General features: G+C 44.4%; 1 protein-coding gene and 2 pseudogenes across 1 annotated transcript; 2 read left to right on the forward strand and 1 right to left on the reverse strand.

Moving 5' to 3' along the window:
* The first annotated feature begins 17,003 nt into the window (after window positions 1-17,003).
* On the forward strand, window positions 17,004-23,494 carry LOC106002700 (annotated as a pseudogene).
* Window positions 23,495-26,076: 2,582 nt separating this feature from the next.
* Window positions 26,077-39,791, forward strand: LOC106002701 (annotated as a pseudogene).
* An 11,859-nt stretch (window positions 39,792-51,650) lies between these two features.
* On the reverse strand, window positions 51,651-90,877 carry LOC106002702 (hemK methyltransferase family member 1-like). Its single transcript, XM_013037531.1, has 8 exons — window positions 90,822-90,877; window positions 90,477-90,564; window positions 57,521-57,622; window positions 55,375-55,510; window positions 54,998-55,060; window positions 54,443-54,494; window positions 53,064-53,172; window positions 51,651-51,669 (listed from the first exon to the last, which is right to left on the reverse strand). The coding sequence occupies exons 3-8, from the start codon at window positions 57,619-57,621 to the stop codon at window positions 51,651-51,653; spliced, it is 480 nt and encodes a 159-aa protein (XP_012892985.1). The 5' UTR covers window position 57,622; window positions 90,477-90,564; window positions 90,822-90,877.
* Window positions 90,878-144,179: the final 53,302 nt, after the last annotated feature.

Raw genomic sequence — 144,179 nt, forward strand, 5'->3', positions numbered from 1 at the left:
GGGGAGGTGGAGAGCATGATGTGACTCATTCTGTCTGGTGTTTATTTCTTCCTCTGATTCTTGTTACTCTCTCTCCTACCCAGCATCTTATAAATTGAAAAAATTCTTATTTGTATTGCAGTGGTGCTTATTTTTTATATCTCTGTATAAAAATTTGAGCGTCTTTCTTGCTTTGACCATTGAAAGAAATAAGAGTTCCATTTCTGTCTACTTTGCTTAACTTTTCTTTTCGACTTTTGTGTAGGACTTTTGTTTGCAAGAGAGCTATAGCTTTGGGTCATTTTAACTACTTTATACCTACAAGTGATCCCTAGATACCTACGTATCTTAATGCTCAGACATTTACTTATAGTTTGATAGTTTTAAAATATTTAATTATACTTATATTAAGGAGAGAAATATCAAGTACTAAATTTTTGTTTTTGCTTTTGTTTCTTTTTTAAATAGTAGCCAAAGTTAAATGTATTGAAAAGGGATGGGAGTAGAAAAGGATAAGTAGTGTCATGGCTTGTTTATCTAGAAATATTATTTACATTAAACTCCCTTTCCTGTGAATAAAACAAGAAAAGAAAATGCAGGAGAGGTCAAGTTCAAAGTGAAGTTGGGATGTTTTCGTATTTGTCTTTTGATTTTGTTATTATTTCTTAATTAGAGAAGTAACATAATTGCAGTAACACCTTGACAAGCATTCCCTTAAGTCGCACAATTCCTAAGACCCACAAACCTCTCTTTCTTCCCTCTCCCCCACCAGTCCCTCCCTCTCTCCTCCTTCCTCCCTCTCTCTTTGTCTCTCCTGGTACAAGGGCTTGGGTATAGTCTCTTAGCTTTTTCACTCATGGCTGGCACTCTAACATTTTAATCACAGTTCTACTGCCTGTTTTTTGTGGTTAATTATCAAGAATGTCATAGACTTAGATGCTTGGGCTAACTTTGAACTTTGATTTTCACAATCTCAACCTCTTGAGTAGCTAGGATGATTGGCTTGAGTCACCAGGGCCCAGCTGGATTTATATATTTATGTATGTATTTATTTATTGGAATTCCATACAATTTTATCTGAGCCTTAGTTATGGAACTCAAATATTAGGATTGTGGTAAATTGGGTCTGAGGTAGTGCCTTCTCCCCTTATATCCACAGAATTTATGTCTGTATTATGCATTTTGAATATTTGATGTCTTGAATGCTAAGATGGTCATTCCTATAGTTCTAAGATCTCGGTCTTCAGGCTCTGTCTCAGAATCCAGACTACCATCTCTAGTTTAGGCTTTCGAATTTTATATAAATATAATTTTAATCAAGAATAGTTAATACTGTATCTTTTTTCCTTTTATTGCTTTATTTTTTGTGCTGGTACTGTAGCATGAACTCAGAGTTTTATCACTCAAGCCTAACACTCTATCACTTGAGGCACATCTTTACTTCCAAATTTTTTGGTAGGGAATTAGAGATAAGAGTCTCATGGACTTTCCTATCAGGGATGGCTTTGAAGTGGAATCCTTGGATTTCAGTCTCTTGAGTAGCTAGGATTACAGGCATGAGTCACCGAGGACTGACCTTATTATTTATTTTTATTATGAGGGGACCTTTTTTTTAAAAAGGTACAAAAAAGTTTCAATTCAACATGGCTGTTCATTAGTTCAATGCATCTAGATCAACATCATCTAGTACTGTATTCTTTTGCCCTCAATTATTTAATTTGCAGAATATGACATTGCAAAGGAAAGTCGACTGAAACTGGACATGCAATTCATGGAGGGTCTTCCTGTGGCTGAGATATAAATAGAAGAACATCTTTTGTGAATCACTATGATAGCTTGCACACTTCAAAGCCACTTTCTTTGAGAAAGCTTGGTGATGAAAGTTCTAAACAAAACTGAGGTCAAACGGCCTGGGGCAAGCTGAATTAGGGAACAAGGATTTTAGGGGTTTCATTAAAAGTAAAATTGCAAGCCGGGCGCTGGTGGCTCACACCTGTAATCCTAGCTACTCAGGAGGTTGAGATCTGAGGATCACAGTTCAAAGCCAGCCCGGGCAGGAAAGACTGTGGGACTCCTATTTCCAATAAACCACCAGAAAACCGGAAGTGGCGCTGTAGCTCAAGTGGTAGAGCGCTTGCCTTGAGCTGAAGAGCTGAAGGACAGTGCCCAGGCCCAATGTTCTAGCCCCACGATGGACAAAAAAAAAAGTAAAATTGCAGTTTCAGCGCTTGCCCTAATGAAGGTGTTAAAGAAAGCTTAGCCATTATATTCTATTTTTATATTTTATTTATTGCTTCTGTTTTATATTATAGACATTTATATTTTCCTTTACATATAATCAGAGGCTTACTATTGTTCAATTTTTCATGATCGGCTCTAATGTCATATTGACAGGAATCATTTTATCTAAAGGAAAGGGAAGAGAATGTCTTTTCTACCCCCACTCTGTCCTGCTGCCTGCCAGTCCTCGTGTGCGGTCCCTGAGCATTTTTCCTTCTTCTTATTTCTCTCTTCTCCTCTCCCCCCGCTCTCTCTTTCTTTTTGTTTCTTTCCTCCTTGCCAGTCCTGGGGCTTAAAGCTGGACACTATCCCTGAGCTTCTTTTGCTCAAGGATAGTGCTCTACCACTTGAGCCACAGCGCCACTTCCAGCTTTTTCTGTGTATGGGTACTGAGGAATCAAACCCAGAGCTTCCTGCAGGCTAAGCGAGCACTCTACCACTTAAGCACCAGCTTCACTTCTGGATGTTTAGTGGTTAGTTGGACATAAGTTTCTCTGACTTGTCTGCCTAGGTGGACCTGTGATCCTCAGATCTCAGCCTTCTGAGTAGCAAGGATTACAAGCATGATCCATAAGTACCCAGCTAACATAAAGAATTTAAACCATTAATTAATTATGAAGAACAAATCATAAGGTTATCTCTATATGATAATAGTGCGACCGTGACCCTTCCCTTCCCTTCTTTATTTTCTCTTCATTTCCCCTCCTTTCTTTTCCCTTCTTCCTTTCCCTCCTCTCCCCGACTCTGATCTCCACAGTAAGACAACATGACCACCTAGTGCCTTCTTATACAAGCAACATATTTACAGTGAACCACAGACTGCATCTTTCTAAAAGATTTATTTTAGCCAAGCATCCAAGGTTCAACCCTGTAATCTTACTACTCAGGAAGCTGAGATCTAAGATTAAGTTTCCAATGCCAGCCCTGGTGGGAAAAATCCATGAGACTCATATCCAACAAGCCACCAAAATGGTGAAAATAGATGTGTAACTCAAGTGATAGAGTGCCAAACTTGAGCATAAATCTAAGAACATGAAGCCCTGATTTCAAGCCCCAGTACTGGAACAAAAGTATCTTTCAGTTAAGACTGATTTATTTATATATATAATAGATTATTATATTTCTTTATAATTACAAAATATTTATAGTTTATTTTGCAGTATATTTATCATAGATTATATCTATATTATATTAAATATTATATCTATAGTAATTATATTCTTATGTATCTATATTATATTATTAATTACATTATGGATTGTATCTATAATATCAATATTATATCTATATATGTCATAGGTTATATCTATGATATATAATAGTACATAACATATACTATATATTATACATGATAAATAACACTATATAATCTATATCAGATTATATCTATAATATAATTTATATCATAGCTTATATATGGCATATAATAATATAGATTTTATCTATGATATTTAATATATTATAGATTATCATAGATTATATCTATGATATAGTATAATTGTGTATACATAGTATATACTATAATATATATAATATATAGCATGAGAGAGAGCTTTTCTGCAAAGATTATACTTTTTGCTATTTAAAGCTTCAGTGTTTCAAAAAATCATGTGCTTCTTGGGGCTGGGAAGGTGGCTCTGTGGTAGAGTGCTTGCCTTGCTTGCCTGAGGCCCTGGGTTCAATTCTTCAGCACCGCATAAGCAAAAAGAAAAAAGCCAGAAGTGGTGCTGTGGCTCAAGTGGTAGAGCGCTAGCCTTGAACTGAAGAGCTGAGGGACAGTGCCCAGGCCCAGAGTTCAGGCCCACGACCGGACCCCCAAAAAAAATCATGTGCTTCTTTAACTACAGGCATATAGTAATAATAATAATATTTAATTTTGTAATGAAAACCTGGTGAGGTGAGAATTGGGAGTCAGTGGAATGCTTTACATTGCTCTTAGGAATGGAAGTTGCAATATCATTAAGTTCTAGAATCATGGTTCTCACTATTGGCCAAAGGGAAAATGCATGTAAGATGTTCACTAAAAATATCTACAAGAATGTTTTTAGAGCACTATTCAGAACAGCTAGGAATTAAGTACCACCCAAATATCAATTACATTACAATGGATGAGTAGAACAATTATATAAATGAATAGTACACTGCAATCAGATTATATAAACCACCACAACACACAGCAATATAGGTGATCTCAGAAATTTAACTTTGAACAAAACAAGGGCTTATGATGTAGTTATGTTTATATATGACTAAAAAACTGACCAAGCTCTTTTATTGGGACCTTATGCCTATAATCCTACCAACTCAGGAGGCTGAGGTCTGAGGATGTGTGTGAAGCCAGTCTGGGAAGAAAAGTCCATGAAACTTTTTTTCTGTTTGTTTGCTTTTCTTTTTTTTCCTAGTCCTGGGGCTTAAACTCTAGTCACTTCACATTTTTTTCTGTGATTAATTGGAACTAAGGGTCTCACAGACTTTGCTGCCTGGGGCTGGCTTTGAACCATGAGCCTCAAAGCTCAGCCTCCTGAGTACCTACCATGTACTTGGCTCCATAAAACTTATCTTAAGTACCATAAAAGTCAGAAATGGAGCTATGACATGGCAATCAATGAAAAGAAAACAAAGAAGGAGAATTTTCTTACAATGAGAGGGTCAACTTTAGCCAGGAGCTGGTGGTTTATACCTGTAATCCTAGCTACTTAGGAGGCTGAGCTCAGGATGGCAGTTCAAAGCCTGGACAGTGTTAGACCCTGAGTTCAAGCCACATGAATGACAAAAAGAAAGAAAGGAAGGAAGAAAGGAAGGAAGAAAAAGAAAGAAAAAAGGAAGAAAGAAAGAAAGAAAGAAAGAAAGAAAGAGAAAGAAAAAACAAAGAAAGAAAGAAAGAAAGAAAGAGGTCAGCTATAATAATTAATAACCATGTAAAGATGGGAGCACTATTCTAAGTAGAAATTGCTTACTTTTTTGTGTCTTAACCAGTTTGTGTTTTAAAGATCTACACCACTGACATAATCTACTGTGTGTCACAAGAAGTTATCTTACATGCAATTAACAAGGTTGAATGGTATAACGGAGAGAAAATCATACTGCAATGAGAGTGGGTTCCTTAAGTATACACTACGACACTGGGCCTGGCTGGAAATGCCTTGGGTAGGAAAGTAAAGTGGTAAGTGATAACAGATGAAAGAGACCTTAGAAACTGACAAATTGGATAGATACCCTGTGCAAAACTAGCTAAAGATTAAATAAGATGAAAATAAAACAATAAGAAAGAAATACCAACCATCCTTTTTGCAAGTGAGAATGCCAAGACTGAATAATATTAGGGTTATGTTTGCTAGTAAAACAATGGAGTTTCAAGTTTAGTGTCTTGTGATGTATTAATGTGAATATATTTCTGGACCTGTATTGTTTATTTTGGCCCTATATAGAAGCACATATTTATTTAGAGAGGTATCAAATAAAACACTTAGGGTGATCAGAGCTTGTTAGCAATAAGCTCTCAAATGGACTCAGGAAAATTAAAACATCTGCATCATTTCTATCAATTTTCTCAAATTGTTTAAAATAACCAATTTAAAAAAGATAATATATTGTAAGAAGCAAAATGAATAAAATAAAGATCAACTGTGTGTGTGTGTGTATGTGTGTGTGGGTGTAGGGGGGTGGGTGGGTGCACACACACGTGTGTGCATGCTTAGGGCTTGAACCTCAGAGGTCTAGGTGCTGTCCTTGAGCTTCCCCCCCCTTCTTAAGTCTATTGCACCATCCATTTCTGGCTTTTTGTTGATTAATTAGAGATGAGTTTCCTGGACTTTTCCCGCCTAAGCTGTATATGAACTACAATTCTTAGATTTCAGCTTCCTAGTTAAAATTATAGGTGTGAACCACCTGCACCTAGCTAAAATCAATTATTTTAATTAAACTTGTGCTTTCCATTTGAAACTAATGTACAGCAAGTATATATATATATTTCAGACAGATGAAATAAATAGCATCAGAAAATAGGAGAATGGGAGAACCAGCTGAACATTCAATAAGGGTCTAATGTCCAGAAATGAAGGGTTTATGAAATTATAAGTCAAAGAATTAATAACCCAATAAATAAATGGGCAAAGGAACTAAATACAGATTTCTTTTTTTGGGGGGTCCAGTCGTGGGGCCTGAACTCTGGGACTGAGCGCTGTCCCTCAGCTCTTCAGCTCAAGGCTAGCACTCTACCACTTGAGCCACAGTGCCACTTCCTCAGCACCACATAAGTAAAATAAATAAATAAATAAATACAGATTTCTTGAGAAGAGAAGTAAAAAAGGCCAATAAACACATCAGGAAATGCTCAACATCTCTGGTCATGAAGTAAATGCAAATCAGAACAAAGTGAGACTCCATTTCACCCCAGTGAGAATGGTCATCATCAAAATTACAAACAACAAATGCTGGTGAGGATGCATTATTTGTGAGAATATAAACTGGTGTAGAAATTATGGAAGGCAGTTTAGGGATTTTGTTTTTTTTTTTTTTGGGGTCCAGTAGTGGGGCCTGAACTCTGGGCCTGGGTGCTATCCCTCAGCTCTTCAGCTCAAGGTTAATGCTTGACCACTTGAGCCACAGCGCCACTTCTGGCTTTTTTCTTTTTGCTTATGTGGTGCTGAGGAATCGAACCCAGGGCCTACATGCATTCAAGGCAAGCGCTCTACCACTGAGCCACCTTCCCAGCCCCAGTTTAGTGATTCTTAAAATAACCAACATAAGATTATCCAGCCATACCATTCTTGGGAATCTATTCAAATGTTTACTAGTCATGATATGGTAAAGATATTTGCACACCCATGTTCATTGTTGCACTCTTCACTGTAGCCAAGTTAGGAATCAGTCTAAATTCCTTCAAATGGATCAAGAAAATGTGGTATAGATCCGCAATGGAATTTAACTCATCCATCAGGAAGAATATTATTGTATCATTTTAAGGAAATGGACGGACAAAATCATGTTAAGTGAAGTAGGTCTAGCCCAGAGATACAAGGAACATGTTTTCTTTCACATATGGAAGTTAGATTTAAAGTATACATATTTGTGAAAACACATACAGGGTCATATGCATTTCTATACAAGCTGAATAATTACAGTATAGCATATACACGGGAGGATTGTAGTGGTGTAACTCTTTTGAGTAATTTTTACAATTTAAGAAAATAAATATCAGGAAGATGGAACATGTGTTGTTGGTGAGGAGTGGTGGCAGGATGAAGTCAAGGGAAAGGAGCAAAGGCATGGAGAAAGGAAGAGTGGATAAATACAATCATTATACTCAATGTACATATTTTAAAAGGAGCAAGGTAGATTGAGGTGATATATAAGATTGAAAGAAATGTGATCCCAGCAGTGGCAGAAGCTGGGCAATAAAAATTAAAATGCTTGCTACAGTAAATTTCAAATCTTGCCTGGTAATTGATGTCTGATAGGAAAATATAGCATATGAATTTACATTTCAATCTTCCATGCCTAACTAGTTAACATATATGTGTCTGGGCATGTAAACACACGTGTGTGTGTGTGTGTGTGTGTGTGTGTGTGTGGTGTGAGCACGCGCATGCTAGTACTGATGCTGAAATGGAGGCTCTGTGTACTATCCCTAAGCTCAAGGCCAGAGATCTACCAATTGCAGATTTTTCATGGTTAGTTGTACTTAAGAGTTTTATAGGAATTTTCTGGACAGTCTGGTTTCATACTCTGAGCCTAACATCTCAACCTCCTGAGGAGGTAGGATTATAGGTATGTGTAACCAGTGTGGAGCTTTAGTAGTTCTTGATATTGACTTATTGACAAATTTGTTGTACTTGTTGCTAGTTACTAAACCATAATCTAAATACACATGGATCCAATGGATGATACTACTTTCCCCAGTTCCCTTTAGACAATTATTAACACACTATCACAGAAATCAGCTTTCACTGACATGAGCATGTGCCATAGGGAGGTCATATCTGGCAAAGATCCTCTGATTTAGAACAGAGAGAATCTGAATAGTCTAAGTGTTCATATTGTGGACCAGCCCAGATGCCACAAGAGAGTGTACATTGACCTTCTGCAGTTGTCAGGTGTGGATGCTGAGGAGAGTACATTGGTGAAGCTGGTGGAGTGAGGGGTGAGTCTAAGGCCTAGTTTCCACTTAGATATGATAAGCCATTGCTACCATGTCTAACGACATAAAGGGTCCACTCAATGGCCCAAAGATGTTGGATACTCCCAGGTATGGCTCTGCCACCAGCATAGGGTACATCTTGACTTTGCATTTGCTAGCTATAGTCCCAACAAGTCTTCATACATTCATATATGCAAGGAGAGCCTTTAGGCTGGATCTTCCCTTTCTTAGACAAAATGAATCCTTTGTTTTCTTCATCTTGGCTCCAAAGATTTCTTCCATTTCTCCCTCCTCTGTTGGTCTTCCTTCCAGCCCAAGATGTCATTCCAGTCCCAGTGCTTCCACTTCAGCATGTATAGGTGTGTAGGGTTGCACAGTTAGAGCCTGGTAGTCCAGCCTCTATTCTAGTCCTGGGGGCATGGGATCATATCCAGGCAGCCACAGATTCCAGTAGGACTACCTGCTAAGTGTAAAGTGACAGTTGTCTATGGTGGCCAAGGGGGTACCCACCTAGCAACCAGCACAGGGCTGCACAGCAGGTAATCATTCACAAGCAGCTTGAATTAGAGGACAATCTGGTTCAGGATGTCACAATATCAACACAGGACTGTGAGGTATTGATTCCTTTTTCTGGACACAACTTTTCCCTTTATGCTGTAAGAAAAACAATTCATCTTATAACTCTCTAGTAAAAAACAAATAAACAAAAAAGAAGTACTTTCTTCCATATTATTCTCCATGCTTCCCAGGTAACCCTGGGGACTATCAGGTGATTGCCACCATGTAAGAGCAGTGTTTAAGGGCTGCAAACTTAGACTTCTTCCATCATCCAGCTAGCCTCTCCTCTTCCCACATTCAGAAAGGATTCTACCCATGTCCGCTTTCATTGCTGAAGTTAGGCACACTTCATTTATAGGCAAAGTAAGAGTCGCTATCAAAACACAGTCTCCAAGGGTAGTTTGAAACGTCCACATCCTAAATTGTCCTGAAATCTCCACAGTAGACATATTTTTGCTGCTAACATTTTTGTGCCTGAGCTAAGGATTAAACTCAGGCCCTGAATGCTCCTGAGCTTTTTTTTTTGTTCAGGGATTACACCCTATCTCTTAAGTCACAGCTCCACATCCAGAATTCTGGTGGTTAATTTGAGATAGGAGTGTGGTGGACATTACTGCACAGGCTGGTTTCCAACTGTAGTCCTTATAGCCTAAGTAGCTAGGATTAGAGGCATGAGCTACCAGTGCCTGGCTGTTGCTACTGTTTTTATGTTACCCATAGTGAGGTCTCAAATAACAATTAACTACTGAGTCCACAATCACTTTTCTTGGTTTCCAAACCCTTGAGAGAGATGATCTCTAATGGAACTTCTTCCTCCATCCCATTTAAGTTTGAAGCTAACCTGTTAAGGCCACAATTCTGACATAAGACCATTTCTCTCATGTGTTCCTAGCCCGCTGTCAGAATGGCTTCTCCCAGAACAAAACCTATCCAGACTAGAGAAGCCTCCTGTGATATTGTTTGGGGACATTTATTCATACAATTCTAAGGATATGAATCCTTAGAATTCCAGTCACAGAAAAAGTAAAAAAATCCAAAAGAAGGTGACATTATAATGAATCTTGATAAATAAATACCACCAGGATATTAAGTACTGCCTCAAAAGATGGCATGAGAATTTCATCCTTTTGGTATTAGAACAGGGTTTGAAGTCTTTGGAGTTGCAAATTTCTAACACCTTTTGGTTTATGTGTTATGTATTACATAACTCTGATAATAGAAAGGGTGTTAGAGTGGAGTGTTTGTCATTATCTATTATATTGTACACACACACACACACACACACACACACACACACACATCTTTCAGTTCCTTTGGTTATCAAAAGATATTCATTCCATTCCTTTATGTTCTTTGTATTTTCTCAGAAATTTCAGGTAAGTGTTCTTTAGAGCTGAGACTCTACATGCTTTATATTGTTCTTGGCATCCTGAATAGCCTACAGGTTTCACAAAGGACCAAGTGGGCTCAGAAAGATGAGGGGTTGGAAGATGAGAGATGACAGGAGCTGTTATATGTTCATGTGTGCTGATATTTTCAAAGAAGGTGAATGAAGCACCAGCCCATTGCTGATAGGAAGTGCTGCCATCAGAGTTTTTTTTTTCTTTTACTCAATGGAAAAGTTGAGGAATCATCTCTCAAATGAGGGAAGTGTCACATGAGTCAGCTAAATGTGGACAGGTGGTGGCCAGATTCAGAAGGTTTGTGATCTGGTGAGGTAATAAGACCTCTCTCTCCACAGCATCTGAAATCATTACCTGTGAATTCAAATCCAGTACAAAAGCCTCAGTCTCCAGCTTCCCTGCTCAGCAAGCTGCAGTGAATGGAAACCCTTCAACTGTGAGAACAGTGTGCTGCCCCTAATAGCCCCACCTAGCCAACTCCTGCTACTTTCACCTTAGCCCTGTCCCTCTCTGACCTGCCTAGCCAACAGGAGCCACTTTAATGAGGCTCTGTTCCCTTCCTTCCAGAATGCTTCGTTTTCACCAAGGCTTCACTCCTCTCAATGTCCACCCCCTGTGTGACTTTAGCAAGGCTTCACTATTTTTCCTATCTTGTAAAATTCAAGATGTACTCATATCATGCTACTCAACTGTTTTGTGGTTAATGTTAATTTCTTTCTTTTTCCCTTCTTTTTTTAAAAAAATATAATGTCATAACTCGTAGACACATTTGTTTACACCAAAATTGATGAGCTTCTCTGTGGTTTGAATTTAAAACCATTTCCTTTTTTTTAACTTTGACCTGTAAAGCCAGTTATCTCAGAACTGCCTCAAAACAATTTACTTTGGACCTTCCTACTCAGGCAGTAGGGTCAGATCAGTTTGGTAGATTTTAGGCTCACATCACCACTACTGTTGATAAGTTTTTTTCCTTTTAACAAACAGCAAAATTAATAATTATGTCCTTTAACACAGGTTTACATTAGTTACATTAAATGAAAAAGCAAATAATTTTAGAGCATGATAACAATTTTTATCCATTACAATGAAAGTACTTCAAACATGTTTACACACACACACACACACACACACACACACACACACACACACTTTTGCACAAAATTTTAAGGCATGATTATTTTTAAAAAAATGAAAATCAGAATTCTAGTGGCAAAATACATTTTGCGCATTTTATGATCAAACCATGGGCTCAATGCTAGAAAAACAGGCAACACCAAACAAAGTAAAAGTCAAACCTTTAAAACAATTTTAATAATAAGACACACTATCATATTAATTGACCTTTAAGTACTTGTTAAAAGTGTGGGGTTGTATAAAAACCAACCACATGGCCAAGATGGCAAAAAACATGTCAGGATGGTAAGAAAACTTGGTGGAACATTAAGTAAGCAAAGAGGAAGCAGGCAAACGGGAAGCAGACAAATAGGAATCAGACAAATATATAAAAAGAAAGGCAGAAAGACAGATCACACAGTAACACAATGTGGATGTACTTGAGGAGAGAGAGTTATAGCTAAGAGAATTTAAGCCAGGATGGCTTGCTTTGAGAAGGAATCTAGAGGAGGTTCCCTGAGACCCCGTCTGCACTTCACCTCTCAAGGGCACAAGCAGAGAGGCAAGCAGAAAGAGAGAGAGAGAGAGAAAGAGAGGGGGAGGGAGGGAGGGAGGGAGAGGGAGAGGGAGAGAGAGAGAGAGAAAGAGGGAGAAAAAGAGAACACATAGTGGATTTCCTTCCATTTTCTCATGCACTCATGGAAATTACATACAGAGAGAGAAACACAAAATCACAAACATTAAATATACAGGATGGAATTCTGTAATTCCCAATTACATATTGTACTGAAAGGGAAATTACAATGAAATCGAAAATTAGATCATTTTGCAAGGATTCCAAAAAAATTAGTTCTTACACATTCCTTGTTTGTTATCTTGATGTGTTTGTGACTAGTTGGGTCATCTGGTTGGCATTAGGATGAAAACACTATATTGTTCTTAAAATCCAAGGGAAAATTACAAGTGTGCAAATGAAAGAGGTATATGTATATTTGGATCAACCTTTATTTGCTTAGTTTTCAGACAATGTCATGGTCCCAAATAATAATGGATTTTGCACATATAAAAAATTGTGTTGAACAGAACTAAAAAATGGCAAAGCCTCCCATGCTCCTGGATTGGAAAGATTAACATCGTGAAAATGGAAATACTTCCCAAGGCTATCTACAAATTCAACGCAATACCTATCAAAATTCCAACCTCATTCTTCAAGGAAATAGAAGAGGCAATCCAAAAATTCATATGGAACAATAAAAGACCCCGAATAGCAAAAACGCTCCTCAATGGAAAGAACACTGCTGGAGGAATATCAATACCAAATTTCAAACTCTACTATAAAGCCATAGTAATCAAAACAGCTTGGTATTGGCATAAGAACACACCTCAGGACCAATGGAATAGAATTGAAAACCCAGAAATGAACCTACAGACCGATAGCCACCTAATCTTCGATAAGGGAGCTAAAACAATAGAATGGAAGAAAGACAGCCTCTTCAGTAAATGGTGCTGGCAAAATTGGTTAACTACATGTAGAAAACTAAAGCTAGATCCTTATATATCACCCTGCACCAGAATCAACTCCAAATGGATCAAAGACCTTGAACTCAAAGCAGACACTCTGAAAACATTACAGGATGGAATAGGAGAAACCCTAGGTCTCCTTGGCTCAGGCCGAAATTTTTTGAATACAGACCCGGAAACACAACAAATCAAAGAAAGGTTGGACAAATGGTGTCCCACAGGAAGCCAAGGGCACTACATAGTATCCTCAAATCTGAGAACTGTGGTTCACAGCCAGCCTGGGCAGGAAAGTCAATGAGCCTCCTATTCCCAACTAATCAGCAAAAAGAAGTGGAACTGTGGCTGAAGTGGTAGAGCAGCAACCTTGAGCATAAAAAAAGCTAAGAAAAAGCTAAGAAAAAAAAGTTTTAAAAGAGGTAAGTGAAAAACAGATCTAGCACTAAGACAACCACAAAAAATTTTTTTAAAAAGTGCAAGAGAGCACAAAGAGTCTTAAAAATGATAAAAAATTAACAAGAAACTGGTGGCTCACACTTGAAATTCTACCTACTCAAAACACTGAAATTGAGCATTACTATTCCAAGCCAGCCAGGACAGGAAAGCCCATTGTGTGTGTGTGTGTTGTGTGTGTGTGTGTGTGTGTGTGTTCCTTTTTGGGATATGATCTACAAGTTTTTGCTTGACCATTTCCAATCTTTTGGAGGTTAATTTGAGATAAGAGTCTCATGAACTTTCCTTGTCCCCTGACAATGAACCGCAATCAGTATAAGTCAGGACCTTGTGGGAGTGTCCATACATACCTCCTACTAACCACCAAAACCAAAAAATGAACCAAATTGCAACTGTTACTAAAGTTTTAGAACATTCTATCCTTCAGCAAGATTGGTGAGGCCCTAAAAACAAGACAGAGAACCAACAAATAAATAAATGTATGTGAAGAAGAAAAGAGCCAATTAGTTTTTTATAATATAGACTCATATCTTTAATCCAAGCTGAAATGTAAAGATCACAGTTTGAATCCAGCCTGGACAGGAAAGTCCAACTACTTTTTGAGTGTGCTAGACATGGGTTTGAACTTGAGGGTTTTTACTCAAGTTTAAAAATACTACTTCCTGTCTCATGTGGTTAATTAGAGATGAGACTGATGGACTTTCTAGCCCAGGCTGGCTTTAAACTGTAATCCTTAGATTTTAGGATACTGTGTAGTGCCTTGGTTTCCATGGGACTCTTATCTACTATTAACCACTAAAAGAAAAATAGAAGCGGAAGTTGAGCTGAGGCTCAAGTAGTAGAGCCTGCTAGCTTTGAAATGAAAAACAAAATACCCAAAACAAAACAACCCTCAGCAAGAGTCACTAGCCCTTGAATTCAAGCCTGCTCCCCCCAAAAAAAACCCTCAGGAGTTGAGTTTTTGTTCCTGCTAGTTTTGAGCAAAAAACAAAAGGCCAAAAATCTCATGGACAGTGAAGTAGTGTGGAGTAAATGTAGAGCCTGCTAGTTTTGATCTAAAAATAACAAGCCAGGTGCCTCTGGCTCATGCCTGTAATCCTTGCTACTTAGGAAGCTTAGATCTGAGAATCACATTTGGAAGCCAGCCTCGGCTAAAAAGTCCCCTGGTGACTGTTTTTTCCAATTAAGTAGAAGTGGCACTCTGTCTGAAAATGTTAGTGTGTCTGCGGTGTCCCTGACAGACAGTTCCTAGGCATTGAGCTCAAGCCCCACAACTGACAATATCAATTAATTAATTAATTAAATACTGAGCATAAATGAGTAGGCCCTAATAATAAAGGACATGAACTTTGAAAAAGGGGGAAGGGACAATCAAATAAATGAAAAGGTGGAAAAGGAGCATATTAAGGCTTTCTAAATCAAAACTCTAATTCTACCTGCTCAGATTACTGAAAACTGAGGACTGTGGTTCAAAGCCAGCCCAGGCAGGAAAGTACAAGAGACATATTTTACTGTGTTCAGTATGGGGGCTTGAACTTGCTATGTTTTGCTCATGGCTACAGGTCTACTTCTTCCAACCTCTTGGTGGTTATTAGAGATAATTGTCTCAATGACTTTCTTGCCCAAGACTGGCATTTAACCATGATTCTCAGATTTCAGACCTTTCTGTAATGCTCTTGACTTTCTATTGATATTCTAATCTCTTATTAACCACAAAAAATGCAAAAGTTGAGCTGTGACTCAAGTAGTGAAACCAGCTACTATTAAGGTAAAAATGAATAAGCCTCAAGGAAAGTCATCATGACTTAATTTCAAGACCTAAGAACCATCACTCAATTAAAAAAAATAGAATCTCAGTCACTGTGACCTGAGTTTAAGCCCTAGAAAAAGAGCTGTAAAAAAGAAAAACAGCCTGTAGTTTACCTGTGGTCAAAGTTGTAGGGCATGGTAGTTTCAAGAGAAACAAGAAAAACAGCATAAGAGCTAGCGCCTAATAACAAATGCCAAAAAAAAGAAAGAAAGAATAAATAACTGAAAAGGTGAAAGAAGAGGTAGTTAAAGATTTGTAAATGTTGACTCACACTTATAATTCTGAATGCTAAGGAAACAGAAATCTGTAGGTCATGGTTCAAAGCCATACTGGACAGGAAAGTCCATGAAACTTGCTTCAGTGTGTTCAGTCGAGGGACTTAAAATTGAAGTGTTTTGCTCAAGGCTACAGCTCTACTATCTTCCACTTATTAGGTTGACTGGAGATAAAAGTCTCATTGACTTTCCTGCCCAGGCTGACTTTGAACTCTGATCCTCAGATTTCAAGCCTCTCTGTACTGCCCTGGACTACCCATGGAATTCTTGCCTCATATTAATCATTTATAAAAGGCAGATGTTTAGCTGTGGCTCAAGTAGTAGAGCCATCTACCCTTCAGTTAACTAAGTAAATCAATAAAACCTCAGAAAGAGAGGAGAGGAATGAGAGTGAAAGACAGAACATCTTACAATAAGCAAAAGGAAAGAAATGTATCTATCACCTGGAAGAAATAATTGTATTGTCAAAGCTTACAGAATTGTATTGTCAAAGCTTATAGAATTCACAAACTTTATCGACCATAATAATGACAATTTGCATTGTGAAGGTTAAAATATGTATGTGACTTCAACTAAATATCACTATTCCACAATATTCTGAAATAAGAGAAATTTAGGTAATCACCTAATCTCAATAATAGTAAAAATCTCAGAAAGAGTCACCAGGCCTTAATTTCAAGCCCTAACACCAACGTGTCTAACTCTGGCCAAACACACACACACACACACACACACTCTCTCTCTCTCTCTCTCTCTCACACACACACACACACACACACACACACACACACACAGAGCAGGAGCTGAGTTCTCACACTCGGAACAGAAGACAAATGAAACAAAAAGTAGACTGTAGTAGACTTATGGCTTAAGTAATACAGCAAGCTGCTTTTAAGAGAAAAGAAAAGAAAACCTGAGTATGAAAGCAAGACCCTAAGCCCCTGACTCTTCCCAGAATGGAAATCAGTCATGGAATCCAACAGTTTGTTCTTGTTCTTGGGATCACAGCTGAACATGCCCCTTCAGATTTAGGCCCTCCTATCAAAAATAGAAGGTAGGCTTGTTCTTGGCTTCTGGCACAAGTACCTTGTGTAGAGGAAGCCCCTCCTCCTGCTTCCTGGATCCCAGGGTTCAGTCTCTCTTGTGAGTCAGGGTGGGAGGTGGATGGCAGTGTGACAAGAGGTTCCAAATATAGTGGCAGCTGTGCTAATTGACTTGAGGCTGACAGCTGGATGCCAGGGCTAAGTGATAAGAAGTAGCTATCTCTGATTACCCAGCAGTAGGGAGACTGAGTTGGAGCACCTGCTGGCTCTGCCTATGAAGTCCATCCCATCTCCTCTGCCCCTGTAACAACCAGAGGTTTAAATGGGGATCTGAGTTAGCTGTGTCAGATTCCTGCTCCCCAGCCCTACCTGTACGCCTCTGTGTACACCACTGCTGAGGACACACATCCAACTGCTCTGCAGCCCTTCACCATGAGGGAGATCGTGTACATACAGGCAAGCCACTGTGGCAACCAGATTGGCGCAAAGGGGAGCATGGCACTGGCCTAGGATCCTAGTCTCAAATTTAGGGGGATGAGGAGGAAGAGGACGGGGTTGGAGGGTGCAGGTGGTGGTGGTCATGTCTAGGCTGAGGTAGGTGGGGCTCCATAGTAGTCCCTAACCTCCTGGAAATTAAGTCCCCCAGATAGTTTCCCCAATTTCCCTAATTTGTGTGGCCCAGGTGTGTGTTGTTTTTTTAAGCAAAGCTGGGGTTGTTTCAAATCCCTTGCATGTCTTAGTCTTACCTGAGACTCAAGTCATTGTACTTAGTTTCCTGGGAATAGACTAATGCATTTTTGGTCTGATTTGAATGAAAGGAGTGCAGTGTCTTTGAGCTGACAGATACAGAGGATTCCCTTTTTGTCAACTGATGAGTATCAGATAATTGAGAACAGTTCACTCACCTTAATGCAAATTTCTCTGAGTTTTCATGCCCTATCTCAGTTCCCTTAAGTTGGGTGTTTTCTAAATCAGTGGTTGTCGGTGTATGCTCTGAGGACCCTTGGGGTTCTGGAGACCCTTCTAGCTGAGTCTTCAAGTAACTGCTTTGGCAACTTCATGTCCATATAAGGCCAGGTTCTCGTCATAGAATCCAAACAGAATATGGTATCCCATAAGATGGAATACTCATAGGAGAACCCAGATGTCTTCTATTCAGCCAGATAGCAAAGAGATTAACAAAACTAAAATACCATCAATTTTTGTGCTTTTTTTAATTTAAAAAATCTAATTTTTTTACAAAAATATTTGTGTCAACAGGACTTGGGTTTCTTATAGTTATTTTAAAATCTATTGTTTGGACAGTTAACATTCTAGGCCATAATACACTTCTATTTCCATCTCAGTTTTGGGAAATGCTAAGCGATGAGCACAACATTGACTGCACTGGCAACTACTATGTAGACAGCAGCTTACAGCTGCAGAGAATCAAGGTGTATTACAATGAGGCAGCTAGTGAGTGTCTCCCATCTGGCTTCCAATACCGTGGCAGAATAGGAGGTCCCGGGGGAATACTAATGACAAGGAAGGAGTTCCTGCCTTTCTTAGGGTGGTATTGTAGTTCGAATTTGGGGCCTCGATCTTGTAAGTCAAGTGCTGTATCCACCTGAGCCACTCCACCATATATTTTGTTTTAATTTTTGAGTATGCACTTGTGAATTTCCTCAGGAAAGCCTTTTACTGAATTCCCCCTACCTGTACTTGCTGACTAGCCACACCTGGATTTTTCTTTTTTGTCATGAGGCTTCAACTCTGGGCATAGGCATTGTCCTTCATCTCTTCAATCTTTCTTTTCCTTTTATTATCAGGGGTTCCTTTTTTAGAACTCTCTGGGCTTCTGAGATAACTCCTTCTAGCTTAGTTTAATTCATTAATTCTGCTTGTTGTAACATATTTGGAAATTTTAAGTTTTTATGTTTACTATGTGTGAGCCGCAAAACCGCTTGTGAAGTTGTAGGAGTTTTTGGAGGCAGTGTCACATCAGATGATAAATTGATTGGGGCATCGCCCACACTTAATCTTTGGTCCTAGTCTTTATTATTTATAGAAGTCATCTCTATTGGACTGGAAAGAAACAACATGCTCTGTTCAGGGATCAATAGAAAAATAGCCAAAACGAGAATAAAAGCAACGAATGTACAGCCAAGAAGAATATAGTAAGAATAAAGGTAGAGGCTATAAAGGTGCAGCCAAGTGTATGGGAAGCCTTGAACCAACACCCCTTCCTGCAGGCATGCTTCCTTAAAGCTCTTTGTCTAATGCGATCTCATGCAGACTCCGCAGGAGGTGGCATGGCACCAACTATTTCAGGTAGTTTCTTGGAGAAGAGAGTCTCCCAGAATTTCCTGCCCCAGCTGGCTTCAATCTGCGATCCTAAGATCTCAGACTTTTGAGTAGCTAGAATTTCACCCTTCAGCAACCAGAGCCCAGTTGCATTGCCCTCTTTAAAATACAGATTAAATTTCTAAAAAAAAAATTGAAATTGAAAATTTTAAAATTTTAAGGAGGGATGTTCAGCCACTAATATATATGTGAATAGTCCAAATCACAAAGCATAAATAAAGTGTCTCACCCTGAAATCTATAACACTTCTGGACTTCAGCATTTTGAATATGAATACTTAGCCAACAATAAATTCTTTTTAAGGTTTTTAAAGTAAAAAACATTGTTGTGGTGTAGAAAAACCCAATAATAATGTGTAAACACTGCTTTTAAATGATTCATATTGTCTTTCCTAATACAAACAACCTTACTGAAGTCTACAGAGTAGATTTTCAGTTTTTGTAACTGTCAATGTGAAATTCATTTAATTTTATATAAAGAGTTTCCATTCTACATTATTGTATACAAACAGAATCATAGATAATTGGTTTTCCTGTGTAATAAACCAATGAAAAAGTGCAAACAAAAGGACAGAGCTATTTAATGTATTTGAGTTTTATGGATCTACATTGGGGATGTCCTCACCTTAGTATTTTGTGTTGATATTGGTTAAGTAAGATATAAGACTTTAATATTGTGGTTCCTTGGTTGAGAGTTGTTGTGTGGGATTGTGTCACTCCTATGAACAGTATTTTATGTGTGTCTTTATTAGATCCTGAATATCAAGCAGGATGGCCAGTTTTCTTCATGTGATTGTTTAGGAAGGGGGCAGTCTTTATATCATTTTAACTGATATCCCTTTTGAAAAATCAGGTTAAATGGCAAATTGCAAGTAATTGCCCAAGGTTGCTCTGAGTATTTGAGTACAGGGAAATGTGCTATTTGATAACAATTATTGAAACATTATAACACAAGAAATATAATAAATATGTATTTTATGTATTTTCCCCAGGAAAGCATTATACTTGAATTCCCCCCACATCTAATTGCTGAAGAGTCACACCTTTTGTTTGTTTGTTTTTTTGTCCGCAATGGCACTTAACTCTGGGCCTATGCGCTGTGCCCCAACTCTTCTGTTCAAGACAAGCAGCCCTACCACTTAAGCCACAGTGCCATTTCTGGTTTTCTATTAGTTTATTGGAGATAAGAGTCTCACAGACTTTCCTGCCCAGGCTGGCTTTGAACAGTGATCCTCTGATCTCCAACTCCACAGTTGCTAAGATTATAGGCATGAGCCACTGGTGCTCTGCACCTAGCTACTTTTAATTGGGGAAGGGAAGGGATAGTGGGAGAACAACAAAGGAATGGGTAACAATGTTCGACAATAAATGTTCTCATTTCCTTACTCATGTAACTGTAACTCCTCTATACAGCACCTTTACAATAAAAATAAAATTAACAAAAAAGAGAAAGGTTCTTGCTGATAGGCAATGATGACTCACACCAGTAATCCTAGCTACTCAGGAGGCTGAGAAATGAGAATCATGGTTCAAATCCAGCCTGGGCAGGAAAGTCCCTGAGACTCTTATCTACAATAAACAACTCAGAAAACTGAAAGTGGGACTGTGGCTCAAGTGATAGAGTGCTAGCCTTGAGCTGAAGAGCCCAGGCCCAGAGTTCAAGCCCCACCATGAACAACAACAACAACAAAAAAGGTGTTGTCATCTTTCTTTTGCCCCATTAGACTCAAAGCCTGATGCTCATCTTTGCCTCCTGAGTAGCTGAGATTTCAGCCACCATGCCCAAAGCAAAGGAATGAAATGCATGGAAATAGACAACTGCAAACATCCTTAAAGTTGCTGAAGCCTCTTGCATGGTGATTCATTCTCAAGATATCTTTTCTGTTTCCATGTCTGAAATGCTGTAATTTCTGTAATGAATGCTGAGAGCCACTTAGAATCATAAGCTCTGCCCCTAAGTTCCTTGTCAAGTATAGGCCCAAGTCAACTCTTGTTCCCACAGGAAACAAATATGTTCCTTGGGCCATCATGGTGGACCTAGAGCCTGGCACCTTAGACTCAGTAGGATCGGAACCATAGTTTCAGACCAGACACTTCATATTTAGTATGTCAGCATGGTCCATGGAAGATGGCTAACAGGCACCCCTCCTTCCTAACATCCAGGCACTCCAATTCCCAGTGCTGAGCTGAGCCTTTATTCATCTAGATATCATCCTCACCTAACCCACCTATTTCAGTCCACGGGAGTCATGTCCCTGGCCACTCAATCAGCACAGATAAATGCCAGTCTGCAAACAGCCTCTGAAGGGAATGAACAGCGAGCAGGGAATGCCTCCAACAAGGTTTCAGTGCTGCTGGCCATTTCAAATACCTGGTAATAACAGGGAACCACTTCAGGACACCAGAAATCAAAGCACAGCTATGTGTGAGCAAGGTGCAGACAAGTGCCTGCAGCTTAGCTCCCTCTGACCATTCTGTTCTCCTGTTCCTCCTGTGAAAGTAAATACTTTTCCAGTATTGAGGCAGGCTCTGTTCATTTTTTTTGGTGGGTCCTGGGGCTTGAACTCTGGGCCTGAGCACTGTACCTCAGCTCTTCAGCTCAAGGCAAGCACTCTACCGCTTGAACCACAGCATCCCTTCTGGCTTTTTCTGTTTATGTGGTGTTGAGGAATCGATTCCAGGGCCTTATGCATGTGAGGCAAGCACTCTACCACTGAGACCCCTTCCCATCTCCAGGCTCTGTTCATTTTTAGAAGTATGTGGTTTGGGTTAAAATGTATCTTCCTCCACATTGTCTTTACTTTCTTTAGAACCTGGGTGATTTGTAGGGTCCCAGATACATTGAAAACATTTCCTGGGGACTAGGAAGGTGGCTCAGCAGTACAGTGCTTGCCTTGCATGCATGAGGCCCTGGGTTCAATTCCTCAGCCCCACATAAGCAAAAAGAAAAAAAAGCTGGAAGTGGTGCTGTGGCTTAAGTGGTAGAACACTAGCCTTGAGCTGAAGAGCTGAGGGACAGTGCCCAGGACCAGAGTTCAGGCCCACGACTGGACCCCAAAAAAGAAAACATTTCCTTTATTTCACCAGTGTATCTAAAATAATAGCCAAAGTTGCTCAGAGGAGCCTATAGTCTTCACAATGCACATAGCACAGTCATTATTCCTGGAGTATGTATCTCATCATGTCTTTGTGTCTGATAGGCCAGAACAGGGCAGGCAATAACTGGGCCAAGGGCCACTACACAGAGGGAACTGAGCTGGTGGAGTCAGTGCTGGAAGTGGTGAGCAGAAAGGTGTGGCTGTTTCCAGGGTTTCTAGCTGGCCTACTCCCTGGGAGGTGGCACCAGGTCAGGCATGGGCACCCTGATTCTCAACAAGATCCAAGAGGAGTTCCCAGACAGCATCATGAACACCTTCAGTGTCATGCCCTTGCCCAAGATGTTGGACACTGGCACCTTAGACTCAGTGAGATCGGAAACATTTGGCCAGAGTTTCAGACCAGACAACTTCATATTTAATATGTCATCATAGTCCATGGGAGATGGATAACAGGCACCCCTCCTCCCTAACATCCAGACACTCTAGTTCCCAGTGCTGGGCTGAGCCCTTATCTACCTAACCCTATCATCCTCACCTAACCCTACAACACCATCTTATCTGTCCACCAGTTGGTGGAAAATGCAGGTGAAACATTCTGCATTGACAACGAGACCCTGTATGACATCTGCTTTTGCACCCTGAAGCTTCCCATGGAGACCTGAACCACCTGGTGTTGGCTACCATGAGCAAGGTCACCACCTGCCTGCACTTCCCTGCCCAGCTGAATGCAGACCTGCGCAAGCTGGCCGTGAACACAGTGTCCTTCCCCTGCCTGCACTTCTTCATGCCTGGCCTTGCACCCCTGACTAGCCATGCCAGCCAGCAGTACAATGCTCTGTCAGTGCCCAAGCTCACCCAACAGATGTTTGACACCAAGAACACGATGGTCACCTGTGATCCCCGCCATTGCTGCTACCTGACAGCGGCTGCCATCTTCCGAGGCTGCATGTCCATGAAGGAGGTGGATGAGCAGATGCTCAACTTGCAGAACAAGAACAGCAGCTACTTTGCAGAATGGATCCCCAACAATGTGAAGACACTTGTGTGTGACATCACCCCAGATGGCCTCACAATGTTGGCCACATTCATTGGCAACAACACGGCCATCCAGGAACCCTTCAAGCATACCTCAGAGCAGTTCAGTGCCATGTTGCAACACAAGGCATTCTTGCACTGGTATTCAGGGGAGGGCATGGATGACACGGAGTTCACTGAGGCTGAGAGCAACATCAACGACTCGGTGTCCAAGTACCAGCAATGCAAAGATGCCACTGGGAATTTGAAGAAGTCTTGTGGAAGAAGAGGTTTAAGACTTCCCATTGCTAGCAGTGCAATGCCAGAGCCTACCTACTGCTTCTCAAATAAATGGTGCTTTCTTGAGCTACTGTTGTCCTGCAGTGGGACCTTGCTATGTATCATCATGCTCAGCCTTCTCTGTCAGGAACTCACTGATGGTGAATGTAAAAATGCAGATTTCTTTTAAATATTATTGTTTTAAAACCCTATTTGTATAAATAAAGAAGTATACATTTTATACCCTGAGCCCTTATTCTTCTTTAGAATCCTTTTTATTCTTTCAGTGTATTTGAAATATAAATTTGGCCAGAAGGATTTAATCTTAGCAATATAGGACTGGTGCTCAAGAGGAGAATTAAATTCATGGTTTTTCTGCTATTTTGAAGAGGAGGATGACAAGTGCCAATGTTGTTTTTTTCCCCCTGGCCCAGTTTTATAGTTTTCAATCTCTCAAAAGCATGCAAGTAGCAAAAAAGCAGTTTGAAGAGAAAGAAAACTAGATCCAGATGCTACTTCTCCTTCAGACAACCACAGGTTCTTGTCTCATGTCCCATCAGAGGGATTTCAGTCACATTCCCCAGAAACAGTATCAGGAACACTGATCCCTGTGTTCAGAGTTCAATTGGCAATGAAGCAGTGCTCACAGGATGAGTGCAAGTTCCTGGTTGCCAGGGTAGTTTCTCAAGGTGTCTGGCAGCTTTAAGTACAGAAGTGACTCTAGCTGTTTGAGGGAGTGAGAGGCTGAGAAGCTGACCAGTCCCATAGTGTATCAAGAACTGCTTGACACAGTACTTCCAAGTCAAGGAGAGGAGGGGAGACATCGCCTGTCCCAATGACCCATTCTCATGTTCATTTTTCCAGCAGTCAAAGCTGTCTGAGGCCCACAAGGTGTTGTAAGGATATAAGGGATGGATGGATCTAGCCTGTTGGGTATGTTTACTTTACATGAGTGAAACAGAAATCTCAATTGCTTAGAACCTACAATGGCCAGGAAGAGGGTGAACACTTCTGTTTTCACTGGAGGCCAAATCAGTCACTGGTTCTTTTTGCCAGAATCTTTCACTCTTCTTTCAGTGAGGCTCCAGACAGGTTGTCTGTGCCAAGCATTCCTCCATGGCCACCAATAACCTGTAGGAGTACCTTTTTCTTCAGAAACAGGGCTATGGGAATACTGCAACTTATAGAAAGCTCTAAGGAAAAGGTACTTCTGGGTGAGGTGCAAGTCCCTTGTTGCTAGTAAAGTTGGGAGATGGTAAGTTCCGTAAGTTTTTCTCTACCAGGCCTGAGGTTGGGGTAGGGTGGGGAGGGGTGGGATAGAGATCCTTAAGCCAAGCTGGTCTCACTCATTAGAAAGTAAACTGTTCCAGAGAGTGATCTGTGACTAGAAGCAGGTTGTTTTGTGTCCTTGCCCCAGGGAGATCAAAGTGCAAATAGCTTCCATTGTGGGAATCCTAGGGAGTAAGTGTTGACACCCCTGGGTCTCTAGTCCTAGAACTGACCAGGTTGGATGACCACAAATCTTCTAAGGCTGTGGGTCAGAACTGAAGGCAGGCCTGGCCAAGGCACTCTCATTCCTCAGTGGGTTAAGGATTGAGGCCAAGCTGTGATGGAGGCACCACCCCTCCTATCTACCAGTGTTTGACTAAGAATGTTTTTGTTTTCTCTTAAGCACCCATTTATTAGTCTTTTCATGAGTCTTTTCTGGTGGCTTTGGCTTATTTCTTTACACTTTTGAAGAAGTAGTTCTTGGTTCATAATTAATGACTCATGCCTCATTCCTTAGAAAACTCCTGTTGATAATTTTACCAGTAGACCACCATGTATTTCTCCGGCATGGCTTTTGTTTTCTCCTAGCCAGAGCTCTGCATTCATTGCCACACAAGCTAATGTGGAGGTGATTCCTATAGATAGGTGAATTTTTGGCCAATTGCTAAGTGCAGCATCTCCCGTATTCTCATGTACCTTAGTAATTGTATCAAATACTTAATAGAGTTCTTGACAAGTATGATAAACAAAGTTCAGAGGTGAAGATGCAGCTCAGTGGTAGCGTACATCCCTGGCATGCACAAGACTCTCAGTTCAGTCCCCAGCACCAAAAGGAGGAAAGGCAACAAATGTTAGACTCAGGAGAGGATACATTAGGACTCATAGAAAAGCAGCACCCAGACTGGCAATGAGGAGTTGTGAAATGAGGGAACACTGGTAGAATATTTGTAGGGGGAAAGAAGAGAGCCCCTTGATGTGTGTACCCTTTTAGAAAGCAGAGATAGAAACAGGGAATGAACCTCTGGTAGTCAGCCTAGGCCACGGAAGGAAGAAGCCATGACATGTATGTTACTCTAATGGGACCAGAGTGTAAAGTGGCACCACCATACCAGGCCATGGCCCAACAAGAACAGGTTTGTCAGAAAGACATTCTTGCATTGGAGAGATGTCTTTTGACCATTTTGGCCGTGTTAATGATATTTCCTTATGCTGTTTTCTTTTTCCTTCCAACTTGTCGTACCTATAGCAGATCCTGTCCAGGAGACCCATTCTCTCTAATCTTATTCTCTAAAAGTCTCCCAGTTTATAGCTGCACATATCCTAGACCAAAGAAGTAGGGGATAGATACTCTGTCAGACATACATTGAAACTGAAAGGTATCTTTGAAGTAGACTTTGACAAGGTTCTGGTATTGACAGTCTTGTGTTGATATGTGCTGTGATTGCAACCAGCTTCTGGTCTAATTCTGAGATGACAGTGGGAGAGAAATGGTGATAGGACATCATGGACCACTATGGTTTCAAACCCTTCGCAGGTACATCTCCATTCATGGATGTGCTATCAGCCAACATACAGATGTCTGTTAAAGGGGTGATGGCCGGGAAAAGAAAATTTATTGGCCACAGATGAGACCAGCTTTTGGACAAGTGGTTGCCTTTCAGTGTGAGGCAAAGAGTGCCTACCTATACAGAGATATTTTTTCAGGAAGCAAGATGATTCACTCACATCTTCTTATCCACAAAATAATCTGAGAATAACTCTGGAATCCCAGAGGTGAGAGTCATGTGCTTTGCGTTTCTACATGACTGCTTTGCTTCATGGCTCTTTATGCTCTTCTGAAACCTCCTTCTGAGCTGGCCCACAATGTGCCCAGGAGGCAGGAATCAAAGGGGACTTGGAAGCTTGGCTGCTAATCACTCTGGCCACACTGACTTGGGGCTGTAGGCATGTACTGGACACCTGCTCCATTCTAATAGTATGGGCTCCAGTGGGAGCTTTGGTTCTTACCAGGAGAAGGTAACAGTGCCTCTGATTTTGAGCCATCTCCCAGGTCAGAATGTCTTTATCTGCAGAGGCTGCAGCTTTGCCATATCTCTCATCATGACAGGTTTTTTCTTTCGACTTTTTCTTTCTTTCTTTCTTTCTTTCTTTCTTTCTTTCTTTCTTTCTTTCTTTCTTTCTTTCTTTCTTTCTTTCTTTCTTTCTCTCTCTTTCTCTCTTCCCTTTTTTTCTTTCCTTCTTTTCTTTCTTTCTTTCTTCCTTCTTTCTTTTTCTTTTTTTTCTTTATTTTGTTGGTCATGGGACTTGAACTCTAGGCCTAGGGGCTGTCTCTCTGTTCTTCAGCTCAAGTCTAGCTCTCTATCACTTGAGCCACAGTGCCACTTCCAGTTTTCTGGTGGTTTCTTGGAGATAAGTGTCTCAAGGCCTTTCCTGCCCAAGCTGGTTTTTTACTGGCATACTCAGATCTCTGCCTCCTGAGTAGCTAGATTTACAGTCAAGGGCCACTGGTGCCCAGTTTGACAGGTTAATTATTTGCTAAACATAACAATGGCCACATTCTGTCCTGGGAGAAGTTTCCTCATCATCCTACAACACTGATGCTCTTAGTGTTGTGGCAGAGCACACAGCAAGGGGGCTTTCTCTGCATGCATATTGACTAGTACCTGAAAAGGCAGCTTGCAAAGGCCAAGGATATTGTTGTTGAAGAGATTGTTGTTCAAAAGCCCCTAGTGCTAAGAAGGCTCTAGAAATGCATACATCTCAACTTGCACTGGGCATTTCCAAATTTTAAGTTGTAGTGTTGTTTCTTTTCTTTTGTACACAGCTTGAGTAGGTTGTTCCAGACAAAGAAAGCTACTTACAGAAGGTCTGTGTGCTAGCTACACTCATACAGAACAAGCAGTTCATGGCTTGATTTTTGGTACATTTTTAGACTGCAATCTGTTCACTGGTGAGGTTTTTTAATGTTTCCAAGATCATTTTAAATGATTTTGTGCCCTCTTACCATATCACTTAGGTTTCTATCCTAAGCTAAATCAGCAACAACAATAACAAAAACAACAACAGACTGGATTCACTTGTAAAGGAGTTAAAAGTGCCACCTGCTGTTCAAACTGCAGAAATACCCATTGCTTGTAACCTTCAGAGAAACAAAGGCTTTCTTCTTCTTAATATTATTATTGTGAAAATACCGTACAGAGGGGTCTTTCTTTTCCTATGCTATTCCTCTTGTTTCATAGTTACAGTGTATTTTGTCCCCAGCACATATGTCTCTCCTTCCAGAAAATAAGCAATGTACAGACTGTTTATTGCTGTTCTATGTAAAGCAAAGCACATCAGTCTGGGCATGAGTTTTCTGTAGTCTAGGTTGTCGACTAGTAAAATGCTTATAGTAGTCTGTACCCAAAGTGGTCCTTATCATTGGAACTTATGGTGACTTCCAGGTGATAAAAGAAGTCCAGAGTGCCCTGAAAACAGCCACTGCCGATGACAGCAGGTGTATCTCAGTGCACTGGGCAGCGTCTTCTATTGTGGCCTGGACTTAATTACTTCATAGACCATCTCACAGACGATAGAAAAAGAAAAGGCACCAAGATTGCAGATGCAATCAGGTTTGCAGAGCCAATGTGTTTGCATCAGGGTTGGGGTTAGTTTTCCAAGGACTAGAACTGAAGATCACAGCCCTGCATAGGCTTCAAGTCAGTTGACTCAATTAACTCATCTGCTCTTTCTATGAGTCTGATATTAATGACTGCTTATCAGAGGCCAACAACTGAAACCCAGAAAGTGTTGGCATGTTGGCTAAGAGTGCTGTATAGATAATGTACAGCTGCATGGTACTTGTGCTGTACACTTCTCCTATACTTCCCCGAATTCTAAATATTTCTAGTAGAGAGGAAAAAAGCTGAATCCAGCTAATGAGCACATCTTACATCTGTTGGGTTGTTTTAAGAGTACTATCCTTTGATTGGACTCAAAGCCTCATACATGCTAGGCATGCATTCTACCACACCTCCTGCCCCCTTCTTGCTTTAAGTATTTTAAGTAATTTTTGGGCTTTGCTCTTCCCTCACATACACCTCCCACAGAGCTGGGATTTCAGGAATGAACCACCTAGCCAGAAGAATTTGTTGAGATAAGGTCTGCTTGCTAACACTTTGCCTAGACTAGCCTTGGATCTCAGTCCTCCCCATCTCTGTTATTCCCCATGGTGTGAGATATTATAATCCCATTATTATAATCCCATTATTATTCTGAGTTCTCAGATTGGAGTTTTGTGGTGCTAGAGGGCACTGCTTTCTTACTTCTTACTTGACTTGAAATTATAAACCTTCATCAGTGGACATAATTCTGCTCTAGACTATCAGAACCTCATACATTGTTAAATCATAGTTCAGGATATGTTGCATGACTTTAAGCCTCACTTTTTACACACACACACACACACACACATACACACAAACACACACACATACCATTGTCTTCAGTGGTGACTTTGTATATCTTCTGTGAGACCACCTGAATCCTCTCTTGTGCATCTTAGAGCTTTTCTTACCAATCTTGCTGCTCTCCAGTTTGCTCCCTCCTCAGGTGTCCAGTCTCTGCCCTTGACAGTGGCTGAGGCTTGTAATACTGGGATTAGAGAAAAAGAAAAGATAAATACAGATATTTAAGTAGAAACCTCATCTCTTGCACTTTTAGGTGATTTTAGATGCTTGTTTTCATCAGATCCTCACTCCCATTACTTCTCCCAGCCTCCCAATGCCATGTCCTTCTCCTAGATCCCACAGAAGGCTCAGCTGATATTATAGGAAACCGAAACATTGTGCTTCTGTGAAACCTGCATTGCTGCTGCTTTGAGTAAATGTATTTTTATCAGCGATAATTTTTCTTAATGGAATATGGGAGAATCAGAAAAAACTACTTATTTAAAGCAGTTTCACTTAACCTTTCTCTTACTCAGTTTATTTAAATTAACTTCATATGCCTATGAGGGACATTACACAAAACAATCTTTCTATGTATTTATATTTTTGCTTGTTTCTGTGGTATCATGACTCAAATTCCTTAAACTTTTTGAGGCAAAGATCTTCATTGTGGCAAATATTCAGAATGGAAGGAAAGGGAAGTGAGAATGGAGATCAATTAACATCTTACATCATCCACTGTCTAGGGCTGCTATTTCCACTATTGGAATTGATGATACCCTGTTTGCAGATTCATTGTCATGAAATGGCCCTTACATCATTGATAAAAGTGAGTATCTTGGGTTCCCTTTATAGCATTGGACTTTTGGTGTCTGCATACTATGTGTCTGAAGGACCCAAGAGCAAGCTTATCTCCACAGAAGTGAGGTCTCCTCTCATGATAGAGGGAGATAATGTGGGGACTTTCCAAAGGAAGAGGCTATTACTCAGCACTCCTATATTACAGGATTTGGAGAGAGAACAAAACAAACCCGTAAACTGGCCTTAGAACTTGACCTCTTCCCACTCATTTCTTTCTTCTTCAGAAAATAAAGCTGAGTAAGCTGAGGAAGGAAGCACACTACCTCCTAATTCAAATTTTGTTGCCTGGTTTCCCCAGACAATTCCTATACCCTTTCATGAGGGTTTGACCTAACATCTGATCTTGTCAAGTGTCTTCTCAGAAGGAATTCTATTGAATAATGTCTTCAAAAACTAACTTTGTGGAAAATCTTTACTTCCCTTCCATATCTAAGACAGCCTTTAACTCAGTACACAGATGATCCAGTGGGAACAAATACAAATTGAGTATGCTGCATTGTACACCTCCTAATGTTTATGGGCTTTAATTTTAAGTTTTAAAAGATATGTATAAAAACCAGAAGCCTGCTGGTTCATGCCAGTAATCCTAGCTAATCAGGGGGCTGAAATCTGAGGATTGCAATTTGAAGCCAGCTGAGACAAGAAAGTCCATGAGACTCTTATCTCCAATAAACTACTAAGAAAAAGCTGGAAGTGGTGTTGGGATTTAGTGGGTAGAACACTAGCCTTGAGCACAAAGGGGCTCAGAGACAGTGCACAGGCCCTATGTTCAAGCGCCATGGCTAGCAAACAAAACCGCATGTATACTTAACAAAACTGTACACATTTCCTCTTTAGGTCCATCATGATCTCCTACCACTAGCCACACTGCTGCTGGATTTTTGTAGTTCATGATCATACAGCTTTCTGGACTGGGGAGGTCTCTCCTGACAGGTCATTTCTACAAAGATTTGGTATGTGGCTGTGTTTTAACTGAGTTTCTGTTCAACTCATGTTTACAAATGAGTTTACACATCATCATAGCACCCTTCCTCTGAGCAGGGCTGCTGGTGAATTTAGCATGGACCTCTGAAATAGAGACATAATTTCATTTGACATTATTATCATTCCAGGCAAAAATTGAAATTCCAGTTATAAAACAATGTATCAATCCTATTGAAATCCTGGTATTGATTTTCCTCAAAGACTTTGAAACCAGAATTTTTTTTTAATCTTGAAAATGAAGTACAGAGGGGTTACAATTACACAAGCAAGGTAATGAGTACATTTCTTTTTTGGAGGGAGGGAGTCCGGTCATGGGCCGGAACTCTGGGCCTGGTCCCTGTCCCTCAGCTCTTCACCTCAAGGCTAGCACTCAACCACTTGAGCCACAGCACCACTTACAGCTTTTTATTTCTGCTTCTGTGGTTCTGAGGAATCAAACCCAGAGCCTCATGCATGCAAGGCAAGCACTGTACCACTGAGCCACCTTCCCAGCCCACATGAGTACATTTCTTATCAAGCATTGCAGCCCACATGAGTACATTTCTTATCAAGCATTGTTCCCTCCTCCTTTGTTTCCCCTTCCCTTCCCTTCCCATCTCACTCCCCATACCACACCAATGTTGTAAAGTTTGTTTTTTGACATAATGTCTTGTACATCTCATTGTTGCAATGGGTCCACCTGTATCCCTGTTTAAACAATTTGTTTTTTCCCTTCCCCTCCACAAATTATAGCAACATCAAATACAGTGAAAACAGGGTTATACCGAGGAGGAGGGACATAAAAAACCACAAAGAAATCATCTTATAAATATGTTTAAAACAATAGAAAGAAAGAAAAAAATGTGAGTCCTTATCTTGGGGTTCATTTCACCTAACATCAACTCCTCTGAACATTTCTGCTTGTCTCAGACATATACTAGTCATTGCAAATAAGGGAAACCATGGGACCTGTGTTCCTTTGGGTTTGAGACGAGAATGTTTTATATATCATGGCAGAAGCATGGAATTGTGGACAGTTTTTGATTCTCATGTGTTCATGTACCACAGCTTTATCGTTAAACTCCATTGTGAGCTTTCGAACAATGCCTTGGGCCATCTCATTTAGAAACCTTAGATATTAGTGCAACTTGTTCTTTTAAAGGATCAATTCTTGCATAATGCAAAACATTACTTACCTTGGGGGCAATTGGCAAGGCTGAGATGAAGTTGGCCTCACCTAACGGACTACACCTCACACCAATTGCTGGAATCTGCATCTGCAAGCCCTGTTCTCCTGTGTTCCTTACAAACTTCCCAACCTCCCTCCTTACAATATAATCTAGCTGGAAGCAGTGACTCACATCTGTAATTCTAGCTACTCAAAAGTCTGAGATACATCCAGAGGATTTGTGTTAAGACCAGATCAATTAGAAAAGTCTGTTAAAATTGAGCCTCTAATGATTAGTACAAACAGAACTGAAAGTGTGAATCAAGTAGTCAAGTGCCAGCCAACTAAGCAGAAGACCCTGAGTTAAACTGCAGGACTAGCAAAGGGGGGAGGGGAGATGCAGCACTATATTCCATCTTGATAGTATTCAGAGGATGAGGAACTAGTAGGAAGTGCTTCAATAGCTGTTGTCAGTCAAGCCCTGGCTTAGAACTCTGTATATGAAAAGTTGTAGTTATTCTTCAATGGTCAGGCTCAAACTACCTACAAAGAATCACTTTATATGTATGTAGGTATAAGTTTATGCTTTGATCTACTGTGTGAAATCAGAACAAGAAACTACCTCTGAAAACAGAATCAGCTGTATGGTGGGGAGGAAGAAGCAGATTCCCTATATAGTATAACATCAACCTCCCTGGAACTACAAAGCCTATAAAACAAACTCCAGCACAACATTGGCTGCGTTTTATGGCAAGTTCTTGTCCCCTGCAAAGGCCACCCTCTCCCATGTCTGCTTTGCTCTCCAATTTCCTGTGGCAGTAGCATCCACCAACACATAATGGGATACAGGCATTGAGATGCTTGCTGATCTTTCTTTCCAACCTTATGTCTTAAATTAGCTTATCTCCATGTCCATAAGTTAATTTAGTCCAGTTTATAAGACCTTAGAAAATACGTGTTTCCAATTCAATGTGTAAAGTCTCCTTGCAGGGGCAGGTTATATCCCTTAGTCAATAACCCTTCAGTCAGTACTAGAAAATCTTAGTGCCAAGAGAGAAAATTGGAAATTCTATATACAATAGTCAGAGTGGCCAAAAGCCACTGTAAATATGAAAGCCGTTCTGGCTATGTCACCTACAACCAGTGGCAGCAGCCACACCTGTGTAATATCCAGGCTGTAGGTAAGCCTTTACAACCTGCAGCAGGTAGATCCACAGTCTACCTTTTCTGGGAGGAGGCTTTTTAAGAAATATTAGTTTTTATGATTTGCACAGTTTCTGCTTGGCAACTTCCAATCTAGAATAGATTTTTGTCATCTGCTCACATATGCAATGTTTTTACTTGTTCATCCTGTGTATGTTTTTAACTTTAGAAACTTAGTGAATACTTTCATCCAGTTTAAGAAGCCTAATTTTTAGCAGTAAAGGGCCCAGCCATTGGACTAGGAGCATCCATATTGCCTCTTTGTGATGTGGTTTGGACCAAGGAAAAGGCTTCCAAACACCCTGTATCCCCGTAGGACAGGATCCAGATGGCTGCTCTACTGGTATCTTTCCCAAGGATATGGGAAGCACATCTGTGAGTACCTTGGTTAAAAACCTATTTTAGACAATGTCCTAAGAACCTGTGCTTTGGGTGTTGTTCCACTCAGGGTATCTTGTGTGTTCTCTGGGGACATTTCATCAAACCTACTTGGTTCATGCAGTGCTGTAAAACTTCCCAGGAGAAGGCCTTTTCTCCCATGAGGAGCTTCCAGATTTACCTAAATCACACTGATACCCAGTTTTCAATCAAGAATTTTATTTTACTTCACTTTAAAAGCTGCCCTTTTAAAGTAGCAGTGGGAGGCCATGCACACACACCTGTAATACTAGCCTTTTGGGAGGCTGATACCAGAATTGCAGTTTGAAGCCAGTGTAGGCAGAGAAACCCAAGAGATTCTTATTGCAATTAGCCTGGAAAAAGCCACTAGGGATCAGTGGCTGGAATGGTAGAGTTCCAGCTTTGAACAAAAAGAGCCAGGTTAAGAGCCAAAGGCCCTGAGTTCAAGTCCTATTATACACAATGTCCCCCACACCTGTACCCACACACCTTCCCCAACAAACACACAAAAGCAATTAGGGAGCAAACTTGCACAAATAAAAGAAGCGGGGAGAGGGGTTCAGTACAATTTTGTGGTTCATTTTTTTCACTATTTAAATTGGTCCATTCATGATGAGAGATTGTGTTTGTGTTTTCTCAATTACATATACCTTGTTCCTTAGTTCTAGGGACAGACTGAGAGTGTTGGCAGAGAGGAGAATGCACAGAGATTGAATTCTGTTGAAGGGAGGGACTGGATGTTAGATTGGATAGGGGACAAGTGCAACTCCTCCAGCTCCACCACTGTGTGTCCCATAGTTTGACCTGGCCAATTGGCATGATGCTGTCTTTGTACCCATCAGTGTGGGGAGCGCAGGAAGACCATTGTGTCATGGAAAATGACTGTAGCTGAGGGAGTTGCAGAAGGAACTGACAGCCCACAGCTGAAGTAACAGGATCTCCCTTTGGGGTTCACAGCTAAGTTTACCTCCTCATGTATAAATATCCAGTATCCAAGGGTATCACTTCTTTGGGGAGCCTACAATGAGGGGAGATAGTACAATTTCAGGCAATCTTGGGAGCAATTAGAGTACAATGAAGAAGAAAATGTGTGTCTCCTCTCTGAAATTCCAGAGGGTAAGAGTAACTGAGGAGAGGAAGCTGTCAGTCAATGCTGAGTTTGTAGGGTTGAGAAGGAAGGCATATTGGAGCTGGGAGTCACATGTGTAATCCTAACTATTTAAGATGCTGAGATTTGGATGATCATTATTCAGGGCCAGCCCAGGCCAAACACTGGGTGACATCTCCTCTTAAGCTAGTAATGAATATCAACTTCACTACAACAGGAAGCTTAAAATAGGTGAGTCCAGGCCCAGGCATGTACCTGGATAGGAAGCAAGACCATAACTAAAAAATGACTAGCACAAAATAGGCATATAGCTCACCTACCAAGCAAGTACAATACTCTGAGTTCTAACACGAGTACCATGAACAAGGTTAAGCATGGTGACCTCGGTGCCCCAGTGTGATTCACTGAGATGGCTGCAGCATCTGTTGCTCTGTAGGCTCCTGCCAAAGAGGAACAGTCTGTCGACATCCCTCAATCTATGCCTACCAAGACAGCAAATGCTGAACAGAACCCCTCACTATGGCCAAGGATGGAGGTTTGGTTGGAACTTTGGCCCCTCAAAGGGGAGGAGAGCAACGATCTGCAGGACCAGATGGACTCCTGAGAGAGAGAAGGGCAGAAGGAGGCAATGTTGAGGTTGGTACAGGGCTTGTGTTTAATGACTAATATGGCTTCAGTGGAAATGTTCTGACTTTGATTAATATGTTTTATGACATGTGAATCAAGGGAGAGCTAGGGCAGTGAGGGAAACACACTTGTGTAAATTTTCTATAGGTTGAAACTTACTCTAAAGTCTAAGTTGTTTTTGAAAACTGAAATGTGGAGAAGTTGATAAAAGAGCACAGCTCCCCAGTACTGGCACTGTTCTCTGTAGATTTACCTGCCCTATCCATCCCTCTACTGGTGGGTACTTGTCCCCAGGGTGCTTCATACCCCATCCCAGTGTGCTGCTCAATCCAGAACAGCTGCTGTTGGGCAGGGAGGATCAGGAAGCCCTGATGCACTCATGTGCCAACAGTGCCTCCTTCCCTTGGAGGCACAACACAATCCAGAGTTCTGCAGCACCCTATCATTGCTATGAATTGGAGTCTCCAACACTTGGGCTTTGCCTGCATTATTCCCCCACACCTCCAGACCAGCCTTTTGGGACTTCTGAGACCTGGAGGATAAGAAATGGAGGCCTGGAGGCAGCATCTGTTCCCATTGGAGCACTGAGTTTGCCACAAGGACCTACAGGCTGAGAATCTTGGGAATGAACAATGCAGGGTGGCTAAACTTTGATACTCTCTGCTAACATGTCAAGCATTTACTGACATTTATATTCTAGCCCTCTGTGTCCACCAAACCATGGCCATTTGGGGTGTGTGTATATGTCTGATAAGTCAGAAAGTGATTGGCTAGCAAACAAGAATGACAAGTGCTAATGGGTTCATATGGTTGACTGTACTGGCCCTTTAAGAGAGATCTTTGGTAGATCTGAATGTGATGTTGCAGTTGACAATTCTTTCCATCAACCCATCCCTCTATTTATCATTCAATTCACATCCTACTCCCTACTTTTCCAGCTCTCTGACCAGCAGTCCAGGTTAACACTCAGTACTGTTCAGCCCCAATACTTTGACATCAAGTAGATGACCAGTGCAGTCCCATTTGGGGTTATTTTCCTCTTCTTGTCACTATAGGATGATACTGTAAGGAAGTGGCCAGTCCCCTCCTTGGCTTGCATACCCACACTGTCTGACCACAACAAATCCATTTCTATAAACTCATAAGTTCTTAGTAAGTATGAAGGTGTCTTCTCAGAAATTGCATGCCACGTTTTAGGCTCCTGTCTGTCTTCACCTGTAGCCTAGCATACTTTCCTTGGGCAGATTACTGAGTTTTTCTGAAACTTCACCAGCAATTTGAGAAGAGTAAGGGTTGGACTCAGGTCTTAGCCTACTACTTTCCTGATATCCAGGAGTCCCACAAGTACAAGAGAGTATTCTGCCCTCACCTGGGAGGTCCATGTTTAGCACATGATGGTATCGGGTCAGGTCCCATAGTGCTCCACCTGGCATTGAAATGCTTTTTTGTCCATTTTACTATGCTGTGTCCACCTATCCCTACCTGATTAAGGGTAGATCTTTAAGCTCATTGTGAGTTATTACTGAAGAAGGTGACTTGCTAACAATTAAATGCTAATTCTACCACTAAAGAATCCTTATTTCCAGGAAAATGTTAAGATCATTGTAAACAATAATCTGGGGGAATGTGTGGAGGTGCAATGGTATGGGAGGATGAGGGTCAACTAGAGGAAAGACTAAGTAAATATGGATAGGTAAACACCATCTAACCAAATGGCATTTTGGAAGTGGAATCTTTGTACTGAATGTTGACAGTGGTAGAATTCTTGATGGTTCATTGTGTTTAGAAAGATAAAAATTGGTTTGAAGTCTCTGCAACATAAGCATGTGCAACTTAATATTATCAGTGTACACAACAAGTACATGAGTACATGAAGTTGTACACATACACACACATACACAAAGTTGGAATTGAAGAGATGTTATTAGTACAGACCTGGGACTAAAGGGCCTGTGCTACAAGCAGCACAAGGTGACCTATACTATGAAAGCTCTTGCTCATATTGTATGCTCACCGTAAGCCATACTTCCAGCCCTTCTTTTGCGATTATTTTGAAGGTGGGATCTCAAGACTTTTCTGCTTAGGCTGGTCTCAGAGCCACCATCCTCCAGATTTAAGCCTACCTATTAGCTAAGATCACAGGTATGAGCCACCAATCCTGGCACACTGCTTGTGTGTTTAAGTGGAAAATGGTTAACAGGGGGCTGGGAAGGTGGCTCAGTGGTAGAGTGCTTGCCTTGCATGCATGAAGCCCTGGGTTCGATTCCCCAGCACCACATAAGCAAAAAGAAAAAAAGCCGGAAGTGGCACTGTGGCTCAAATGGTAGAGCACTAGCCTTGAGCTGAAGAGCTGAAGGACAGCGCCCAGGCCCAGAGTTCAGGCCCCACAACCGGACCCAAAAAAGAAAAGAAAAGAAAATGGTTAACAGCCTTGAATCAGTCATGTCATTCACACTCTTGGCAAAATTCAGGAACTCCTTTTATTGTCTTGCACATCCAGTCATTTGGAAAAGTGAAAAGCACAAGTCAGGAAAGACTCCCTAGTAACAAACAGATGTGTATGGAGCTAGCTGGGAAGATGGACCACCATGACCGTGTGCTGGCTAGAGACAGATGGCTCCAGTTAAACCAGATGGAGAGAACCAGATAAGGGCATGAATAGAATGTAATGGAAGAGAACGATGTTAGAGCTATTGGCTGACTTTCAAAGAGCAGAAAACAAAAAGAGGTAATGAGACTAGGCATGGTGGTACATGCCTATGATCTGCATACAAAGGTAGCTTAGCCCAAAGTCCTACTTAGATTAGACCCTATCTCAAAAAAGAGAAGAGAAGTTACTGAGAGAACAGAGTGGAACACTATCACTGAGTTCTCTGGACTTGAACATGTTGACATATACTATTGAAAATATACTTCTATTGGCTAGCAGGACTAGGCTATGGCTTCCCTACTATATGTTGAGAAAGAAAATGATGCTCTAAGATGGGAAAATTCAGTGGTCCTAGGGCCCTTCTCCTTTATCCACTCTCATTTGTCTGCCTTGAAGAACTGACTTAATATAAAGAACAAGGTTTAGTGAGATTTCTGATAAGTGTTTACTTATAGTAGATCCTTTTCCCCCAAGGAGAGGCTGCTTAGTCAACCTGTGGATTAGCAGAACATTCCACCCTCTTCAGATGCTCATGACCTGTCCAAGACTGTGCTCAAATGCCAGCCTCGCTTAGGGTGATGTTCAGAACCTTGCAAGGCTTTCTGCTGAGGAACAGGTCCCCTGCCACTGTGTTCATCCTTCTTGCCTCTCTTGAAGGTGGTGAGTCAGCCATACCTGTGCCCTCCAGCATTTGCTCATGTGCTATGTGCACTGCGTGGAAGTAAAAAAGCAGTGGAAACTGTAATGTCCTGTGGGCAGTTTTCATGAAGATTTCATCTCTTGAGAAGGGAGACTCTATCCACTGCTTGTTTACCTGAAGCCCAGAAGCTCTGGGTCTGGTTTTCAGCACTGCCAGGGAAACACAGAAGGAAGTCATCATTTCGACCCATTCTCCCCTCCTCACCCTGCATGAGCATCTGGGAGCCTGTTGCTGGAATGGTAAATCCAGACACTTTCCTCTGAAACCAAAATGAAAACCTGGGACAAAATTAAAGTCAGTGTAAAGTGAATAAGCATGTATCGATGTATACACTATTACATGTTGTAAAAACAAAAGAATGTTCACTTCCTTCATGCAGTCATTTGAAGTCATGTGTCAGACTCACTCAGCATGGCAATAATTTTGGGAACATCAAAGTCCTGGCTGCTTTGTTTCTTATAGTTATATCCACATGGTGAAATGTGATATCCAGCAGTAATAGCTCAGCCATTAGAACATGGGCTCTGTGTCTCAGGAACAAGTCACTTTTTGTAACTCAGAGAGGAAAAGAAACCCCAGACAGCCGTTCTATGCCTAGCTCACTTCCATAAGATTAGCAATTACTTGGCCTTATTTATGGCTCATTTTCTTGCATATGAAGAGTTCATACATGGGAGCTGGCTTTAGAGGACAGAGTGCAGATAAAGGAAGTTAAAACAATAACCTCAAACACAAAGTAGACCTTTTCTAGTTCACATTTTTGGAGTCCATATGATTCTGAATGAGGTTATGTCTTTCTCATAATAGCCCAACCCATCTGCCCATTGGATCATGACTCCACACAATTCATAATTAGTGCCTACTAGCACGTGTGCCACAGGATCTGGGGTTTGTGAGTACCCATCCTCATTGTTGACATTGGGGGATGAGACTCCCTCTGTCTGCTTGCAGACAGATGTTTCACATCTCAACACTCTCCTTCCTTTCAGGCCAATGAAATGGTGCTCAGTGGTTGGAAGCTGACCTCACAAGAGACTTGTGGCAAAGGCCTGGTCTCCCAGGTTTCTGGCCAGGGAAGTCATGGTTCTAGTCATGGAGCTCGCCTCCTGTAATACAGTTGTTCATGTAGTTGGTTCTTTTACATGTTAGTTTTTAAAAAATAAAATCTTGGGCTGGGAAGGTGGCCTGGTGGTAGAGTGCTTGCCTAGCATGCATGAAGCCCTGAGTTTGATTCTTCAGTAACTACATATCCAGAAAAAGCTGGAAGTGTTGCTGTGGTTCAAGTGTTAGTATGCTAGCTTTAAGCAAAAAATGCTTAGGGACAGTGCACAGGCACTGAGTTCAGGCCCCAGGAATTGCAAAAATGAACAAATTGTTGATCAGTTTTTACCACTTCAGGCCATAAAAAAGGGTAACAAGGCTCAGGACTGTTGCTACAAGAGTTCATGTCTTCCCACAAACAGAAGGATAAGGCTCCTGTCTCTCACTTTTCAGTACCTAGAAAACCCTCAAATGATGAATGGATTAATAAAATGTGGTATACATGTATGAGGTTACATATATATATATATATATGAGGTTACATACATGTATACCACACTTTAAATGCATATATGTATATATAGATAAAAATATATATACATATATGTGTGTATATGTACATATATACATATTTACATATATATGTATAAACACACACATACACACACACACAGAGAAATCTCACTCATCCATCAGAGAGCATGATAGACTACCATTTGTAATAATGTGGAAAGACTGCGAAAGCATTATATTATGACCCAGGAACACAAGCTGCATGGTTTCCCTTATTTGTGGCTGCTACAATGCTCCAATAAACCCAAAAGCAAATACACTCAGTTGTACGCTAATAGTTACAGATGAATTAACTGAAGTATAGTAGACTCTATGAAGAACAGAAATAGTGTGGTATTTTTTCCTCTAAAGAAATGTTTAATGGTCTGCCAAGAAAACAAAAACTCTCAAAGTTTGTCTGGCAATCCATTCACTTGTTAATAATTTAGTAATTAAGGATGATCTCACCAGAGTGGGCAACAGTAAATGTAGTAGTCACACATTTTAGTGACTAAAATTCCAAAGCCTACTGACATCACAAATAAATGTATCATGTTTAAAATTTTAATCTATTTCTATTTCCTGACTTGCCACACCAAGAGTTATTGTCTTACAAGGGAATATGAAAATAAAAAAATCCATTTGTGGAAATGAGCATAAGATTAGTTGTTCTTTCTCAGAAGTTTGTCTCAATGAAAACAAAGAATTAAACTTAAATGCTGAGGAAAATAAATGTTATTACTTCATTATACCATAAAAGAATGTAAACTGTGAGCAAGGTAAATATGACAGGCAAAAATAAGGCAAATAACAGAGTTTCAGTGAAGTAAATTTCTTTTTTCTCATTGCTATTTAAAACCCTCCATCTCTGTGTTCTTCTGGTACACAGCTGAGAATCTGGCAGACCTCTTAAGGACCAGAGCAGAATGGACAATCTCCACACAGGACAGATGAACACAGTGAGTTGAAAAGTACCCAAGGAGTCGGTGTTTCAATATGGGAAACTGTTGGAATAATTATTGTTTCCTCATAATCCAGACAAATGTTCATGCCAAGGTCCAAAAATGTTGAAGTCAGGCTTATAAAGCCACAGGTGAAAAAGAAATAATCTAACATGAAAGTTAAATGTTTCAAACAGGAATGTGGTAATGCATGACTGTAATCCTAGAACTCTGGAATGTGAGGCAGGAGTATCATCACTTTTAGTCCAGCTAGGCAATAAAGTCAGGTCCTGCTTTAGGAAGCTCAGGTTTCCTACTATCACTTGCCAAAGAATAACTACTTGCACTAGAAGCACCATCTGAGATTTCCATGACACCCTCTCCATCTTCACATTCATTGCCTTTACTGGTTTCTTCTTTGTCACTGTCCACTTTCTAGTCAATCAACTGCAGTTCATCTCCCTTGGCCCTATCTTCTGAACACAAATTGTTTCTGCCAATAGTGCCAATCTCATTGTTTCTCTGTATTTTAAACAGTGTCCTATCTTCATCTAACTGATCATTTTCACTGGATCTCCATGGTATACTTGTGAGCTCAATTACTAGATGTGGTTGTTTCTTTGGTCTTAAAGATAATTCAATATTTCAATAATTCAATATTTCAGATGTCCTGAAATCCCTCTCCAAACTTGAGCCATGCTTCAGAGAGGGAAGCAGCAGCTGTGCCCACTCTCCTAAGACTTGTTCTTCTGACCTGTGGTGGACTCTTGTGAAAAAAAATGGGTACTCTATGTCCCACTTCCTTTTCCACTTGGATCTGCTGGTGCCATCACCAGAGACATGGTATCAGCCCATGATAATAGACTTGTTTTGAGAGAATAAGACAAAAACCAATAAAGGAAGCACAAGGAAAGTATATGTTGTTCAGTGTGAAAATAGAAAATTCATAGTGAAGCAAAACTTATGCAGGTCAAACCTCCATTTTCAGAGGCCATGAAGGTCAAGCCATCATACTAGTTCTTCATGTCTGTGTGTAACATTTATCCTCATGTTCTTCTGTGGTCATGTAGATCATACTGACCACCAGGAGTCACTGGAAGTACAGGACACATTGGTGCAGGGGTGGAGGGGTTCTCCTAGAGGCCTTTTATGGGACTGACAGGACAGCGATAAGGGCAAGAAGGAGGCAGCAGTAGTTGCAGGGATTACTGTCAATTATTAGATATTACATTATGTCTCCATTTAATGATGTGTCCCAGTTGAACAATTAATAAAGCATTAATTAATAATTACTCAATATCCCGTTATTGTTTATCATATATGTACATATACACATATATTTACATATTTTATAGAATGAGACAGATGTCTATGTATAATTAAATTATGCATCATGTGTCACTACCTATTATTAGATATTTAATTATGTCTCCATGTAATTTTTATTCTGGTAATGCTTAATAAAATATTAATAAAACTTAATACACTTCCTATAATTGTTGCATCTAATTTAATCTAGAATGATTCACTAATTCAACCCTTTATCATTTATTGTAGTGACAATTATTCCACCTATGACATTTATTACATTTATGACATCCTATTACATAGCATATAGATTTGCATCCAAATTATACATCCTACCTGACACTGAGCACTTTCAAAGAAAAAGAAAATGTATCATGCTCAGCTTCTCACTCCAAGATTATACTTTTGGCAGTGCTGGGATCTAAACTCAGGGCCTAGAAGTTCATGAATAGGTGATTGTAAGCACAGCAGCCAATTCAGCTCTTAGGCAGTTGCCAGGCCCTGAAATCGAGCCCCATAGATTGACTCCATATTGTGTTTAGTGTAGCTATTCATTAAATTTTTTGTTTTATTCATCTATTTGCCATTTATTTTATTGACTGTTATTACACATGGAATATTTATTACATTTATTACAGAGGATATAGATTTGCCTATGTATGAAACTTCACACCTGACATCCAGGACTTTCACAGAAAAGGAAAACATGTGTCACCATGGGCTTCTTACTCCATGATTCAATTTTTGTGAGTGCTGGCATCTGAACTCACAGCCTACCAGGCCCAATGCATGAATGGGTGAATGTCAGCATGCCAGCCTGGTGCATATTGAGCCCACAAGTAGTTCCCAGCACCTGAGATTGAGCCCCAGGGTTTGAAAAATAAGAACACATTGACATGCAGATGGTAGTACACAAATAAATATAGATCTTTATAGAGTGCCAGAGATGTCTATACAATATTCAGTTATATATGCTACATTCCTACCAATTCTTGGGTTCTTATTACGCCTCCATGTAATTAATATTGTTTTCATCCTTAATGAATTATTAATTAAATCAACCACTGTCCCAAAATAATTGTGTCCATGTAATTAATAGTATTCTTTTAGTGTGCCAAAAATATTCATTAAACTCCATCGGCCTCCTAAAGTCACTCTAACCTTGACATTCATAACCTTCCATCAGTATTCCTATGAATAGGAACGAGACTTTTAGGATCTCCCACCATTGGTAAGGGTCAGGACCGGGCTTCACACCCAGGGCCTCTGTTGCCATGTTGGCCTATGGCTTCCCTGATAGCCCGCCAGCCTTCAGCAATGCTAGGTTACCAACACTTTTCAACTGTGTCATTCAGACCCAGGAAGGTCACCTTGCAAAGAAAACAAATGTTAAACTTGCAGCCATATGCAAGTTGCCGAGTTTTGTTGTTTTTTTAGTGTTTTTTTTTTTCCTGTCAGCCTTTGGGGCCCAGGAACCAAGGTTTGGCTGTGGGTCCAGTGGCTGCACCCTAGCCTAGAGTGATTGAAGCTGAGGCAGAGTTGCTGCGACCTGAGTTCAAGCCCTGTGCTTGACTAAATAAAAATGCATGCATACATACATACATACATACATACATACATACATATATACATACATACATACATACATACATTAAAAATATCTAAAATATTTTTGAGGCTCCTTGGCTTGGAATTCATGCCATGTTTTTCTGCCAGGCCTGGGATTTGAATTCAGGGTCTGGGTAAATCTGCAGCATTGTGGGAGAAGGGGAAGCTCATCATGCTGGAAGACAAGAAAGTCAGGCCTGTCTCCAGGGCCTGAATTCAAGTCCTAGCACTCATATACATTTTAGATACATGATTTATATTTACATACACATGTTTACTGCATATTGCAGTTAGTGTAGTTATTCATTTTATTTTGTTTTATTTATTTATTATATATTTTAACTGTATTTTTTTGTCTTTTTTTCTTTTTTGGTACTGGGGATTAAACCCAGGACGTTGCATTTGCTAGGCAAGCGCTTTGCCACTGAGCTACATCCCAGCCCTATTTATTATATATTTTAGTGAGTGTGATTACACATATAACATTTTTTGCATACTAATACATAGGACATAGATTTGCCTGTGTATTAGACATCATTCCTGAGACCCCGGATTTTCACCAATTAGGAAAACAAGTGGGACAATTGGCTTCTTCCATCAGGATTAAGTTTTTGGCAGTTCTGTGATTTGAACTCCAGGCCTAAAAGGCCCACTTCATGAATGGGTCAATGTTAGCACACCAGTCTGATGCAAGTGAAGTTGTTGGGCAACTTTGAGGACCTGAGATCAAGCCCTAGGGGTGGCCACTATATAAACACATAGATGTGTAGATTTCAGGGTGTGTGTGTATTTACGTATGTATATGCATCCATAAATGTATACAGAGACAGACATTTATGTAGATTCTAGTGTATAACTCTATATAAAGTGATGTCTATATCTTACTTTTATATATTCTAATACTACCAATTATTTGGTCTAAAATTACGCCTCCATTAATTAATCATAGCACAAGACTTAATAAATATTAAATTAATCAATGACCTGTCTTTATTGCATACAAACTTATAGAATGACTAGCTAATCAGTAATTCAATTAGTACATTTCAAACATCCTATTAGTGTTCCTATACATAGGAACAAGTTTCCTAGGATCTTCAGCAGTGTGTAGGTGCCAGTCCCAGAATCCAACTCAGGGCCTAGGTGTGTGAGTTGAGCTTTACTAACAGCCCACCAGCCTTTATCCATGCAAAGTCACGTTCAATTTTCAAGCCGAGTCATTGAGACCCAGGATGGTCACAGTGCAAAGGAAACAAAGGTAAAACAGTTATGTAAAACTTCCTGGTTTTTTCGTCCTCCATTTGTGTTGGTTTGATTTTTTTTTTGGCAGTGCTGGGAGTTGAACTCAGTCCTAGGATCCCTGGATCATCTGTGGGTGTAAAAGCTGCACCCCAGCCTAGAGTAATCGTGGTTTAAGGCACAATACAATGCTTTCTTGAGCAAAAAGAGCTCAGGGAAAATGTCTAGGTTCACAGCTCAAGCCTCAGGACCTGCCACACAAAAAAAGAGCCAGTAACTCCATGTGTCTGTGTATGAATGCATGTATTTCTATTGGTGAACATCCAGATTCTCTATGAAGAAAAGCACCCATCTAGGAAATTTGCTTTGAATAGAATGATTTCATAGCACAGAGAGTGCTTTTAAAACAGTGCATGTGCTGGGGCTCCCCTCACTATTCCCAGTGTAACCTGAGTGTTTCTGTGCACCCCAGGCTGCTGGAGGAAGTCTGCCTCATTGCTGGAACAAGCAGACAAAAAGCCTCACTCCTGTGCAGCTTTGTAACAATTCATCTGGGGGCAATTGGTGAAGATGAATGTGGGTGGGCTCTGAAGTCCAGGAGAAAAAGGTCTCTTTGTACACCAAGGTCTTTCTCTCCCCAGTGCTGTGTTTTGACAGGAAGCTTTCATTTGTGCCACCTCCCATGGCAGGCCTGGGTGATATCGCTGAGCTCTTCAGCTCAAGCTCTACCACTTGAGCTACAGCACTCCTTCAGGCTTTCTGGTGGTTCACTGGAGATAACCATATCAAGGGATTTCCTGCCCAGGCTGGTTTGGACCCTGATCCTCAGCTCTCTGCCTCCTGAGTAACTAGGATGACAGGCACGAGTCAGCAGCGCTGGCTTCCACTTCAAGTTGCTAAGTGGTGAGTAAGAGATAATAGTCTCATGAGACCTTTTGTGTCCGGGATAGTTTTGAACCCAGATCCTCAGATCTCAGCTTCCTGAGTAGGCAGAATGACAGACCTCAGCTACAGATACCTAGGGTCCTTGGCTCTACCTGATAGGGCACTAGCCATGAGCCCAACAGGGAAGGGTCAGTGCCTAGGCCCTGAGTTCAACATTCACGACAACTCATTAGAGTTCAATACATACATAATTTTGGCCCTGACATGGAGACATATTTGAGCCTCAACATTCTCATGTGCACAATCATCTTACTTGTGGAGCTCTTACAAGGACCAGATGAAAGAATGCACCCCGTGAAGGACTCAGCACAAAACACCTCATGAAGGTCTCATCACATAGCTGTATCCCACAAGCTGTCTAGAATTAGGGTGTTTTCATCAGTATCACCATTCTTTCAGAAACACTTCACAAACTGTACAAAGTTCATATCTAATGGCTTAAAGGGGTGGGGGTTTTGGGGGGGGAGTTAGCCATGGGGATTGCACTCAAAGTTGGGACTACTGTCCTAAGATCTTTAGCTCAAGGCTAGAGCTCTAACACTTTGAGCCACAGCTCAGAGTTTCTCAGACTTCCTGCCAGGGCTGGGTTTTAAACCCACCAGTGTCAGATCTCAGCCCCTGAGTATCTTAGATGACAGGGGTGAATGAGCCAGCAGCATCTGGTTCCATGGAGCTGGGTTGCAGTGGTTTACCTCTGGCTAAGTCAGGTTAGATTGCAGCTGTCAGCACCAGACTCCCAGCTTGCTCTGTGATGAGGTATTTGCAGTCCTATCCTTATATCATTGTGCTCAGAAAATTCTTTTATTTGGTGCCAGTCTTGGGTCTTGAGTAAGTGTCTGGACACAGTCCCTAAGCTTTTATGCTCAAAGCTAGTGCTTGACTGCTTGAGTGACAGCACAACTTGTGAATTTTTCTGTGCATGTGGTAGTGAGGAATAGAAACCAGGGCTTTGTATGTACTAGGGGAGCACTCTACCACTGAGCCCCAGAAGTGACAAGTGTATAAACAAATAAACGTGTAGATTGGTAGATAGATAGATAGACAGATAGATGTATATGTATAAAACAAGAGAGATGTCTGTATATTATGAAATTGCATATACGATATTACTACTATTGGCAACTAAATTATTCCTTCCTTTTTTAAGTATCATGATTGAATACATAATAAAGTAGTAATTGAAAATTAGTTAATGTAGTATAATTGTGTATAATCTTATGATATGAAAATCATACACAAACTTCTAATTTAATTGTTACTTTTATAACATTCCATTTGTACGGATGTATCGTCAGAATGTATTTCTTTGAACCTCCCACCATTCATTAGTGGCAGTCCTGGGATTTGACCTCCAGGCCTAGGTCACCAGTTTTGGCTATGGCTTCCCTAATAGCCTGCCAAACATCAGCAATGCAAGGCCATATGCACTTTCTGGGCCTTGTCATTTAGACCCAGGATAGTCACAACACAAAGGAAAAAAAATTAGTAAAACCACCCCCTTGAACTTCTCAGTTTTATACTTCTCCTTATTTTTTTTTGCCAGCCCCACGGTCAGCTGTGGCAGAGGTGCCAAGACCTAAGTGCTTGGCTAAAATAAAATAAAATAAATAATAAGGCCCTGACTTGGAATTTGCACCATTTTTCTGGCAGGTTTGGGATTTGAACTCAGGGTCTGGGTAACTCTGTGGCATTGTCCTTGAAGATAAGAAATTCAGATCTGGTCCCAGGGCTTGAATTCAAGCCTCAGCACTGGAAAAAATAATATTCATATATGAGATCTATTTACATACATGGGTTTACTACGTATGGCGTTTACTACCCTTATTTAGTTAGCATTGTTACACATATAAAACTTCATTTATTACATCATATCACCTAGGTTATATTTGCATTTGGATTATACATTATACTGAGACCCAGGACTTTCACACAGAAGGAAAAAATATGTGTCAAAGTTGGCTTCTTACTCCACGAATAAATTTTTGGCCTTGCTGGGATTTCAACTCATGGCCTACAATGCCCAATCCATAAATGGGGTCACAGTCTTAGCACACCAGCCTCCAGAAAACAGAGCTGCCAGGAAGTTCTGAAGACCTTTGATCAAGCCACAGTAGTGCCCAATATATACATTAATAGATATGTATATGTATATATGTGTGTGTGTATATATATAAGTATATATATAGATATATACTGAGGGAGGGAATGTGAGGATATTATTAAATTATATATATATGTTCTTACCAATTATTAGTTATTACATTATGCCACCATTTAATGAAGTATCATGGTTGAATACTTATACAAGCATTAATTAAAAATTAGTCAAAATCCTTCAATTAGGGGAATCATAACATGGTGCTAGAATGGAAGATATAAATCCAATAATATTTGTGTAGCATTCTAAAATAGAATCATGAATTAACTGCAAATTTAATTATTACTTTTATAATATTTCATTAGCATTCACACGAATAGGAATGAGTTTGTCAGGGTCTCCCTCCATTTGTGGGTGGCAATCCTAGCAATCAAACTCCAGGGTAGTTTACTTCGAATGCAAACCATTGGAATGACCCGGTGAAGATTTCAGATTGTCATGGTTTAAAAAAGAACAAGAAAAGAAAGCTAGGTGTCAGCGGCTCCTGCCTGTAATCCTAGCTCCTCAGGAGGCTGAGATGTAGAGAATGCCAACTTGAACTCAGCCAGGGCAGGAAAGTAGGCGACACTCATTTCTAAGAGATCACAGGGAAAAACAACAACAACAACAACAAAAACATGAGTGGGATCGTGACTCGAGTTGCAGAGTACTGCCCTTGAGCAAAAGGAACTCAGGGACAGGGCCTAGGTTCATAGTTCAACCCCAGACCTGCCCCCCCCTCCAAAAAAAGACAGCAGTAACTCCATGTCTCTGTGTATGGATGGATGATATATGAATGATGGGCATTCAGCAGGTTGTCCATGCTCAGCCCACCCAACTTGGGCAAGCTGGGAAAAGCCCTCAGAGTTGCTAGGCTGTAGGAGTGGTCGAAGGTTCTGGATCCATATTCTCTATCCCTCTGTAGTATGTGAACCTAGACCTCTGGGGCCTGGTGGCTCTCATTCATTCATCATTCCTCATTGCCGAGTCATAGACTGGTCCTAAATCTCGGCAAAGATATGAAATAGTCAGTGATTTCTATGCCAAATGGGGTAAGCCAATAAATCCCACCCTCATAACTCCAGTTACAATTCAGCCTTGGGCTGTGAATGTGGCTTAGTGGTAGAGTGCTTACCTAGCATGCACAAAGTTCTGGGTTCAATTTCTCAGTACCACAGAAACAGAGAAAGCCAAAAGTGGCACTGTGGCTATCCTTGAGCAAAAGAAGCTCAGGAGCATGCCCAGACCCTGAGTTCAAGCCCGATGACCGGCAAAAAAAAAAAGTGAGCCTGGTGAGACATATTCTTCTCGGACTCAAGTGGTAGAGTGCTAGCCTTGAATGAAAAAAACTGAGGGACAGAGCCCAGGACCTGAGTTCAAGCCCTAGTACCAAGATGCACCCACACACACAGGAAGGTGGTAATGATGAGCTGAGCCAGAACTGGGGGCAGTCCTGAGGCATAGTCACAGTAAACTCTTAAGCCAGATCATGTGGTTTCTCCCTAAGTCCTTCTTGGGCTGAGGGGTCTGGGCCAAGGCAGTAAGCTCCAGGGAACCCGCCCCTCCATCCATGCATGGGGCCACAGGACCAAATGAAAGAACACTACGCATGCTCTTTTGTAGTTGGCCCATGATTGCAGACCTTCATTTGCCCCCAAGCACTGGTGAGGAAAGAAGGGCTCTGAGCCCTGGGACTCCAGGCTGCTGCTAGAAGTAGGAGCCAGCTGGCGGTTGGTGGATTTGTGAGCACACAAGTCTTTCATGAGCCTAACTCAACACCCCTCCCCCAAGGTGTGCCTGACAGATTTGCACTCTTGTGATCCCTGCATGAGCGGGCATTACCTGCCGTGCCATCTTGCAGCTTCTGCCCCTCCTGGCCCAGATCTCAGCCTCCTGAGTAGCTAGGAAAATGAGAGCTTGAGCTATCACTATCCTTCTTGGCTAAAGACAGATTATCTCTCTACCAGCCTAACACCCATCTACAGTTACCCCTCCTACTTCACCCCTACTCCTCCAGACTGCAGAGGAATCATACCCTTCCCTGAGGTCAAAGAAATATGATCAGGTTTGAGCTTTATGTTCTCCACATAGTCAGGGGCTTCTGGGAGCTGAAGTGTACTGTAGTTCAAGTGGTAGAGCACCAATCTTATGTTAACAAGCTAAAGGATACCACCTAGGCTCTGAGTTCAAGCCCTGGTAAATTCACAAACACACACACACACACACACATACACACAAAGCACACACAAAAACATCCTTAGTAGGTCCCAATGTCTTATACCAGCAATCCTAGCTACGTAAGAAGCTGAGCTTTTAGGATGGCAGCTTAAAGCCAGCCCAGGCAGGAAAGTCCGTGAGACTCTTCTCTCTACTAAACTACTAAAAAAGATGAAAGGTGAGCTGTGGTTCAAGTGGTGGAGTGTTAGCTTTGAGCAATGGAAGCTCAGGGACAGTGCCTAGGCCCTGAGTTCCAGCTCTAAGACTTTTTTAAGACAACCTTTGCCACCACCTCACCCCCAATCAGGCCATAAATCCAGATTTTGGTCACCCTGGATCTCACTTCCACTCCTGCCACTTTCAAAGCACTGCCACAAGTGGCCGGTGTGGTGTCAGCACTGGATTAAGAAGTGAACGTACAACAAGGGGGGTCATAGCCAGGTCAAGGCTAATGCCCCAGAACATTGAGGTATTGGCCATACTAGTCTCTCATGCCCCAGTTCCCTGGACCTAGAATCTAAAGTGTGTCCATCTGTATTCTGGGCATCCAGAATTGTCTAGAAGGACCTGAGCAGCCAAGCTTGTGGGGAAGGGGGGGAATAGACTTTCCTGTGACAAGGTATGTTGACATTTCCTAGACACTGACGGATATTTCCAAGCCACCTTGGCCTCACCTCACATGTAGCCCCGGATTCTCCTTGCTTGAGCGGCCTTCAGTCAGCTATCAAGCTCGAGTTGGCCAGAGCTACCGGAAAACTTCCATCCCCCACTCCACTGCCAGCGTGCAGGGAGGGACATGCAGCCAGAGACCCAGCAGAGGAAAATGCAGGACATCGTATGACTGAGGCCTCCCAGTGGCAGGGGAGACCCTATGCTAGCTGGCCATGCTGACCCAGAATCCAGAATCCCCTGGAGGTGCCCAAAGATTTGGACAGGCCAGACTTAGGCCCCAAAAAAAAACTGGAATGCAGGCCTCTGGCAATTTAGGATTCATTGTAGACCCTGATAGGGGGTTAAAGGGCAAGTGTGGAGGAGGGGAACCATCCAACATCAGAAAGAGGCAGACAGGCACCCAGGAAGGAGACAGAGAGAGATGAAGGAAACACACACACACACACACACACACACGGTTAGCCCAAAGCCTCAGCAGTCCCTGAGCACCCTGAACATCCCACACCCAAGAAGATGGCACTAACATCCTCAGACCAAGTGGAGACAAAACTCAGGACATCTCTCACATCTGGAATGGCTCATAACACATCTTGGCATTTCCTAAATGTACATACCACTATGCAGAAAACTCAGCTATTTTATTTTTGATTGTCAGTCATGGGGTTTGAACTCTGGGCCTGCACGCAATCCCTTAGCTCTTGAGCTGAAGGTAGGCGCTCTACCACGGAAGCCACAGTACCACTTCTGGCTTTCCAGTGGTTCACTGGAGATAAAGTCTCACACATTTTCCTGCCCAAGCTGGCTTTGAACCACGATCCTCAGATCTCAGCCTCCTGAGTAGCTAGGATGACAGTTGTGAGCCACCGGCAACGACTGGCTTCAGCCACCTTCTAATACCAAGAGAAAACTCAACTCATCAAGACACAAACCACATGTAACCCTACACTTCAGACTTTGTCACCATTCTTCCATGAATGGAGAGCATATAATTGACACTGCCATCCCACCCCTGCTCCCATTCACCCACTCCCTGCCTACCACAGGCCACAACCTCTGGAGTTCTTGGTAAGGCACCACCCACCCTGTTATGGCTTCATACTGGGGCAAACCTGGGGAGGCCAGCATCTGGTCTCCCAACCATAGCAACCCCACTGCTTCAACATCTCTTGCAAGCAAGGAAGGGATGCCTTTCTTTTTTTCCTGTTTTTTTTTCCTTTTTTCTTTTATTTTTCTTCTTTTTTGGTTGAAGGGCTTGAACTCAGGGCTTGGGTACTGTCCCTGAGGTTGATTTTTCTTCAAGGCCAGTGCTCTACCACTTGAGCTACAGTGCCACTTCCAGTTGGATTGGAGATGAGCCTCTCATGACACTTTCCTGCCTGGGTTGGGAAATGAGATCCTCTGGATCTCAGCCTCCCGAGTAGCCAGGATGACAAGTGTGGGATGAGAGGGGTGAACGACTGGCTTAAGGTGTCTAGTCCTTCAGAATTTCCACCTACTCCTCCTCTAGAAGCTACCACCTAGACACCCCTCTACTTCCCTCAGGGACAGCAAAGGGAGGCTCAGAATTTGGGTGGGGCCATAGGGATTAAAGGGCCCCCTCACATCACTAGCCCTCTCTAAGCTCCCATCTGCCTCCTCCTGATTGCCTGGTCTTCCAGGCCAGATCAGACCCACAAGGAGTTCTGTGGCCTGCCCTATATCCTCCTGCCCCACCCAACCTGTACCTGAGGATTTCTGGGGCCAGCTGCTCCATGTCCTGGTGGAAGACATTGGGAGGGTTGCTGGTAACTGGATCCAGGGGTGCCCAGGGCAAAAGGAGTATCCAGCTCCCCTCTGTCAAAGGAGACACAAAGCACAGATGCATCTACTAAGTGCTTCAGGGCATACCCATCAACCTGTCACAAAGGTCCCTGGGAGAACTGTTTTATGGTGACAGCCCTGGGGCCTGACATCGGGACCCCCGGCGCTGTCCCCGACTTTCTTTGTCTTCAGGGGAGGGCTCTTCCACCTGAGCCACAGTGCCACTTCCAGCTTTTTCTGTGTATGCAGGACCTAGGAATCCAACCTGTGCTTTCCTGCGAGCTTGATGAGCCCTTTACCTCTAAGACACAATTCCAGCCCTAGATAGCTGTTCTTCTATGATCCCTTAGACCTGTATAGGGACAGTCTGGCACATCTATACCAAGTCACACATCTATACCGAGTCTCTCACCAGCAGCCCTGGCTGGAAATGAACATGCTCTGCTGTGTTGTCCATCATATTCAGCACCTTTGCTCTCTGTGCTTCTTGTCAGATCCTCCTACTTAAGCAAGACCCCCTTTTCAAGTGCTGCCTCCAAGAAGACCATTCCGATCACCTTGGTAGAGCTGGAGCCTCTCCACTCTGCAGGCTGCCAGCCTTGTAAGGCTCTGTCTTCCAGCCAATGTGGGTTGACAGTGCACAAAGGGAAAGCCTGGATTCCACCCCCAGATTTCTGAAGGCCCTGATACACCACCCAGGGACAGGTTTTGTATCACACTCCATGAGAGGGGACTCGAGGCCCAGGCAATCTGTGGGCAACAAGATGGGGCCATTTCTTTGTGTGGGCTTGAACTGAGGATCTGGGAGCTGTCTCTCTGAGTTTTATTGTTCAAGGCTGATGCTCTACCACTTGAGCCACAGCTCCACTTCTAGCTTTTTGGTGGTTCCATGGAGAGTAGAGTCTCACGGGCTTTCCAGCTTATGGCTGGATTCAAGCTGTGATCCTCAGACCTCAGCCTCCGGAGTAGCCAGGATGACAGGCATGAGCCTGAGCCTCAGGTGATGGGCACCAACGGCTTTTTTTTGCTCCTATTTATCTCCTGTCAACTAGCAAGCCCAATTTAAAATAATCAGTTACAGGGGATCAAAATTCTCTCCTAGGTCAGTTAATCCAAGGAGATAAAGTGTCTTTGGAAAAGGCTAGTCTGAGTTGGCTTAGGGGTGTTTGTGTGTGTGTGTGTGTGTGTGTGTGTGTGTGTGTGTGTAAAGTGTCCGGGATACCTACCCTCATCTCTGTGGTGCCTCATCCTCCCAGCAGGGAGTGCATCCAGGATCCTGACCCCAAGGAAGGTGGGGGGGTACCTAAGGTCACATCAAGGGGGATGATCCAAATTCTGTCTGGCAGCCTAAGCCTGGACAGATAAAGGAGAGAAGGAGAGGTTTAGGGGAATATCAAGGGAAGCCCCTTGCCTTTGGCTACAAGTACCAGCAGAAGACAGTATCCATCTTTCTTGGTCGTCAGATAAAAGGTGCACACTGTTCACTTATTTTATGATTGTGTTAGTCCTAGGACTTGGATTCAAGGCCTGGGTGTTATCCCTGAGCATCTTTTGTTCAAGGCTGAGGCTCTACCACTTGAGCCACAGCACATCTGGCTTAAGTGTGGGTTTGGAGAGGGAGGTGGTTTATGGGAGATAAGAATCTCACAGACTTTCCTGCCTGGGCTGCTCTGAGTCACAACCATCACACTTCAGCCTCCCAAAGAGTCAGGATGATAAGTGGGAGCCATGAGCTCCTGACTGCCACCATCCATTTATAATCCCTTAGGCCCAGGGCCAGGCTACCCACACTACACCTCCTTGTTGGGAGAAGGAAGCAAACATGAGTGGGTTTGATACTTCAACAGCCTACCTATCTTTGAGCATTGTTCTGGGTCAGTCTGATGGAGGCTTCATCCTTATCCACAGCAATGACTTGGCTCTGTCACAAGAACAAATGTGCCCCCGGGAGGTGTCAGGTCTGGGGTCTTTCCTCTGAACCCCGCCACCCTAACCAAAACGACACTCCCCAGCAAAGGGTAGTACACATGGAGTGTTTTTATTGTCTTATAGCCAGGGTCTTGTCAGATAGGTGGAGGTATAGGTCAGAGGCCCAGGATTGTGCTGGGCAGGGGGGAAAGGCAACACCTTCTCATCCACTTTCCTTCAACGGTGTAGCAGAGGGATGTGGGGAAGGACTCATGGGATGGACATAGAATAACCGTCATGGTCTAGCCGTAGCATGGAGGGGCTTACCTCATGAAGCTGGTTCAACAGGCTGAGCAAAACTGCTCCTGAATCACAGCCCACCTCCAGAATGAGAGGGTCACTGTGGGTTCCAGCCACATGGGGATGCTGGACTACCTCCTCCAGCACCCATTCTACCAGTTCCCTAGAGAGACAAAGTGAGAGGGAGAGAGAGAGAGAAGGAGAGGGAGGGGGGAAGGGAAGAGAGATGGAGAGAGAGAGAGGACCAGAATTACACTTAAGCCAGGTGCTTAGTGGCTCAGGCCTATAATCCTAAGTACACAGGAGGCTGAGATGTGAAGATCATGGCTCATAGCTGGACCTGGCAGGAAGATCTGTGAGACACTTATCCTCAAAGAACCAACAGAAAAATGGAAGTGATGCGGTGGCTCATGTGGTAGAGCGCTAGCCTTGATCTGAGGAGCTCAGGTACAGTATCCAGATCCAGAATTCAAACCCCACAAATGATAAGAAGTGTACTTCCCACCACAAGAAGTGGACTGAATAACACCCACTGTCCTAGGAAGCATGGCAGAGAAATCAGGCCGAGCTTCCTGTTGGCTGGGGGTCATGAGTAGTTCACCTGGTTTCACCATGACTCATTTTCCCCAGCTGCAAGACTGAATACAGTGAAGAATCCCCTTCCTCATGGGAATAGGGTAATGATGAAAGACAGACAGGTTTTGTTTCATATTCCCACACCTGTTGCACTATTAAAAACAGACCCCATCTGAGCCCTTTCTGGTAACTTCCTGACATATAATCACAGAATTGTTGAGAACTGTATCTGACACCTGCTCCCTCTGTGCCTGGCACTGCTCCAAAGATCCCTCTGTGATAGTCCCTTATTTCCCATGAGGAGACTGAGGTCCGATGGTCAACATCCAACCCAGAGCTTCACCTGTGGTCAAGAATCGGCTGCCGTGAACTAAGAGTTTGGGACAATTCATCTAAAATGATGACTGAGCGGGATACTAAATGTCTACCACCACCACCCACACACACACAGACACATACACACAAACACACCTTCACCGTCCTTTGCAGGCAAAGATGTTTTACTTTCTTTCTTTTTGTTGGTTGTGGGGCTTGAACTCTGGGCCTGGGTGCTATCCATGAGCTCTTCGGCTCAAGTCCAGCACTGTACTACTTGAGCCACAGCACCACTTCCGGTTTTCTGGTGATTTATTGGAGAGAAGAGTCTGAGGGTCTTTCCTGCCCAAGCTGGCTTTTATCCGTGATTCTAAGATTCAGCTCCTGAGTACTTAGGATGACACCCATGAGCCACTGGTACCCGGCCAAAGATGCTTTTCCATGCCTATCATCCTATCCCCTCAGGAGACTGAGGTCTAACGACTGCAATTGAATGCCACTCTTGGCAGCAAAGTCATTGAGAACTCTTATCTCGAATTAAACACCCAAAAACATTGCAAGTGGAGCTATGGCTCAAATGGTAGAGTGCTAGCTTTGAGCATGAAACAAGGGATGGGACCAAGGCCCTAGTTTTAAGCTTTTTCGAGCATAGACCCACCCAAAAAAGGGAAGCAGGTGAGCACAGGGGAGCTCAAAGCTCACACATAATAATCAAGAATAACAGAATAGACCCCATCCTGCTCTGAGTCTCTAGATTCTACGTCCTAGGTCATGGCAGTCTTAGATGGGACTGACCATGCACCAACTCCGGATATTCAAGTACAATCTCATACTGAGAATCCGGTGACCTCATCAAGGACTCAAGATCTCTCACTGTCCTGCCTTGACACTAGGCAGACAGGTGAGATCAAGTTATCCAACCAAAGGATATGGGAATGAATGAATTTCTCAGCCAAGGGATGCAGACTGGAGGGCTCTAGGTCCCTCTCTCTTGGGAAGGAGAAAAGGGCTGATCCATCTCTAATATTCCTGGGTTTGAGTATCCTCAAAGAAACAACCCTGCTCAGAGCCCAGTGCCTATGGTTTTCTCAAAAGCCTCGACCATCAGTCCACCCTCTCTAAAGCCCACACCTGCCATCTAGACTAAAGGCTGAGCCAGCAAGGAGACCCACCTCTACCTCTGAGAAAGGCAGTCACGGGGCCCAAAGTCCCCTAGAGGAAGTCTCAGAGCAACACTGGTCTGAATCCTGCCCTCATTCCCTGGCTGTCCTGTGCCAGTGGCCTGGTTTCCTCTGTCTCTAGTCGAGGAATGAACACTGGGGGTGTCATCTTCAGATTGAGCCAACAAAAGTCCCAGTCCCCAAGGATGTACTGCACAGGCATCCTGCAGTGGACGACAGCGAGGTGGTCAACGGTGAACCCAGAGTGCCAGGACTTTTAATAGCCATGTGGCTGGGTTGAAGGCTCTATCACTGATGGTCTAGGTTGTTAGGTGATGTCATGGCTTCAATGGCCTGACACACCTGATCTGGGATCATCCTCCCTCTTCATCTTTCTGCTTATCCCTTGAAACCCCCTTTTGGACACTCCCTCACCCTATCCTCCCTAGCCTTTGGACACTTTCTTCTTATCTGGCCAGAAAATAAACTCGGTGAGCCAGGGGAGATTGAAACTCCGTGACCCACACTGAACCCTAGGGTCTACCAGAGGCTGTTTCCCTCTGCAGTCAGCGACCACTCAGATCTTGGATGTCATGAAGTTACTGAAGGGACAGTGGCTTGGTCCTACATACTTGCTTTAGGCTCTGAAACTGTCCCCACTGAGATTGTGAATGGTTGACTCCCTTGATCCAGGAACTCCAAACCAAGGCCTGCATGGTCCCTTCTTCTTCCTTTCCTCCTTTTCTCCCTCCCTCCTTCCCTCCTCTCTATCTCTTTCCTCTCTTTGCGTCACTCCTGGGCCTTAAAATCAGAGCCTGGGTGCTGTCCCTGAGCCTTTTTACTCAAGGCCAACAGTCTATGGCTTGAGCCACTCATCCACTTCTGGCATTTTATTTTTGGTAGTTAGTTGGAGATAAGAGTCTGATAGGCTTTCCTGCCTGGGCCTTAAGCCTCAATCCTCCCATCTCAGCCTCCTAAGTAGCTAGGATGACAGGAGTGAAGCAATGGTTACCAGCTCAAACCAAGATTTCTTCATGTGCTGTGGAACCAGCACTGGAACCTTTCATCGTGTATGACCCGCCTCCCTCCCCCCGAGCTTGGCACACAATGTAACAGTTTGTTGAATAAATAAATGAGCATCTGTCTATGAAAATACTACAGAAAAATCCCATCTAATTCAGGTAAGCATCCTGGGTGGAGGCAAAGCCTGATGTAGCTCTCCAACGGTTCTCCCTCCTCCCTCTTCAAACCCTCCTGGTGCCACTGCACTTAACTGTTTTTGTTCCAAGGACGTGAGCCATGATGTCCTCACTGGATTCCAGGACCTCTGGGATGCCTATCTTCTCAAAGATCTCTGTCCAGCCACTGACCAGCTCTGTGGCACTCCATTCCCCACTCAAGTTTGAACAAGGTTGTAGTGAGGTGAATGACAGGGTCAAGGGGCCTCCTCCCCACTCCCTGGGGCAGACAGGATGGTCCACTATATCCGGCCCCCAATTTTCATGTTGCAGAGAAAGGATCCTTGAGGCATCCCAGGTCTCTGAAACTCCCAGATTCCAGTGCAGGTGCTCGGAATTGTCTCTGCTCAGAGCTGGCAGACTGTGGATGGCAAGGTCATAATCTCTGCTCCCCAAGACATCCTCAACTATGGTGGTCACCCTAGAGAGAGCCAGAGGAGATTCAGCAGCTGCCAGAGAAAGGCAGTCAAGGCACGACATTCGTAGCAGGAAACCATCTGGCTTGAGAACTCTGCCTGTGCTGCTTTGAACATCATTGTTTGGTGGCTGAAATGGTCTGTCTAATTTGACACCGAATCCCAGACGTTTCTGGAAATTTTGAGCTTCAAGAAAGAACCCTGGAAAAGCTGGCATTTCACTTGTCCCAATCAAACTTAATGGGTTCCAAAATCAGTAGTCCCCTTTTCCTTCCAGACAGCCTACAGCAGGATACAGAAAATGGCATTCAGAGAGCCTTAGCTAACTGCCATGTCCTGATACCAAGCAGGCTCCAGCAGGGAGAACACACTTGCCTACCATTGCCCAGCTCAAGAGGGACACAGATTGGAGTCTGCAGGACTCCAGGGAGGACTGCCCACCAGTGCACTGCCCTGGGAGGAAATCCATGCCACCATTGGGGGCCCAGAGCCCCCTGCTCAAATGCCCATGGAAACCGTCAATGCCCTGGGTAAGATTCCCCTCTCATCCTCGGTCGTGGTGAACCATCTGCCATGTCACACCGTTCATCAATTCCCAGACCCTCCTAGCTTCACAGCCTCTGCCCTACACCCCCTATCTCCTTCCCTAATTATGTTTGGCAGACACATTCCCAACTTTGAATTAGCTACAACTATACACATGAGAGCAGACTGTCTGGCTGGAAGAGTGGGGCTGTGGTCACAGTAGCCTCATGAGCCTTCTGGCTAAAGACAGAAGGGCAGGTATCCACGCTAGTCTGTGGTTCACACAGGCCTCCTAGGGGAGACCCACGCAGGCCCAGCAGTTACTGTGGGCTGCAGGAAAGGGGAAGAAAGTGGTGGGAAGGAACATCTAATGAAACCTTCTCTAAAGGAGCCATGACACTGTGAAAGAGAAAACAAAAATTGTGGCTGGGCTCATACTGGGCATTAATGAAAAAAGAACAACAAATACACACATGCACACAAATAAAATGCTTTCGCTCGGGCTAGGAAGGTGGCTCAGTGGTAGAGCGCTTGCCTTGCATGCACGAGGCCCTTATCTCGATTCCTCAGCACCAGGTAAGCAAAAAGAAAAAAGTCGGAAGTGGCACTGTGGCTCAAGTGGTAGCGAGCTAGCCTTGAGCTGAAGAGCTGAGGGACAGCGCACAGGCCCAGAGTTCAGACCCCACAACCGGACCCCCCTCCCAAAAAATGCTTTTGATCTTTTTAGACATGCTGACTGTACAATGAGAAAGGTGATCTCTCTCTCTCTCTCTCTCTCTCTCTCTCTCTCTCTCTGTCTCTATCTCTCTCTCATACACACCTAAACACACAGACTCAGAGGTCTCTCATCTGGGCAATGTACCTGCTCAAGCACAGGGGTTCCCTTGTCAGAACCAGGGCAACCACCCAAGGGGAACAATGCTCCTCCCCCTTTCTCCAGGGCCAGACCCTTCCCTTTGGAAACAACCAGCCTTGACTCCCCCAAAACCCTAGGCTAGGACTCTGGGTGAAGGAGTCCCAAGACATGTGGCTCCTCAGAACCTGGACAGAAAACAAAGCAGGGGGTCATGGTGCCTCCAAAGAGGTGTCTGACCTGGGGTGGGGGCGTTGTTGGGGACTTTGATGAGGTCCTAAAGGCTATATACATGGATGGACTCCCTACTTCCAGCCTACATACTTCGGGGCGACTTGGCAGATTCTTGGGGAGGACAAGGGGACCAGATGGACTGGGAGCACTAGCAGAAGCTGGCAGAACTGGGAAATGTGATCACCCAGTCAGAACTGTTGAATGCTGGGGTTGGGGGTACAGGCCGGTTGTATGTGTTTCAGAGGGGCTGTGTTTTTCTTCCAAATACCCACCATCTATCTGACTCCAGTGCCCTCACCTCTCTAGTGGGCTCTTCTGGGAATGTCCTCAGGTGAAAGGGTGACTGAGCACAGAAGACAAGGGCTCACACAGCATGGGGGTCTATATTCTGCATCCAACACCCCCCTGCCCAGCAAAAGGGAAAAGAACCGAGAAGGCAGGTGTGGAGGTGCAGCTCCCCACCTCTGACTAAAGCCACCAGGGAGAGGAAGGGTGCAGATGCACAGCTGTGTGGCTCCCACTGCTCCAGGCCAGGGGCTCTGTGGTGCCCCCACCTCCCCATCCCTGCAGCTCCCCTTTTCCTGGAACACTGGCCACTAGGGATGAGGGTGGGATCCCCGGGTGTACAGCCACCTCCACCCCCAACCCCTGAGGTGCATTTGTGGCAGAGCCAGGACAGACTGTCGGGATGGGGGGGTGGGGAGGCGCAGGCAGGAAGGAAGGGGAAGGGGGAGGCAAGAGGCAAGGGTCCGGGTCCGCGAGGGTTGGGAGGAAGGGTAGAGTTGGGGACGGGGTTTACGGGGCGGGGGGGGGGCATGGAGTGCGGGAGCACAGATCGGCAACTCACGTAAACTGCTGGGAGAAGCTGTAGGCTGCTACTCCGGTGGGCGCCTGGAGTCTGAAGACCGAAGGCCTGAACCAAGTCAGGGCCACAAGCAGGCCAGGGGTGCACCAGCTCCCCCAGTTGACAGCTAGAGGCTCCGCGGGTCCAAGCCAGTAGCGCCATGTTTGAAACGCAGCGCGGGCACATGGTGGAGCTGCGCACAGCCTCTGCTCCTCCTCAGCCACCACCGCAGCCTCAGTGGCCTTCTAACCTGTGGCAGCCGCCATCTCAGCAGCCACTGCCTCTGCCGTGCTCCCCACTCCGGGACCTCAGACTCAGGACCACCATGGCTGAGCGCCTAAGAGGGGCTGTGTGTGGCTATGAGCCTGCCATGCAGGCTCTGCATGCTCTGTGCTCCCGGCCAGGACCCACACTATGATCAGAGCAGCCACCAGCCACTGAAGCCATTTCCATGGGTGCTAGTGCTCCTGCTAGTGCTTGTGCTCGCTCTTCTCCCAGCTCTCTCTGGGCCCCACATTCCTCTCCTGGGACACCCCACCCCTTCTGCACACACACCCCTGCCCCCTTAGGCTCCTGGCCATTGCTGCCACCATAGTGCGCTCCTGGGCCCCGCTCCATCCTCCCTTGGGCCCTAGCCCCCACCCATGGCCACAATTGCATCCCTGACTGGGCCCTGAGGCTTCTAGACCATGGCAATTGCAGCCTTACCTCAGCTCAGCACTACCCCCACCCACAGTACTGGCCCAGGTGATCGAATCTCCCCTCAGCCCCACCGCTGAAGGAGACTCTCCTCCATCCCCCTCCACTCCACACACCAAGCAGGTGCATGGTGACACTCATGTGTGTATGTGTGTTTGTGTTTGTGTGTGTATGTTGGGGATAACCATCTCTGAAGAACTCAGAATATAGTACCCTTTGGAATGACTCAGCACACAGCACTCTTCCAAAATCAGCACAAAGCACCCTGTGTAAATGACTCAGCACAAAGCTCCCTTTGAAGGACTCAGCATGTAGTATGCTGGGTAGAGTACTCAGCACAAAGCACCCTTTGAAGGAGGGAGTGTATGGACTCCCAGTTTAAAGGATTCAGTGCATGGCATGCTTTGAAAAACTCAGCACATAGCACTCTTTCCTAAGGACTCATCACACCCTGTGTAGAAGTACACTGTGTAAAACACCCAGTGCACAGCATCCTTCAAAAAACTCAGCACATAGAACAATTTTGAAGGATTCCGCACATACCACACTGTGGAAGCACTCAGCACACAGCACCATTTGAAAGACAGTACAGAGCACCCTGTGTAAAGGACTCGGCATACAGCACTCAAAAAACACCTCATCCCTCTCTTCCCAAGGGCTCAGCACATAGCAGGACCCTTTGGGATGCATTAGCACACCACACTTTTTGAAGGATTCAGCATACAGTATGTTGTGTAATGGACTCAGCATACAGCACCCTTTGAAAAACCCATGACTGCCCACTCTTCTCAGGGACTCAGCACATAGCACCCTTTGGGATGACTTACCAAACAGCACCTTTTTGAGGACTCAGCACAAAACCCCCATGTGGGAAGGACCCAGCAAATAGCGCCCTGTGAAGGACTCAGCACATAGCTGTAGGTCACAAATTCAGCTGTCATTAGAATTAAGGTACTTTCTTCAGTATCACCATTCTTCAGAAACACTGCACAAATCCTACTAGTTCACATTTAGACAACCTGTGTTTTATGGGGGAAGGCCAGCTAGGGGTCTTGAATTGAAAGCTTGGGGGCCCTGTCTCTGAGCACTTTGGTTAAATGCTAGAGCTCTACCACATGGAGGCACAGATCCAATTTCGTTTTTTTTTGGGGGGGGGGGTTTCTTTCACATGTTTTATGGTGATAAGTAAGGAAAAGTTGGGGTATCCGTGGGCAAAGGCTCTTAGTCAACCTGGAGCTGACCTTTCCCTTCCTTGTGTCCCTGGAAAGCTGGGCCTCCTGGAGCTCTCTTGGCCTAGAGTTGAACAGACCTGCTCTGGCATCAGCAATCAGGGTGAGCAAAAGTCAGCTTGGCTCTGGTCACTTCCCCAAATTGAACTCTAGAGGATAATGGCATGGGGCCGCATGTTCCGCATGTAGCCACCAGGGGGCAGGAGTGGCCCACCATAGGGATAGTACTTGGGAGTTGTGTTTACTCTTGCTTCCCTGGGGCCCCCATTATGATTCAAAGCCACCCTGGAGAGGAAAGTCCTTGAGACTCTTTCCTACAATTAACCATCCAAAAGCAAGTGGGGCTGTGGCTCAAGTGGGAAAGCACTATCCTTGAGCATGAAAACTCACACACACACACACACACACACACACACACACACACACACACCACATGCATGCAAAATCAGAGATTTCTACACTGCAGTCCTTGGGTATTCTCTACTTTTTCCACAATAAGCCTGGTGGCTGCTGGCCTAGGTGTTTGGTACATACAACATCACTTGGCATCTTCAATTTTGGGGGAACAGAATGGCTAGAAGGTCAACCTTCCCCCATCCCAGCTCCTTGATTGGGTCATGGTCTATCCAGGCCCTTTGGGGCTCCTTTACAGACTCACCAAGATGCCTTCAAAAGGCATCACATACTGGGCACTGGTCGCTCATGCCTGTCATTCTAGCTACTCAGGAAGTTGAGATCTGGAGGATCATGGTGCCAAGCCAGTCTGGACAGGACAGTGTATGAGACTCTTATCAATGAACCATCAGAAAAAAAAGTGGCACTGTGGCTCAAGTGGTAGTGTGCCAGCCTTGAGAAAAAGAGCTCAAGGACAGCGCTCACAGCCAACAACAACAAGGAGAGGCATTGCATGCTGTCTTTGGGATTGGCATGGGCCAAATATAATTGGAATTAATTATAATTGGAATTAATCAAGTCCTCTAAGACAAAGAAGTACCTCCTTTAGTCCTGTGCTCCTCCATCTCCTCTCACCCCCTGGCCTTGTCCATGCTTTGTGTCAGCATTGGTTTGGCTGGATGGAAGGGCTCCAAGGAAGATCCCAGAGCAATCTCCCCACCTCCTTCTGCCCTGCTCACCCTGCTGCTTCTGCTCTTTGCCATAGACCTTCTTCCTGGAATCCATCCATGAGGTCATCACCACCAACATAGTGGTGAGTGGTGGGTCTGGCCTAACTAGGGGCAGTCAGAGGTGGAAGTAGGTCTGGGACTAGAAGCTTCCACCTTGGGTGTAGGCTGAGGCCATGGCGGACCTTTATTTCTTCCTGAGCCTTGCAGTGGTGGGGAGACAGTGTAGACTTCACATTGAGTCAGGTAAGATCGGAATCTGGAGAACTACTTGTGTGGGTGAGGATGTGGGACTCAGGGGGCCAGTTTTTGGTACTCTCTTGGGCATCCCCTCTCCTTCTCTCATCCCTCAATGGTAGAAGAGAAACTTCAACTAAGGGTGTGGGGAGAGTGGTAAGGGGAATATTTTGGTGTGAACCAGACTTGTGCTTCATATTCATCCTAGCCCCTACTTCCTATTTATCTGAGGAATGGTCATATGGGTTTGGGAGGGGGAAAAATCATCCTAGCTGAGAATGTGGCTTAGTGGTAGAGTGTTCACCTAGCATGCCTGAAGCCCTGGGTTCTATTCCACACAGAAAAAGTGTAAGGGAAGGTGGGAGCAGCCTTGATCAAAAAGAGCTCAGGGACAGTGGCTAGGCATGGGTTCAAGCCCCAAGGCTGGAAGAACAAATCTTTGTTTTTAGGCCTTTCTTTTGCTTTGAAAACAATTTATTCTTTTTGATAAGCATAACATGGGTCTCTTTCCTGGCCACCAATGGACCCTTAGATGTCCCTTGAGTTTGGGCCAACTCCCTGCAGCCTCTGCCCTACCCTACCCTCAGTTTATCCTTCCTGTTGCCCGGCAGATGGAGGCCTGAGAGAAAGCCACTTGGTCACCTACTTCTGGTGGCTGCCAAGGCTTTTGAGAGTCAGTATGTCACATAGAGAGTCATCATCTGCATCAGTCTACAGGAGAAAGTGAGGGAGCACTCCTCCCCTGAGCCTGGGAGCTGTGGGCTGATCTAGATGGGGGCATCTAGGGTAGGACATGGTCCTTGGGGGAGTCCTCTGGCAGTTTCCATGCTGTCTTCAAGTTGCAATTCTTCAAAACCTTTTTGCTCCTACCTCATTTTACCCACCACAGGCCCTGAGGTGTCTGAAGCAGTGGTGGTGGTGGAGGGCTCAGCTTGTGCTGGCATCTGGAGACTGCTGTCTGTGCCTTCCCTTGTGAGGAGTGACAGCAGCTCCCACAGCACTCTCCTCTTCTCCAGCATCTCCTAGGACAGCGAGTGCATGCACTGGGCTTTGTCCCAACACAGCTCATTCAGGACCAACATCTGCTCTTTACACACCATGAGGGACTCCTCGATAGTTCGGATGTGTGCTGACAGCTGGCAGCATCAATGGGGAAGCTCACCTGCTGGACTCTGGAAGTCCACCTCATCAGGCAGGTCATGGATGAAGCAGATTTTTTTTTCAGATGCCCATGTGTCCCACTTCCCATCTCCACGCATTCTGTGGTGGCAGTTCATGGGGCTGAGGTCCTGTGGCTCCAGCTCAGTCTGGCACTGAGCTGCTGGGTCGGCCAGGGGGCAATTGCAACTGGCCCGCCATTCTTGTGGCAGGAGTTTCCCCCTGTGGATCTCATCCTCCAAGAGTACTCTCAGAGCCATGTCACTCTTGGTCTGGGGAACATCTCCATCCTCTGTGATGGTCACATCGCAATGGAGGCGGTTGCAGAGAATCGCCTCCTTATCTTTTGTTTCTGCAGGGCTCATGCCTTCACCTTGCACAGGGAAAGCCAGGAAGCTCAGCTGGGCCTGCAGGCACTCCTCCTGTGATCTGGTGGCTTCCAGGCACTTGAGAGTGTCCTGCCACTTTGTGGACACCACCTGGTCCCTCCAGTTTGTTGAGCCCTTCACTTGCTTCAGCTTCTCCAGCAGCTGGGTCTGCCTCTCTAAGTGCTGCTGCAGGGCCTCCTTCTCAGAGCACAGCCGCTCATTGGAGGAGATGTGCCATTCACAGGAGGCTCTGAACTCCTGCACTGGCCCAGGGACTGCTCCTGCTGCTCCTGAGCTGCTTGGCTCTCTCTCTCAGCCACCACTACCGATTTGCCTATCTTCTCCTCTGAGCAGTCCTACTGTTCTAGCAGATGTTTCTTCATCTGCTGCTCTGAGTCCAGGATGCTGGTGAGCTCCTCCTTCTCACTGCTCACCCTGTGGAGAGCTTCCCACAGAAGGGCCAGCTTTTCCTCCAGTTGTCCATCCCACACACATGCTCATGTGGGGTCTCAGGGATCTCCTGCTGATCCTAGGCTTTCTCCTCCAATCTCTGCAGTTGCTCCTGCTGCTCCATGTTCTGAAGACAGAGACTGGTTTTCCTGGACCTGGATGTGAAGTTGTTCCTCCATGTTTTTCAACTCCATCTCCTTGGTGTAGGCCTGGGCTTGCAGATGCCACTTGGCCTGAGATGGTTCCGTGGGGGGTGTGTGGCTTTACCAGCTTCCTTCTAAGTTTCTGCAGCTCATTCCCTAGGTCCAACACATGCCTTGGCCCTCATTCCTTCTCCTCTGTCAGTTGGTTCAGCCATTGGGTCAGCCGCCATGCCTCCTCCTTTCGTGCGTACCTCTCAATGCTCACGTCCTCCATGAAGGTGTCTCTCTCCAGATTCGCTGTGGTCACCAGCCAGCTCAGGTTGTCCAGTAGTCTCTTTAGTACCGCATGCCCCTCCAGCGCTTGTTGGAGCTTGCATATTCTCTTCTTCACGTTGCTCCTCTGTATCCACAGCACTTCCACCTTCTCCTGCAACTCTGTGTTCACTTGCTCTAGGACATTTTAGCTTCTGGTCTTTTCTTAGAGCTGAAGGGTCACATCATTCAGCTGTTTGAAGAACATTTTGGTCTCCTTCTTTGCAGCAGTGACTGCAGAAGCCGCTATCTCCAGCTCTGCCATGGGCAACTCTGTAGCTTGCAGGCAGCTGGTGAGAGCTTCGTGCTCCCTTTGTCTGTCATCAGTGGCCTGCTGCACTTGGGCCAGTGCACATTGTAAATCGCTTTCTGCTGAAACCAACTGCTGTATGGGTGCCTTGTGGATCTCTACCTGCATTTTTGGTGCTGCATGTATCTGGTCTATCTTCTCCCTCTCTTACTCCCATTGATCCTGTGGGTCTGTGTTTCCCTGCTTCAGTGGTTGGATCTTGGCACAGAGTACCTGGTTTCTTCTTTTTTTAAAAAAATTTATTTTATTTGTGAACATACTGTACAGAGGGGTTACAATTACAATGCATACATTTCTTACCAAATTTGCAGCCTCCTCCTTTGTTTACCCTTCACATCCCTTCCCAGCCTCCCCCCTCTCCCTCAATCCCAATCCTTCTCATTCCCCCCCTCCGTTTCTTCTTTTCTGTGGTCCAGGGTGGGCACTACAGGCGGATAGCACCTCTGTGGATCCTTGGTGGTATTGGGACCCTTGACACTCTGGAATCTGGTGGCTGTGACTGTGTCCAAAGGCAGGGGAGGCCCATGGTCCGCATCACCTTTGGCCGGACTCTCCATTCAATCTGGCTCCCCAGTGGTGTTTGTCTTGGGGATCCCTCCCTTTTTCATGTTGTTTTCTTGAATGTTTCAGGGCTGTCGGGAGGATACTGCTGGTGTTCTTGGGGCATTTTCTTGCCCACAGTTCTCTCATTGATTCTTATTGTTTCAGACATCTGAGACCCGGGATGGGAAAGTTGGGCTGGCTATGTTCCCAGGCTCTAGGAAATCCTCTCTTCTCCCACTCACAGACTAGGATGTCATTTCCTACTCTACCTCAAAGTCGAATGGAGACTCTTGCTCACCACTCAGCCACCTCTACCTTCCTCAACTGCTGGTAGTGGTGTCACCCAACAGAAGGAATCCAGTTGCTACTGGGAAGCATGGAATGTGGGCGTGGCCACTATTCTTGTATCCCATTGGTCAAAAAGAACCATGAAAGAATGGGGATGTGCATGGAATGCTTTGATGCAGACAGAATGGATGGAGTCAAGATGACAGCAGCCCCTTTACCAGGAAAATATGTCCAATCCAGTTGGGGACAAGAGGGAGACCTGCTTTATCCAGATGGCTGCACAGATTGTTTTTTATGTCTGTTTGTTGCCAGTCCTGAAACTTGAACTCAGGATCTGGGCACAGTCAATGAGCTGTTCTTGTTCAAGATTAGCCCTCTACCACTGGAGCCACACAGCTCTACTTCGAGCTTTGTTGGCATTGAGGTTGGACAGGGGTCTCAAGGACTTTCCTGCCTAGGGTGACTTTGACCATGATCCTCCTATCACAGCCTTGTAAGTATGAAGGAGGACTGGTGAGAGCCACTGGTGCCTGGTTAATCATTGTTCGGGATTATAGCTTCCCCATTAGCCTGCAAGCCTTCAGCAATGCAAGGTGAAGTATCCTTTGGAGCTGGATCACTCAGACCGAGATGGCCACGGTGCAAAAGAAGAAAATGAAAAAACACCATCCCACCATTTTTTTTCTGTGCATCTCCCCCTATCCCCCCCCCCAGCACAAGACCTGAAGTTCTAGGATCTCAGGATAGGCTGTGTTTCCAGGGGCTATACCCCAGTCTATGGTGATGAAAGCTGATGCACGGTTGCCATGACCTGAGTTCAAGACCGTACTTGGCAAAAAAAAGCAAATAAAAATAAAAAATAGCTCCCTGGCTTGCAATTCATGCTATTTCTCCGACGTTTGATTTTGAACTTAAGGCCTGGGTAACTCTGAAGCACTGTGGATGAAGGGGAAGCTCACCATGCTTGAAGACAAGAAAGTAAGGCCTGGTCCCTAGGCCTGAATTCAAGTACCCAACCCAGAAACATTCTATTTATATACATTGTAAAGGTAGGATTTGTACTTACGTATAGATGGTCAGTCTATATCCTATTTGTTGTGGTTATTTATTGTATTTTTGTTTTATTCATTTATTTTTCATTTTTTAATTTGAAAATACTGTACAGAGGGGTTACAACTACAAGGTCAAGATAATGAGTACAGTTCTTATCAAGCATTGTAGCCTCCTCCTTTGTTTCCCCTTCTCATCCCTTCCCATCTTCCTCCCAGCTCCCCCAATCCTTCCCGCTCTGCCCCACCCCGCCCCTGCCGCACCAAAGTTGTAAAGTTCGTTTTCGACAAAACGACTTGTACATCTCATTGTTGCAATGGGTCCACCTCTATCCCTATTTAAACGATTTGTTTTTCCCCTTCCCCTCCACAAATTATACCTACATCAAATACAGTGAAAGCAGGGGTTATACTGTGGGGAAGGGACATACAAAGCAACAAAGAATTAATATTATAAATATGTTAGAAACAATCCCAAGAAAGAAAAAAAACATTTGAGTATATATCTTAGGGTTCATTTCCCTATCATCACCTTATCTGACCTTTTCTGCTTGACTCAGACATATTCTAGATATTGCAAATAAGGGAAACAATGGGACCTATATTTCTTTGGACCTGGCTTACTTCACTTAATAGAATTTTTCCAAGACTTTTCATTTCCTAATAAATGGGGCAATGTCATTTTTTCTGATGGAGGCATAGAATTCTATTGTGTATATATACCACATTTTCTTGATGTATTCATTTACTGAGGGGCATGTGGGTTGGTTCCATATCTTAGCTATAGTAAATAGTGCTGCAATAAACATAGTCATGCTGGTAGCTTCAGTGTGGTCTTGTTTGTAAACATTTGAGTAAATGTCCAAAAGTGAGATTGCTGGGTCATCGGGGAGATCTATGTAGAGTCTTTTGAGGAACCTGCATGTTATTTTCTAAAGTGGTTGAACAAGTTTACACTCCCATCAACAATGCAGTAAAGTTCCCTTCTGTCCACATCCCCTCCAGCATCTGTTGTTTTTAGAGTTCTTGATTCTAGCCATTCTAACTGGGGTGAGGTGGTATCTCAATGTTGTTTTGATTTGCATTTCTTCTATGGCTAGGGAGGTTGAGCATTTCGTCATGTGTCTATTGGCCATGCTTCTTTCCTCTTCAGAGAAATTTCTCTTTAAGTTGTTAGCCCACTTATTTATTGGGCAGTTGTTTCTTTGAGGATTTGTTGTTGGGGGATTTAATTTTTTGAGTTCCAATTATATTTTAGATATGAGAATTTTTTTGACTGTGATGATACATATTCCATTTATAATATTGATGACAACCCATCACATAGTATCTAGATTTGTAGATGTGTTCTCCATCATGTTTGACAACCAGGACTCTCAGAGAAAAGGAAAACAGGTATCACACTCAGCTTCTTACTCCATGATCCAATTATTGCCAGTGCTGGGATCTGAACTCAGGGCCTGGCAGACCCAATTCAGACCCTGAATGGGGGTATCAACATGGCAACCTCTAGCCAATGAAGCTGCCAGGGAATTTCCACACCATGAGATTGAGCCATAGGGCTGGACAATATAGTCATACATGGATAGACAGGTGGTAGAATACCAATAAATATATATTTGTACAGAGTGCCAGAGACATCTACCTAGGATTCAATGACATCAACTACATTCCTACTACCTCTTAGGTATTTAGTATGCCACCATTGAAGAAATAGTATTCTTTCATGCTTAATAAACCATTCATTAAGATGAATCATCGTCCTAGGATCATTGCATCTAATTTTGGACTAGACCAATAAAAGCAGAAACTTCTCATTCAATCATGAGTTTGCTAACATTTCATTGTTATTCCCATGCATAGGAACAAGTATCTTGGGATCTCCCCCACTGGTAGGTGTCAGTACCAGGATTCAAGCTCAGGGCCTATGTTGCCACATGGGCCTACCTTTCCTGATAGCCCATTAGCCTTCTCCAATGCAAGGTGAAGTACCCTTTGCAGCCATGTAATTCAGACCCAGGATGGTCACCGTGCCAAAGATGAAAATATAAAAAATCCATCCTGCCACATTTTTTCTGTCATTTTTATTTCATTTGTTCCTGCAAACTTCACAGCTTAGGATCTCAGGATTGGCTACGGGCCCATGGTTGCCCACCAGCCTAAGGTGATCAAAGCTGAGGCAGAGTTGTCAAATCCCATGATTGGCAATAATAATAAAATAATAACACACCCTGGCTCAGAATTCTCTCCATTTTTCTGTCACCTCTGAGATTCCAACTCAGGTCTGGGAAATTTTGTTGCACTGTGGGGGAAGGTGAAGCTCACCATCCTTGAAGACTACAAGGTCAGGCTTAGTCCCAGGGCCTGAACTGAAGCCCCAGCACTGGCAAAAATCATATGCTCAACTGCTTTACACATAAGATTTCTCTTTACATAGTGATGTGAAATGCATCATGCATTCAGTGTAGTTATTCTTTATATTGTGTGTCTTAGTCATGGATGCATTTTGTATTTTATTACATATGATGACAGCTATAACTGTGCTGACATGGATGGCAACTGATTCCCATGAATATAAAATTGCCTATATAGCATACTGCATCCTAGCTGAGACCCAGGACTTTCACAGGACAGAAAAACAGGTACAATGATTGGCTTCTCACATCAGGATTCATCTATTGGCAGTGCTGGGATCTGACCTCAGGAACTGGCAGGCCCAATAGGCAAATGGGTCCAGGTAAGCACACCAGCCTTTGAGCCACTAAGGAGCTAGGCCATTCCCAGGATCTGAGATTGAACCCCGCAGTAATGGTGACTAGTGATGGAATCCAATCTACCTAGTGACTAACAATTCTTGGATCTTCCTCAATGACTCCATTTCATGACTGTGATGATTATAGTCATGTTTCATCAACTCTTCATTAAAAATAATTGATACCCAATGAGTCTTGCCTATCATTTCATCCTCGCATCAAGCAGGAACTACTCATTCAAAGATGAGATTGATTGTATTCCACGACTCTTCCTAGGTCTGGAAACCAGTGTCCCAGGATCTCCAGACATTCCCTCATCGTAACAGGGCTGACTGGGATTCGTCCACAGGGCCTTCACTGTCTGGTTACCCTTGGCTCCACCGAAAATCAGCAGGCCTTCAGCCATGCCAGGTCACCTTCACTCTGCAGGCAGCCATGTTTGGACCCAGAATGGTCACCATGCAAAGGAAAATGAACATAAAAGAGCCAGGTGGAATTTCCTCTGCTTTTTTTCCCTCGAAGGGCCTGCCAGGCTTTCTTGACTGGTCTGGCTTGTATCTCCTGCTCGGCTTTTTTTCTCAAAGCTGGAGCTCTACCCTCTGGGCCACTGAAACACTTCTGGTTTTCTGGTGATTTATTGGAAATAAGAGTCTCACAGATTTTCCTGCTCGAGCGGGCTTTGAACAGAGATCTCCTGAGGAGACTTCAATTTACTTTCTTCAGGATTCGCCGAGGATCTATCTGCTCCACACAAGCCCTTAGTCAAAATCTCGAGAGGTACTGGAGAAAAACGGAAACATGATGATGCATCTAGTGTGTTCTAGATAATTAAGGTTGGAGACACAAAACATTTATAATTGTTAGATATTTTCATAGGCCTTAGGAGTAATGCAGACAGCATGAGGATCGCTCCAGCTTTTGGTCCTCTCATCCTGAGGCAGTAATTTCACTGCAGCTCAATGCTAAGTGGCTGAACTGGCATGTCCTGTGGACATTTGCTGCCAAAATCATGTGACACTCATTCTCACTTTTGGCTTTAAACCTGTGACCAGAGGAGAAGAGGAGGAGAGAAAATCCTTCTCAGAGAAAGCACCTATAAACAACATTGGGTAGTTTACTTATAAATTCAAAGAATTGGAATGATGCTGTTAAATAGTCAGATTGTCTAAATTAAAAAAATGAAAAAGAAAAGAAAGGCAGCTGCTAGTGGCTGCTGACTATAATCCCAGCTCCTCAGGAGGCTGAGATGTAGAGAATCTGAGTTTGAATCCAGCCAGCATAGAAAAGTCCATGACACTGTTATTTCTAAGAGATCACAGAAAACCCAGAAGTGGGGTTGTGGCTCCAGGCTAATTCATTACACTTGAGCAAAAGTAACTCAGGGACAACAACTATGCTCACAGTTCAACCCCAGGACCTGCTTCCATGTCTTTGTGCATGTGTGGATGTATTCCTATAGGTGAAGCTCAGAGTAGCTATGATGAAAGTCACCAAGCTAGAAAATTTGTTTTCAATACAATGATTTCATAACACAGAGACTGCTTTCATGACAGTGCATGTTCCTGGGCTCCCCTCACAGATCCCAATACATCCTGAGGGTTTCTTTGCCTCCCAGGCCTGCGGGAAGAAGTCTCTCTCATTGTCTGGTCAGGCAGACAAAAGACCTCAGTCCTGTACAGCTGTGTAACAAACAACTCCAACTGTGCCAATTAGTGAGGATGAGTGTGGATGGGCTCTGAAGGTCAGGACAAAAAGGCCTCTTTGTACCTCAAGGTATCTCTCTCCCCAGTGCTCCATTTTGACAGGCAGCCTTCATTTGTGCCACCTCCTTTGGCAGGCCAAGTTCCCAGCACTTATCTTGCCTTTGTAAGACTATATTCAGGTGTTCAGATACAGTGCTCAATATAATTCAGGAGTCCTTCTGGCAGACAACTAGGGCACTTAACCTCAAGAAATGTTTCATTGAGGGTGATGATGGGCCTATGATGCCTCTGCTAGGTTTCCGGAAGCTTTGGAAATCCAAGCACATGTCTGATCTCACCATGCTTGCTGTCATCTAAGACTGCTGAAGCACATTAGGTATTGAAACCTTTGACATCTCTTAGTTGAGCCCTGGGTGGCAAAGTTTTGGGGTTGTACACAGAGCCTGGGTGCTGACCATGAGCTCAGAGCAGGAGCCCAGTGTTTACCATTTTGTGTCACAGCTTTACTTCTGGTCTGTGTGTGTGTGTGTGTGTGTGTGTGTGTGTGTGTGTATGTGCAGACATACACCAGTCCTGGAGCTTGAACTCAGGATCTGAGCACTGTACCTAATTTCTCTTGTACAAGAATAACCCTCTCCCACTTGTGCCACAGAGACACTTTAGGCTCTAGTGATGTGTACCTGAGAAATCAAGTCCAGAGTTTCATAGATACAAAGCACTCTACCCCTAGGCACATTCCCAGACCTCTTCTTCAGGTTTGTTATTTTGTTTCTTTTTTGTTGTTGTTGGTTTAGCAGTTGAAGTCTGGGCCTGGGTGCTGTGCCTCAAGTCTTGAGCTCTACAACTTGAGCCAAAGCACCATTTCAGGTTTTCTCATGGTTCATTGGAGCTAAATATCTCGAGGACTATCCTGCCCAGGCTAGCTTTGAACCATGATCCTCAGATCTCATCCTCCTGAGGAGCTAGGATGACAAGCATGAGTGACAAGCATCCAGCTTCCACTTCAGGTTTCTTAGTGGTGAATTGGAGATAATAGTCTCATGGGACCTTTGGTGTCTGGCATAGTTTGGAAGCCAGATCCTCAGATCTCAGCTTCCTGAGAAGGCAGGCTGACAGACCTCAGCTATAGACCCCTAGGCTGTGGCACTCTACTGCAGGGGTTCTTGGCTCCACATGGTGGAGTGCTAGCCATGTGCCCAAGAGGTAAGGGTCAGTGCCTATGCCGCTAGTTCAAGGTTCATGACTGAGAAAAATCAAAACAAAACAATTGTCTGCAGTAGACAACTCACCCACTCTTCAGTAATACATAATTTTGTCTCTGCCATGGGGACATATCTGCATCTCAATATTCTTGTCTGCATAATCATCTCAGTTGTGTAGCTCTTATGAGGACCATATGAAAGAATGCACTCTGTGAAGGACAGAGCAGATGGCACTCTTTGAAGGACTCAGCACACAACATCCTGTGAAGACTTAGCACCCAGCACCCAATGCAGGACTCAGCACACTGCACCCTGTGACGAACTCAGCACACAGCACCCTATGAAGGACTCAGCACATAGCTCTATTCCACAAGCTGTCATTAGAATTAGGTTGCTTTCATCAGTATCACCATTCATTGAGGAATATTTCACAAATCACACAAGTTCACATCTAATGCTTTAGTGGGGTGTTTTTTGGGGGGCAGGCTACCCATAGGGCTTGAACTCAACGCATGTGGATAATGTTCTAATAACATTTGCTCAAGGCTAAAGCTCTACTACTTAGAGCCACATCTCCAAGAGTCTCACATACTTCCTACCAGGTCTTGACTTTAAAGCTCCCAAGCAACCAGGATGATGGGGGTAAGCCAGCAGCATCTGCTTCTGTGGAGCTAGGTTGCAGCTGTTTACATCTGCCTAAGTCAGGTTAGGTGGCAACTGTCAGTGCCAGACTCCTAGCTTGTTCTGTGATGTGGTATTTGAAGTCCTGTCCTTCTATAATTGCAGTTAGAACATTCTACCATTTTTGGCAGCAGTGGTGGGGCTTGAGTAAGGGCTTAGACACTGTCCCTAAACATTTGTGCTCAAGGCTAACACTCAATTGATTGTAAGACAGCAGAACTTCCAGGTTTTCTGCTTATGTGGCACTGAGGAATTGAACCCTGGGCTTCGTACTTACTAGGGGAGCATTCAATCATTGAGCCCCAGGAGTAAAGGAGGTATAAATAGATAAATTGTTGTATATAAATATTATATAGACAAAAGAGAGATGTCTATATTATTACATTATAGATAATATCATTATCAATTATTAGGTATTAAATTATATCTCCATTTAATGATGTATCTCAGCTAGCAATTAATAAAGCATTAATTAATACTCAATATCCTGTTATTGTTTATCATATATTTACATACATCCATACATATAATTGAATATTTTATAGAATGAGACAGATGTGTATATATTATTAAATTATGCATTATGTGCTACTACCAATTATTAGGTATTTATGTCTCCATGAAATTTTTATTCTGTTAATACTTAATAAAATATTAATTAAACTTAATTCACATCTTATAGTTACCGCATCTAATTTTATCCTAGAATTATTCATTACTAATTCAATCTGTTTATCATTTATTGTAGTGACAATTCTTCCACCTATGATTTTTTTTACCTTTGTGACATTCTAGTTACATAGCATGTTGATTTGCATCCAAATTATACATCCTACCTGACACTGAGCACTTTCAAAGAAAAGAAAATCATGTGTCATACTCGGCTTCCCACTCCATGATTACATTTTGGCAGTGTTGGGATCTAAACTCAGGGCCTAGAAGGCTCAATTCATTTATGGGTGGCTGCCAGCACAGCAGCCTCTAGCCAATTCAGCTGCCACATTGTTCCTAGGCCCTGATATTGAACCCCATATATTGAATCCATATTGTGCTTAGTGTAGCTATTCATTTTTTGTTTTATTCATTTATTTACCATTTGTTTTATTGACTGTTCTTACACATGGACTATTTATTACATTTATTACATAGGATATATTTGCCTATGTATGAAACTTCACACCTGACATCCAGGACTTTCACAGCAAAGGAAAACCTGTGTCACCAAGGGTTTCTTACTCTATGAATCAATTTTTGTGAGTGCTGGCATCTGAACTCACAACCTACAAGGCCCAATTCATGAATGGGGGAGTGTCAGTACACTAGCCTGGGGCATATTGAGCTGACAAGCAGTTTCCAGCACCTGAGATGGAGCCCCAGGGGTTGACAAAATAATAACCGATTGACATGCAGATGGTAGTACACAAATAAATATAGATCTTTATAGAGTGCCAGAGATGTCTATACATTATTCAGTTAAATAGGCTACATTCCTACTAATATTTGGGTATTTTTAATGCCTCCATGTAATTTATATTATTGTTTTCATCCTTAATGAATTATTAATTAAATCAACCACCATCCCGAAACTATTGTGTCCATGTAATTAATAGTATTCTTTTAATGTGTCAAAAATATTCATTAAAATCCATCGGCCTCCTAAAATCACTCTAATTTTATAGTAGCATCATTCAGGAACAACTAATTCAACCCTGACATTCATAACCTTCCATCAGTATTCCTATGAATAGGAACGAGATTATTAGGATCTCCCACCATTTGTAAGGGTCAGGACCAAGTTTTGAACCCAGGGCCTATGTTGCCATGTTGGCCTATGACTTCCCTGGTAGCCCTCCAGCCTTCAGCAATGCCAGGTTTCCAACACTTTTCATCCATGTTATTCAGACACAGGAAGGTCACCTTGCAACGAAAACAAATATAAAACTGGCAGCCATCTGCAAGTTTCAGGTTTTTCTTTGTTTCTGTGTTGTTTTATGTATTTATTATTCCTGTTAGCATTTGTGCTGTGGGTCCAGTGGCTGCACCCCAGCCTGGAGTGAGCAAAGCTGAGGCAGAGTTGCCATGCCCTTAGTTCAAGCTCTGTGCTTGACAAAAATAAATAAATAAATAAATAATCACTTTAAAATATTTTTAAAATTATGAGGCTGCTTGGCTTGGAATTTATGCCATTTTTTCTGCCAGTCCTGGGATTTGAACTCAGGGCCTAGGTCCATCTACAGCACTGTGGTAGAAGGGGAAGCTCACCAAGTTGGTAGACAAGAAAGTCAGGCCTGTTCCCAGGGCCTGAATTCAAGTCCTAGCTCTTGCCAAAATAATATTCCTATGCATTTTAAATACAGGATTCTTATTTACATATGCATGTTTACTGCATATTGCAGTTAGTGTGGTTATTCATTTTATTCTGTGTTTTATTTATTTCTTATGTATTTTAGTGAGTATGATTACACACATAACCTTTTTTACATCTTATTACATAGGATATAGATTTGCCAATGTACTATACCTCATTCCTGAGACCCAGGACTTTCACCGATAAGGAAGACAAATGGGATATTTGGCTTCTTCCACGAGGATTACTTAAGTTTTTGGCAGTTGAGTAAGTGCATCTTGAGTAAGTGTCTAGACACAGTCCCTAAACTTTTATGCTCAAAGCTAGTATTCGACTGCTTGAGCCACAGCATGACTTCTGGATTTTTCTGAGCAACTGGTAGTGAGGAATGGAATCCAGGGCTTTGTACATACTCGGTGATCACTCTATCACTGAGCCCCAGGAGTGACAAGTGTATAAACAGATAAATGTGTAGAGATAGATAGATAGATAGATAGATAGATAGATAGATAGATAGATAGATGTATATGTATAAAACAAAAGAGATATCTGTATATTATGAAACTGCATATATGATATTACTACCAATTATTGGCAATTAAATTATTCCTTCCCTTTTTAAATATCATGATTGAATACATAATAAAGTATTAATTGAAAATTAGTCAATGTAGAATAATTGTTTTGTATAATTTTAGAATATAATCATACACTACTAATTTAAATGTTACTTTTATAACATTCCATTTGTATGGATGTATATCAGAATGCGTTTCTTAGAACCACCCACCATTCATTAGTGGCAGTTCCAAGATTTGAACTCCAGGCCTAAGTTGCTTGTTTCAGCTATTGCTTCCCTAATAGCCCACCAAACATTAGCAATGAAATGTCATGTACACATTCTGGGGCTTGTCATTTAGACGCAGGTTGGTCACAATACAAAGGAAAAAAAAAGTGAAACCACCTTCTTGAACTTCTCAGTTTTATCCTTCTCCTTTTTATTTTTTTTTTTTGCCAGCTCTGAAATTTGAAGTAGGGTCATAGGATCTAATGATCATCTGTGGCAGAGATGCGAAGACCTGAGTTCAAGCCCTGTGCTAGGCAAAAAAAATGTAATAATAACAATACCCTGGCTAGGAAATTGCACCATTTTTCTAGCAGGCCTGGGATTTGAAGTCAGGGTCTGGGTAACTCCGTGACACTGTGTGTGAAGGGGAAAGCTCACCGTCCTTAAAGACAAGAAATTAATGAGGCTGGGAAGTTGGCTCAGTGGTAGAGTGCTTGCATTGCATGCATGAAGCCCTGGGTTCAATTCTGCAGTACCACATAAACAGAAAAAGCTGGAAGTGGCACTGTAGCTCAAGTGGTAGAGCGCTCACCTTGAGCTGAAGAGCTGAGGGACAATGCCCAGGCCCAGAGTTCAGGCACCATGACGGGCAAAAAAAAAAGAAAAAAAGGCAAAAGACACTCAGACCAGTTCCCAGGGCCTGAATTGAAGCCCCAGCACTGGAAAAAATAATCTTCATATATGTGAGATCTATTTACATATATGGGTTCTACTGCATATGACATTTATTACCCTTATTTATTTAGTGTTATTACACATATAACATTTATTTTATTACATCATATTTCATATGACATATTTGCATATGGATTATACATTGTATTGAGACCCAGGACTTTCACAGAGAAGGAAAAAAATGTGTCAAATTGGCTTATTATTCCACAAATAAATTTTTGGCTATGCTGGGATTTCAACTCACCTACAATGACCAATCCATAAATGGGGAACAGTCTTAGCACACCAGCCACCACCAAACTGAGAATCCAGGAAATTCTGAACACCTGTAATCAAGCCACAGTAGTGCCCAATAAATAGATGTGCAGATTGATTATATATATATATATATATATATATATATACATTCATATATACCTGCATATATATGTATATATATACACACACATACAAAAAGGATATTATTAAATTATATATATACATTATTACCAATTATTTGTTACTAAATGGTGACTCCATTTTATGAAGTATCATGGTTGAATACTTATGAAAGTATTAATTAAAATTAGTCAATATTCTTAATCATAACATGGTGCTAGAATGAAGATATGAATCCAATAATTTTGGTGTGGCATTCTAAAATAGAATCATGAATTAAATGCAAATTTAATTATTACTTTTATTACATTCTATTAGCGTTCACATGAACAGGAATGAGCTCATCAGGATCTCCTCCATTTGTGGGTGGTAGTCATAGCACTCGAATTCCAGACCTGGGTAGATTACTTTGAATGCAAACCATTGGAATGACACCGTGAAGATTTCAGATTGTCATGATTAAAATAAAGAACAAGAAGAAGAAAAGAAAGCCAGGTGTCGGTGACTCCTGCCTATAACCCTAACTCCTCCGGAGGCTGAGATGTAGAGAATACCAATTTGAATTCATCCAGGGCAGGAAAGCCCACAACACTCTTGTTTTTAAAAGATCATAGGGGAAAAAAACCATGAGTGGGGCTGTGGCTCAAGGGCAGAGTGCTATCCTTGAGCAAAAGGAGCTCAGGGACAGGGCCTAGGTTCAAAGTACAACCCTGGACCTCTCCCCCCACCCCCAAAAAAAGGAGGCAATAACTCCATGTCTCTGTGTATGGATAGATGATGTATGGATGATGGGCATTCAGCAGTTTGACCATGTCCATCCCCCCAATCTGGGCAAGTCCTCAGAGAGTCCTAAGTCTGAGCTAGCAGCTTGAACAAAGCATCCTTCTCTGCCATTTAATAACTGAAGCCCCGCCGGCATTGCCTGGACTGTGCAACAGGTGCCTTAGGTTCTGGCTGAGATGTCCCATCGGGACAACTAGCAGCCAGCCACTGCCTCCAGGGAAGCCACAGTTCCTAGGCTGTAGGAGTTGTGAAAGGTTCTGGCTCCATATTCTCTAACCCTCTGTAAAATATGTGAGCCTACTCCTCTGTGGTCTGGTGGCTATCCCTCATTCACCATTCCTCATTGCCAAGTCTCAGACTGGTCCCAAATCTTGGCAAAGATATGAAATAGCCAGCGATTTCTGCACCGAAAGGGGTAAGCCAATAAATCCCACCCTCATAGTTCCTGTCAGAAGTGAGCCTTGGGCTGCGAATGTGGCTTAGTGGTAGAGTGCTTACCTAGCATGCACGAAGCCCTGGTTTTGATTCCTCAGGATCACAGAAACAGAAAAAGCCAAAAGTGGCACTGTGGCTTAAGTGATAAGAGTGCTAGCCTTGACCAAAAGAAACTCAGGAACATGCCCAGACTCTGAGTTCAAGCCCCAAGACTGGCAAAAAATCAGCCTGGTGAGACATATTCTTCTGGTACTCATAGGAGGGCCAAGGTTAGAGGTAAGTGGTAGGGTAGAGGACAGTTGCTGGTGGTTCACACCTGTAATCTTAGCTACTCAGGAGGCTGAGATCTGAGGATAACAATTGCAAGCAGGAAAGTCTATATGAGACACTTTTCTCTAATTGAACACCCCAAAAGTCAGAAGTAGAGCTGTGATTCAAGTAATAGAGTGCTAACCTTGAGCACAAAACCTCAGGGATAGCATCCAGGCAATGAATTCAAACCCCAGGACTGGCACAAACACACACACACACACACACACACACACACACACACACACCAAGCTAGAGCATTTGCCAGTCAGCCTGCACAAGTTCCATTTCAATATTAAAAAAAGAGGGAGAAGGGAAGGAAAGACTTGCTCCTGGAGGTGATATAACCAGTGCCAAAATTCCCCAGAAGTTCTAAGATGTGGAACAAGATAGCCTCAGGCAGAAGGTACAACATGCACAAAGTTTCCTGAGGTGTGGTGTAGAATAGGTGGTGTGAGTGGAATGAAGGTTCTGTGGCTTCAGACAAGTCCAGCAGGACATTCAAGTCTGGGTCAAGGTTTGTACTTAGCACAGGGAGGGCAGAGGGTGGAGGTCCCAGAATGGGACCCAGGGGGAAGATTAGCTTGGCTTTTCACCATGGACCCCAGCCATTTCCTGTGGCTGGAAGCCTATTTTTCACAGCTCTTGACCCTCAGGCCTCCTTTGCATGGAGGACTCAGGGCAATGCAGGGAAGAATACTTGCTTAAGAAAAGCTTCTAGCCCAATACCAGTGGTGGCTCAACCCCTGTAAATCCTAGCTACTCAAAAGACTGAGATCAGAAGTCGTGGGTCAAAGCCAGCTCAGGGGAAGAAAGTTAGTGAGACTCTTCTTGCCGATGAACTACCAAAAGCCAGAAATGGAGCTGTGGCTCAATAGGTAGAGTGCCAGGCTTGAGGCAAAAATTAAAGAGACCAGAGCCCAGACCCTATACTGCCACATAAAAAATAAAGAAAAGCTTTCAGGAGTTCCTAGTCCACTGTGGTGAAAGTCCAAATCAGTTGGGTGCTGCTGGCTCATGCTTATCCTCCTAGCTCCTCAGGAGGCTGAGATCTGAGGATCATGGTTCAAAGCCAGCCCAGGTTGGAAAGTCCGGGAGACTCTGATCTCCAGTGAACCACAGGAAAACTGGAAGTGGTACTGTGGCTCAAGTGGTAAGCTGAAGAGCTGAAGGGACAGGGCCCAGGCCCAGAGTTCTAGCCCCATGACCAACACCTGGCCTGCTTGAACCTCACTCTGTGGCTCTAGGCAGAGTAATTTCCAGGAGGCCCCTAGGGGTCTCCCAATATCTACATGTCTTACAAGTCTTGAAAGCAGCCTCTTTGGGAGCCTTTGCCTATAGAGCGGTCCAAAGTATCAGAGAAGGTTCTAGCCTTGGGGCATGGAGGACATCGGCCAGAATGGCATCAGAATGGCATCTGTCATGGGTGCAGTGTGGATCTGAGCAGTAAATCAACATTTCAGACCAGGCTTCTGGGCCAGGAGGGGCAAGAGCTGCAAGATGGCACAGCAGATAATGCCTACTCACTGGGGCAAATTTTTCAGGCACACCTTGGGTGGGTGTTGAGTTGGGCTCATGAAAGACCCGTAGGCTCAGGAATCCACAGCTGGCTGGCTGCTGCTTGTAGCAGTGGCTATCCCAAGAGTCCCAGGGCTCAGAGCCCTGCTTTCCTCATCAATGTGCAGCGGCAGATGAAGGTCTGTAATCATGCACCAAGTATAAATGAGCATCGATCATGTTCTTCCCTTGGTCCTGTACCTTATGCATGGATGGATGTGCACGTTCCATGGAACTTACTGCCATGGCCCAGACCCCTCAGCCCAAGAAGTTGGGGAGAAATAACTTATGTGTCGAGAGTTTACTATGACTGTGCCTCTCCACTGCCCCCAGTTCTAGCTCAACTCATCATTACCACCTACCTCTGTGTGTGTGTGTGTGTGTGTGTGTGTGTGTGTGCGTGCGCATGGGCACATGGGCACATCTTGGTACTAGGGCTTGAACTCAGGACCCGGACTCTGTCCCTCACTTTTTTCATTCAAGGCTTGAGCCACAGCTTTTCTTCCAGCTTTCAGGTGGTTTTTGGGAAAGGAGAGTCTCACACACTTTTGAAAAGTGAGCTGGTGATAAGAAAGGTACTCATTATCTTGCCCATGTAATTGTAACCCCTCTGTACAGAATTTTCACACAGAATAAAAAATCCTACTGATACCAAAAAAAGAGAGAAAGAAACAAAGAAAAGTGAGCTGGGCTGCCTCTGAATGCCAATCCTTAGATCTCAGCCTCCTGAGGAGATAGGAATATGAGAGCATGAGCTATTAACATCTGGCCACACTTTCCTTCTTGGCTAAGACAGTGTACCTCTCTCCCAGCCTAGCTCCCATCTACAGATAACCTTCCTCCCCCTACCCCTACTCCTCCAGGCTTCAGAGGAAACATACCCTCCCCTGAGGACATAGAAATAGGATACTTGACAGGTTTGAGATTTATGTTCTCCACACAGTCAAGGGCTGCTGGGAGCTGATGTGGAGATCGGAGATCTAGGCCAGGGCAAGTACACAGCTGTTAGAACAGAAGACAGTACAAAGAGACATCCTTGCAGCTGCATGCCAATGGGCTCATGCCTATAATACTAGCTACTCAAGGTTGACACATGAGGATCAATCAAGATTCAAAGCCAGCCTGGGTGGGCAGACTCTTATCTCCAATGAATCACCAAAAAGCTGGAAAGCAGAGCTACTGGAGTACAAGTACCAACCTTGAGCAAACAAGCTAAAGGATAGCACCTAGGCTCTGAGTTCAAGCCCTAGTAAAAACACACACACACACACACACACACACTAACATCCTTACCAGGTGCCAATGGCTCATATCAGCAATCGTAGCTACTCAAGAGGCTGAGCTCTTAAGATGGCAGCTTGAAGCCAGCCCAGGCAGGAAAGTTCCTGAGACTCTTATCTCCACTAAACTACTGAAAAAGATGAAATGTGAGCTGTGGTTGAAGTGGTAGAGTGCTAGATTTGAGCAAAGGAAGCTCAGTGTCTAGGCCCTGAGTTCCAGCTCTAACAGTTTTTTTTTTTTGACAACTTTTGACCACCTCCCTGCCCCCACCCTCAGTCCATAAATCCAGATTTTGGTCATCCTAGATCTCACTTCCACTATTGCCACTTCTACAGCACCACTACAAGTGGCCTGTTTCTGGCCAGCTCTGGGTTAAGTAGTGAACGTACACAAGGGAGTCATACCCAGGTCAAGGCTAATGCCCCAGAACATTGAGGTATTAGGCATACCAGTCTCTCCTCCCCCAATTCCCTGGCCCTGGAATTTAAAGTCTGTGCCTCTGTATTCTGGGCATCCAGAATTCTCTAGCAGGATTGGAGAGGCCCAGCTGGGACTGGAAGATAGACTTGCCTGAGATAATGTATGTTGACATTTCCTAGACACCAACAGACACTTCCAAGCCACCTTGGCCTCACCTCCAATGCAGCCCAGAATCCTCCTTGCTTAGGCGGCCTTCAGTCCACTATCAAGCTGGAGTTGGCCAGAGCCACCGGCAACCCCCTTCCCTCATTCACTGCCAGCCTGCTGAGAGGGACATGCAGTCAGAGGTCTAGCTGAGGAAAAGGGCAGGACATCCCATGTCTGAGTTTTCCACCCAGAGGCAGGCAAGACTTTATTGCAGCTGGCCCGGCTGATGCAGAATCCCCTGCAGGAGGCCAAAGATTTGGACAGCTGGTTTTGGGCCCCAAAGAAAAGCTTGAACTCAAGTCTCTGGCAATTTAGGATTCATTGTAGACCCTGATAGGAGCAGGCTGCCAGATTTGTCAGGTCTGCCTTCCAGCCAGTGTGGGTTGAGAATGCATGAATGGGAAGGCCTGGATTCCACTACCGGATTTCTCAAGGCCCTGATATACCACCCAGGGGCAGGTGTTGTATCACACTCCGTGAGAGGGGGTTCAAGGCCTGGGCAATCTGTGGGCAACATGACAGGGCCATTTCTTTGTATGGGCTTGAACTGAGGATCTGGGAGCTGTTTCTCTGAGTTTTATTGCTCAAGGCTGGTGTTCTACCACTTGAGCCACAGCTCCACTTCTGGCTTTTTGGTGTTTCCATGGAGAGAAGAGTCTCTCTGACTTTGCAGCTTATGGCCGGCTTTGATCTTTGATCCTCAAATCTCTGTCTCCCAAGTCGCCAGGATGTCAGGCTTGACCATGAGCCAGAGGTGACAGGCACCAAAGGCTTTTTGGTTTTTGTTTGCTTCCATTTATCTCCTGTGAACTAGCAAGCCCAAGTTAAAATAATCAGTTACAGGGGATCAAATTCCTCTCCTAGGTCAGTTAATCCAAGGAGATAAAGTGTCTTTGGAAAAGGCTAGTCTGAGTTGGCTTAGGGGTGTTTGTGTGTTTGTGTGTGTGTATGTGTGTGAGTGTTGGGGATACCTACCCTCATCTCTGTGATGCCTCCTCCTCCCAGCAGGGAGTGCATCCAGGATCCTGACCCCAAGGTAGGTGGATGAGGGAGGGTACCTAAAGTCACATCCAGGGGGATGATCCGAATTCTGTCCTGCAACAGATAAAGCCTGGACATATAAAGGAGAAAAGGAGAGGATTAGAGGAACATGAAAGGGAGCCCCTTATCTTTGGCTACATGTACCAGTGAGAAAACTGAAAACATCTTTCTTGGTAGTAAGATAAAAGACGTACACTATTCATTTATTTTATGATTGTGTTAGTCCTAGGGCTTGGATTCAGGGCCTGGGTGTTATCCCTTAGCTTTTTTTGTTCAAGGCTGAGGCTCTACCAGTTGAGCCACAGCACCACATCTGGGTTTTTTGTGTGTGGGTTTGGGGAGGAAGGTGGTTTATGGGAGATAAGAATCTCCTGGACTTTCCTGCCTGGGCTGCTCTGAGTCACAACCATCAGACCTCAGCCTCCCAAAGAGCCAGGATGATGGGTGGGAGCCATGAGCTCCTGACCTCCACCATCCATTTCTAATCCCTTAGGCCCAGGGCCTGGCCACCCATACTATACCTCCTTGTTGGGAGTAGGAAGCAGACATGAGTGGGTTTGATACTTCAACAGCCTACGTATCTTTGAGCATTGTTCTGGGTCAGTCTGATGGAGGCTTTGTCCTGATCCACAGCAATGACTTGGCTCTGTCACCAGAACAAATGTGCCCCTGGAAGGAGTCAGGTCTGGGGTCTTTCCTCTGAACCCCGCCCCCCTAACTGAAACGACACTCCCCAGCAAAGGGTAGTACATATGGAGTGTTTTTATTGTCTTATAGCCAGGGTTTGGTCAGAGGGGGGGGGTATAGGTCAGAGGCCGGGGATTGTGCTGGGCAGAGGGACAAGGTGACACCTTCTCATGCACTTTCCTTCAACGGTGTAGCAGAGGGATGTGGGGAAGGACTCATGGGATGGACAATGAAAAACTGTCACAGTCTAGCCAAGGCACAGAGGGCCTTACCTCATGAAGCTGCTTCAATAGGCTGAGCAAAACAGCTCCTGACCCACAGCCCACCTCCAGAATGAGAGAGCCACCTTGGGTTCCAACCACATGGGGATGCTGGGCCACCTCCTCCAGCACTCATTCAACCAATTTCTGAGAGGGAGAAAGAGAGAAGGAGAGAGAGAGACAGAGAGACAGAGAGGGAGAGAGAGAGAGAGAGACAGAGGTCCAGAATTAAACTTAAGTGAGGGAAGTGGCGCTGTAGCTCAAGTGGTAGAGCGCTCGCCTTGAGCTGAAGAGCTGAGGGACAGCACCCAGGCCCAGAGTTCAAGCCCCACGACCGACAAAAAAAAAAAAACTTAAGTGAGGTGCCGGTGGCTCAGACCTATAGTCCTACCTACACAGGAGGCTGAGATGTGAAGATCGTGGTTCATAGCTGGTTCGGGAGGAATGTCTATGAGACTCTTATCCTCAAAGTATCAACAGAAAACCGGAAGTGATGCTGTGGTTCAAGGGGTAGAGTACTAGCCTTGTTCTTAGGAGCTCAGGGATAGCATCCAGGCACAGAATTCAACCCCATAAATGACAAGAAGTGGATTTCCCACCACAAGAAGTGGACTGAATAACACCCACTGTCCTAGGAAGCATGGCAGAGAAATCAGGACAAGATTCCTGTCAGCTAGAGATCATGAGGAGGTCAACTGGCTTCTCCATGACTCATTTTCCCCAGCTGGAAAAATGAATACAGTGAAGGATCCCTTCCTCATGGGGATAGGGTAATGATGAAAGAGAGCCATGTTTTGCTTCATAATCCCACACCTGTTGCATGATTAATAACAGACCCCATCTGAGCCCTTTCCCGGCAACTTCCTGCCATATGCTCACAGAAATGTTGAGAACTGTATCTGACACCTGCTCTCTCGGTGCCTTGCCCTGCTCCAGAAAGCCCTCTGCATTAGTCCCTTATTTACTCACAACTGTCCCATGAGGAGACTGAGGTCTGATGGTCGACATCCAACCCAGAACTTCACCTGTTGTCAAGAATTGGCTGCTGTGAACTAGGAGTTTGGGACAATCCATCTAAAATGATGACTGAGCAGGGCGCTAAATGTCTACCAACCCCCACCCCCCACACACACGCACACATACACACAAACACACTTCCACCGTCCTTTGCCGGCAAAGATGTTTTACTTTCTTTCTTTTTGTTAGTTGTGCGGCTTAAACTTTGGGCCTGAGTGCTATCCCTAAGCTCTTCAGCTCAAGTCCAGCACTCTACTACTTGAGCCACAGCACCGCTTCTGGTTTTCTGGTACTTCATTGGAGAGAAGATTCTGAGGGTCTTTCCTGTCCAAGCTGGGTTTTATCCGTGATCCTAAGATTCAGCTCCTGAGTACTTAGGATGACAGCCATGAGCCACTGGCACACGGCCAAAGATGCTTTTCTATGCCTGTCATCGTATCTCCTCAGCAAACTGAGATCTGAGGACTGCAGTTGCATGCCACCCTTGGCAGCAAAGTCATTCAGAACTCTTATCTCCAATTAAACACCCAAAACCGTTGCAAGTGGAGCTGTGGCTCAAATGATAGAGTGCTAGCTTTGAGCATGAAACAAGGGATGGGAAACAGGCCCTAGTGTTAAGATTTTTCTAGCATAGACCCACCCAACAAAAGGAAGCAGGTGAGCACACGGGAGCTCAAAGCGCACACGTAATACTCAAGACTCACAGAATAGACCCCATCCTGCTCTGATTCTCTAGATTCTATGTCCTAGATCATGTCAGGCTGAGATGGGACTGACCATGCACCAACTCAGGACATTCAAGTACAGTCTCATACTGAGGATCCCGTGACTTCATCAAGGACTCAAGATCTCTCACTGTCTTGCCTTGACACTGGGCAGTCAGGTGAGATCTAGTTATCCAAACAAAGGACATGGGAATGAATGAATTTCTCAGCCAAGGAATGCAGACTGAAGGGCTCTAGTTCCCTCTCTCTCAGGGAGGAGAAAAGGGCTGATCCATCTTAGGAATGTTCCTGGTTGTGAGTATCCTCAAAGAAACAACCCTGCTCCCAGCCCAGTGCCTCCTGTTTTCCCACGAGCCTCGACTTTCAGTCGGCCCCTCTCACATCTGCCATCTAGACTAAAGGCTGAGCCAGCAAAGAGACCCACCTCTGCCTCTGCGGATGGCAGTCATGGGGCCCTAGAGTCCCCTAGAGGAAGTCTGGGGGCAACACGGGTCTGACTCTCGCCCTCATTCCCTGGGTGTCCTGTTCCAAGTGGCACGCTTACCTCTGATTCTGGTCGAGGAATGAACACTGGGGCTGTCATCTTCAGATTGAGCCAGAAAAAGTCCCAGTCCCCAAGGATGTACTGCACAGGCATCCTGCAGTGGATGACAGCCAGATTGTCAATGGTGAACCCAGAATGCCAGGACTTTTAATAGCCATATGGCTGGGTTGAAGATTCTATCACTGATGGTCTAGATTGTCAGCTGAGGTCATGGCTCCAATGGCCTGACACACTGGATCTGGGATTGTACTCCCTCTTCATCTTCCTGTTTATCCCTTGACACACCCCAACCCCCCCTCCCCATCTTGTCACTCCCTCACACTATACCTCCCTAGCCCTTGGACAGTTTCTTCTTATCTCTCCAGAAAATAAATTCGGTGAGCCAGGGGAGATTGAAACTCTGTGACCCACCCTGAGCCCTAGGGTCTACCCGAGGCTGTTTCCCTCTGCAGTCACTAACCACTCAGATTTGTATGTCTTGAAGTTGCTGATGTCATGAATGGGTCAGTGACTGGGTCCTACACAAGAGCTTTAGGCTCTGAAACTGTCCCCAAAGAGATTGTGAGTGGTTGGCTCCCTTGATCCAGGGCCTCCAAACCAAGGCTTGCATGCTCCCTTCTTCCTTCCTTTCCTCCATTTCTCCCTCCATCCTTCCCTCCTCTCTTTCTCTTTCCTTTCTTTGTGTCACTCCTGGGCATGAACTCAGAGCCTGGGTGCTGTCTCTGAGCCTTTTTACTCAAGGCCAACAGTCTACAGCTTGAGCTACTCATCCACTTCTGACATTTTCTTTTTGGTAGTCAGTTGGAGATAAGAGTCTTACAGGCTTTTCTGCCAGGGCCTTAAGCCTCAATCCTCCTATCTCAGCCTCCTAAGTAGCTAGGATGATAGGTGTGAGGCACCGGCATCCAGCTCAAACCAAGATTTTTTCATGTGCTGTGGAATCAGCACTGGAACCTTTCATTGTGTATGACCCTCAGTCTCTCCCTGCCAGGAACTGGCACACACTGTAACGTTTTGTTAGATAAATAGATGAACATCTGTCTATGACAATACTACAGAAAAGTCCCATCCAACTCAGGTAAGCATCCTGGGTGGGGGTAAATCCTGATGTAGCTCTAGCACAGTTCTCCCTCCTCCCTCTTCCCACCCTCCTGGTGCCACCACACTTAACTGTTTTGGTTCCAAGGACGTGAGCCATGATGTACTCACTGTATTCTGGGGCCTCTGGGATGCCTATCTTCTCAAAGATCTCTGTCCAGCCACTGACCAGCTGTATGGCACTCAATTCCCCACTCAGCTGTGAACAAGGTTGTTGTGAGGCGAAAGCCTGGTTCAAGGGGCCTCTTCTCACTCCCTAGGGCCAGAGAGGATGGTCCACCATATCTGGCCCCCAATTTTCATGGTGCAGAAAAGGATCCCTGAGGCATCCAGGGTCTCTGAATCTCCCAGAGTCCAGTACAGGTCCTAAGAATTGTCTCTGCTCACAGTGATCAGGCTGCAGATGGCAAGGTCACAATCTCTGCTCCCCACAACATCCTCAACTGTAGTGATCACCCTAGAGAGAGCCAGAGGAGAATTGGCAGCTGCCGGAGAAAGGCAGTCAAGGCACGATGTTCATAGCAAGAGACTGTTTGCCTCAGGAACTGTGCCTGTGCTGCTTGAATGTCATTGTTTGGTGGCTGAAATGGTCCATCTCTTTTGACCCATAATCCCAAGCATTAGTAGAAATTGCCAGCTTCAAGGAAAAAACCCTGGAAAAGCTGGCATTTCAACTTGTCCAAATCAAACTTACAGGGTTCCAAAGTCAGTGGTTCCCTTTTCCTTCCAGACAGCCTACAGCAGGTTACAGAAAATGGCATTCAGAGAGCCCTAGATAACTGCCATGTCCTGATCCCAAGTAGGCTCCAGCAGGGGGAACACACTTGCCTACCATTGCCCAGCTGGAAATAGCCCAGGAGGGACACAGATTGGATTCTGCAGGACTCCCGGGAGGACTACCCACCAGTGCACTGCCCCTAGAGGGAATCCACACCACCACTGGGGGCCTGGAGCCCACTGCCCAGATGCCCACTTACACCGTCAATACCTTGGGTAAGATTCCCCTCTCATCCTCAGTCATGGTGAACCATCTGCTATGTCACACCGTTCGTCACTTCCCAGACCCTCCTAGATTCACAGACCCTGCCCTACTACCTCCCATCTTGTTCTCTATTTATGTTTGGCAGATTCATTCCCAATCTTGAATTAGCTCCAACTATACATACCAGAGCAGACTGTCTGGCTGGAAGAGTGCGGCTGTGATCAAAGTAGCCTCATGAGCCTTCTGGCTAAAGACAGAAGGGCAGGTGTCCACTCTGGTCTGCGGTTCACACAGGACTCCTAGGGGAAACCCACGCAGGTCCAGCAGCTACTGTGGGCTGCAGGAAAGGGGAAGAAAGAGGTGGAAAAGAACATCTACTGAAACCTTCCCTAAAGGAGCCATGAAACTGTGAAAGAGAAAACAAAAATTATGGCTGGGCTCATACTGGGCATTAATTGAAAAAGAATAACAAATACAAACATACACACAAATAAAATGCTTTTGCTCTTTTTAGACAGGGTGACTATACAATGAGAAAGATGATCTCTCTCTCTCTCTCTCTCGCACATACACACAGATTCAGAGCAGTGTCTCTCCTGAGTTTGTTGGTTTCTCATCTGGGCAATGTACTAGCTGGAGCACAGGGGTTCCCTTGTAAGAACCAGGGGATCTCACCCAAGGGGAGTAATGCTCTAATAATGCAGAACCACCCTGACTCTCCCTTTCTCCAAGGCCAGACCCTTCCCATTGGGAACAACCAGCCTTGACTCCCCATTCACCAAAACCCTAGGCCAAGACGCTGGGTGAAGGAGTCTTGAGAAACGTGACTTCTCAGAACCTGGACAGAAAACAAAGCAGATGCCTCCAGAAAGGTGTCTGACCTGGGGTGGGCGTGTTGTTGGGGACTTTGATGGGGATCTAAATGCTATATACATGGTTGTACTCCCTACTTCCCTCCTACATACTTCTGGGCAACTTGGCAAATTTTTGGGGAGGACTAGGAGACCAGATGGGCTGGTAGCACAAGCAGAAGCTGGCAGAGCTGGAAAATGTGATCACCCAGTCAGAACTATTATTGACAGCTGGGGTTGGGGGTACAGACAGGGCATGTGTGTGTCAGAGGGAGTGTTTTTTTCTCCCAAATACCCACCTTCTATCTGACCCCAGTGCCCTCACCTCTCTAGTGGGCTCTTCTGGGAATGTCCTCATGTGAAAGGGTGACTGAGCACGGAAGACAAGGGCTCACACAACAACGTGGTCTATCTTCTGCATCCAACATCCCCCTCCTCATCAAAAGGGAAAAGAACCAAGAGGTGCAGCTTCCCACCTCTGACTAAAGCCACCAGGTTTCCACCAGGGAGAGGAAGGGTGCAGATGCACAGCTGTGTGTCTCTCACTGCTCCAGGCCAGGGGCTCTGTGGTTCCCCCACCTCCCCATCCTGCAGCTCCCCTTTTCCTGGAACACTGGGATCCCCAGGTGGACACCCACATCCACCCCCCACCCCTGAGGTGCATTTGTGGCAGAGCCATGACAGACTGTGGGGCACGGGGGAGGCGCAGGCAGTGCAGGAGGGGGAGGCAAGAGGCAAGGTTCCGGGTCCGCGAGGGTGGGGAGGAAGGATAGAGTGGGGGACGGGGTTTATAGGGGGTTGTGAGGTGCAGGAGCTCAGGTCGGCCACTCACGTGTGCTGCTGGAAGAAGTTGTAGGCTGCGACTCCGGGTGGCGCCAGGAGTCTGAGGACCGAGTGCCAGAACCAAGTCAGGGCCACAAGCAGGCCAGGGGTGCAACATCTCCACCAGGTGACTGCTAGAGGCTCCGCGGGTCTGAGCCAGCAGCGCCATGTTTGAAACGTGGAGCTGCGCACAGCCTCTGCTCCTCCTCAGCCACCACCACAGCCTCAGCAGCCTCCTATCCTGTGGCCACCGCTTCTTCAGCAGCCACTGCCTCTGCCGTGCTCCTTGTACCGGGACCTCAGACTCGGGGCCACCATGGCTGGGCGCCTCCGAGGGGCTGCGTGTGGCGATGTGCCTGCCGGGCAGGCTCCGCATGCTCTGTGCTCCTGGCCAGGACCCACACTATGATCAGAGCAGCCGCCAGCCACTGAAGCCGTTTCCATGGGTGCTAGTGCTCGTGTTAGTGCTGGAGCTCACTCTTCTCCCAGCTCTCACTCGGCCCCACACTCCTCTCCTGGGCCACACATCCTGCTGCACACACACCTGGCCTCCAGGGCTCCTGGCCATTGCTGCCACCAAAGTGTGCTCCTGGTCCCCGCCCCCTCCTCCCCTGGGCCACGCCCCCCACCCCTGGCCACAATTGCAGCCCTGACTGGGCCCTGAGGCTTCTAGACCATGGCAATTGCAGCCCTACCTCAGCTCAGCAATACACCCCACCCCCAGTATCGGCCCAGGGGATCGAATCTCCCCTCAGCCCCACCACTGGAGGAGACTCTCCTCTATCCCCCTCCACTCCACACACTAAGCAGGTGCATGGTGACACTCCTGTGTGTATGTGGGTTTGTGTTTGTGTCTGTGTGATTGTTGGGGATAACCACCTCTCAAGGACTCAGAACATAGCACCCTTTGGGATGACTGCGCACACAGCACACTTCCAAAATCAGCACAAAGCACCCTGTGTAAATGACTCAGCACACAGCTCCCTTTGAAGGACTCAGCATGTAATATGCTGAGTACTCTATCCAGCACCCTTTGAAGGAGGGAGTCTATAGCCCACAGTGTAAAGGACTCAGTGAATGGCACGCTTTGAAACACTCAGCACATAGCACTCTTTCCCAGGGACTCATCACAATCTGTGTTGAACCACGCTGTATAAAACACCCAGTGCACAGCTTCCTTCGATAAACTCAGCACACAGAACAATTTTGAAGGACTCAGCACATACCACACTGTGGAAGCTCTCAGCACACAGCATCATTTGAAGGACATTAGGGAGCACCCTAAGGAAAGGACTTGGCACACAGCACTCAAAATACGCCTCATCCCTCTCTTCCCAATGGCTCACACATAGCAGGACCCTTTAGGATGCATTAGCACACCACAACTTTTAAAGGACTCAGCATACAATACTTTGTGCAATGGACTCAGCACAAAGCCCCCTTTAAAAAACCAGGATGGCAAACTCTTCTCAGGGACTCAGCACATAGCACCCTTTGGGATGACTCAGCAAACAGCACCTTTTGGAGGACTCAGCACATAACTCCCATGAGGGAAGGACCCAGTAAATAGCGCCCTGTGAAGGACTCAGCACATAGCTGTATGTTACAAGTTCAGCTGTCATTAGAATTAGGGTGCTTTCTTCAGTATCACCATTCTTCAGAAACACTTCACAAATCCTACTAGTTCACATTTAGACAAGCTGTGTTTTATGGGGGAAGTCAGCTGGGGGTCTTGAACTCAAAGCTTGGGGCCCTGTCCCTGAGCTCTTTGGTTCAATGCTAGAGCTCTACCACTTGGAGGCACAGAACCAGTTTTATTTTTTGAGGTTGTTCTTTGACAGGTCTTATGGTGATAAGTAAGGCCAAGTAGGGGTATCCGTGGGCAAAGGCTCTTAGCTCAGCCTGGAGCTGACCTCTCCCTTCCCTGTGTCCCTGGAAAGCTGGGCCTCCTGGAGCTCTCTTGGCCTAGGGTGGAACAGACCTGCTCTGGCATCAGCAAACAGGGTGAGCAAAAGTCAGCTTGGCCCTAGTAACTTGCCAAAATTGAACTCTAGTGGATAATGGCATTAGACTGCATGTTCCGCATGTGCCCACCAGGGGGCAGGAGTGGCCCACAATAGGGATTGTACTTGCGAGTTGTGTTTACTCTTGCTTCCCTGGGGCCCCCACCATGCTTCAAAGCCACCCTGGAGAGGAAAGTCCTTGAGACACTTACTTACAATTAACCATCGAAAAGCAAGTGGGGCTGTGGATCAAGTGGCACAGCATTAGTTTTGAGCAAGAAAACTCAGCAATAGAGCTTAGGCCCTGAGTACAAACACTCACACACACACACATACACACACACACAAACACTGCAGTCTTTGGGTATTCTCTACTTTTTCCCTCACTAAGCCTGGTGGCTGCTGGCCCAGGTGTTTGGTGCAAACAACATCACCTGGCATCTTCAATTTTGGGGGAACAGAATGGCTAGAAGGTCAACCTTCCCCCATCCCAGCTCCTTAATTGGGTCATGGTCTATCCAGGCCCTTTGGAGCTCCTTTACAGACTCGCCAAGATGCCTTCAAAAGGCATCACATACTGGGCACTGGTGGCTCATGCCTGTCATCCAAGCTACTCAGGAAGCTGAGATCTGGAGGATCATGGTGCCAAGCCAGTCTGGGCAGGAAAGTGTGTGAGACTCTTAGCCTCCATGAAACGTCAGAAAACAAAAGTGGCATTGTGGCTCAAGTGGTAGAGTGCCAGCTTTGAGAAAAAGAGCTCAGGGACAGCGCTCATGGCCAACAACAACACAGAGAGGCATTGCATGATGTCTTTGGGATTGGCATGGGCCAAATATAATTGGAATTAATTATAATTGGAATTAATCAAGTCCTCTAAGACAAAGCAGTACCTTCTTTAGTCCTGTGCTCCTCCATCTTGTCTCACCACCTGGCCTTGTCCATGCTTTGGGTCAGCATGGGTCTGGCTGGACGGGAGGGCTCCAAGAAAGATCCCAGAGCAATCACCCCACATCCTTCTGCCCTGCTCACCCTGCTGCTTCTGGTCTTTGCCATAGACCTTCTTCCTGGAATCCATCCATGAGGTCATCACCACCAACATAGTGGTGAATGGTGGGTCTGGCCTAACTAGGGTCAGTCAGAGGTGGAAGTTGTTCTGGGACTAGGAGCTTACACTTTGGGTGTGGGCTGAGGCCTGGGCTGACCTTTATTTCATCCTGAGCCTTGCAGTGGTAGAGAGACAGTTTAGACTTTACATTGAGTCAGGTAAGATCAGAATCTGGAGGACCACTGGTGTGGGGAAGGATGTGGGACCCAGAGGGCCACTGTTGTTAGTACTCTCTTGGGACTCCCCTCTCCCTCTCTCATCCCTCAATGGTAGAAGAGAAACTTCAACTCAGGGTGTGGGAATAGGGGGCGGGGGAATATTTTGGGAGGAACCAGACTTGTGCTTCATATTCATCCTAGCCCCTACTTCCTATTGATCTGAGGAATGGCCATATGGGTTTGGGAGGGGGAAAAAATCATCCTAGCTGAAAATGTGTCTCAGTGGTAGAGTGTTTGCCTAGCATGCCTGAAGCCACCAATGGGCCACCAATGGGCCATTAGATGTCCCTAGAGTTTGGGCCAACTCCCTTCAGCCTCTGCCCTACCCTACCCCCAGTTTAACCTTCCCGTTGCCCGGCAGATGGAGGCCTGAGAGAAAGCCACTTGGTCACCTACTTCTGGTGGCTGCCAAGGCTTTTGAGAGTCAGTATGTTACATAGAGAGTCATCATCCGCATCAGTCTACAGGAGAAAGTGAGAGAGCACTCCTCCCCTGAGACTGGAAGCTGTGGGCAGATCTGGATGTGGGGCATCTGGGGCAGGACCTGCTCCTTGCGGGAGTCCACTATGGGGTCGGGAAGCCTGATCTCTCCTCTGGCAGTTTCCATGCGGTCTTCAAGTTGCTTCTGAAGCAGTGTTGGTGAGAGGAGTGGGAGGCTCAGCCTGTGCTGGCATCTGGAAACTGCTGTCTGTGCCTTCCCTGACAAGGAGTAACAGCAGCTCCGCAGTACTCTCCTCTTCTCGAACTTCTCCTGAGACAGCCAGTGCATGCACTGGGCTTTTTCCCAACTCAGCTAATTCAGGACCAACATCTGCTCTTTACACACCATGAGGGACTCCTTGATAGTTTGGATGTGTGCCGACAGCTGGCTGCATCAATGGGGGAGCTCACCTGCTGGACTCTGGAAGTCCACCTCATCAGGAAGGTCATGGATGAAGCAGACTTTCTTCTCAGATGCCCATGTCCCGCTTCCCATCCCCACACATGCTGTGTTGGCAGCTCATAGGGTTGAGGGCCTGTGGCTCCAGCTCAGTCTGGCATTGAGCTGCTGGGTCGGCCAGGGGGTGCCTGCAGCTGGCCCACCATTCTTGTGTCAGGAGTTTCCCCCTGTGGATCTCATCCTGCAAGAGTACTCTCAGAGCCATGTCACTCTTGGTCTGGGGAACATCTCCATCCTGTGTGATGGTCACATGGGGTGGGGGTATTCGCCTCCTAACCTTTTGCTTCTCCAGGTCTCATGCCTTCCCCTTCCCCAGGGAAAACCAGGAAGCTCAGCTGGGCCTGCAGGCACTCCTCCTGTGATCTGATGGCTTCCAGGCACTTGAGAGTGTCCTGCCACTTCGCGGACATCACCTGGTCCCTCCAGTTTGTTGAGCCCTGCACTTGCTTCAGCTGCTCCAGCAGCTGGGTCTGCCTCTCTAAGTGCTGCTGCAGGGCCTCTTTCTCAGAGCACAGTCACTCATTGGAGACAATGTGCCATTCACATGAGGTTCTGAACTCTTGCACTGGCCCAGGGACTGCTCCAGCTGCTCCTGAGCTGCTTGGCTCTCTATCTCAGCCACCACTATCCATTTCTCTATCTTCTTCTCTGAGCAGTCCTACTGTTCCCGGAGATGTTTCTTCATCTGTTGCTCTGAGTCCAGGATGCTGGCGAGCTCCTCCTTCTCACTGCTCACCCTGTGGAGAGCGTCCCACAGCAGGGCCAGCTTTTCCTCCGATTGTCCATCCCAAACACATGCACATCGTGGGGTCTCAGGGATCTCCTGCTGATCCTAGGCTTTCTCCTCCAGTCTCTGCAGTTGTTCCTGCTGCTCCACGCTCTGAAGATGGAGACTGGTTTTCCTGGACCTGGATGTGAAGATGTTCCTCCAGGTTTTTCAACTCCACCTTCAGTACCTCACGCCCTCCAGTGCATGTTGGAACTTGCATATTCTCTTTTTCATGTTGCTCCCCTGTATCTACAGCACTTCCACCTTCTCCTGCAACTCTGTGTTCACTTGCTCCAGGTCATCAAAGTTTCTGGTATTTTCCTTGAGCGGAAGGGTCACATCATTCAGCTGTTTGAAGAACATTTTGGTCTCCTCCTTTGCAGCAGTGACCAGAGAAACCGCTGTCTCCAGCTCTGCCACACGCCACTCCGTAGCTTGCAGGCAGCTGGTGAGAGCTTCCTGCTCCCTTTGTCTGTCATCAGTGGCCTGCTGCACTTGGGCCAGTGCACATTGTCAATCACTTTCTGCTAAAACCAACCATTTTATGGGTGCCATTTGGATCTCTACCTCCATTTTTGGTGCTGCATGTATCTGGTCTATCTTCTCCCTCTCTTAGTCCCATTGACCCTGCGGGTCTGTCTTTCCCTGCTTCACTGGTTGGATCTTGGCACAGAGTGCCTAGTTTCTTCTTTTCTGTGGTCCAGGGTGGGTATCACATGCAGGTAGCACCTCTGTGGATCCTTGGTGGTATTGAGACCCTTGACATTCTGGACCCAGATAGCTGTGACTGTCCCCAAAGGCAGGGTAGGCCCATGGTCGGCATCACCTTTGGCCAGACTCTCCATTCAATCTGGCTCCCCAGTGGTGTTTGTCTTGGGGATCCCTCCCTTTTTCGTGTTCTTTGTTTTTTTTAATGTTTTAGGGCTGTCGGGAGGATACTGCTGGGCAGTTTCTTGCCCACAGTTCTCTCATTGATTCTTATTGTTTCAGACATCTGAGCAATGGGACAGAAAAGTTGGGCTGGCCACATTCCCAGGCTCTAGGAAATCCTCTCTTCTCCCACTCACCAACTAGGACATCATTTCCTACTCTACCTCAAAGTCACCTGGAGTCTCTTGCTCATCACTCAGCCACCTCTACCTTCCTCAACTGCTGGTAGTGGTGTCAACCAACAGAGGGAATCCAGGTGTAACTGGGAAGCATGGAATGTGGGCATGGCCACTATTCTTGTATCCCATTGGTCAAAAAGAACCATAAAAGAATGGGGGTGTCCCTGGAATCCTGTGATGCAGAAAGAATGGATGGAGTCAAGATGACAGCAGCCCCTTTACCAGGAAACTCTGTACAATCCAGTTGGGGACAAGAGGGAGACCTGCTTTAATCAGATGTCTGCACAGATTGTTGTGTATGTCTGTTTGTTGCCAATCCTGGACATTGAACTATGGATCTGAACACAGTCCATGAGCTGTTCTTACTCAAGATTAACCCTCTACCACTGGAGCCACACAGCTCTACTTTTGGTTTGTTGGCATTGAGGTTGGACAGGGGTCTCAAAGACTTTCCTTCCTAGGGTGACTTTGACCATGATCCTCCTATCATAGCCTTGTAAGTATCAAGGAGGACTGGTAAGAGCCACTGGTGCCTGGCTAATCATTGTTTGGGATTATGGCTTCTTCAGTAGCCTGCAAGACTTCAGCAATGCAAAGTGAAGTATCCTTTGGAGCCAGATCACTCAGACCCAGATGGCCATAGTGCAAAGGAAGAAAATGTAAAAACACCATCCCGCCACTTTTTTTCTGTGCATTTCCCCCTGCATAAGGCATGAACTTCTAGGATCCCAGGATAGGCTGTGTTTTCAGCCTATGGTGATGAAAGCTGAGGCACGGTTGCCATGACCTGATGTCAAGACCCTGCTTGGCAAAAAAAAAAAAAAAATAGCTCCCTGGCTTGCAATTCATGCCGTTTCTCCTACCTTTGAATTTGAACTTAAGGCCTGGGTAATTCTAAAGCATGGTGGATGAAGGGGAAGCTCACCATGCTTGAAGACAAGAAAACAAGGCTGGTCCCTAGGCCTGAATTCAAGCACCAGCCCTGGAAACATTCTATTTATATACATTGTAAAGGTATGATTTGTACTTGTGTATAAATGTTCAGCCCATGTCGTGTTTGTTGTGGTTATTTATTGCATTTTTGTTTTATTCATTTATTTTCCTTTTTTTTTTTTTTTGGTAGTCGTGGGGCTTGTACTCTGGGCCTGGGCACTCTCCCTGAGCTCTTCAGCTCAAGGAGGGGGCTCTACCACTTGAGCTACAGCACCACTTCAGGTTTTCTGGTGGTTTATTGGAGATAGGAGTCTCATAGTCTCTCCTGCCTGGGTTGGCTTTGAACCGTGATCCTCAGATCTCAGCCTCCTGAGTAGCTAGGATTACAGGCGTGAGCCACCAGCTCCTGGCTAATTTTCCTATTTTTATTGTGAAAATGTTGTACAGAGGGGTTACAATTACATGGGCAAGATAATAAGTACATTTCTTATCAAACATTGTAGCCTCCTCCTTTGTTTCCCCTTCCCATCCATTCCCATCCTTCCCTCTGCCCCACCCAATTCTCCCCACTCCCCCCTGCCACCCCAAACCAAAGTTGTAAAGTTCATTTTTGACAAAATGACTTTTACATCTCATTGTTGCAATGGGTCCATATGTATCCCTATTTAAATAATTTTTTTCCTTCCCCTCCACAAATTATACCGACATGAAATACAGTGAAAGCAGAGGTTATACTGTGGAGGAGGGACATTCAAAGCAACAAAGAAATAATCTTATAAATGTGTTAGGAACAATCACAAGAAAGAAAAAAACATTTGAGCACATATCTTAGGGTTCATTTTCCTAACATCACCTTAACTGACCTTTTCTGCTTGACTCAGACATATACTAGATATTGAAAATAACCGAAACCATGGGACCTATGTTTCTTTGGGCCTGGCTTACTTCACTTAATATAAGTTTTTCCAAGACTTTCCATTTCTAATAAATGGGGCAATGTCATTCATTCTGATGGAGGCATAGAATTCCATTGTGTATATATACAACATTTTCTTGAATCATTCATCTACTGAGGGTCATGTGGGTTGGTTCAATATCTTAGCTATAGTAAATAGTGTTGCAATAAACATAGTCATGCTGGTAGCTTTAGTGTGGTCTTGTTTGTAAACATTTGGGTAAATGCCCAAAAATGGGATTGCTGAGTTATTGGTGGGCACTATGTGGAGTCTTTTGAGGAACCTCCATATTACTTTCCAAAGTGGTTGAACAAGTTCACACTCCCACCAACAATGCAGTAAGGTTCCCTTCTGTCCACATCCCCTCCAGCATCTGTTGTTATTAGAGTTCTTGATTATAGCCATTCTACCTGGGTGAGGTGGTATCTTAATGTTGTTTTGATTTGCATTTCTTCTATGGCTAGGGAGGTTGAGCATTTCTTCATGTGTCTATTGGCCATCCTTCTTTACTCTTCAGAGAAGTTTCTCTTTAAGTCTTTTGCCCACTTATTTATTGGGCAATTGTTTCTTTGAGGATTTGTTGTTGGGGGATTTAACTTTTTGAGTTCCAAGTATATTTTAGATATGAGATTTTTTATTGACTGTGATGACACACATTCCATCTATGATATTGATGACAACCCATCACATAGAATCTAGATTTGTCGATGTGTTCTCCATCATGTGTGACACCCAGGACTCTCAGAGAAAAGGAAAACAGGTGTCACACTCAGCTTCTTACTCCATGATCCAATTGGTGGCAGCGCTGGGATCTGAACTCAGGGCCTGGTAGACCCAATTCAGATCCTGAATGGGTATGTCAACATGGCAACCACTAGCCAATGAAGCTGCCAGGGAATATCAAGACCCTGAGATTGAGCTGCAAGGGTGGACACAATAGCCATACATGGATAGAGAGGTGGTAGAACACCAATAAATATATATTTGTACAGAGTGCCAGAGACATCTACCTAGGATTCAATGACATCAACTAAGTTCCTACTAACTCTTAGGTCTTTATTATGCCACCATTGAAGGAATAGTATTCTTTTCATGCTTAATAAACCATTCCTTAAGATGAATTATGGTCCTAGCATCATTGCATCTAATTTTGGACTAGACCAATACACACAGAAACTTCTCATTCAATCATGACTTTGCTAACATTTCATTGTTATTCCCATGCACAGGAACAAGTATCTTGTGATCTCCCCCCTTTGGTAGGTGTCAGGACCAGGATTCAAGCTCAGGGACTATTTGGCTGCCTGGGCCTATGTCTTCCCTGATAGCCAGTTAGCCTTTACCAATGCAAGGTGAAGTACCCTTTACAGCCATGTAATTCAGACCCAGGGTGGTCACTGTGCAAAAGAAAATATAAAAAATCCATCCTTGGACATTTTTTCTGTCATTTTTCTGACATTTTTTCCTGCAAAGTTTCAGAGCCTAGGATCCCAGGATCGGCTACAGGCCCATGGGAGCTCGCCAGTCTGAGGTGATCGAAGCTGAGGCAGAGTTGTCATGAACTGAGTTCAAATCCCATGCTTGCCAATAATAATAATAATAACACACCCTGGCTCAGAATTCTCACCATTTTCCTGCCACCTCTGAGATTCCAACTCAGGTCTGGGTAACTTTGTTGCACTGTGGGGGAAGGTGAAGTTCACCATCCTTGAAACTACAAGGTCAGGCCTAGTCCCAGGGCCTGAACTGAAGCCCCAGCACTGGCAAAAATCTTATGCTCACTTATTTTACACATAGGATCTCTTTTTACATAGAGATGTGGAATGCATCATGCATTCAGTGTATTCTTTTTATTGTGTGTCTTAGTCATGGACTCATTTTGTATTTTATTACAAATGATGACAGCTATAACTGTATTGACATGGATGGCAACTGATTCCCATGAATATAGAGTTGCCTATATAGCATACTGCATCCTAGCTGAGACACAGGACTTTCACAGGACAGAGAAACAGTTGCAACGATTGGCTTCTCACATCAGAATTCATCTTTTGGCAGTGCTGGAGTCTGACACGGGGACACGCAGGCCCAATAGGCGAATGGGTCCAGGTAAGCACACCAGCATGTGAGCCACTAAGGAGCTAGGTCGTTCCCAGGACCTGAGATTGAGCCCCACAAGGGGGAGGTGGGGGGAGCACCATAGTCATCCATTCAAAATCTGAAGGTAGTATGTAAATAAGTACATATTTGTATAGAGTAGGAGAGATGGCGACCAGTGGTGGAATCCAATCTACCTTGTGACTAACGATTCTTGGATCTTCCCCCAATGCCTCCATTTCGTGACTGATGATTATGGTCATGTTTCATTAACTCTTCACTAAAAAATAATTGATACCCCGTGAGTCTTGCCTATCATTTCCTACTCACATGAAGCAGGAACTACTCATTCAAAGACAAGATCCATTGAATTCATGACTCTTCGTAGGTCTGCACATGAGTATCTCAGGATCTCCTGCCATTCCCTCAATGTATGGGAGCTGACCTGGAATCGAACTCAGGGCCTATATTGCTGGGTCGGCCTCTGGTTCTTTTGATAGCAGGCAATCAGCCACACCAGGTCACCTTCACTCTGCAGGCCACCGTGTTTGGACCCAGCATGGTCAGCATTCAAAGGAAAATAAATGTAAAAGTGCCAGGTGGAACTTCCCACCGCTTTTATTCCCCCTCGCGGTTTTTTTTTTCCCAGCAAACCCCGGGATCATAGGGTCCAAGGATGGGCTGTAGGTCCAGAGGCTGCAGCCTAGGAAAATCAGAGCTGAGGCAGAGTTGCCATGACTTGAGTTCAAGCCCCGGGTCTGGCAAAAAAAAAATTAAAAAATTATGAATGAACACACTAGCTAAGAACTGACACTGTTATACTGCTAGAGCTGGGATTTGATCTCAGGTCTGGGGAACCCCATTGCACTGTGGGAGAAGGGGAAGCTCACCATCCTTGAAGACTAGAATGTCAGGCCTGGTCCAGGGCTTCATTTGAAGCCCAAACACTGGACAAAATAACAAGCCCACCTCATTAACACATAGGATCTCTATTTACATGCAAGTTTGGTATGCATCTTGCATTCAATGTAGTTATCTTTTTTTATTTTGAGTGTTATTCATGGATGTATTGTGCATTTTATTGAGTATGGTGACAGGTATATCTGTGCTGACATGGATGACAATTATTCCCATGGCTATAGAGTTGCCTATATAGCATTCTCCATCCTCGCTGAGGACTTTCACAGGACAGGAAAACAGGTGGATCGATGGGCTTCTCACATCAGGGTGAAGCTTTTGGCAGTGCTGGGATTTGAACTCAGGGCCTAGCAGGCCCAATTTGTGAATGGGTCAATTTGAGCACACCAGCCTGTGAGCCACTACGGAGCTAAGATGTACCCAGGTCCTGAGACTGAGCCCTGGAAGCAGGGATGAATATAGTCATGAATTCATCATTTAAATACAGGATCTATATTATCATACATGGATGGGTGACATCTTGCATTCTGTGTACTCGTTCTCTTTATTTTGTGTCTTATTCATGGATGCAATGTGTATTTTATTGATTATGATGACAGATATAACTGTGCTAACATGGATGACAACCCATTCCTTTGGGTATAGGGTTGCCTGTGTAGTAATCTCCATTCTCCCTGAGACCCAGGTCTTTCTCAGGACAGGAAAACAGATGGATCGATGGGCTTCTCACATCAGGATAATCTTTTGACACTACTGGGATTCAAACTCAGGGCCTATTGGTGAATGGGTAAAAGTGAGCACACCAGCCTGTGAGCCACTAAGGAGGTAGGCCAGTCCCAGGACCAGAGATACAACCCTAGGAGAAGGAGATTGGTAGGGTTGGGAAATAGTCAAGCATTTATAAGTGCAAGTTAGTATGCAAATAAGTTCATATTTTTATAGTGTAGGAGAGATGGCGATCTGTGATGAAATCTACCTTGTGACTACCAATGCTTGGATCTTCCCCAATGCCTCCATTTCATGACTGTGATGATTATGGTCACACTTCATCAATTCTTCATTAAAAATAATTGATACCCCATGAGTCTTGCCTATCATTTCCTACTCACATTAAGCAAGAACTATTCATTAAAGGATGAGATTGATTGCATTCCACGACTCTTCCAAGGTCTGGAAACGAATGTCCTAGGATTTCCGGCCATTCCCTCATCTTAACAGGGCTGACTGGGATTTGTCCTCGGGTCCTCCATTATCTGGTTAGCCTGTGGCTCCCCCGAAAACCAGCAGGTCTTCAGCCATGCCAGGTCACCTTCACTCTTCAGGCAGCCATGTTCTGACCAAGAATGGTCACCATACAAAGGAAAATAAATATAAAAACCCCAGGTGGAACTTCCCGCAGCTTTATTTCCCCTCGCGGCTTCTTTTTTTTCCCAGCAAGCCCCAGGGTCTAGGGTGCGAGGATGGGCTGTGGGTCCAGAGGCTGCAGCCTAGGATGATCAGAGCTGAGGCAGAGTTGCCACGAATTGAGTTCAAGCCCCGGGTCTAGAAAAAAATAATAAAAAAATAAAAATACTATGAACGAAGAACACTAGCTCAGAATTTGTGCCATTTTACTGCGAGAGCTGGGATTTGAACTCAGGTTTGGGTAACTCTGTTGCACTGTGGGGGAAGGTTAAGCTCACTGTCTTTGAAGACTAAAAGGTCAGGCCTGGTACTGGACCTGATTTGAAGCCCCAGCACTAGACAAGCCCACCTCTTTTAAACCTAGGATCTGTATTTACATACAGGGGTGGTATGCACCTTGTTTTCAGTGTAGTTAATCTTTTTATTTTGTGTCTTATTCATCTATGTATTGTGTATTTTATTGAGTATAGGATGACATATATAACTGTGCTCACCTGGATGACAACCTATTCCAATGGGTATAGAGTTGCCTATGCTTTCTAGATCCTAGCTGTGACCCAGGACTTGCACAGGATAGGAAAACATCTGCAAAGTTTGGCATCTCAAATCAGGATGAACCTTTTGGCAGTGCTGGAAGTTGAACTCAAGGCGTAGCAGAACCAACTGCCAAATGGGTCCACATGAGCACAACCACTTGTGAGCCACTAAGGAGCTAGGCCATACCCAGGACCTGAGATCTAGCCCCGGGTGGGGGTGGAGCACCATATTCATCCATTCATAACTGAAATTAGTATGCGAATAAAATCCTGTTTGTATAGAGTAGGAGATGTGGCGAGCTGTGTTGGAATCCTATCTTCCATGTGAATACCGATTCTTGGATCATTCCCAATGCTTTGATTTCCTGAATGTAATTATTGTCACACTTCATGCCGTCTTAATTAAGATCTTGCCTATCATTTCCTATGAGAATCATGCATGAACTTCTCAACTCTTCCCTAGGCCTGAATACAAGCACCAGTACTGAAAAACATAACATTTATAGACATTTTAAATATTTGAGTTATATCTCTATATTCATTTTAAATCGTGTTTGTTGGAGTGATTCATTATATTTTATTATTGATTGATTGATTTAGCATTTATATTATAGACTGTGACTACACCTATAACATTTATTACATTTGTTCCAATCTATTCCATAGCATATAGCTATGCATACATAATATGTACATCATACCTGACACCTAGCACTTGCACAGAAAAGTAAAACAGGTGTCACACATGGAATCTTACACCAGGAAGTAACTTTTGGCAATGATGGGACCTTGACTGAGGGACTAAGAGGCCCAATTCATGAAGGGGTGAGTGTCAGCACAGCAGCATCTAGCCCATGCAGGTGCCAAGTGGATCCCAAGATCTTGGATCGAGTTCCAGGTTTGGCCAAAATAGCAAAAATGTTCTATGCAGATGATGGTATACAAATAAATATAAATTTAGATATTTACATACTGCCAGAAATGTCTATTTAGTGTTCAATGACACATACTATGTTCCAACGGATTCTCAGGTCTTTAGTGAGGACTCCATTTAATCAATAGTATTCTTTTAGTGCATAATAAACTATGAATTAAAATCAGTCCATGTTCTGTGATTATTGGGTCTAATTTTCTGCTAGACTGATTGATAAACTACTCATCGAACCATGACATTGTTCACATTCCTCTGGTGCTCCTATGGATAGGCAATAGTTTCTTAGGCTCCCCAGCCCTTTGTAAATGGCGTGACCAGGATTCAAACACAGGACCTAGGCGTCCAGTTTGGCCTATTTCTTCACTGTTAGCCTGCCAGCATTCAGCAATGACAGGTAACCTACAGGTTGCAGCCGTGTCCTTTGGAACCGAGATGGTCACCATGCAAGGAAGGAAAACCAAGAAACCGCCAAACATCCACACATCGTGGTTATTTTAGGTGCTGTCTTCATTTTGTTTTCCTGTCAGCCCCCGAGGTATACCATCCCATGATCCGCTGTGGGTCCAGAGGCTGCACCATCCCAGCCTAGGGTGATGGAATCTCAGACAGTGTTGCCACAACCTCAGTTCAAGCCCCGTGATTGGCAATCAATCAATCAATAAATAAAATTTTAAAATATTAGAAATAGCCGGGTGCCGGTGTCTCACACCTGTAATCCTAGCTACTCAAGAGGCTGAGGATTGTGGTTCAAATCCAACCCAGGCTGTAAAGCCCTTGAGACTCTTATCTACAATAAAGCACTAGAAAACCAGAAGTGGTGCTGTGGCTCAAGCGGTAGTGCACTTGTTTTGAGCTGAGGAGCGCAGGGACAGCGCCCAAGGCCAGAGCTCAAGCCCCACGAAGAAAAATTGTAAAAATACTAATGAAGTTCCCCAGCTTGACATGCATACCTTTTATTTTTCCTGTGAGGCCTGGGATTTGACTCAGAGTCTGGGTAAATCTAATGCACTGTGGGGGATGGGGAAACTCACCATCTTTGAAGACAAGCAATTCAGGCCTGTTCCCTAGGCCTGAATTCATCCCCAGTCCTGTTAAAGTAATATTCATCCACATTTGAAATAATGATTAATATCTACATACTTATGTTTACGACATATTATTTTACTATGTATTTTTTGCACTATTCATTCATTATTTATATTGACTATTATTACACTTACGACATGGATTAAATGGATTACATCTTATGAGAACTACACAGAATAGCATATGTATTATATATCTTAATTCAGACCCAGGATATTCACAGAAATTCTATAGTAGATGATCCCATGCTTAAAAAAACAGAAAGAATACACCAACCAAAGTCGAATTCATCCCTAGGCATCCCAGTGGCTCACATCTGTAATCTCAGCTACTCCAGAGGTGAGAACTGGAAGATGAAGTTTCAAAGCCAATCCAGGAAGAAAAGCCTGAGAGACCACATCTCCAATTAATTGGCAAAAATCCAGGCTACAGGTATGGCTGAAGTGGTAGAAAATCAGCTATGAGCAATCAAGCCAAGAAAGAGCAAGCTGACTTCAAGTGCAGAGAAAGGGGGGTAGGGGAAGAAAGCAGAGAGAAATCCTCCAAAAACAGAGAACAAAACAACAGTACACACATCCCACCTAATTTATGGTACCAACAAACTGAAAATAAAAAATCAAGCTTGTGCATTTGTATAAATTTACATGAGCACATATGCTTTTAGGTATACTTCAAAGCTATGTTTTAATAATATATATTAAAAAGTATATATATATATATATATATATATATATCTTTAAATAAACTAAGAAACTAGCCAATGAATAAATACTTCTGAATTAGTGCCTTAACCATGGCTTTATAAATTATTTCTATTAAAAGTGTATTCCATGTTTCTTTCCTCAGAATCAATCTTTAAGAAGTTTGTTCAGCTGGGCGCTGGTGGCTCATGCCTGTAATCCTAGCTACTGAGGAGGCTGAGATCTGAGGATGGCAGTTCAAAGCCAGCCCGGGCAGGAGAGACCGTGAGACTCCTATCTCCAATAAACCACCAGAAAACCGGAAGTGGCGCTGTAGCTCGAGTGGTAGAGTGCTCGCCTTGAGCTGAAGAGCTGAGGGAGATAGCCCAGGCCCAGAGTTCAAGCCCCACGACCGAAAAAAAAAAAAGAAGTTTGTTCATGCTCCAGGCGACTATGGCTCTCGCCTATAATCCTAGTTTCTTAGGAGACTGAGATCTGGGGCTGGCGGTTCCAAGCCAGCCTGGGCAGGAAATCCGTGAGACCCTTATCTCCAACAAACCGAAAACAGCACTGTGGCTCAAGTGGTAGAGCACTTGCCATGAGTTGAAGAGCTGAACGTGGGCAGCTAAACCCAGAGTTCATGCCCCACCACCGACAAAAAAAAAAGAAGAAAGAAGTTTATTCATGCAGATCATAAAATTCTAACCTTCTGAGCTTTAGGAAACTTGCCTTCCTTTTCTTCCAGGGTCTTATCCTCTTTAGGTGAGTACTCAACTACTGAGCTACATCCCAGTCCCAAATTTTTTTTTTCATTTTACAATTCACTTTATTCCCAAAATGCTTACAAGTACCTACTGTCCTCATAGAAGTGAGTTTTGATTTAGAAACCCAACCTTTTGTGATATGAGAACTCTCCTAGTGTATTTTGTGGTAGGCACTAAGGAAGACTCACATGATACAATTGCAGAGAATTTATAGTTACAGAAATAACTCTAAATAGAAATAACATCAACTGTCCCTCTAGGGAGGAATGATGTACTCATTTTCATTCTCACTCTTCATGGCAGATGGCCAAATTGGAAACACCAATGTGCTATGCTGAAATGTAAACACTTAAACCCCTTTTTGAAAAACTTTCATGTTATAAAATCAAAATGTATCAAATAAAGGCCAAGTGAACTTTAAAAAATATGAAAAATGCTAATGAAGCTCCCTGGCTTGGAATGTGTGCTATTTTTTGTCTGCAAGGCCTGGGATTTGAACTTGGGGTCTGGGTAACTCTTGCACTCTGGGTGAAGGGAAAGGTCTCTATGCTTGAAGATCAGAAAGTCAGGCCTCTTCCCTAGGCCTGAATTCAGGCCCCAACCCAGGAAATCATAATCCTTACATGTATTTTAAAGATAGGATAGAACTTCCAGACAGTTGTTCAGTCTATATTATGTTTGGTGTGGTTATTCATTGTACTTTTTGTTTTATTCATTTATTTACCATTTATTTTATTGACTGTGATGACACCTAACCATGTATAACACTGTTTACACCCTATCACATAGTATTTAGATTTGTAGACTTGTTCTCCATCATGCCTGACACCCCACACTCTCACAGAAAAGGAAAACAGGTGTCACACTTGGCTTCTTACTCCAGGATGACATTTTTGGCAGGCTCTGAGATTGAAACCCAGGGGTGGCCAAAATAGCCATACATGGATAGGCAGGTGGTAGTACACCAATAAATACATATTAGTACAGAGTGCCAGAGCCATGTATCTAGTATTCAATGACATCGGCTACATTCCTACCAAGTCTTAGGTAGTTATTATGCCTCTATTGAAGGAATATTATTCTTTTCATGCCTGATTAAACATTAATTAAGTTCAATCAGCGTCCTAGGATTATTGCATCTAATTTGAGTTCAGACCGCTGCAAGAACTATTCAATCATGAGTTGGATACCAATCCATCAGAATTTCGAAGCTCAGGCAGGAGATTCTTGGGATCTTCTGCCATGCGTAGGTGTCAGGACCAGGATTTGAACTCAGGGACTGTGTTGGGGGGTTGGCCTATGGATTTCCTGACAGTCCACCAGCCTTGAGCAGTGACAGGTCACTTGTGCGTGGCATCCATGTCATTCAGACCTAGGATGGTCACTGTGCAAAGAACCAAAGCCAAGAAAGCGCCTACCATGTTCGGCTCGTGGCTTGTTTTAGTGTCATTTTCATTTTGTTTTCCTGTCAGACCTCGGGTCTTAGGATTCCAGGATCAACTTTGGTTCTAGAAGCTGCACCCCAGGCTAGCGTGATGGAAGCTGAGACAGAGCTGTCACAATCTGAGTTCAAGCCACGTGCTTGGCCAAAAGCAAACAAAAAAATGAAATTAAAACAATTAGAAAATTAAAACAATTTAAAAAATTAAAAAACAATTATTTATCTCCCTGTTTTGCAATTCATGCCATTTTTTCTGCCAGGCCTGGAATTTGAACTCAAGATCTGGGTAAATAGGCAGCACTGTCGGGCTAGGGGAATCACACCATACTTGAAGTCAAGAAAGTCAGGCCTGTTCCTAGGCCTGAATTCAAGCCTCAGTCCTGCAAAACATACTCCTTATCCTACAGCCAGCTGATATTCGACAAAGGAGCCAAAGACATACAATGGAAGAAACACAGCCTCTTCAACTGCTGGTGCTGTGAAAACTGGGCAGCCACATGCAGAAAACTAAAAGTGGACCCCAGCCTATCACCATGCACCAACATCAACTCAAAATGGATTAAAGACCTTAACATTAAACCTGATTCTCTGAAACTACTGCAGGACAGAGTAGGAGACACACTTGAACTAATAGGCACAGGAAGGAACTTCCTGAACAGAGTCCCAGGGTCACAACAAGTTGGAGAGAGACCCGACAAATGGGACTACCTTAAAATAAAAAGCTTCTGCACAGCTAAATCTATCGCAACTAAGCTAGAAAGACAACCAACTAATTGGGAAAAAATATTTACCAGCAATATAGCAGACAAGAGGTTAACATCCTGTATATACAGGGAACTCAATAAACTAATCCCTCCCAAACCTAACAAACCAATTACTAAATGAGCAAGGGAACTAAAGAGGGACTTCTCAAATGAAGAAATAAAAATGGCAAAGAAACACATGAGGAAATGTTCATCATCCCTGGTGGTGAAGGAAATGCAAATAAAGACAACCCTGAGATACCACCTTACCCCAGTCAGAATGTCCCACATCCACAAATCAGCCAAGGACAAATGCTGGAGGGGATGTGGAGAACAAGGAACCCTATTACACTGCTGGTGGAAATGTACACTTATACAACCACTTTGGAAAGCAGTCTGGAGGGTCCTTAGAAAGCTAAAGATTGACCTCCCTTACAACCCAGTCATACCACTTCTAGGCATCTACCCTGAACAACAGGAACCAATATACAAGGACACGTGCACCTCCATGTTTATTGCAGCACTGTTCACAATAGCTAGGATATGGAAACAACCCAGATGCCCCACCACAGATGAATGGATCCAAAATTGTGGTATCTATACACAATGGAATATTATGCAGCCATTAGAAATGACAAAATAATGGCATTTGCAGGGAAATGGATGGAGCTAGAAGGAATCATGTTGAGCAAGGTAAGCCAAGAGCGAAGAGACAAACGGTACATGGTCTCCCTGATAAGTGGATGCTAAATCCAAAATGTTAGGTGATACGACAAAACTAACAGGACTTAAAAAACAAAGAACTCCCACTCATCTGGTTGAACCACTACTAAATATCCCCATGCTGCTGATCACATATATGGTATATAACATGTGAACACCATTATATGTTACAGACTGTGATAGACAATTTGCTCCAGGAAAGTGAGAATGAACTTGTGACTTTAAATGAGCATCATTATTCCACAATACTATGAAATTCCAGAAATTATGTAATCACTTAATCAAAATCAAAAAAAAATGAACCCCGGGGAAGGGAGGGAGGGAGGGGATGGTAGGGGGAAAACAATGAGGGGGTAAAAATGTTCAAGAGGAAGTGTACTCTTTACCTCACTCATGTAACTTTAAACCTCTGTATAGTATATTTACAATGAAAAAAAATACTCCTTATATACATTTTATTTACATTTTAAAGACAGGATTTATACTTCCATATAGTCAGAAAATGTCATGTTTGGTATGTTTATTCATTTCATTTCTTGTTTTATTCATTTATTTACCACTTATTTTATTGACTCTTTTGACCCCTATACCATTTATTACATTGTGTACTTCCTATTACATAGCATCTAGATTTGTAGATGTGTTCACTATCATGCCTGACACCCAGGACTCTCCCAGAAAAGGAAAGCATGTGTCACACTCAGCTTCTCACTCCAAGATTAAACTTTTGGCAGTGCTGGGATCCGAACTTGCGGCATAGCAGGCCCAATTCATGAATGGGTAAGGGTGAGCATGGCAGCCTCTAGCCAATGAAGCTGTGAGGTGGTCCCCAGGCACTGAGATGGAGCCCCAGGTTTGGCCAAAACAGTGATACATGGATTGGCAGATGGTGGTATACAATTAGTACATATTGGTAGAGTGCCAGAGCCATCTATCTGACTGAATGATGCCTACTACATTCCTACCAATTCTTAGGTATTTATTATACTGCCTTTGAAATAATATTATTCTTTTCATGCTTAATAAACTATCAATTAAAGTCAATCAGCATCCTAGGATTATTACATCCACTTTTAGACTCGACTGATGCACGAACTAATCTTTCAATCAATATTTCTATGCGTAGGAATGAGTCTCTTGTGATGTCCTGCCATTGGTAGGTGTCAGGACTTAGATTTTTAACCCAGGGCCTATGTTGGCAGGTTTCGCCTATGGCTTCCCTGATGGCCCACCAGCGTTCAGGAATAACAGTATAGCTCCACTTTGCAGCCGTGTCATTCAGACTCAGGATGGTCACCCTGCAAAGAAAAAAATAATGTAAAACCTCCAGTCTTCTGCAGCTGGCCACTTTTTGTGCTGTCCCACTTTTTTTTTTCTTCCTGCAAGCCTTCTGGGCCTACGATCCCAAGATTGACTATGGGTGAGAGGCTGCAGCCCAGTCTAAGGCAATCAAAGCTGAGGTAGAGTTGCACAGCCTGAGTTCAAGCTACAAGGTTGGCAAAAAAAAAATAAATAAAGAATTTAATTAATTATTTAACTAAATTGAAAAAAATCCCCCTGGTTTGGAATTTCTGCCAGTTAACTTTGCTAGCCTGGGATTTGAACTCAGGATCTTGGTAAATTTGTAGCAATGTGAGGGAAGGTGCAGAATTTCTACTACTTGAGTTCAAATCCTGTGCCAAGACAAAAACAAAAAATTGAGTCACTGAGCTCAGCTGAGTGGTGGGGGAATAGCTGTGGAGGTGGGAGGGAAGGGATGGCAAGGGGAAAACAAAGGAGAAGGCAACAATGCTCAATAGTGAATGTACTCATTACTTTGCCCATGTAACTGTAACCCCTCTATACCACATTTTTACAACAAAAAATGTACAAAAAAGGAAACTATTTAGAGCTCAGAGAAGCACTTTGCAGGTAAGGGAAGGATGTCTGAATAGATACACAAAATTATATACTGCTGTTTTTAAAATGTTCAGTATGGAACTGAATAAAAATAACTGCTTCCATTAAAAATAATTAAGTCACTGTCTTGCAACTGGGGCTAGTATTTCTGCCACTGCTGGGATTTGATGTCACCATCCGGGTAACTCTTTTGCATCGTAGGTGAAGGGGAAGCTCACTGTCCTTGAGGAAAAGAAGTTCAGGGTAGAGTTTCCAGGGCCTGAATTAAGTCCTTATAATGGAAAATAATATTTATGTACATGTGTAATATATGTTACGTATTACATGTGTATGTGTATTACAAACTATGATTTTTTATTTTTGCATTAGTATTATTATACACATAACATTTATTATATTTTGCACATCTATTATAACATTATACACATCAATTTATGACATTGACTCATTTTTTATTAATACTTTATTAAGTGTTGAAACGTGATACATAATTAAATGGAGGCATGTGTCACAGCCTTCACATGTTTAGAGTCTCTCCCAAATATGAGCTGTGTCTTGTTTATTTTTAACAACTTCAACTAGGGATTTCTTTAGATGATTTATACTAAGAAGCCTTTCCTTGAGGATAGGCAAGTTGAGGGATAATATTGTAAGGGTGGGACAGGGAATGTGGCTTAGTGGTAGAGAGCTTGCTCAGCATGCATGAATGCCAGGGTTTGAATCCTCAGTGCCACATACTCAGAAAAAGCCAGAAGCTGTGGAGTGCTCAAGTGGTGGAACACTAGCCTTGAGAAAAAGAAGCACAGAGACAGTACCCAGGCCCTAAGTTCAAGCCCCAGCACTGGAAAAAACAATAGGCCAGATTCCAATGGCTCACACCTGGGACCTTCTTCTCAGGAGGCTGAGATCTGAAGACCACAGTTCAAAGACAGCCTAGGCAAGGAAAGCCTGTTAGATTCCTTTCACCAATGGACCACCAAAAGACCCCATGTGGTGCTGTGGCTCCAGTGGTAGAGTGTTCACCTTGAGAGGAAGGGCTCAGGGACAGTGCCCAGGCTTGAGTTCGAGACACACAATGCGAAAAAAGTGAAGGTTAATCACAGTACTTTTCCTATATGCTAATTAGGAGAACATTCTCTGGAAACATGAAAGCTGATATACACCAGAATTGGAGTTAGAGCTCAAGGTTCAAGTTTAGCAGATCCATATGCCCAGCCTCTCTGACCCTAGCATTATAACCTTGTGTCCTACAGGGCTCTGAAAGGCCCATGGTTGAAAGGCTTAATATGTTCCCCAAGCCCTTTGTGATAAGCAGTTGACTGGTATTGTCAATGTCATTACACTTCTGACCTAGCAGAGCACCAGTAGCTAAGGCCCATCCCCCAGCTCAGGAGGCTGAGGTCTGAGGATCACAGGGTGAAGCCAGCCAGGGCAGGAATGTCTATGACACTCTGACTTCCACTTCTGAAAGGGCAGATGTTCAAGAGCTTCCTGGGTTTCCCTTGGTGATGAGAAGTTACTTGTACTTGAGTTGAACTCAAGGCCTGGGCACTGTCTCTAGCACTCTACTACTTGAGCCACAGCACCAATTCTGGCTTTTTCTGTGCATGTGCTACAGAGTGAATAAACTCAGGGCTTCTTGCATGCCAGGCAAGCACTCTCTCGCTAATTCACATTCCCAGCCCTCTCATCTTTTTCTTAATGGTAGTTTCTACCTAAGTATGCTACATTTTACATCTCCCAAGTTTAATTTTCTTAATACAGGTTATTTCAAAAACCCTGATCTTCTCTTCTCCTGCCTGATTTGTGACTGCTCCTGCCTTGGCCTCATAATATAATGTAAATAAAGGCTGCTGAGAGCTTAAGTGTGCACCATGTAAGGACACAGGCCTGGAACTCTGGAAGAAAAAAACCATGGACCTGAAAAAAAGAGAATGATGCAGTATGTGCAACAAGCCAATCTGAAAAATAAATCTGTACATAAAAGGAGAAGCATTGCATACAATATGCTTGCACTCAGAGAGGTAATATACACACATAAGTAGGTAGGACACTCATACATAAACTTGGCCTTCTCTTTTTGAATTATTTTGGTGGCCATCCCAGTGCTTAAACTCAGGGCCCTATGTGTTCCTCAGCTGTTTTGCTCAAGGCTGAGACTCTACCACTGCCACAGCTCCACTTCTAGCCATCTGGGTTAATTGGACATAAGCACCTGCCAGGCTTTCCTGCCTGGTCTGGCTTGTATCTCCTGTTCGGCTTTCTTTCTCAAAGCTGGAGCTCTACCCTCTGGGCCTCTGATTCACTTCTGGTTTTCTGGTGGTTTATTGGAAATAAGAGTCTAGCAGACTTTCCTGCTCGTGCTAGCTTTGAACAGAGATCTCCTGAGGAGACTTCAAGTGGCTCTCCTGAGGGATTTGCCGAGGATCTGCTCCACACAAACCCTTAGCCTAAATCTCGAGAGGTACTAGAGCAAAAGGGTAACATGAAGATGCTTCTATTGTGTTCTAGATACTTAAGTTGGAGACACAAAACACTCATAATTATTAGATAATTTTATAGGTCTAAGGAGAAATGCAGACAGTATGAGGATCGCTCCAGGTTTTGGTCCTGTCATCCTGAGACAGTAAATTCAGTGCAGCTCAATGCTAAGTGACTGAACTGGCATGTCCTGTGGACATTTGCTGCCAAAATCATGTGACACTCATTTCTCACTTTTGGCTTCAAACCTGTTCCCAGAGGAGAAGATGAGGAGAAAAAAATCCTTCTCTGAGAAAGCACCTATAAAGAACATTGTATAGTTTACTTATAAATTAAAAGCACTAGAATGATGCTTTTAAGGAGTCAGATTGTCCAGATTAAAAAATGAAGAAGAAAAAAAAGGAAGGTGCCAATGGCTGCTGACTGTAATCCCAGCTCCTCAGGAGGCTGAGATGTAGAGAATCTGAGTTTGAATCCAGCCAGCATAGGACAGTCCATTACACTGTTATTTCTAAGACATCACAGAAAACCCAGAAGTGGGGCTGTGGCTCAAGGTTAATGCAATACCCTTGAGCAAAAGTAACTCAGGGACAATGCCTATGCTCATAGTACAACTACAGGAACAGCTGCCATGTCTTTGTGTATGTGTGGATGTATTCCTATTGGTGAAGCTCCAAAGTAGCTATGATGAAAGGCACCAAGCTAGAAAATTTGTTTTTAATACAATGATTTCATAACACAGAGACTGCTTTCATGACAGTGCATGTTCCTGGGCTCCCCTCACAGTTCCCAGTGCAGCCTGAGGGTTTCTCTGCCTCCCAGGCCTGCTGGAAGAAGTCTTTTTCATTGTCTGGACAGGCAGACAAAAGGCCACAGTCCTGTACAGCTGTGTAACAAACAACTCCATATGGGCCAATTAGTGAGGATGAGTGTGGACAGGCTCTGAAGGTCAGGACAAAAAGGCCTCTTTGTACCCTAAGCTATCTCTCTCCACAGTGCTCCGTTTTAACAGGAAACCTTCATTTGTGCCACTTCCTATGGCAGGCCAAGTTCCCAACACTAATCCTGCCTTTGTGAAACTATATTCTGGTGTTCAGATACAGTGCTCAATATAATTCAGGAGTCCTTCTGGCAGACAACTAGGGCACTTAACCTCAAGAAATGTTTCATTGAGGGCGATGATGGGCCTTTGATGCCTCTGCTAGGTTTCCAGAAGCTTTAGAAATCTAAGCACATGTCTGTTTTCACCATGCTTCCTGTCATCTAGGACTGCTGAAGCACATTAGGTTTTGAAACCTTTGAACTCTCCTAGTTGATCCCAGGGTGACAAGGTTTTGGGGTTGAACACTGGGCCTGGGTGCTGACCATGAGCTCAGTGCAGGAGCCCAGTCCTTTACCATTTTGTGTCACAGCTTTTACTTCTGGTCTGTGTGTGGGTGTGTGTGTGTGCATGAGCGTGCACACATACTCCAGTCCTGGAGTTTGAACTCAGGACCTGAACACTGTACCTTATTTCTCTTGTACAAGAATAGTCCTCTCCTACTTGAGCCACAGAACCACTTGAGGATATTTTCTAGTGATGTGTACCTGAGAAATCAAGTCCAGAGTTTCATAGATGCAAAGCACCCCACCCCTAAGGCTTTGTTATTTTGTTTCTTTTTTGTTGTTGTTTCTTGTAGGAGTTGAAGTCTGGGCCTGGGTGCTGTGCCTCAAGTCTTGTGCTCTACCACTTGACCCAAAGCACCATTTCAGGTTTTCTCATGGTTCATTGGAGCTAAATGTCTCGAGGACTTTTCTGCCTAGGTTAGCTTTGAACCATGATCCTCACATCTCATCCTTCTGAGAAGCTAGAATGACAAGCATGAGTGACAAGCATCCAGCTTTCATTTAAGGTTTCTTAGTGGTTAATTGGTGATAATAGTCTCATGGGACCTTTTGTGTCTGGCATAGTTTGGAAAACAGATCCTCAGATCTCAGCTTCCTGAGAAGGCAGGCTGACAGACCTCAGCTACAGACCCCTAGGCTGTGACACTCTTCTGCAAGGGGGTCGTTGGCTCCACATGGTGGAGTGCTAGCCATGTGCCCAAGAGGTAAGGGTCAGTGCCTATGACGCAAGTTCAAGGTTCATGACTGAGAAAAAACAAAACAAAACAATTGTCTGCAGTAGACAACTCACCCACTCTTCAGTAATACATAATTTTGTCTCTACCATGGGGACATATCTGCATCTCAATATTCTTGTCTGCATGATCATCTCAGTTGTGTAGCTCTTACAAGGACCATATGAAAGAATGCATTCTGTGAAGGACACAGCAGATGGCACTCTTTGAAGGACTCAGCACACAACATCCTGTGAAGACTTAGCACCCAGCACCCAATGCAGGACTCAGCACACTGCACCCTGTGAAGGACTCAGCACACAGCACCCTGTGGCAGACTCAGCACCGAGCACCCTATGAAGGACTCAGCACATAGCTCTATTCCACAAGCTGTCATTAGAATTAGGTTGTTTTCATCAGTATCATAATTCTTTGAGGAATGTTTTACGAATCACACAAGTTCACATCTAATGGTTTAGTGGGGTGATTTTTTGGGGGGGCAGGCTACCCATAGAGCTTGAACTCAATGCATGGGGATACTGTTCTAAGAACATTTGCTCAAGGCTAAGGCTCTACTACTTAGAGCCACATCTCCATGAGTCTCACATACTTCCTACCAGGGTTTGGTTTTAAAGCTCCCAAGCAGCCAGGATGATGGGGGTAAGCCAGCAGCATCTGCTTCTGTGGAGCTGGGTTGCAGCTGTTTACATCTGCCTAAGTCAGGTTAGGTGGCAACTGTCAGTGCCAGACTCTTAGCTTGTTCTGTGATGTGGTATTTGAAGTCCTGTCCTTCTATAATTGCAGTTAGAACATTCTACCATTTTTTGGTGGCAGTGGTGGGGCTTGAGTAAGGGCTTAGACACTGTCCATAAGCATTTGTGCTCAAGGCTAGCACTGAATTGATTGAAACACAGCAGAACTTCCAGGTTTTCTGCTTATATGGCACTGAGAAATCGAACCCAGGGTTTTGTGCTTACTAGGGGAGCACTCAACCACTGAGCTCCAGGAGTAAAGGAGGTACAAATAGATACATTGTTGTATATAAATATTATATTCACAAAAGAGAGATGTCGATATTATTACATTATAGATAATATTACAACCAATTATTAGGTATTAAATTATATCTCCATTTAATGATGTGTCCCAGCTAACAATTAATAAAACATTAATTAATACTCAATATCCTATTGTTTATCACATTTGTACATACATCCATACATATAATTAAATATTTTATAGAATTAGACAGGTGTCTATATATTATTAAATTATGCATCATGTGCTACTACCAATTATTAGGTATTTATGTCTCCATGCAATTTTTATTCTGTTAATACTTAATAAAATATTAATTAAACTTAATCCACATCCTATAATTAGCTCATCTAATTTTATCCTAGAATGATTCATTACTAATTCAATCTGTTTATCATTTATTGTAGTGACAATTCTTCCACCTATGACTTTTTTTACCTTTGTGACCTTCTACTTACATAGCATATTGATTTGCATCCTAATTATACATCCTACCTGACACTGAACACTTTCAAAGAAAAGAAAATTATGTGTCACACTCGGCTTCCCACTCCATGATTACATTTATGGCAGTGTTGGGATCTAAACTCAGGGCCTAGAAGACTCAATTCATTAATGTGTGGCTGCTAGCATAGCAGCCTCTAGCCAATTCAGCTGCCAGGTTGTTCCCAGGCCCTGAGATCGAGCCCCATATATTGACTCCATATTGTGCTTAGTATAGCTATGCATTTTTTGTTTTATTCATTTATTTACCATTTATTTTATTGACTGTTCTTACACATGGACTATTTATTACATTTATTATATAGGATAGATTTGCCTATGTATGAAACTTCACACCTGACATCCAGGACTTTCACAGCAAAGGAAAACCTGTGTCACCAAGGGTTTCTTACTCTATGAATCAATTTTTGTGAGTGCTGGCATCTGAACTCACAACCTTCAAGGCCCAATTCATGAATGGGTGAGTGTCAGTACGCCAGCCTGGGACATATTGAGCTGACAAGCAGTTTCCAGCACCTGAGATGGAGCCCCAGAGGTTGACAAAATAAGAACAGATTGACATGCAGATGGTAGTACACAAATAAATATAAATCTTTATAGAGTGCCAGAGATGTCTATACATTATTCATTTAAATAGGCTACATTCCTACCAATATTTGGGTATTTTTAATGCCTCCATGTAATTTATAGTATTGTTTTCATCCTTAATGGATTGTTAATTAAATCAACCACTGTCCCGAAACTATTGTGTCCATGTAATTAATAGTATTCTTTTAATGTGTCAAAAATATTCATGAAAATCCATCGGCCTCCTAAAATCACTCTAATTTTATAGTAGCATCATTCAGGAACAACTAATTAAACCTTGACATTCATAACCTTCCATCGGTATTCCTATGAATAGGAACGAGACTATTAGGATCTCTGGCCATTTGTAGGGGTCAGGACCAAGCTTTGAAGCCAGGGCCTATGTTGCTGTGTTGGCCTATGGCTTCCCTAGCAGCCCTCCAGCCTTCAGCAATGCCAGGTTTCTAACACTTTTCAGCCAGGTCATTCAGACACAGGAAGATCACCTTGCAACAAAAACAAATGTAAAGCCGGCAGCCATCTGCAAGTTGCAGGTTTTTCTTCTTTGTTTCTGTGTTGTTTTATGTATTTATTATTCCTGTCAGCTGTGACACAAAACGGTAAAGGACTGGGCTCCTGCACTGAGCTCATGGTCAGCACCCAGGCCCAGTGTTCAACCCCAAAACCTTGTCACCCTGGGATCAACTAGGAGAGTTCAAAGGTTTCAAAACCTAATGTGCTTCAGCAGTCCTAGATGACAGGAAGCATGGTGAAAACAGACATGTGCTTGGATTTCTAAAGCTTCTGGAAACCTAGCAGAGGCATCAAAGGCCCATCATCGCCCTCAATGAAACATTTCTTGAGGTTAAGTGCCCTAGTTGTCTGCCAGAAGGACTCCTGAATTATATTGAGCACTGTATCTGAACACCAGAATATAGTTTCACAAAGGCAGGATTAGTGTTGGGAACTTGGCCTGCCATAGGAAGTGGCACAAATGAAGGTTTCCTGTTAAAACGGAGCACTGTGGAGAGAGATAGCTTAGGGTACAAAGAGGCCTTTTTGTCCTGACCTTCAGAGCCTGTCCACACTCATCCTCACTAATTGGCCCATATGGAGTTCCTAGGATCTTCAGCAACGTGTGTGTGGGAGTTCCAGGGTCAAACTCAGGGCGCAGGTGTCAGGGTTAACCTGAGGCTTCACTGACAGCCCACCAGCCTCAGCCATGCAAAGTCATGTACAATTTTCAAGCCAAGTCACTGAGACCCAGGATGGTCACTGTGCAAAAGAAACAAAGGTAAAACTGTTGTGTAAAACTTTCTGGTTTTTCCTCTTCCATTTTGATTTGTTTGTTTGTTTGTTGGCCAGTGCTGGGAGTTAAAATTGGGTCCTAGGATCCTTGGATCATCTGTGGGTGTAAAAGCTGCACCCCAGCCTAGGGTAATCTAGGCTGAGGCAGAGTTGTGAAGACCTGAGTTCAAGCCCTGTGCCTGCCCCCCCCCACCAAAAGTTAAGTTCCTGGCTTGGAATTTGGGACATTTTATCTGCCATACCTGGGATTTGAAATCAGGGCCTGGTAACTCTATTTTGCAGTGGGTGAAGTGGAAGCTCACCCTCCTTGAATAAAAGAAATTCTAAGGCAGACAGGAAGCCCCGAGCAGAGGTTACAGGCACTTTTAATAGTGAAATCCACAAGATTAACATATAACACCAGGTGTCCATGGGATTGGCCCGTTAAAGGTCACTATGTACTCGAGCAATTATTTTTTAACTATCTGGGAAATTTATAACACTCTTTGCAATAAAACAATTAGTGGGGTGGTCAAACGGAGGTAGTCACTCTGGGAGATAAGGGTTAGGGGATTTACAGTGTTACAGGTTTGTGATTGATTAACAATTTGGCCTAGTCTGCTGGGCTCACCAGATGGCCCTTATCTTGAACCCCCTAAACCGGGAATTTCTATACAGGAATGTGGAGGAACATACTCTTTATTCCTTATCTTGGGTCCCATTTGGCCATTTGGGGAATTTACTTGTTAGCTCTTTATTTACGATTAAAGAGCTAGTCCCAGGGCCGACATCTAGACTCCGAAACTTTTTATTTATCTCCAGAGAGGGCAAGGGTCAGAGCTAGTGCAAGCAAGTTTACAGAGGCAAAACCAGCAGTTAACATTTGTAAAAATATAACTCTAATTTTTAATCTTTCATTCCCCCATTTTTTTTCTTTGAACTAATTTTAATCTTAAAATTTAGGGGGCTATTATCTCATTTGCAGGTATGTCACTTGTCTGTAATACTTGGTATTGCTGAGTCAGTACCATGGCCTGTATGACGGACAGCCTTTCACGAATGAACTGTAATAGCTTGTTAATGATGCAAGGACCAAAGGTAAGAAGCAACAATAAAATAATGACAGGTCCTGCTACCGCCTACAGCAGCTTAGTGAGCCAGGGAGATTTAGACCACCAGCTCTCGAACCAGCTGCTCTGCTCAATCTTGTCCCAATTTCGCTCATCTAAACGCTTTCGGAATTTGGCCATGGAGTCACGCGCTATCCCAGTATGATCAGTATAAAAGCAGCATTTCTCTTTTAGAGCTGTGCACACCCCACCATCCTTGAGGAAGACCAAGTCTAAACCTCTACGGTTTTGAAGCACTACCTCTGATAGGGAGGTGAGGGAGTCTGTTAATGCTGTGACTTTCAAAACAAACTTGGCTATATTTCTATATTTCAATCTTAAAGCCTAGTTAAATAACAGAATCTACCCTGTATTACTATTACTATGATGACTGCTACTACTACTATTATTACTCTGAAAGACCCAAAAACAGCAGTTTGCATTTGTAAAAATATAACTCTAATTTTTTGAGGTCCAGTCGTGGGGCCTGAACTCTGGGCCTGGGCGCTGTCCCTCAGCTTTTCAACTCAAGGCTAGCGCTCTACCACTTCAGTCACAGTGTCACTTCTGGCTTTTTTTTTATGCTTATGTGGTGCTGAGGAATCCAACCCAGGGCTTCATGCATGCAAGGCAAGTGCTCTACCACTGAGCCACCTTTCCAGCCCTATAACTCTAATTTTTAATCTTTCACTTTCCATTCCAGGAGCAGGGCTGCTTGGAGCCAAGGTCTAGTTAACCTTGTTTAAAGTTTTTTTTTTTTTCTAAAATCCCTAAAACAAAGGCAAAGCCTGGAAAGAAGCTGTACCAGTTCAAGTCTCCTCTCAGGGCCTACTTCCCAGTGCTTTACCCTTTGATGTCATGGTTTCACTTCTGGTATCTGTGTGTGTGTGTGGGGGGGGGGATTTTGTGTGCATATACTAGTCCTGGAGCTTGAACTCAGGACCTCAGTACTGTACCTGAGTTTCTCCTGTACAAGGATAGCACTCTATCACTTGAGCCACAGAGCCACAAAAGGCTTTTTTCTTTTTCTTTTTTGGGGGGTCTGGTCGTGGGGCCTGAATGCTGGGCCTGGGTGCTGTCCCTCAGCTCTTCAGCTCAAGGCTAGCGCTCTACCACTTGAGCCACAGCGCCACTTCCGGCTTTTTTCTTTTTGCTTATGTGGTGCTGAGGAATCGAACCCAGGGCCTCGAGCATGCAAGGCAAGCACTCTACCACTGAGCCACCTTCCCAGCCCCAACAGGCTTTTTTCTAGTGATGTGCCACTGAGGATTCAAAGCCAGGGTTTCAAACATGCAAAGCACTCTACCCCTAAGACCCATTCCCAGCACTGAATTTCAGGTTCCTTTCTTTCTTTTCTTGTAAGTTGGAGGAGTTGAAGTCTGGGCTGGGTGCTGTCACTCAGCTCTTCAGCTTAAGTGGAGAGCTCTACCACTTGAGCTACAGAACCCATTCAGGTTTTCTAGTGGTTCATTGCAGATAACCATCTCAAGGAATCTCCTGCTCAGGCTGGCTTTGGACCTTGATCCTGAGCTCTCAGCCTGCTGAGTAAGTAGCTAGGATAACAGGCATGAGTCACTGGCACCCAGCTTCCACTTCAAGTTTCTAAGTGGTGAATAAGAGATGATAATGTCATGGGACCTTTTGTGTGTGGGATAGTTTTGAACTCAGATCCTCAGCTTCCTGAGCAGGCAGGATGATAGACCTCAGCTAAAGACACCTAACCCGTGACACTTTGCTGCAAGGAAGTCTTTCGCTTGGCACAGTAGAGTGTGAGCCATGAGCATAAGAGGAAAATCAGTGTCTAGGCTCTGAGTTCAAGGTTCATGATGGAGAAAAATAAACCAAAACAATTGTCTGCAGGAGACAACTCAATAGAGTTCAGTACATACATAAATTTGGCTCTGCCTTGAGAAATACCTGTGCCTCAAGTTTCTCACCTACACAATCATCTTATTTGTGGAGCTCTAACAAGGATCAGATGAAAGAATACACCCCGTGAAGGACTCAGCACCCAGCATCCCAGGAAGGACTCTTCATATAGCTGTATCCCACAAGCTGTCATTAGAATTAGGATGCTTTCATCAGTATCACCATTCCTTCAGAAAAATGTTACGAACCACACAAGTTCACATCTAATGGTTTAGAGGAGTGGTTAGTTGGGGGGTGGGGAGGGAGGGTAATCAGACTCAGGGGTTGCACTCATAGGGTTGTGGGTACTGTCCTAAGATCTTTTCCTCAAGGCTAGAGCTCTAACACTTTGTGCCACAGCTCAGAGTCTCACAGACTTCTTGCCAGGGCTGAGTTTTCAACCCACCAATGTCAGATCTCATCCCCTGAGCAGCTAGGGTGAGCCACCAGCATCTGGTTCGATGGAGTTGGTTTGCAGCTGTTAACCTCTGGCTGTCAGGATAGATGGCAATCGTCATCTTCAGATTCCGGGCTTACTCTGTCATGAAGTATTTAAAGTCTTGGTCTTGTATAGTTGCAGTTAGAACATTCTAACTTTTCTTTGGTTCTTGAGTGACAGCACCACTTCCGGCTTTTTCTGTGCATGTGATAGTGTGAAAACGATCCCAGGGCTTCATACAAACTAGGCAAGCACTCTACCACTAAGCCCCAGGAGTGACAAGTGTAGAAACAGATTTATAGATAGCTTATGTATATATATGTATATATATATACACACAGATATATATGTATGTAAAAAATAAGAAAGATATATGTATATTATTAAATTACATATACTATATTACTATCAATTATCCATAATTAAATTATTCCTTCATTTCTCATTGTTGAAAATATAATAAAATATTTATTGAAAATTAGTCAATGTACTATGATTATTTTTTTAATTTTTAAATATAATCATATACTAACTACTAATGTAATTGTTACTTTTACAACATTCCATTTATATGGATGTATGTCAGAATGCATTTCTTAGGATCTCCCGCCATTCGTAGGTGGCAGTCCCAGAATTTGAACCCTGGGCCTACGTTGCTGGTTTTGGCTATGGCTTGCCTGATAGCCCACCAAACTGCAGCAGTGTAAGGTCACATACTCTTTCTGGGCCCTTTCATTTAGACCCAGGATGGTCACAATGCAAAGGAAAAAACAAAGTAAAACCGCCTTCTGGAACTTCCCAGTTTTATCTTTATTCTTTCCCCCCCACTTTCTCTTTTTTTCTTTTTTGTTGGTTGTGGGGCCAGAAATCTGGGTCTGGACACTGTTCGTCAACTATTCAGCTCAAGACTAGTGTTCTACCACTTGAGCCATAGCACCACTTCCAGCTTTTTTCAGCATATGTTGTGCTGAGGAATCGAGCCCAGAGCTTTATGCATTCAAGGCAAGCACTCTACTACTGAGCCACTTTCCCTGCCCTTCTTTTATTTTATCAGTCCCGAGATTTGAACTTGGGTCCTAGGATCTCAGAATGGGCTGTGGGTCCATTGGCTGCACCCCAGCCTAGGGTGATCGAAGTTGAGGCAAAATTGCCAAAAGCTGAGTTCAAGCCCTGGGCCTGGACAAAATAAATTAAGGCTGTGACTTGGAATTTGCTCCATTTTTCTGGCAGGCCTGGTATTTGAACTCAGGGTCTGGGTAACTCTGTGACACTGTGGGGGAGGGGAAGCTCACTGTTGTTGAAGACAAGAATTTCAGACCAGTTTCCAGGACTGAATTTAAGCACCAGCACTGGAAAAATTAATATTCATATATGTGATCTTTTTACATAAATGGGCTTATTCCATATGACATTTATTACCCTTATTTATTCATTATTTATTTTATTTAGTATTATTACATATATAACATTTATTTCATTTATTATATCTTATCACATGCATATATTTGCATATGGATTATACTTCATACTGAGACCCAGGATTTTTACAGAGAAGAAAAAAAATGTGTAAAAGTAGGCAGAATGACAGATATCAGCCACAGATGCCTAGACTGTAACACTTTTGTATGGGTGTCCTTGGGTCCCCTTGGTAGGGTGCTAGCCAGGAGCTCAACAGTGAAGAGTCAGTAGCTAGGCCTTGAGTTTAAGGTTCATGACTGAGAAAAATAAACCAAAACAATTGTCTGCAGGAGAAAACTCACTAGAGTTCAGTACATACATCATTTTGGCCCTGACATGGGGACATATCTGAGCCTCAAGGTTCTCATCTGCACAATAATCTGTGGAGCTCTTACAAGGACCAGATGCAAGAATGCACTCAACACACCATTCCTCATATAAGACTCATGACATAGCTGTATCCCACACGCTGTCATTAGAATTAGGGTGCTTTCATCAGTGTCACCAAACTACACAAAGTTCACATCCAATGATTTAGAGGAGTGGGTTTTGTGTCGGGGGGCGGTGAGTCAGCCATGGGGATTCCACTGAAAGTTTGGGGGTACTGTCCTAAGATCTTTTGCTCAAGGCTAGAGCTCTACCACTTTGAGCCACAGCTCAGAGTTTTGCAGACTTCCTGTCAGGGCTGGATTTTAAAACCACCAGTGTCTGATTTCAGCCCCCCAGTATCTTGGATGTCAGGGCTGAGTGAGCCAGAAGCATCTGGTTCTGTGTAGCTGGGTTGCAGCAGTCTACCTCTGGCTAAGTCAGGTTACATGGCAGCTCTCAGCACCAGACTCCTAGCTTGCTCTACGATGATGTATTTGCAGTATAATTCTTATATTTTTGCAGTCAGAACATTCTATCATTTTGTTTTGGTGCCAGTCCTGCATCTTGAGTAAGTGTCTAGACACAGTCCCTAATCTTTTAAGCTCAAAGCTAGTACTAGACTGCTTGAGCAACAGCATGACTTCTGCATTTTTCTGTGCAAGTGGTAGTGAGGAATGGAACTTAGGACTTTGTACATACTCAGTGAGCACTCTAACACTGAACCCCAGGAGTGACAAGTGTATAAACAGATAAATTTGTAGATTGGTAGATAGAGAGAGATGGCTCAATGGTAGAGCACTTGCCTTGCAGGCCTGAGGTCCTGGGTTCAATTCCTCAGCACCACATAATTAAAAAGAAAAAAGCCGGAAGTGGCACTGTGGCTCAAGTGGTAGAGTGCTAGCCTTGAGCTGAAGAGCTGAGGGACAGTGCCCAGGCCCAGAGTTCAGGCCCTATGAAAGGACCCAAAAAAAAAAAGAAAATTAGCCAATGTAGAGTAATTCTGTATAATTTTAGAATATAATCATATACTAACTACTAATTTAAATGTTAATTTTATGACATTCTATTTGTACGGATGTATATCAGAATGAATTTCTTAGAACCTCCCACCATTCATTAGTGGCAGTTCCAAGATTCGACCTCCAGGTCTAAGTTGCTTGTTTCAGCTATGGTTTCCCTAATAGCCCACCAAACATTAGCAATGCAATGTCATGTACACATTCTGGGGCTTGTCATTTAGACCCAGGATGGTCAGAATACAAAGGAAAAAAAAGTAAAAGCACCTTCTTGAACTTCTCAGTTTTATCCTTCTCCATTTTATTTTTTTTTTACCAGCTCCGAAATTTGAAGTAGGGTCATAGGATCCAGTGATCAGCTGTGACAGAGATGCAAAGACCTGAGTTCAAGCCCTGTGCTAGGCCATAAAAAAATTAATAATAACCATGAGACCCTGGCTAGGAAATTGCATCATTTTTCTAGTAGGCCTGGGATTTGAACTCAGGGTCTGGGTAACACTGTGACATTATGTGTGAAGGGGAAGGCTCACCGTCCTTGAAGACAAGAAATTCATAGGGCTGGGAAGGTGGCTCAGTGGTAGAGTGCTTGCCTTGCATGCATGAGGACCCTGGTTCAAAAACTCAGCACCACATAAGCAGAAAAAGCTGGAAGTGGCACTGTAGCTCAAGTGGCAGAGCGCTCACTCACCTTGTACTGAAGAGCTGAGGGACAGTGCCCACGCCCAGATTTCAGGCACCATGACTGGCAAAAAAAAAGAAAAGAAAAAAAGAAATTCAGACCAGTTCCCAGGGCCTGAATGGAAGAACCAGCACGGGAAAAAATAATATTCATATATGTGAGATCTATTTACATACATGGGTTCTACTGCATATGACATTTATTACCCTTATTTATTTAGTATTGTTACACATATAACATTTCCTTTATTATATCATATCTCATAGGATATATTTGCATATGGATTATACATCGTATTGAGACCCAGGATTTTCACAGAGAAGGAAAAAAATATGTCAAATTGGCTTCTTATTCCACAAATAAATTTTTGGCCATCCTGGAATTTCAACTCAGACTACATTGGCCAATCCATAAATGGGGTACAATCTTAGCACACCAGCCTCCAGCAAACTGAGCATCCAGGAAATTCTGAGGAACTGTGATCAAGCCACAGTAGTGCTCAATAGATGTGTAGATTGATATTATATATATATATATATATATATATATATATATATATATATATATATATACATACATATACATATATATATATACCTGCACCTATATGTATATATATATTTACACACTTACAAAGAGGGAATGTGAAGATGTTATTAAATTATATAGATGTTATAACCAATCATTAGTTACTAAATTATGACTCCATTTAGTGAGGCATCATGGTTGAATACTTACAAAAGCATTAATTGAAAATTAGTCAATATCCTTAATCATACCTTCATGCTAGAATGAAGATTTAAATCCAATAATTTTTGTGTGGCATTCTAAAATAGAATCATGAATTAACTGCAAATTTAATTATTACTTTTATAACATTCAATTAGCATTCACATGAACAGGAATGAGTTCATCAGGATCTCCGTCCATTTGTGGGTGGTAGTCATAGCATTCGAATTCCAGGCCTGGGTAGGTTACTTTGAATGCAAAACATTGGAATGACACCATGAAGATTTCAGATTGTCATGATTAAAAAAAAGAACAACAAGAAGAAAAGAAAACCAGGTGTCAGTGGGTCCTGCCTATAACCCTAACTCCTCCTGAGGCTGAGATGTAGAGAATGCCAATTTGAATTCATCCGGGGCAGGGAAGTCCACAACACTCTTCTTTTTCTAACAGATCACAGGGGGGAAAAAAACCATGAGTGGGGCTGTGGCTCAAGGGCAGAGTACTATCCTTGAGCAAAAGGAGCTCAGGGACAGGGCCTAGGCTCATAGTACAACCCTAGACCTGCCTAACCCCCCCCCAAAAAAGGAGGCAATAACTCCATGTCTCTGTGTATGAATGGATGATGTATGGATGATGGGCATTCAGCAGGTTGCCCATGTCCATCCCCCCAACCTGGGCAAGTCCTCAGAGAGTCCTAAGTCTGAGCCAGCAGCTTGAACAAAGCATCCTTCTCTGCCATTTAATAACAAGTGCCTTATGTTCTGGCTGAGATGTCCCATCGGGACACGAGCAGCCAGCCACTGCCTCCAGGGAGACCACAGTTCCTAGGCTGTAGGAGTTGTCAAAGGTTCTGGCTCGATATTCTCTATCGCTCTGTAGGATATGTGAGCCTACTCCTCTGGGGTCTGGTGGCTATCCCTCATTCACCATTCCTCATTGTTTAGTCCCAGGCTGTTCCCAAATCTTGGCAAAGATATGAAATAGCCAGCGATTTCTGAACCAAAAGGGATAAGCCAATAAATCCCACCCTCATAGTTCCTGTCAGAAGTGAGCCTTGGGCTGCTAATGTGGCTTAGTGGTAGAGTACTTACCTAGCACACACAAAGGCCTGGGTTTGATTCCTCAGGATCACGAAACAGAAAAAGCCAAAAGTGGCAATGTGGCTTAAGTGATAAGAGTGCTAGCCTTGACCAAAAGAAACTCAGGATCATGCCCAGACTCTGAGTTCAAGCTCCAAGACTGGCAAAAAACTGAGCCAGGTGAGACATATTCTTCTGGTACTCATAGGAGAGCCAAGATTAGAGGTAAGAGTTAGGGTAGAGGACAGTTGCTGGTGTCTCACACCTGTAATCTTAGCTACTCAGGAGGCTGAGATCTGAGGATCACAATTGCAAGCAGGAAAGTCAATATGAGACACTTTTCTGCAATTAAACACCCCAAAAGTCAGAAGTAGAGCTGTGGTTCAAGTAATAGAGTTCTAGCCTTGAGCACAAAACCTCAGGGATAGCATCCAGGCCATGAATTCAAACCCTAGGACTGGCAAACACACACACACACACACGTGCACACACACACACACGTGCACACACACACACGTGCACACACACACGTGCACGCACACACACACGTGCACACACACACACACACACACGTGCACACACACACACACCAAGCTAGAGCATTTGCCAGTCAGCCTGCACAAGTTCCATCTCTACCAACTCAATATTAAAAAAAAAGAGGGAGGGGGAGAGGGGAGGCTGGGAAGGGATGTGAAGGGTAAACAAAAGGAGGAGGCTGCAATGCTTGGTAAGAAATGTACGCATTATCCTGCCCATGTAATTGTAACACCTCTGTACAGTATCTTCACAAATAAAATAAAATAAAATAAAAAAACAGGTAGAAGGGAAGGAAAAACTTGCTCCTGGAGTTGATATAACCAGTGCCAAAATTCCAGTGGAGTTCTAAGATGTGGAACAAGATAGAGAGCCTCAGGCAGAAGGTACAACATGCACAAAGTTTCTTGAGGTGTGGTGTCGAATAGGTGGTGTGAGTGGAACGAAGGTTCTGTGGCTTCACACAAGTCCGGTAATACATTCAAGGCTGGGTCAAGGCTTGTACTTGAGCCACAGGGAGGGCAGAGGGTGGAGGTCCCAGAATGGGGCCCAGAGGGAAGATTAGCTTGGTTTTTCACCTGGACCCCAGCCATTTCCTGTGGCTGGAAGCCTATTTTTCACAGCTCCTGACCCTCAGGCCTCCTTTCCATGGAGGACTCAGGGCAAATGCAGGGAAGAACACTTGCTTAAGGAAAGCTTCTAGCCCAATGTCAGTGGTGGCTCAACCCCTGTAAATCCTAGCTACTCAAAAGACTGAGTTCCGAAGTTCTGGGTCAAAGCAAGCTCAGGAGAGGAAAGTTAGTGAGACTCTTCTTGCCGATGAACTACCAAAAGCCAGAAATGGAGCTGTGGCTCAAGTGGTAGAGTGTCAGCCTTGAGGCAAAAGTTAAAGAGACCGGAGCCCAGACACTAAGTTCAAGCCCCAGTACTGGCACTTAAAAAATGAAGAAAAGCTTTCAGGAGTTCCTAGTCCACTGTGGTGAAAATCCAAATCAGTTGGGTGCTGATGGCTCATGCCTATCCTCCTAGCTCCTCAGGAGGCTTAGATCTGAGGATTATCGTTCAAAGCCAACCTGAGCAGAAAAGTCCAGGAGATTCTGATCTCCAATGAACCACAGGAAAACTGGAAGTGGTACTGTGGCTCAAGTGGTCAGTTGAAGAGCTGAAGGGACAGTGCCCAGTCCAAGAGTTCAAGCCCCACCTGGCCTGCTTGAACCTCACTCTGTGGCTCTAGGCAGAGTAATTTCCAGTGGGCCCCTAAGGATATCCCAAGATCTAGGTGTCCTACAAGTCTTGAAAGCAGCCTCTTTGGGAGCCTTTGCCTACAGAGTGGGCCAAAGTAGCAGAGAAGGGTCTAGCCTTGGGGCATGGAGATCATTGGCCAGGTCATCAGAATGGCATCTGTCATGGGTGCAGTGTGGATCTGAGCAGTAAATCAATATTTCAGACCAGGTTTCTGGGCCAGGAGGGGCAAGAGCTGCAAGATGGCACAGCATGTAATGCCTACTCACTGGGGCAAATTTGTCAGCACTCCTTGGGTGGGTGTTGAGTTGGGCTCATGAAAGACTCGTAGGCTCAGGAATCCACAGCTGGCTGGCTGCTGCTTGTAGCAGTGGTTATCCCAGGAGTCCCAGGGCTCAGAGCCATGCTTTCCTCACCAGTGTTAAGTGGCAGATGAAGGTCTGCAATCATGCACTGCGTATAAAACAGCATCCACCGTGTTCTTCCCTTGGTCCTGTACCCTCTGCATGAATGGAGGTGCAGGTTCCATGGGACTTACTGCCAGGGTCCAGACCCCTCAGCCCAAGAAGGAATTGGAGAGAAATAACTTATGTGTCGAGAGTTTACTATGACTGTGCCTCTGGACTGCCCCCAATTCTAGCTCAGCTCATCATTACTACCTTCCTCTGTGTGTGTGTGTGCATGGGCAGATCTTGGTACTAGGGCTTGAACTCAGGACCCGGGTTCTGTCCCTCACTTTTATCATTCTAGGCTATCAACTCTACCACTTGAGCCACAGCTTTTCTTCCAGCTTTCAGGTGGTTATTGGGAAAGGAGAGTCACACACTTTAGAAAAGTGAGCTGGTGATAAGAAATGTCCTCATTATCTTGCCCATGTAATTGTAACCCCTCTGTACAGTATTTTCACACACAACAAAAGATCCTACTGATACTAAAAAGAAAAGAAAAGATAAGAAAAGTGAGCTAGGCTGCCTCTGAATGCCAATCCTTAGATCTCAGCCTCCTGAGGAGCTAGGAATATGAGAGCATGAGCTATTAACATCTGGCCACACTTTCCTTCTTGGCTAAGACAGTGTACCTCTCTCCCAGCCTAGCTCCTATCTACTGATAACCTTCCTCCCCCTCCCCCTACTCCTCCAGGCTTCAGAGGAAACCTACCCTCCCCTGAGGACATAGAAATTGGATACTTGACAGGTTTGAGCTTTATGTTCTCCACACAGTCAAGGGCTGCTGGGAGCTGATGTGGAGATCAGAGATCTAGGCCAGGGCAAGTAGACAGCTGTAAGAACAGAAGACAGTATGAAAAGACATCCTTGAAGCTGCATGCCAGTGGCTCATGCTACACAAGGCTGACACATGAGGATCAATCAAGATTCAAAGCTAGCCTGGGTGGGCAGACTCTTATCTCCAATGAATCACCAAAAAGCTGGGAAGCAGAGCTACTGGAGTACAAGTGGTAGAGCACCAACCTTGAGTAAACAAGCTAAAGTATACTACCTAGGTTCTGAGTACAAGCTCTGGTAAACACACACACACACACACACACACACACACACACACACACACACTAACATCCTTAGCAGGTGCCAGTGGCTCATACCAGCAATCCTAGCTACTCAAGAGGCTGAGCTCTTAAGATGGCATCTTGAAGCCATCCCAGGCAGGAAAGTTCATGAGACTCTTATCTCCACTAAACAACTAAAAAAGATGAAAGGTGAGCTGTGGTTCAAGTGGTAGAGTGTTAAGTTTGAGCAAAGGAAGCTCAGTGCCTAGGCCCTGAGTTCCAGCTCTAAGAGTTGTTTTTAAAGACACATTTTGCTCCCCATGTCCCCTCAGGCCATAAATCCAGATGTTGATGATCCTAGATCTCATTTACACTCCTGCTACTTCCACAGCACCACCACAAGTGGCCTGTTTCTGGCCAGCTCTGGGTTAAGAAATGAACGTACACAAGAAGAGCATACCAGATTAAGGCTAATGCCCCAGAACATTGAAGTATTGGCCATACCAGTCTCCTCCCGCAATTCCCTGGCTCTGGAATCTAAAGTCTGTGCCTCTGTGTTCTGGGCATCCAGAATTCTCTAGAAGGATTTGAGAGGCCCAGCTGGGGCTGGAAAATAGACTTGCCTGAGAAAAAGTATGTTGACATTTCCTAGACACCAACAGACACTTCCAAGCCGCCTTGGCGTCACCTCCAAAGTAGCCCGGAATCCTCCTTGCTTGGGCGGCCTTCAGTCCACTATCAAGCTTGAGTTGGCGAGAGTCATTGGCAACCTCCTTCCCCCACTCCACTGCCAGCCTGCTGAGAGGGACATGCAGCCAGAGGTCTAGCTGAGGAAAAGGGCAGGACATCCCATGTCTGAGTTTTCCACCCAGAGACAGGCAAGACTTTATTGCAGCTGGCCCGGCTGATGCAGAATCCCCTGCAGGAGGCCAAAGATTTGGACAGCTGGACTTGGGCCCCAAAGAAAAGCTTGAACTCAAGTCTCTGGTAATTTAGGACTCATTGTAGACCCTGATAGGAGGCTAAAGGAAAGGTCGGTGTGGAGGAGGAGCACCATCCGAGGTCAGAAAGAGGCAGACAGGCACCCAAGAAGGGGACAGAGAAAGATGAGGGAAACACACACACACACGCACACACACACACACACACAGGCAGGCACACATGACACTAGTGTCTCACATCTGTCATCCTAGTTGCTCAGGAGGCTGAGGTCAAAGCCAGCCAGCACAGAAAGGTCTGTGAGGCTCTTATCTCAAAGAACCACCAAATAGCCAGTAATGGAGTTGCAGTTCAAGTGTTAGAGCTCTAGCTTTGAGCACAGAAGCATAGGAACTTCACCTAGGTCCTGAGTTCAAGTCCCAGGTCTTCTACATCCAAACACACAGACACAGATACACACAGACAAAAGACACATGAACACAAAGACACATACACTGGTAGCCCAAAGCCTCAGCAGTCCCTGAACACCCTGAATATTCCACCCCAGAGATGATGGCACTACCATCATCAGACCAACTGCAGACAAAACTCAGAGCCTCTCACATGTCTGAAATGGTTCACAATACATCATGGCATTTCTACTGTACACAATGTTATGCAGAAAATTCAGCTACCTTTTGTTTGGTTGTAGGTTATGGGGTTTGACCTTTGGGCCTACCAGCTGGCCCTCAGCTCTTCAGATGAAAGTGTGCGCTTTACTACTGGAGCCACAGCACCACATCCATTTTTCTGGTGGTTCATTGGAGATAAAGTCTCACAGACTTTCCTGCCCAAGTTGGCTTTGAACCGTGATCCTTAGATATCAGCTTCCTGAATAGCTAGGATGACAGTTGTGAGCTACTGGCAGCGCCCGGCTACACCCATCTTTTTTTTCTTCAGCTCTTTTCTTTCTTTCTTTTTTATTGTGAAAATACTGTACAGAGAGGTTACAATTACATGGGCAAGATAAGGAGTACATTTCTTACCAAGCATTGTAGCCTCCTCTGCAGCCACCTTCTTATACCAAGGGAAAACCCAACTCATCAAAACACAAAACACATGTAACCCTGCACTTCAGACTTGGTCACCAGCATCCAAAACCATTCTTCCATGGATGGAGAGCATATAATTGACACTACCATCCCACCCCTTCTCCCATTCACCCACTCCCTGCCTGGACAAGCTACAACCTCTGGAGTTCTTGGTAAGGCACCACCCACCCTGCTATGGCTTCACACTGGGGTAAACCTGGAGAGATATTGGAAATGTCTGTACAGTGAGGCCAGCATCTGGTGTTACAACCACAGCAACCCTACTACTTCACTATCTCTTGCAAGTAAGGAAGGGGTGTCTTTCTTTCTTCTTTGGTTTTTTGTTTTTGTTTTTTGGTTGAGGGGCTTGAACTCAGGGCTTGGGTACCGTCCCTGATGTCTAATTTTCCTCAAGGCCAGTGCTCTACCACTTGAGCCACCGTGCCACTTCAGGTTGGAGTCTGGAGATGAGGCTCTGGAGGGAATTTCCTGCCTAGGCTGGGTAATGAGACCCTCTGGATCTCAGACTCCCGAGTGGCCAGGATGACAGGTGTGGGATGACAGGCGTGAGCCACCGGTTCATGGCTTAAGGTGTCTAGTCCTTCAGAATTTCCACTTAGTCCTTCTCTAGATACTACCACCTAGACATCCCTCTACCTCCCTCAGGGACAGCAAAGGGATGCTAGAATCTGGGTGGGGCCATGGGGATTAAAAAGCCCCCTCCACATCACTAACCCCCTCTAATTTCCCATCTGCCTCCTCCAGATTGCCTGGTCTTCCAGGGCAGATCAGTCCCACAAGGAGTTCTGGGGCCTGCCCTATGTTCCCCACCCCACCCAACTGATACCTGAGGACTTCTGGGGCCAGCTACTCCATGTCCTGGAGGAAGACGTTGGGAGGGTTGCTGATAAGTGTGCGCAGGGGTGCCCAGGGCAGAAGGACTGCCCAGCTCCCCTCTGTCAGAGGAGACACAAAGTACGGATGGATCTACTAAGAGTTTCAGGGCATAGCCATCCACCTGTCACAAAGGTAACTGGGAGAACTGTTTTATAGTGACAGCTCTGGGGCCTGACCTCATGGCCCGGCACTGTCCCTGACTTGCTTTGTCTCCAAGGGAGTTCTCTTTCACCTGAACCACCATGCCACTTCCAAATTTTTCTGTGTATGCAGGACCTAGGAATCGAACCAATGCTTTCCTATGTGCTAGGCGATCCCTCCACCTCTAAGACAAAATCCCCGCCATAGATAGCTGTTCTTCTGTGACCCCTCAGGCCTGTCTTGGGACAGTCTCATTCATCTATACCAAGTCTCTCACCAGCAGCCCTGGCTGGAAATGAACATGCTCTGCTATGTTGCCCATCATCTGCAGCACCTTTGCTTGTTAAGCAAGACCCCCTTTTCAAGTGCTGTCTCCAAGAAGCCCTTTCTGATAACCTTGGAAAAGCTGGAGCCTCTCCGCTGTGCAGGCTGCCAGCCTTGTCAGGCTCTGCCTTCCAGCCAGTGTGGGTTGAGAATGCACAAAGGGGAAGGCTTGGATTCCACCACCAGATTTCTGAAGGCCCTGATACACTACCCAGGGGCAGGTGTTGTATCACACTCCGTGAGAGGGGACTCGAAGCCTGGGCAATCTGTGGGCAAAAAGACAGGGCCATTTCTTTGTGTGGGCTTCAACTGAGGATTTGGGAGCTGTCTTTCTGAGTTTTTTTTTTTGGGGGGGTCCGGTCGTGGGGCCTGAATTCTGGGCCTGGACGCTGTCCCTCAGCTCTTCAGCTCAAGGCTAGCACTCTACCACTTGAGCCACAGCGCCACCTCCGGCTTTTTTCTTTTTGCTTATGTGGTGCTGAGGAATCGAACCCAGGGTCTCGAGCATGCAAGGCAAGTGCTCTACCACTGAGCCACCTTCCCAGCCCCTGTCTTTCTGAGTTTTATTGCTCAAGCCTGGTGCTCTACAACTTGAGCCACAGCTCCACTTCTGGATTTTTGGTGGTTCTATGGAGAGTAAAGTTTCATGGGCTTTCCAGCTTATGGCTGGCTTCAAACTGTTATCCTCAGATCTCTGCCTCCCGAGTAGCCAGGATGACAGGCATGAGCCCGAACCCCAGGTGATGGGCACCAAAGGCTTTTTGTTTTTTTTGCTCCTGTTTATCTGCTGTGAACTAGCAAGCCCAAGTTAAAATAATCATTACAGGGGATCAAATTGCTCTCCTAGGTTAGTTAATCCAAGGAGATAAAGTGTATTTGGAAAAGGCTAGTCTGAGTCGACTTAGGGGTGTTTGTGTGTGTGTACGTGCATGAGTGTTGGGAATACCTACCCTCATCTCTGTGGTGCCTTGTCCTCCCAGCAGGGAGAGCATCCAGGATCCTGACCCCAAGGGAGTTGGATGGGGGAGGGTACCTAAGGTCAATTCCAGGGGGATGATCTGAGTTCTGTCCTCCAACCTAAGCCTGGACAGATGAAGGAGAGAAGGAGAAGGTTAGGGAAACATGAAAGGGAGCCCCTTATCTTTGGCTACATGTACCAGAGAGAAAAGTGAATACATCTTTCTTGGAAGTCAGATAAAAGGTGTACAATGTTCATTTATTTCATGATTGTGTTAGTTAGTCCTAGGGCTTGGATTCAGGGCCTGGGTGTTATCCGTGAGCTTCTTTTTTTCAAGGCTGAGGCTCTACCACTTGAGCCACAGCTCATCTGGCATTTTTGTGTGTGGTTTTGGGGAGGGAGTTGGTTTATGGGAGATAAGATTCTCACAGACTTTCCTGCCCGGGTTACTCTGAGTCACAACCTTCAGACCTCAGCCTCCCAAAGAGCTAGGATGGTGGGTGGGAGCCATGAGCTCTTGACCAACACCATCCATTTATAATCCCTTAGACCCAGGGTCAGCACAAGTAAACTACACCTCCTTGTTGGGAGTAGGAAGCAGACATGAGTGGGTTTGATACTTCAACAGCCTACCTATCTTTGAGCATTGTTCTGGGTCAGTCTGATGGAGGCTTCTTCCTTATCCACAGCAATGACTTGGCTCTGTCACAAGAACAAATGTTCCCCGGGAGGAATCAGGTCTGGGGTCTTTCCTCTGAACCCCGCCACCCTAACCAAAACGACACTCCCCAGCAAAGCGTAGTACACACAGAGTGTTTTTATTGTCTTATAGCCAGGGTCTTGTCAGATAGGTGGAGGTATAGGTCAGAGGCCCGGGATTGTGCTGGGCAGGGGGACAAGGTGACACCTTCTCATCCACTTCCCTTTAATGGTGTAGCAGAGGGATGTGGGGAAGGACTCATGGGATGGACAATGAATAACCGTCATGGTCTAGCCAGGACACAGAAAGGCTTACCTCATGAAGCTGCTTCAACAGGCTGAGAAAAACAGCTCCTGACCCACAGCCCACCTCCAGAATGAGAGGGCCACCATGGGTTCCAGCCACATGGGGATGCTGGACCACCTCCTCCAACACTCATTCTACCAATTCCTGAGAGAGAGAGAGAGAGAGCGACAGAGTTCCAGAATTACACTTAAGCCAGATGCTGATGGCTCAAACCTATAATCCTAACTACACAGGAGTCTGAGATGTGAAGATTTTGGTTCATAGCTGGCTTGGGAGGAATGCCTGTGAGAATCTTATCCTCAAAGAACTAACAGAAAACAGGAAGTGATGCTGTGACTCCTGTGGTAGAGCGCTAGCCTTTATCTGAGGAGCTCAGGGACAGCATCCAGATCCAGAATTCAAGCCCCACAAATGACAAGAAGTGGACTTCCCATCACAAGAAGTGGACTGAATAACACCCACTGTCCTAGGAAGCATGGCAGAGAAATCAGGCCAAGATTCCAGTCAGCTGGGGATCATGAGTAGGTCACCTGGCTTCTCCATGACTCATTTTCCCCAGCTGGAAAAATGGATAGAGGGAAGGATCCCTTCCTCATGGGGATAGGGTAATGATGAAAGACAGCCATGTTTTGTTTCATAATCCCACACCTGTTGCATGATTAATAACAGAACCATCTGAGCCCTTTCCTGGCAACTTCCTGTCATATGCTCACAGAATTGTTGAGAACTGTATCTGACACCTGATCCCTCTGTGCCTGGCCCTGCTCCAGAGATCCCTCTGTATTAGTCCCTTATTTACTCACAACTGTCCCATGAGGAGACTGAGGTCCGATGGTTGACATCCAACCCAGAGCTTCACCTGTGGTCAAGAATCCGCTGCCGTGAACTAAGAGTTTGGGACAATTCGTCTAATACGAGGACTGAGCTGGGCGCTAAATGTCTACCAGCCCCCTCCTCACCCCCCCCACACATACACACAACACACTTCCATCCTCCTTTGCAGGCAAAGATGTTTTACTTTCTTTCTTTTGGTTGGTTGTGGGTCTTGAATTCTGGGCCTGGGTTCTATCCCTGTGTTCTTCAGCTCAAGTCCAGCACTGTACTACTTGAGCCACAGCACCACTTCCGGTTTTCTGGTGCTTTATTGGAGAGAAGAGTCTGAGGGTCTTTCCTGCCCAAGCTGGCTTTCACCCGTGATCCTACGATTCAGCTCATAAGTACTTAGGATGCAGCCATGAGCCACTGACACCCGGCCAAAGATGCATTTCTATGCCTGTCATCCTATCCCCTCAGGAGACTGAGATCTGAAGACTGCAGTTGAATGCCACCCTTGGTAGCAAAGTCATTGAGAACTCTTATCTCCAATTAAACACCCAAAAACATTGCAAGTGGAGCTGGGGCTCAAATGGTGGAGTGCTAGCTTTGAGCATGAAACAAGGGATGGGACCCAGGCCCTAGTTTTAAACTTTTTCTAGCATAAATCCACCCAACAAGGGGAAGCAGGTGAGCACACCAGAGCTCAAAGCTCACACATAATACTCAAGACTCATAGAATAGACCCCATCCTGTTCTGAGTCTCTAGATTCTTTGTCCTAGGTCATGGCAGTCTTAGATGGGACTGACCATGCACCGAGTCAGGACATTCAAGTACAATCTCATACTGAGGATCCCGTGACCTCATCAAGGACTCAAGATCTCTCACTCTACTGCCTTGACACAGGGCAGTCAGGTGAGATCTAGTTATCCAACCAAAGGATATTGGAATGAATTAATTTCTCAGCCAAGGGATGCAGACTAGAGGGCTCTAGATCCCTTTATCTCGGGAAGGAGAAAAGGGCTGATCCATCTCAGGAATGATCCTGGGTTTTGAGTATCCTCAAAGAAACAACCCAGCTCAGAGCCCAGTGCATCTGGTTTTCTCACCAGCCTCGACCTTCAGTCTGCCCTCTCTAAATCCCACATCTGCCATCTAGACTAAAGGCTGAGCCAGCAAGGAGACCCACCTCTACCTCTGAGAATGGCAGTCATGGGGTCCTAGGGTCCCCTAGAGAAAGTCTCAGAACAACATGTGTCTGACTCTTTCCCTCATTCCCTGGCTGTCCTGTGCCAGTGGCCTGGTTTCCTCTTTCTCTAGTTGAGGAATGAACACTGGAGGTGTCATCTTCAGATTGAGCCAGCAAAAGTCCCAGTCCCCAAGGATGTACTGCACAGGCATCCTGCAGTGGATGACAGCGAGGTTGTCAAGGGTGAACCCAGAATGCCAGGACTTTTAATAGCCATGTGGCTGGGTCGAAGGCTTTATCACTGATGGTCTAGGTTGTCAGGTGAGGTCATGGCTTCAATGGCCTGACACACCTGATCTGGGATCATCCTCCCTCTTCATCTTCCTCCTTATCCCCTGCCACTCCCCTCTGGACATTGCTCTCCCTATCGTTCCTAGCATTTGGACACTTTCATCTTATCTGACCAGAAAATAAACTCGGTTACACACCCTGAGCCCTAGGGTCTACCCCAGGCTGTTTCCCTTGGCAGTAAGCAAACCACTCAGATCCTGGATGTCATGAAGTTGCTGAGCGGACAGTGACTTGGTCCTACATACTGGCTTTAGGCTCTGAAACTGTCCCCACAGAGATTGTGAATGGTTGGCTCCCTTGATCCAGGAACTCCAAACCAAGGCCTGCATGATCCCTTCTTCTTTCCTTTCCTCCTTTTCTCCCTCTACTCTTCCCTCCTCTCTTTCTCTGTCCTCTCTTTGTGTCACTCCTGGGCCTTAAAATCAGAGACTGGGTGCTGTCCCTGAGCCTTTTTACTCAAGGCCAACAGTCTATACCTTGAGCCACTCATCCACTTCTGGCATTTTCTTTTTGGTCGTTAAAGGCTTTCCTGCATGGGCCTTAAGCCTCAATCCTCCCATCTCAGCCTCCTAAGTAGCTAAGATGACAGGAGTGAAGCAATGGTATCCAACTCAAACCAAGATTTCTTCATGTGCTGTGGATCCAGCACTGGAACCTTTCATCATGTATGACTCCCCCCTCTCCTCCCCACCCCGGGCTTGGCACACACTGTAATCACTTTTTTGGATAAATAAAAGAGCATCTGTCTATGACAATACTACAGCAAAGTCCCATCTAATTCGGTAAGCATCCTGGGTGGGGGCAAAGCCTGATGTAGCTCTCCAACAGTTCTCCCTCCTCCTCTTCCCACCCTCCTGGTGCCACTGCACTTAACTGTTTTGGTTCCAAGGACATGAGCCATGATGTCTTCACTGGATTCTGGGGCCTCTGGGATGCCTATCTTCTCAAAGATCTCTGTCAAGCCACTGACCAGATCTGTGGCACTCCATTCCCCACTCAGGTGTGAACAAGGTTGCTGTGAGGTGAACGCCAGGCTCAAGGGGCCTCCTCTCCACTCCCTGGGGAAGACAGGATGGTCCACTATATCCGGCCCCCAAGTTTCATGTTGCAGAGAAAGGATCCTTGAGGCATTCCAGGTCTCTGAATCTCCCAGATTCCAGTGCAGGTGCTGGGAATTGTCTCTGCTCACAGCTGGCAGGCTGCGGATGGCGAGGTCACAATCTCTGCTCCCCAAGACTTCCTCAACTGTGGTGGTCACCCTAAAGAGAGCCGGTGGAGAATCAGCAGCTGCCGGAGAAAGGCAGTCAAGGCACGATGTTCATAGCAGGAAACCTTCTGGCTTGGGAACTCTGCCTGTGCTGCTTTGAAAGTCATTGTTTGGTGGCTGAAATGGTCCATCTAATTTGACCCAGAATCCCAGGCATTAGTAGAAATTGCCAGCTTCAAGAAAAAACCCTGGAAATGGTGGCATTTTACTTGTCCCAATCAAACTTAATGGGTTCCAAAATCAGTAGTCCCTTTTTCCTTCCAGACAGCCTACAGCAGGTTACAGAAAATGGCATTCAGAGAGCCTTAGCTAACTGCATGTCCTGATCCCAAGCAGGCTCCAGCAGGGGGAACACACTTGCCTACCATTGCCTAGCTGGAAACAGCTCAGAAGGGACACAGATTGGAGTCTGCAGGACTCCAGGGAGGACTTCCCACCAGTGCACTGCCCTGGGAGGAAATCCATGGCAACATTGGGGACCCGGAGCTCCCTGCTCAGATGCCCACGGACACCATCAATGCCCTGGGTAAGATTCCCCTCTCATCCTCGGTCGTGATAAACCATCTGCCATGTCACACCGTTCATCAATTCCCAGACCCTCCTAGCTTCACAGCCCCTGCCCTACTCCCCCTATCTCCTTCCCTAATTATGTTTGGCAGACACATTCCCAACTTTGAATTAGCTCCAACTATATGCATGAGAGCAGACTGTCTGGGTGGAAGAATGCAGCTCTGATCACAGTAACCTTACGAGCCTTCTGGCTAAAGACAGAAGGGCAGGTGTCCACCCTGGTCTGTGGTTCACACAGGCCTCCTAGGAGAGACCCACGCAGGCCCAACTGCTACTGTGGGCTGCAGGAAAGGCGAAGAAAGTGGTGGGAAGGAACATCTAATGAAACCTTCT

The sequence above is a fragment of the Dipodomys ordii genome, unplaced genomic scaffold (assembly GCF_000151885.1).
Source record: "Dipodomys ordii isolate 6190 unplaced genomic scaffold, Dord_2.0 Scaffold1000000272, whole genome shotgun sequence".
NCBI lineage: Eukaryota > Metazoa > Chordata > Mammalia > Rodentia > Heteromyidae > Dipodomys > Dipodomys ordii.

Coding starts and splice junctions, on each gene's coding strand:
- LOC106002702 (XM_013037531.1), bottom strand. CDS start 57,621: ATGCCTGTGCAGTACATCCTTGGGGACTGGGACTTTTGTTGGCTCAAT. Junction 55,511..57,520: donor CTAGAGACAGAGGAAACCAG/GCCACTGGCACA, acceptor TTGTCTCTCTAG/GGAACTGGTAGAATGGGTGC. Junction 53,173..54,442: donor CCCCCTTGATGTGACCTTAG/GTACCCCCCCAC, acceptor CTCCTTTGACAG/AGGGGAGCTGGATACTCCTT.